The following is a 144,179-nucleotide window of genomic DNA, read 5'->3' on the forward strand; positions in this document are numbered from 1 at the left end:
GTTTAGCACTGAGAAATTTTTTCAAGGTAAGCATAGTTTCTTTCCTCACTAACAGACTTTTTACATTACTGAACAATTTCTACTCACAAGTGTTATCTATGTGTATGTGCTTGTGTTTGTGTGTGTGTATATGTGTGTTTGTGTGTGTATATATGTATGATGTGTCAGTGCTGTTAATATAGAAGCGAATAGTGTAAGTTAGAGTCCTGAGGGAAGTTGATTCAAAAAGACAAATTGAAATACAGCTATTACTAGGGAGAATCCTTGACAGTGTTGTAGCTGAAACAGGGAAGAACCAAGACTGTAAGTGAGTAGGGCTGTGCAGCATAAGAGTCTGCATTAGAATTTCAGAAATGTTCCTTATAAGAGGCAAGGGAGTGAATCTTAAATCTCCCCTAATCTAAATCGTCACCACTTGGGAGGCCCTCTGAAGCACATCAGACTTTGATAGCATAGCTCTTACTAATGATGGGGGTTTTAATAGATAATCCACAGTGGAAAAATAATAGCCAATTGTAGAGAGGAATTTTAAATAATAAAGTTTTAGTATCTTCATTTCTCTTGGTTTGTTATAGATTTTGTGCATATAAAATTCTATTTAAAATCTTAGTGCCCTTTCCAATGTTTCTGCTTCATCTCCATTCTTATTTTGGGTACTAAATTTAGATAAGACTAATAGGAAGGTCATCTGAACATATTGAAACCAAAACCCAACTTATTTAAGCATCCAAAAATGAAGATATAACAGCCTGTACAATCTTTAAATAATCTCCATGTGAGTAAAACTCAACAGCCTAGATTTTACATATATTTTTCTTCCAATTGATGAAAAAAACCCTGCTAAAAGAACTGAGTAAATTTTATGGTATATTTCAATAGGGTTTATGTGTTAAGCTATACTTATATTCTAAGCAATATTTTAACTTGAAAAAACTATTTTATAGCTTTTAATAAAAATATAATTATGTCACTTTTTTCCTTCAACTTCCTCCCTCTAGCCCCTCCCATATCTCCTTCCTCCTACCCCTTCCATGTTCACTCACACTATCAAAAAATTGATAGCCTCTTTTTTGACTATTATGTCACACATATACATTGCATATATGAATATAAATACATAAATATATACAAATATATAAATATAATCTCTTGATTCCATTTTTGTTTTGTGTATGTCTTTGTTGCAAGGCTATATTTGATAATCAATAAAGGGACTAATTCCTAAGAGAGGCTAATTATTCTCATTATTATTATTATTAATCATTCTGTCATTAATTGCCTCCTGTTTGTGTAAATGTACCACATTTTCTGTATCCATTCCTCTGTTGAGGGGCTTCTGGGTTCTTTCCAGCTTCTGGCTAATACAAATAAGGCTGCTATACATAGTGGAGCATGTGTCCCTCTTACCAGTTGGAACATCTTCTGGATATATGCCCAGGAGAGGTATTGCAGGATCCTCCAGTAGAACTATGTCCAATTTTCTGAGGAACCGCCAGACTGACTTCCAGAGTGGTTGTACAAGCTTGCAATCCCACCAGCAATGGAAGAGTGTTCCTCTTTCTCCACAACCTCGCCAGCATCTGCTGTCACCTGAATTTTTGATCTTAGCCATTCTGACTGGTGTGAGGTGGAATCTCAGGGTTGTTTTGATTTGCATTTCTCTGATGATTAAGGATGCTGAACATTTTTTCATGTGCTTCTCAGCCATTCGGTATTCCTCAGGTAAGAATTCTTTGTTTAGCTCTGAGCCCCATTTTTTAATGGGGTTATTTAATTTTCTGGAGTTCACCTTCTTGAGTTCTTTATATATATTGGATATTAGTCCCCTATCTCATTGAGGATAGGTAAAGATCCTTTCCCAATCTGTTGGTGGTCTTTTTGTCTTATTGACGGTGTCTTTTGCCTTGCAGAAGCTTTGCAGTTTCATGAGGTCCCATTTGTCAATTCTCAATCTTACAGCACAAGCCATTGCTGTTCTATTCAGGAATAATTATATTTCTTGACTTATATGTTTAACCAACCAGAATATTAGAAGTAAAACTAAACTTGATTGTGTTAGATAATATTTTTCATATGTTCTGATATTCAGTTTGCTATTACTAAGGAATATTGTATCTGTGTTCATAAGAGACATCAGTCTATAACTTTTGTTGTTTTGTGTATTTAATTCTGTGGGTCATTAGCATAATTTTGGATTCATAGAACAAGTCTGGAGTGACTTTTTCTTTTTCCTTTGTTTAAGAAAAATTGGTTACATTTCTTTGAAAGTTTGGTAGACTTCTTCTGTGAGTCCATATGAACCTATATATATATATATATTTTAATCATTTCATTTCTGCTCTATTCTTGTTTGTTATGGGTCAACTTACTTTGTTGGTCTCTTATTAGTTTAATTTTGGTATACTGAATGAATTAAGAAATCCATTCACTTCTTCAGACTCTGCAACTTTATGGAATATAGGTTTGTAATGGAGTCCCTAACAATTTACTGTACTTTGTTGTCTGTTATAATGTTTCACTTGTCTGATTCTGATTCTGTTTAATTTGAGCCATTGCTTTCTTTCTTTGATTAGTTGGTCCAATTTTTTTTTCATCTTTTAATGTTGCCAGAAACCCTGATCTTCTATTTCATTATTTTCTGCTTTTGATTTTATTATTTTTTGTTATCTATTGTGCTAGATTTTGGGTTGTTCTTTTTTTCCAAAACTATGCAATTGCATCATTACTTCTTTTTTTTTTTTTTTTTTTTGGTTTTTCGAGACAGGGTTTCTCTGTGTAGCTCTGGCTGTCCTGGAACTCACTCTGTAGACCAGGCTGGCCTCGAACCCAGAAATCCGCCTGTCTCTGCCTCCCAAGTGCTGGGATTAAAGTCATGTGCCACCATGCCCGGCTGTGCATCATTACTTCTTTTATCCATGCATATTCTACTTTTTGAATGTGGGAGTTTAGGTCTATAAGCATCCCTCTTAGAACTAACTTTAATATATTCCAAAGGTTTGGCTGTGTTGCATTTTTATTTTCATTTAGTTCCACACATGTTTTCATTTCTTTCTTGATTTCTTCAATCCATTCATCATTCAGGAATAAGCTGTTTATTATCCACATGTTTAAATATGTGACGAATTTTGTTTGCTCTCTGTTTTAAGTTTTATTACATAATGATCAGATATGATATGTGAAATTATTTGTCTCCATTTGTAAAGGTTTGCTTTGCTTCCCTGCAAGTGGTCTGTCGTAAGAAGCGTCCATGAGCTACTGAACGGAGTGTACTTTCTTCAACATTCTTTGTAGAAATCTGTCAGGTCCATTCAATATAAGATTTTAGCTAATTCTAAGATTTTTCTGTTTATTTTTTTATAGAGATGACCTATGTATTGGAGAAAGTGGGGCATAGAAATAAGCTAACACTATTTGGTTTATACTGATCTTTGTGTTTAATTACATTAGTAGGATTTTAATGAAATTGAGTATATTAAAGATCATATAGCTCTAGTATATTATTTTTCTCACTTCTTCAATTCTTCTGACTATTTTCAGTTTAAAATCCACTTTATTGACACCTGCATGCTTCCTAATCCCATTTGCTTGAAATATTTTTTCCATTCTCTCACTTTAAAGTGTTGCCAGTCTTTTAAAGCTAAGATAGGGTTCCGTAGACAGCGGATAGATGGATTTTTGTCTATTGACTTATTCCGTTGGCTTTTGTGCTTTGATTGAGGAGTTGGGGCCATTATTTCTTAGAGTTAGTGTTGAGTCACGCGTATATTGCAATCATTTTATTGTTTTGACTTTGTTTTGCTAATTCGTATTATTAGTTGTGCTTTGTCTTTCATTAGATTATAGCTTCATTTGTTGATTTTTTTTCTTCTTTAGAGTCTGCTAGCTATGCTTATTCCTTTCTTCAGTTTGAATACTGCTTCCACTATTCTTGTGTTTTTTGTTTGTTTGTTTATTGTTGATTTTTTGTGGTTGTTTTGCTTTTGTTGTCAGAGGATAAGAAGTTCTTTTGGCTGTTTAGATAGTAGAAAGTTATTTTCTCTCCTACTATAGCATATAATTATGATATTCATGTTTTATTTTTTACCTAATTATTAATACCATGTTTACTAGCTTTTCCACTAATAGTGATTTTGCTACACGTGAAAAATATCTTCTCGAAGTGTCTAAATTAACTTTCTTCTTTCATTTTCTGAATTTTTTAGCTTTGTGGTTTTGTTGCTAATATCTAGCATTGAGAAATATATTAGGTTTTATTTATTTCTTTGCTTAATTAAGAAGCAACAGAGACTATAGATTGCATGTAATGCAGTGATGATTTGCTAAAAGGTAAAAACATGATATTTAAATCATATTTGGAAATTGAAAACAACATTTAGTGTGTTTGATGTTAACAAATGGGCAGTCTAGTGCTAAAAATGTATTATAAAATGCCAGTATTTATGTGAATAAGTTTTAATTGAGTCTGAATTTATGCTACAAATTCTCTTCTCTGATGTAAAATTTTGATCAAATGTTGGTGCTAGCTCTGATAGTCTGACATGTGTAGTTGAATTATAAGGAGAACTATGCCAGGCTTAAGGAATGAACTTTGTGATGTAGCTTGATCATTATATTTTCTCTATATGGATTAATGTGTAGACAAATGAGTTAACTTTTGAATACTTTTGAATAAAATTAGGAATTGGTGATGAACAATCCCTTGAGCACTTAATATCTTCCTTGATCAAATGCACACAAGGGCCTTGAATAGTACACACCTATCTTATTGACATGTCCTCACAGTCATGAAAAACCATCACTTTCCCACTGCCATCGCTTAGGTAGTCACTGCTTATATTTCCCCAGTAGCTACATTGCCTATATTTCTATTCCTAAATAATCTTGCTCCGTGCTTCTTTTTTTAATTAATTAATTTATTTTTATACTCTATATTTTACCCCCACATACTCCCTGTCCATCCTCCAACTCTTCCACATCCCATACTTCCTCCTTACCCACCTGCTAACCCACCCCACCTGACCTCTTAAACTTCCTGGGGTCTCCAGTCTCTTGACTTCATCTCTGAATGAACACAGACCCGGAATTCCTCTACTACATATGTGTTGGGGGCCTCATATCAGCAGGTGTATGCTGCCTGTTTGGTGGCTCAGTATTTCAGAGATTTTGGGTATCCGGATAAATTGAGACTGCTGGTCCTCCTACAGGGTTGCCCTTCTCCGTTAGCTTCTTTCAGCCTTTCCCTAATTCAACAACATGGGCCATCTGTTTCTGTCCATTGGTTGAGTGCAAAAGTCTGCATCTGACACTTTCAGCTGCTTATTGGGTCTTCTGGAGTGTGGTCATTCTAGTTGCCTTTTTGTGAGCGCTCCATAGCTTTAGTAATAGTGTCAGTCCTTGGGACCTACCCTTGAGCTGGATCACACATTGGACCTGATGCTGGCCCTTCTTTTCCTCAGGATCCTACCCATTTCCATTCCTGTAATTCTTTCAGACAGGAACAATTATGGGTCAGAATTGTGACTGTGGGATGGGCCCCCTTCTCCCACGTTTGACGTCCTGCTGGAGGTAGGCTCTATAAATTCTCTCTCCCTACTGTCAGGCATTTCAACTAAGGCCCTCCCTTTGAGTCCTGAGAGTCTCTCACCTCCAAGGTCTCTGGTGCATTCTGGAGGATCCGCTCAATCTTCTATGACATGAGGTTGCCTGTTTTCATTCTTTCTGCTAGCCCTCAAGGCTTCAGTCCTTTTCCCTCACCAATACCAGATCAGGTTCTCCTCTGCTCCCCTCCCCCCTCCCTGTCCACTTTCCCTCCCAGGTTCTTCCTCCCTGCCCCAGACACTTGTGATTGCTTTCTTCTCCCTCCCATGTGGGACTGAGGCATTCTCACTTGGGCACTTGTTGACCTTTTTGAGTTCTGTGGATTATATCTTGGGTATTCTGTACTTATATTTTTTATCATCTGCTTATTAGTGAGTACATACCATGAATGTCTTTTTGGATCTGAGTTACCTCATCTCACTCTGGATGATATTTTCAGTTCCATCCACCTGCCTGCAAAACTCAGGATGTCTTCATTATTAATAGTTAAGTAGTATTCCATTGTGTAAATAAACCACATTTTCTGTAACCATTCTTCTGTCATGGCACATCTAGGTTGTTTCTACCTTCTGGCTATCACAAATAAGGCCACTATGAACATAGTAGAACATGTGTTTCTGTGGCATGGTGGGACATCTTTTGTGTATATTACCAAGAGTGGTATAGCTGGGTCTTCAGATAGACCTATTTCCAATTTTCTGAGGAACTTCCAGATTGATTTCCAGAGTGTCTGTACGAGTTTGCAATCCCACCAGCAATGAAGGAGTGTTCCTCTATCTCCACATCCTCTCCAAACTGGATGGTCTGGATCTAAGCTACTTACCCTTATGTAGCAGATGTACAATTTGGCTTTCATGTGAGTTTCCTAACAATTGGAGTGAGGGCTATCTCTGACTTGGACTCTTGATATCTGCCTTTGGATCTCTTTCATCTCGCTGAGCTACTTTATCTGGTCTCAGTGGGAGAGAATGTACTTCCTAATAGTAGTAAATTTTAGCACATAATATCCTGGCTATGGTGATGATCAGATGTTGAATCATCTATTACATGTTAGACCAAAATCCAGCAAAAAAGAGCGAACCAAAGAATGAACCATGATGTTCAACTTAGTTTGGGATATTTCCAATTTTTTTCTTCTTCTTTACTCTCCTTTTTATATAACTTCATATGGCCCATTTCATCTGCATGTTTTCCAGGACAGATAAATCATGAAAGTATTATAGATACATATTGATAAGTGGTTTTACATATCTATAAGGAAACTTGTTATTATTCTCTCTTTGTTCCTCAGATGTAAAATTTCAGAACTGTTTGTATATTAACCAATTCCACTTTCATCTTGCCTTTTTTATCTAAATTTTTCATACTGTTCAGTTCAGTGAGAAAATGTGGATCCATGTGATATAGTCTGAAGAATTTGAGATGTAATTTTAAGTAAGCAAATAATTTCTAGTACCTAGTCATTTGTAATCAGCTAAATAATAACTTCAAGCAGAACACCCTACTAAGCACATGTTTTTCCTATGTCCTATGGATTTGTAAAATATGAACATTTTAAAGGTAAAATTCAGTAGTAAGTGCATGGTCAAACTGTGATGTCACAGTAGTGAATGTTATTCCCATTAAAAGTGTTATCTTGGTGGGTTTGAATATTAAAGTTCTTTATGTATAGTACTTTGTCTAAAACCTAGTAACATCTCTGATACCAATGTGCTTTCATTTACTAATTCTTAGTAATGGCTACCAATTCTGGCAAGGAAATAGAAAGCTATTTTTTATACTTACCCCCTCTTTTATTGAGTATGTGATACCAAAGATGGAGTTACAAAGTATTTTCTTGTGTAGCCAACATCATTCCTAAAGAATTCAATTTCAAATTTACCAACAAAGGCTTTGAACCCTGCAGACTTAATGTCAGATTTTTAAACTTTCAAAAGCATCTAGCAATTATAAATATTCACAAATATTTTATTTTCTCTGTATATTTTGTATCCTGATTTTTCCTTTATTTCTCATTTTAACATGATATATTATCTGTTGTGGTCCCAATCTGTTAGAAAGAGTTTACTGATAAGGGATATAGATGGCAGTTATCTGTGTGTACAAAGACTAATGTTTATAGATTGTCAAAGATTATGTTGGTTTAGAATCTTAATGTTTTTAGATCTCCTTTAATAACCATTTGTTGTCTTTTATAAAAAGAAGGCAGGGATATGTTTGGTGGAGGTGTAGTATGGTGTGGGGGAAGGGAGTGCCTCAGCAGGCCTATGCTGAGGTATCCCTTTCCCCAGAGGTATCAGACACACAATGGTATAGTATAAAATAGAGTTTATTTATGGAATGGGAAGGGAGTTGAGCCAAGAGAAGGAAAGAGGGAGGGAGGGAGAGAGAGAGAGAGAGAGAGAGAGAGAGAGAGAGAGAGAGAGAGAGAGAGAGAGAGAGAGTAGAGGCTGGCCAAGAACATGTGGCAAAGAGGTGGGGAGAGGGGAATGGGAGAGCAGGGCCAAAGAGGAAGAGAGTAAGAAGAGCAAGAACAAGAGAAGAGAATGAGAAGGGAGCCAACATCCTGTTTATAGTGAGCCAGGTGTACCAGGTATTGCCAGGTAACTGTGGGGCGGAGCCTAGACTAAATGCCAACAAGCATGGCATGATCCGCACTGAGTAGTTAGTTAAGTTTCCAGGAACATGCATGGTTTTTACCTTGTCGAGTAGGTCATAAGTCAAATTACAGAGCCACTGGTTGTTTCCAAGGCATACATGCCACTACTGCACAAGTAGGGTTATGGATTAAAGAGATTATATTTATGTGTGTATGTGTGTGTTTATATGTACATGCTTATAATGACAATCACTAAAAAGAGGGGCTATGAATTTGAAAGAGAGTGGCAAGAGGCAAATCATATTGTTTGGAAGGAGGAAAGGGAAGGAAGAGATGTAATTAAATTACAATCTCAAAATACAGAATTAACACTTGCAAAAAAAGATTAATTTTTAATATTTTATTTTAACAATAGCTAAAATATAATTTTCCACTAAAATCTAATGTAGTTTTCAAAATTGTATAAAGTTTTGAAATTAGAAAAAAATGCATATATACTTTTGTATTTTCAATTTAAAAAATATGTGGCTATGTGCTTCCTAATATGAACACCAGGAGAAATTAAGGAAAAAAAGAAAAAGTTATAGATCAAAGTAAAATGACAATAACTTTACTTAACACGACTTCTTTTTTTTTAATGTGTTAAATTTTTTATTAATTATTTTATTTACATTTCAAATGTTATCCCACTTCCCAGTCCCCCTCCCTGAGCCACCAACCCCATCATAGTTGCTCTTCACTTCTACTAGGGTGTCCCTCCAATTCCCACCTCACCCTTCTATCATCCTCCTTTTCTGGGTCACCAGGCCTATACAGGACCAAGCACATCTACCACTGAGGCCAGGCCACGCGATCTTCTGCTACATATGTGTGTGTGGGAGAGGTGAAGGACAGGGTTCATCCCATTTATGCCCCTTGGTTGGTGATGCTTTTTAGAATCCAGGAGCTCTGAGAGGTCACACTAGTTGATACTGTTGTTCTTCCTAAGGGGTTGTAATTCCCTTCAACTCCTTCATTCCTTCCTTTAAATCTTCCATAGGGGTCCGCAGGCTTAGTCAGATGGTTGGATATAAGTGTCTGCATCTGTCTCAGGCAGGTGCTGGTAGAGCCTCACAGAGTGCATCCATGCCAAGCTCCTGTCTGCAAGCACACCTTAGCATCAGGAATAGTATCGGGGTTTGGTGTCTATGCATGGGATGGATATCAAGTTGGGACAGTGTCTGGATGTCCTTTCCTTCAGTATCTGCTCCATTTTTTGTCCCTGAATTTCCTTTAGAAGGGAACAATTTTGGGGCAAAAATTTTGAGATGGGTATGTGGGCCTATCCCATCACTGGGGGCCATGTGTATCTACTGGAAGTGGTCTCTTCAGGTTCCATCTCCCCGCTGGTGGACATAACTCAACTTCTATAAAGAGAGTTTTCATGTGGTTATTTGATAATACTTATTCATTGCTCAACTATGACTGAGTTTTTCTCAGTCTGAGATAATCAACATAGTTCTTAATTAAAAGTAATTTACTATCTTGGGAAAGAAATCTAGATAGGGCAGTGATAGAGCACCAGAGATGGAATTAGGATAAATGACCTACATTGTAAAGAATGTCAGCATTTTAAAGAATCTTCTTTGTGATTGTTTCAATAATATGGTTTATTTTTATTTTTTTTGTATGTATTGATCTCAACCACTTTTCCATTAACAGAATAAATTTATTCAATCTTAATTGTTAGCTTAAAGATGAATTGCCTGTGTATTTAAATTTAGAATTTTCTAATCTCAAGAAAATTCATTGTCCGAATAATTATAAACGTGGTTTCAGTTATATTTTTATGGTAACCTCAATCCCAATTGATATTTTATAACAATGATATACACTGTTATATGTAATACACTTGATTCAGTAAGTTAAAGGAATATATTTGTTGAAGTGTTCAGCCATAAGCTACTTTCTGCTTATAATTGGAACATTGTTATTGTTTCCCATGGATTTATAAGCAGAGCTACATAAATATATATGATGTCAATATGCCATTTAGATTCAGTTATTACATAGAAAGTATAGATAACAAAGTGAGACAAAACACATGAAGATACTGAAAAATTTCTGAGTGAGATAGCTGATTCTTTATCAAAAAAGAAAAAAGAAAAGAAGAAAGAAAAAATAAAACAACTACATTATTTACTACTCTCCCTAATTTTATATATTCTTTTCATGGTTTACTTAAATAATGTATCTTTTATGCAAAATTCAGTCACTATAAGAAGACCGCCATATCCAGGGATTCATCCCATAATCAGCTTCCAAACGCTGACACCATTGCATACACTGGCAAGATTTTGCTGAAAGGACCCAGATATTGCTGTCTCTTTCGAGACAATGCCGGGATCTAGCAAACACAGAAGTGGATGCTCACAGTCAGCTATTGAATGGATCACAGGGCCCCCCAATGGAGGAGCTAGAGAAAGTACCCAAGGAGCTGAAGGGAACTGCAACCCTGTGGGTGGAACAACATTATGAACTAACCAGTACCCCAGAGCTCTTGACTCTAGCTGCATATGTATCAAAAGATGGCCTAGTAGGTCATCACTAGAAAGAGAGGCCCATGGGACTTGCAAACTTTGTGTGCCCCAGTACAGGGGAATGCCAGGGCCAAAATGTGGGAGTGGGTGGGTAGGGGAGTGTGTAGGGGGGGAGTGTATTGGGGCCTTTTTGGATAGCATTGGAAATGTAAATGAGGAAAATACCTAATAAAAAAATTAATTCAAAAAAAAGAATTTTCAAAGTAGAATTTCCTTTACTATCCACTTATAACCTCAGAAGTAAAAGTTCAACTTCATATCTCTGAAGATGTAAACCACACATGCATTTAAAATCTCTGAATGCCAAAACTTAAAATCTTTCTTATGCAAGTACTAATGCTCTGTTGCATGGAACTTTAAGAAATCAGATGTCAGCCGGGCGTGGTGGCAAGAGCCTTTAATCCCAGCACTGGGGAGGCAGAGGTAGGAGGATTTCTGAATTTGAGGCCAACCTGGTCTACAAAGTGAGGTCCAGAACAGCCAGGGCTATACAGAGAAACCCTGTCTTGAAACCCCCCCCCAAAAAAAACAACAAAACCCAAAAACAAACTGATGTCAGAGATGTATGTGAGTATGAATGTGTATGTGTATGCATGTTTGTATGTGTGTGTGCGCATGTGTGTGCTTGTATGTGTTAACCTCAGTATCACATATGTTAGTTTCTCATTTTCTTTAAAGGTCTTGAAACAGATCTTTTGAAGCAGAGTAACAAATATGAATTGTGCTATCCCAAAAGGGGTGAAAACCAGAAACTGTGAAATAAAGTTGAAATTTAGTCCTTCTTAGCTGGCAGAAGAACTGTAGATTTCGGTAGTTTGGTCATAATTTTCAAGAAAAATTTTGAAAAAATTTTTCTATAAGTAAGCATGTTCCTACTGAAGTGCTGTGAGGAGTGAAAAATCAGAGCCCCTCCCCCATTTGTTATGTCCATGCTGCACTCAAATACGGGTGAATAAAAAGCAGTCATTCACTGAATGCATTTGCTAGCTTCCCTCCCAATTGAGATAGATGAATAATTGATAGAGGCTGGATTTACTATCTTCTTTGCAAATATCTTCGCATATTATACCAGGTTATGGCTTCAGAAATGAAGTACATATAAACCACATTTCAAAAGTACATCCTGTCATCCATTATTTCACATCAATCATGTAAATGAGACTCAAAAAATGTCTATATGAATTGCAATTCCATTGTTTGTTCTGTTAATCTTCCAATTTTCTGTTTGGAAGTAAAAATTAAAAATCAAATTTATTGAGTCAAATTACATCTTAATTAAAGCTAAGGAAAAATCTTTTGCACTATCTTTCATGCAACAAAAACATTTGACACATGTCTATTATAATAGATGAAATCAATCAAGGAAATAATGTGTTCTGGAGCCAACAATGTGTTATGATTTTTTTATCACAAGGGGTTTCCAAGAGCATCTCACCCTACAGATGTATTCTATTGCTTTACAGTGTGTTGGGGATTTATCATTTATAAGCTTTTTACCATTCAAGGTGATTTTTAAAAGGAAGGTACAGATTTCAGTCCTGAGACCCGTGCTGGCTAGGAACATACCAGAATAATTTCTCTTCTAGCTTTGACAAAGCTTGGGCATTCCATTCTCTTTGAATGACTGCCTGCATTCTGCTGATACACAGCATCTCTTCCTGTTTACCATCACTGGTGATATACTTTCAGTTATATTTTCAATAAGTTAAAATCCTCTTATTTCTTCCCCTCAAAGGGGTTGCTTTTTTTCTTCCTATTTTGATGAGTTTGATTAGTATTGCTCATCCTAAGTTATTTTTAATAAACTTCTGAAAAATATTTATATGAGTACTGTATTTAAACCATTCCATTCATCTTCTTCTTCCTCTATAAACTCTTCCCTTGTCCCTATTTCCTCCCTCTCATATTCATGACCACTTCCTCAATTATTTTTCTTATACACATAAAATTTATATATGCATATAACCTTCTAAGGCCAATTAGTGTTACTCTTATAACGTTGATCATATGGGGTTTGATAAAATTTCAGGGGGCTTGTCTCTGGAAAAGATTGGTTCTTCTCTAAGCAGCTATTAGTGGACTATAGCTCCTTATTAAGGGGCAGGGCTTTGGGAGAATTTTTCCATCCATGTTGGCATGTCAACCAAAATACTCTGGATAAAACAGTATTGTAAGTGCCCATGATTCACTGAAGAATGATACTCCAAACTCAAATCCTAAGCAAAGGCAAAGCAGAATTTCCTGAATTTAGGGGTTTCTCCATTTGGGAATGGAAATCTTGGTGTGTACTTTGCAGGGTCAATTTGAAGTTTCACCCTGCAAAGTACTGTCCCATTCTTTCTCTTGATTGAGTTTTACCATTCTTTCTCTTGATTGGTTGCCTCTATCTCCAGATATGGATGCCTTTGTAATTTGTTAGAGCTCTGGGGACTTTCCAGGGTAGCAAGTCATCCTCAGATTGGCTGCCTGCTGCTGTGGTCAGCTGATAACAGGTTCCTGGATCTAGGTTTGTTTTTGAGAAACAGAAACTAAGGTCTAATCTTCTAAACTGCCAGTTTGCAACCTGTCATGTAGTCTGCCTCACTCTGGCTAACTCAGTTTTAAAGCCTATGGGCTAGTAGGCTTCATAGTGAAATATTGATAATTTTATGTTGGTGTAACAGTCTAATGAGATTGAGGACTAAGTAAATATAAACCTACCCAATTACCTGTTGCAACTTGCCCTAACTGCAGGACTTAAACAACAGATTTCTCTAGGAAAGGGAGCAACAATGACAAATTTGGGATCAGGAGACACAAAAGAAGGAGACAAGACAAAAAATTCTGTTCAAGTCTCATTTACTCTTGGGAATTGGAGGGTTTATAGAGCTGAAAACAAATAAACAAACAAACAAACAAACAAACAAAAACAGCATTTGCTCAGGTGCACAGGCCAAACCAGTGTTATCGCTTGGTAACACATTTACATCAAAGGAATGTCCCCATTGTAAAATGTCCAGATATTCCACCTATCATAAAATGCCCCGAGTCAGCAGAAGCATGATAGAAACAAAAGAATGTTAGCGAATAGATGATGGCCCAAGGACAGGATGGAGACTGAAATTACAGGGGCTTTTGGCCCTCAACAGGTCCCCCTTTTTTGTATACAGAAACAAGGTGTACTTAGAGTGGCAATGTCCAAATCAGCTTGGTCCTAGAGACTCCAAGGGGACTGTGCCTGCCTTAGGGCAAAGAGGTTGCAAGGACAATCACATCTAGAATGGTCTTACCCATTATGGGGGGGGGCATCTTAGTGGGGGTTCCCTGTCTTAGGTTATCATTCATGCTAAGGGCAGCTTCCTCCTCTCAGTTGCCTATCACTGACTAGCCAGTCCATTGCACTGGAAAGGTGAAGGGCCAAGCATCAGCTGAGTTATTTTAAGGGCCTTTTGTAAGATTATCATCAAAACCATTTCCCAGATCTGACATCGCTAGCTGGTGATAATGAAGCAGCAAGGGTTGGGCCTTAATTGCATCTATATATCCCTAAATAAAGGCCATAATTCTATTAAAAAGAAAAGGTCCTAGTGAGAGCAGAATTAGTAAGCCAAGCCCTGGGCCACGGAAGGGGAGAAGGTAGGGCAGAATTCCATTCCAGGCCCTCCACATGGGATTATCGAAAAGTTCCTGACATCTCTTCTTCCAGTACCTGCAAGCTTCCTTCAGAATACCAAGGTCCTGTAATACTCAAAGAAACAAAAGATGATTGATAGACCACCATAACAGACATGCCAGGCTTCAACACCCTAACACAATTAGAAAGTGTACAATCAATACAACTTAAATACAACATTAAATACTATGGAAGGAAAAGTAATTTTAACATGACAAATCAATAACAGATTTGGAGCCTTAACACATACAGTAACACTTCTTTGAAATCTAGATCCTGTCCCAATTTTATCTATTGCTAACATAACATCATAGAGAACTGCAGCTAACTTACAAATGTCTGTAAAAATGTCTAGAACCAGCCTTCCAAATGAAGACTGTCATTTCCAATATTGGATTAATTTCTATACCAGTCCATGACTGAGTCAGAATAACTGGTCACATTAAAGGAAAGAGAAGAGTTATCATAACTTCTCATTTTGATAAAGTTTTTGAAGGCAGTTTGCACAATCTCCATGTTCTCTGTTCCACAAGGTCTAAAAGCTTGAAGCAAGGCAGCTTGTCCAATCTTTCATATAGGCAACAAAGGTGGGTCAAGAACATGTGTCTAAAACAGCTTCCCAGTCACCATTGTCAGGGTACTCTGAAAGCTCATGTCAGCATCGTTCTTTGTCCCAGCATCAACATGTCTCACCAATCACTCTGAAAGGTAGCATGTTCCTTCACCATCCTGGGGAAAAAACACAAACATGCTCTCTTCCCCATATTTAATACCTGATCAGGATCATGCCATATGCCAGGATGTGGCTCCTTCCATTCACCTATGCCTGGTTGTAGAGTACCATAGACACTCAGAGAATTCCTTGGTATCTAAATTAAAAAAATAATAAAATAAAATAAAACGTACACAATTTAAATAAATTTGTGGAGTACAGGGCTATAACTCCCCTTTTTTATATTATGAAGATATTGTTTTAATGTTGCACAATACCTGTTTCACAATACTTTGTCCTTGAGCATTATAAGGAATCCCAGTAATATGGGTAATGTTAAATTGTCAACAAAACATCTCAAATGATTGAATGTACTAGCCAGTTCCATTATCTGTCTTAATCAGATTTGAAACACCAAGCATATAAAAAAATAATAATGCAGGCAATGACTAATTACAGTTTTAGTTATTTCTCCTGTTAAAACAGTTGCAACAAGAAAGCCTGAAAAGGTGTCAGTAGTCACTTGTGCATATTTTATTTTTCTAAAATCAGAAATATGAGTACCCATTTGCAATAACTGATTAAGTATAAGTCCCTAAGAATCACCATTATATGGAATAGGTAGAAATTGAGGACACTGAGAACAAGTCTTTATAATTTGATGTGCAAATTCTCTAAAATTACCAAATTATTACCTCAAGCCATTACTATTTTGATGATGTAAAGAGTGAGATTATATGGCCAATTTTAATGTGTAAAGCCTATAATCTGCCTGGGAGACAAGTGTGCTGTGGCACCGCCTTAAGTGTCTTTTCCAGGCAGTCTAGGACAAGTTTTTAAATGGTCAAGGACAGTCCTTTAAAGGAATAGTATTTTCTCTTAACTTGAGTTGTACATGCATAAACAATTGCAAAATCTGAGAATTAACAGTATCTAAAAAAGGAACGATTTCAAGCAATTGTAAGCCCTGATTTTAATATATATATATATATATATATATATATATATATATATATATATATATATATGTGTGTGTGTGTGTGTGTGTGTGTGTGTGTGTGTATTGATAGCTAATGTGTGTGTGTGTATGTATGTACACACATATATATATATATATACATACATACACACACACACACACACATTAGCTATCAGTATACAAATTAAAGCTTGATTCTTTAACATTTCAAAAATAGTGGTTACAGCATGTGGTTCAATTATCTGTGTTGAAGCAGAAGGAAACGCAAAGAATAAACATGTGATCCAATCACATATACTTCTCTCCCATAGAAAGGCTGTTTATAAATACAGTAGATGTATTCTTTATGGGATACATTGTGAAGAGCCCTATGGGGTTCTGCTTGGCAGGAATCTGACATTGGCAAAGGACAAGGAAATAAGCTTCAATTGTTAGGTTATAATAGGGAAGCAGGTCAGGGCAAGAACTTCAGTTCCAGAGTGGAACAAAAGAAGTAGGCTTGAGGCAAGATTCTGGGCCTGGACAAGGAAATGGGCCCAAGTATCTTGGCCATTATGACAAGCCCTTTTATACAACTGTCGTAGGAATAATCACTAGACTTTACCTACTGCCTTGCTAGTTCCTTATTTTACTGCTCGACCTCAATACCTGCGTGCAATCAAAATGGCACAAAAAGTGGATTGGGAAAATTAAATTTGCCTTCAGTCTTAGAATTGACTGGGGTCATGCCACAATGCTGTCCAACTTTCCCTCCTCTTATCAATTCTCACTCCTGTAGTGGAGAACTCGCTGACTGCCTGAGCAGGCCTGGTCAGTCAGGCATAAGTTTATAGAAAATACAAATGCCTGCATAGAAGCAAATTTTACCAACTTATCTTTTAGATAATAATTATCAATTTTACCTAAGAAGTTGCTCTGCAATATGCCAAATGTCAGTATTCTTTAATAACCAATTTACTTGCTGTTTGAAACAAGGAATAGATGTCTCATCAAGTTTTAAGACATTCTTTCCAAAATACTTTCATGATTCTATTCTACAATTCTTTATAAACACCACAATTGATTACAGAAGCTTCCTCTACTTTCTGCAAAGGTATTTGTCTCTCATCAGTTAATTTTCATCTCCCTGTGGTAAGCTTAAGGTGAGGTCTTAGCCAATTAATAGCGTTTGAAAATAATTTGAAGTAAGAAAATCATATTTTCTTTCTTGAATTTTCTGTGCCACAATTTGTCTAGCATGTAACTGAGGACCCAAATATTGAAAAATATATTGCCTTTGAATTTTTTCTGGAGCAACAACTACTCCCCTCAATTTTTTATTTTTTTTTTTTATTTTTATTTATTTATTTATTTTTTTTTTGGTTTTTGGAGACAGGGTTTCTCTGTGTAGCCCTGGCTTTCCTGGAACTCACTTTGTAGACCAGGCTGGCCTCGAAATCAGAAATCCACCTGCCTCTGCCTCCCAAGTGCTAGGATTAAAGGCATGCGCCACCATGCCCGGCTACTCCCCCAAATTTTAAAATTTGTATAAGAGCAAAGGTTTGCAGTAAAAGTCCTTCAGGGATCAGCTAATAAAATATGATGAATATATACTGAAAGATTCAAAGTCCTAACTTCTTGCATTGAAGTAGAAACAAAAAAATGTTTTTTGTTTGTTTGTTTGTTTGTTTACAAAATATAAGGCTATTAGCTATTCCTTGAGGCAAAACTTTCCAAAGATACTGCTTCATGGGTTCTTTAAAATTAGCTCACTACAAGCAAAACTTTAAAATTAGCTCACTAGAAGCAAACCCTTTACAAACATCAGGAAGCAAAGAAATAAAGAACAATCCTCCAAATCCATAATAATTCTATATGGAGTAGGCGGGTCAGATTGCAATGCCTCTACCAGTTCCATAGTCTCATTAACCTTTCATAAATCCTAAGTTTGAAATTTGTTTTGAACAACACCTTGAGAGAGCTAAAATAATACTGTTTTGGCTTAAGAGTAATTCCCCAGAGGCAAGGAGATGTGAGGTCCCAAAACTTCCCTAGGCAGGGTTTGCAAAACAAAAGAAAATCCACAGAAGCATTGCCTAGACTGCTCTGAGCTTTACATGAACTCAAATGTACATATTTCTTAACTGAGCATACTGCCTGAGTCCTCCCCAAAATTACCACCTCCTGCAGTGAGGACAACTTCCTGGGAAGCAATTCTATTGTCTGCCTTTTGCTCTGTTTGGCCAGATGACCAAATGGTAGATTAGCATTCTCATTAAGACAATTGTGTAACAAAAGGAATTTCTGCTTGATGGTCTCCAAAAATTCTAGTAGCTGCCTTTAGCAGCCTATCCACAAATCCCTGAAACAGTTCATCAGGATCTTGTTTGATACCAGATAAATTCCCACTGAAATTCCTTTTCAAATCTTGGGTGTGTTAAATTTGTTTCTGGGGTTGGGGATTTAGCTCAGTGGTAGAGCACTTGCCTAGCAAGCACAAGGCCCTGGGTTCGGTCCTCAGCTCTGGAAAAAAAAAAAAAAAGACAAAATAAATTTGTTTCTACCATTATATCCAATAAAGCTTTGTAAAAAGGGGCAACAGGCCCATGTTGGCCACAGCTGTTTTTAAATTTTATTATTCTAGCAACCTTCTTAATTACAAATATGGGCGAGTTTATTATTATGAACCTGTGATCGAACTGTAACATAAAGCCAATGGAACACTGACAGTTTTTCTTTTTTTAAATTTTTAATATTTTTTTATTACGTATTTTCCTCAATTACATTTCCAATGCTATCCCAAAAGTCCCCCATACCCCCCCCCACTTCCCTACCCACCCATTCCCATTCTTTTGGCCCTGGCATTCCCCTGTATTGGGGCATATAAAGTTTACAAGTCCAATGGCCTCTCTTTCCAGTAATGGCCGACTAGGCCATCTTTCGATACATATGCAGCTAGAGACAAGAGCTCCGGGGTACTGGTTAGTTCATCATGTTGTTCCCCCTATAGGCTTGCATATCCCTTTAACTCCTTGGGTACTTTCTCTAGCTTCTCCATGGGGAGCCCTGTGATCCATCCAATAGCTGACTGTGAGCATCCACTTCTGTGTTTGCTAGGCCCCAGCATAGTCTCACAAGAGACAGCTATATCTGAGTCCTTTCAGCAAAATCTTGCTAGTGTATGCAATGGTGTCAGCACTTGGAAGCTGATTATGGGATGGATCCCTGGATATGGCAGTCTCTAGATGGTCCATCCTTTCATCACAGCTCCAAACTTTGTCTCTGTAACTCCTTCCATGGGTGTTTAGTTCCCAATTCTAAGAAAGGGCATAGTGTCCACACTTTGGTCTTCATTCTTCTTGAGTTTCATGTGTTTAGCAAATTGTATCTTGTATCTTGGGTATCCTAAGTTTTGGGCTAATATCCACTTATCAGTGAATACATATTGTGTGAGTTCCTTTGTGATTGTGTTACCTCACTCAAGATGATGCCCTCCAGGTCCATCCATTTGGCTAGGAATTTCATAAATTCATTCTTTTTAATAGCTGAGTAGTACTCCATTGTGTAAATGTACTATAATTTCTGTATCCATTCCTCTTTTGAGGGGCATCTGGGTTCTTTCCAGCTTCTGGCTATTATAAATAAGGCTGCTATGAACATAGTGGAGCATGTGTCCTTCTTACCGGTTGGGACATCTTCTGGATATATGCCCAGGAGAGGTATTGCTGGATCCTCCAGTAGTACTATGTCCAATTTTCTGAGGAACCAGCAGACTGATTTCCAGAGTGGTTGTACAAGCTTGGAATCCCACCAACAATGGAGGAGTGTTCCTCTTTCTCCACATCCTCGCCAGCATCTGCTGTCACCTGAATTTTTGATCTTAGCCATTCTGACTGGTGTGAGGTGGAATCTCAGGGTTGTTTTGATTTGCATTTCCCTGATGATTAAGGATGTTGAACATTTTTTTGGGTGCTTCTCTGCCATTCGGTATTCCTCAGGTGAGAATTCTTTGTTCAGTTCTGAGCCCCATTTTTTAATGGGGTTATTTGATTTTCTGGAGTCCACCTTCTTGAGTTCTTTATATATATTGGATATTAGTCCCTTATCTGATTTAGGATAGGTAAAGATCCTTTCCCAATCTGTTGGTGTTTTTTTTGTCTTATTGATGGTGTCTTTTGCCTTGCAGAAGCTTTGCAGTTTCATGAGGTCCCCCTTGTCAATTCTCGATCTTACAGCACAAGCCATTGCTGTTCTATTCAAGAATTTTTCCCCTGTGCCCATATCTTCAAGGCTGTTCCCCACTTTCTCCTCTATAAGTTTCAGTGTCTCTGGTTTTATGTGAAGTTCCTTGATCCACTTAGACTTGACCTTAGTACAAGGAGATAGGAATGGATCCATTCGCATTCCTCTCAGGTGCAGAAGATTCCATAGAGAACATCGGCACAACAATCAAAGAAAATGGAAAATGCAAAAAGATCCTAACTCAAAACATCGAGGAAATCCAGGACACAATGAGAAGTCCAAACCTAGGCATAATAGGAGTGTATGAGAATGAAGATTTTCAACTCAAAGGACCAGCAAATATCTTCAACAAAATTATAGAAGAAAACTTCCCAAATCTCAAGAAAGAGATGCCCATGAACATACAAGAAGCCTACAGAACTCCAAATAGACTGGACCAGAAAAGAAATACCTCCCGACACATAATAATCAGAACAACAAATGCACTAAATAAAGATAGAATACTAAAAGCAGTGAGAGAAAAAGGCCAAGTAACATATAAAGGCAAGCCTATCAGAATTACACCAGATTTTTCACCAGAGACTATGAAAGCCAGAAGATCCTGGACAGATGTTATACAGACACTAAAAGAACACAAATTCCAGCACAGGCTACTATACCCAGCCAAACTCTCAATTAACATACATGGAGAAACCAAAGTATTCCACAACAAAACCAAATTCACCCATTATCTCTCCACCAATCCAGCCCTTCAAAGGATAATAACAGAAAAAAACCAATACAAAGACAGGAACCATGCCCTAGAAAAAACAAGAAGGTAATCCCTCAACAAACCTAAAAGAAGACAGCCACAAGAACAGAATGCCAACTTTAACAACAAAAATAACAGGAAACAACAATTACTTTTCCTTAATATCTCTTAATATCAATGGACTCAACTCCCCGATAAAAAGACATAGACTAACAAACTGGCTATACAAACAAGACCCAACATTTTGCTGCTTACAGGAAACTCATCTCAGAGAAAAAGATAGACACTACCTCAGAATGAAAGGCTGGAAAACAATTTTCCAAGCAAATGGTATGAAGAAACAAGCTGGAGTAGCCATTCTAATATCTGATAAGATTGACTTCCAACCCAAAGTCATCAAAAAAGACAGGGAGGGGCACTTCATACTCATCAAAGGTAAAATCCTCCAAGAGGAACTATCAATTCTGAATATCTATGCTCCAAATACAAAGGCAGCCATATTCATTAAAGAAACTTTAGTAAATCTCAAAGCACACATTGCACCTCATACAATAATAGTGGGAGACTTCAACATACCACTTTCACCAATGGACAGATCATGGAAACAGAAACTAAACAGGGACACAGTGAAACTAACAGAAGTTATGAATCAAATGGATCTGGCAGATATCTACAGAACATTCTATCCTAAAACAAAAGGATATACCTTCTTCTCAGCACCTCATGGTACCTTCTCCAAAATTGACCACATAATTGGTCACAAAACAGGCCTTAACAGATACAAAAATATTGAAATTGTCCCATGCATCCTATCAGATCACCATGGACTAAGGCTGATCTTCAATAACAATATAAATAATAGAAAGCCAACCTTCACGTGGAAACTGAACAACACTCTTCTCAATGATACCTTGGTCAAGGAAGGAATAAAGAAAGAAATTAAGGACTTTTTAGAGTTCAATGAAAATGAAGCCACAACATACCCAAACTGATGGGACGCAATGAAAGCATTTCTAAGAGGAAAACTCATAGCTCTGAGTGCCTCCAAAAAGAAACTAGAGAGAGAACACTGACAGTTTAACTGTAATTTTAAAGTTTCTCCTGTAACACCAGAGTACAACCACAATTTTTGGAAGCAAAACACAATTTTAACAGAGTAAATAATCCATTCTGTTTAAAATTAGCACCAAAGGCATTATTTTCACGTTATAAAGTTTTAAAGTGTTTCTCTACTTTTGAACTGCAGTTATCAAGCCTGGGTCATTTTGGGATCATGGCCCAGAGCACTGGAGAACTTTTGAAAGCAAAACTCAACATTAACAATCTAGTCTTTCCAAAACCGCCATGTGAATCACCCCATGCTACAAAGTTTGGCTGCCTGTTCCTTCACACATATGTAAGACAGTGCAGCCTCCAATACCTCAAAGAGACAGTGCCCTAAATGCTATTCTCTATAAATCGGTTTTCTAGGATAAGAATTACAGAAAATATTACTCAATTTAGAAGTATCCTTTGAAACCTGTTTGCCTGGGTTGGCTCATGCTACATGTTTTAGTTCTGAATTACTACAACCTGGAGTTACTGATTTTAAGCCAACTTTCTGTTACCAATGTTACAAATTTTTAATCATACCCATTAACATTTATACTTTTACAACAAGTCAGAAACTATAATGAAGTGGCTGCACACATTTTCTTATTTAGACCAGACAAAAATTCTTAATTTTTCTAGCTGTAATTTCAAGAGAGGAGCACCTTGTCACCTGCTGAACCCAATAATCACAGTCACAGAGATCTTTCTAGGAAAAACAACCATCAGTTCCCTTAAAATAGAACTTGAGAAGCTGCTGGCCCTTTTAAGAGTGGCTTTTCAGAGAAACTCCTGGAAGGAAGGGCTTCTCCAGCTGTGCTAGACTCCTAACTACAGGATCCAAAGGCCAAGTGAGACCATTTTTTATTCTCTCTAGTCTCTCTCTCTCTCTCTCTCTCTCTCTCTCTCTCTCTCTCTCTCTCTCTCTCTCTCTCTCTCTCTCTCTGAAATGAGTTAAAACTAAATCAAGTTCTGAACAACCAGAAGATAAAGTTTTAACCTTTATTTCTTTTGAACATGAAATACAGAACAACAAACATTCAATCAAACAACAAAACAAAAACATGGACTTAACATAAAAGAGTCAGTTTTAATGGACATGGACATATTGGCGCGCAAAGGACAGACAATAGACAGAAAGGGAAGAGAATTAGATATCCCAAAGGGACCAAGATACCCTACCTAAGAGACCCAGAACCGAGCATTCCTCTAGTAGGAGCCAGAGAGGAGCAGGACATCTCCTGACCTCCTCCTGTCCTTAGGAGAGCTCTGAAACCACTTACTTTCATTTTCTTTCTCTTTCACCAATACATCCTCAGATAGTCAGAGAGGACTGCTTTTCTCAAACCCATTCTCTCATGTCTTGGGTGTAAACTATCTATAGCCAGGGTCCAAAGACTAAAAGCACCTATAAGAAATACCTTCTCTTCTCTGGATTTTAGCATAGCTTTAAACACATACACAAAACACATTTTACCATTATCTTGTCCTTCTACAAGGTTTATTCACTGCTGGCTCACATCTTTGTGATAATCTTGGAAAGTGCTATTCACTCACTCCCATCTTTTAAGAGCAATGGTATCTTAAAGGGGAAATCATGGGCAAATCTCTTTAACAAAATCAAAAAATGCAAGCAAATCATGTATCACTTTTAACCCTCACACTTTTAAACCCCTTTTCAACCCTTCTACAAATAACTCATGGCTACTCAATATCTGTCCCATGATAATTGCAAACTTACCAAGATCCCTAGTTTGAGGTGGCAGGTTCTGTTGCAAGACATCTAAATAAAACTCATTGGCAGACTAAAAACACTGCGGTGATCTTCACTGGTCCCTTGATACTCAAGCTTCACTGTTGGGTGCCAGCTACCTCGACCTGCAGGACTTAAACAACTGGGTTCTTGAGGGAAGGGAGCAATAATGACCAATTTGGGATCAGGAGAAGCAAAGGAAGGAGACAAGACAAAAAATTCTGTTCAAGTCTCATTAACTCTTGGGAATTGGGAAGTTTATAAAGCTGAAAACAACAAACAGCATTTGCTCAGGTGCACAGGTCAAACCGGTGTTATCACTTGGTAACACATTGACATCAAAGGAATGTCCCCATTATAAAATGTCTGGAGATTCCCCCTATCATAAAATGTCCTGAGTCAACAGAAGAATGATAGAAGCAAGAAAAGAGTGTTAGATAATAGATGATAGCCCAAGGACAGGAGGGAGATTGAGATGCCAGGGGCTTTTGGGCCCCAACAGCAAGTAAGTCCATGGACTTGCAAGAACCCAGTGATGTTATTTCCTTAAACAAGTAGAATGTCTACCTCAAATATTTATATTTATACCCACATATAAATATTGCTATCATTTCTCATTAATAAGATTGTTTTTAGAGAATGAAAAATAGTATTAAAATCTACAAGTACTAGAAATACAGAAACAAAGGAAGTATCTGGTGCCTAACACTAACTGATATCTCTACAACTCAGTTCCTACACTCATGAATCAGGGTGCATTGTCCTAGATGTGGAAGAAAGACTCTGAAAGTCTTAGGAACAGGGAATCTGTCAAAAGACTGTCATCTGAGAAGAAAGCTGCATTCACAAAATCTAAACAGTAGATTACCTAAACAAGACTTGTACACTAAACAAGAAAACAAACAAACAAACAAAAATCACAACAACTCAGCAATAACATCAACAAGAACAACAAAAGCAGTAGACATGCCAATAAATAAGCCTTAAATTTAAATATTAAAAAATATCTAGAGTAGTTTGATTTGTTACTTTATATATTTTCTTCCTCTAATACAAAGATTAAAATGTCCACCTAAGGGCTATTATAGAAATAACTTAAGTTAACAGTTGGAAGAGGCAGCAACAGAGGGGAACAGCAATGGAAGAAGGATGCATTAGGAGAAACAGGAATGTTTGGTGGGAGGAAAACCACTTTATCAGAATCCTGAGCACAGCTCCCCTGCCAGGTAGTAAGCATCAGCTTAATCTTAGCCATTCATAACCAGGAAAGGGAAAGGGTCTAGATATCAGACAGAGACACATTGTGTAGAGTAGGATGTGAAGTCTACCCAAATTATAAATGTATTATTTTTCTTAAATCATTTTGCCTCATTTTCTTGTTTCTTGTGAAAAAGATAATTGTTTTTGTTGGTTTGTTTTTGTTTATTTGTTTTTTTGAAGGTGTCAGTTATAAACCATTTAAAAAACAGTTTGAACTTGGCAGGCTTAGAGATAGGACTGGCACTGATCAACAAAATACAGTCTTAAGTGACAGTTATTTTAGAAAATAGAAAAATATTTTCATTTCAATACAAAGACATGGGAAAACATATACACACATGCACACATGCATGAATGCACATATGTGCACCTTTGCATAAGAATAATTATCATATAGAGTTTTAAATCTGTCCTAGTAGTTAAGCAGGAAAACTCGGAGATCGTATCTAACCTCCATTCATTCGTAATTTTTAGCCCTGTGGCAATATGATGGAAATAAGTAATCACTCCAAACTTTTTCTCATCTAATTGCTTGTGCTGTTTAAATAGATGCCATCTTAAATTATCACCGTTTCCTTTTTTGATTTTAAGTGTTTTATCCTCAAGTGTTTGATAGATGTTTATGATAATATAAAAGAAACCAGAATACAAAGCTCATGTAGGAAATACAAACCTCTCTTTGAAGAGGAAAAGGATGCCTTGGAACAAACAGCAGACATGGACACTCCATAGGAGAGGCAGGTGGGAATTCTCACCTTGGATTTGAGATGTGTATGCCTCAAAAGTATGTAAAATGTTTCTGTGTGATGAAATTAAGGGTCTTTGTAATGTGCTAAACACATTCCTTTATATTTTGGGAAGTTTTACAGGTTGAATAATGCAGTTCATGTAAGGGAAAAGGAATTAATAATATAAGGGGAAGCAAGGAGAGAACTTCAAAAGGTCTGGATGGCTGCGAGTGATGAACTCATGTTTTCTGAAATATAGAGAGAAGACAAGTGAGCACAGACCTCAGATTTCCCACTTGTGAGATACTGTGAGCCACACAGACTGCTCTGAGAAAGCAACAATGCCAGAAAAGGAGACATTAGTTAGATCCAAAGAGGACAGCAAAGGGGACTCAGGAAATATGGACAGCAATTCCAAAAATGTTAGTCGTGTTCACTTAATTGATTTTACTTTGTTCCTCAGTAGATGGGTTGTTTTTACATTTATTTTGCCCTGAGCTATACCACCCTGAATTGTGATCTTTTCAAGTTTTATAGACTGAGCAAAGCTTATTCAAAATCTAGGCTGTATGGGGGAGAAAAGGCCACCTAGGAGAACTGGGCATGGATTCACATACCACCAAAGTAACTGATGCAATGAGAACACCTTGAAAGCATAATGATGCCAAAAATGAACACCAAAGAGGGAGAAAGCAGAAAGAGAGGAGGGCAGGGAGGGAGGGAGGGGAAAAGAAAGGGAGGTGGAGGAGAATGCTTATGACCTTTGGTGACTATATAATCATTGCATTTAATATTGCTTATATGAAAATAAAATACTTGGCTGGATAAATTAGTCATAATTATTGAAAGCCATTTAACTTATCATTAGTTTCTGAAGATTTCTTTGTTCCAGTACTCCTGACCCCCTCCTAAAACACACACACATATGACTTCTGCCATCACTACCACCACCACCACCACCACCACCACCACCACCAACAACAACAACAACAACAACAACAACAACACAACAGCAAAAGTAAAGTGTGGCTCAAGAATGCTAGTAGAGTTAGAGTGAAGACAATCAGAGAATTTATCCACAGAACTTGTCTGTTGAAGCAGTATTATGTTTAGATGCTGTCAGACTATTAGGAGTCTGATGACTTTAAAACATTTTACAAGTTGTCCTTGTGCTCTGTAATTAACATAATGTTCTTTAAAAATTATTTGGTGCTTTGGAAAGATGAGGAGCATTTTTAATTGCAAGGACATGAAGACCCCAGGATTTATGCCAGTCTCTTCTTTATCTAACATTCATCCTACAATTTCATCATTTCTGTTCTGACTGTGAAGGAATGAGGTTGCAGAGCTACCACGAATATAGCTGTGCCATTAATCAGGTGTAATCTTCAAAATATCATAAATTTTGGTGATCAATGCCAAGTCTTAGTTGGATGACTTGGGGACTAAACCCATAGATCAGCTTGACAGAGACAAATAAAAAGCTAAATAGGGATGTTATCATCTGTTAGGGGTGATAGCGACTGTTAGATTTTTCAGACATGTCATTTGTAAAAAGATGCTGGATAATTTAAAATTCATCATGTTCGTCATCTACGATTCCTTCTGCTTCAAAGTGAAGTTTTGTGTCATTCCTTGTGGATTTTTATTTACTTTGGTTGGAAGCCCAAAATATTGTCACCCAAATAGTTATTATTCCAAGCATATGCTATTTCTGACTAAAATTTTAATGAATTAGAATTAAGATCATTACAAAATCTGCACAACTCATTTCTTTATTATAACTTCTCAAGTTTACTTAATTAAATGTTGAAAATGATATGTTCAAATTGTATTTTTTGCCTAACAACACAATGCTTTTGCTAACTGAAAGGTTAACATTTGCTAACAATGTGAATTAAAAACATATTTGCCTTTTTATTATCATTATAATATACATGGATATTTAAGTAAGCATTTAAAATGTACTTTTTTCAATCACAGACTACAATCTGTGGCATACATCATATAATTTTCCCATTACATTCAGTGTTATGCAGTGTGTCAGTCAGAATTTGTTCAAGAATACAGGCGCTCCTAATTATGTCTAATATGATATACATATTAAAGCAAGCTCATTTCTTTAAGGCTAAAAGAATGAAAATCCAAGTTTACTACAAACCCACAAACTTCAGAATGGAACACATAGGTTACTGATACTAACTTTGAAGTCCATTTGGATCACAATTGCTTCTAGGCTTATCCACAGAATCATGGTTATGCAAAAAAAGTAATTTATTTGAAACTTTGAAAGGAATCCCAGAACTTTAGCAGTTTTTAAATGGATATTGTGTAGAACTTTACCCAAAGTTGCTTAAAGATTTATATCCATATCTGATATGTACTCATTTGTCTGACTCAGACGAGGGGTGGGGGGGACAGAAGATTTTCTTCTATATACCTCCTAAGAGTCATGTAGGTGACTACAGGTGATGACATCCTAACTATACCAGGAAAAGACTCTGGTGAATGTTATCCTTGTTGAAGAGGAAAAGTTACAGATATCGTTTCTGACAAATGCTTTGCCCATGTTTCCATTTTAGTTGGGTATATTATAATTTTTTTTCAGAGAAAAGTGTGCCTGGTGTTCTTAATATTTTCAGCTAGTAGGAATATTTTCATTTCCTAACTCTCCTGGTACAATGTTTCCCCACTTACTATCCTTTAAAAGCAGGTTTCTGTACAAATTAAAATGAAAGTTTTTAGTAGCTGACAATATGCAGCAGGTATTGTATGGGCATAGCACAGGGCAACCTCTGCGAGGAGTTTCCCTCTGAACCTCACAGGAAAGAAAGAGTATGAAAACATCTTTTCTAGGCAATGTGACATCCGATGGATATATAAAAATAAACAAACTTCTCTGATTACTGGCCTCTTTATATATCCAGAGGACAAAGCACATGAGTCAGGAGACTCTTGTCTACCAAGTTATCTCTAAATTTAAAGGGCAACTTGTTTTCTTCATCATATAATAGTTCTCTAAATAAATTGCCTTTTCCTGATGTTTGCTGTTTTCTTGAGGATTTGATTACTTCCATATAAAGAACTTAACAGTTGTGAACTAGTTCCCTGACCAGAAGGCACAATTAAGCTTAGGCTATGACATGATGAAAACCTGACATGTTTTAGCAATTCCATTCGCTGTGATTGCTGTCTCCAGAAGTGTCAGAAATCATATGTGTGTGCCATCTGAAAGAATCCTGGTTTATCAAAGTGTAGGAAATGGCTTTGCTTCCTGAAAATTCTCACAGTCCTTTGATGCCTTCTTGGACAGAATCTCAAGATTACCCAGAGAGCCTAGATTCATTTACCATATAAACTAGGCAGGATTCAACCTTGCTGCAATCCTTCTCTACCTCTGCCTGCTGGGTTATAGATACATGTCACCACACCAGCTCTAATATTTTATATTATTTGTATCTTAGATTATATTGACAGTTTTTAATAATATTTGGTAGGGATGTAAGACAAAAACATTCATTATTAATTAATTCAAACCACAAGCCTACCTTTCAAATACCATTTTTATAACAATGCATCTATTAGCTTCAGAAATTTGTCAAGGTTTTTCTTTAGAGAACTTTGATATTGAAATAATAGTAACTTCATTTTTGTTTGGGAAAATGTATGTCTTCAATTAGTAATTTTTTGTTTACTTTTTAAATTTTTTTTTAGTTACATCCCAATGTTGGCCCCCTCCCTTGCCTCTGAGAGGGTGACACCCTGAGTACCCCCAACCCTAGTGCATCAGGTCTCTGCAGGATAGGAGGCATCCTCTTCCACTGAGACCAGACAAGGCAGTTCTTTTCTGCATGTGTAATGGGGTCTCCAACCAGTCCATGTATACTCTCTGGTTGATAACTCAGTTTTTGGGAACTCCCATAGGTACCAGTTAGCTTATACTATTGGTCTTCCTATGTGGTTGCCATAGACATCAGGGCCTTCATATCCTTCCCCCAATTCTTTCATAAGGCTTCCCGACCTCCACCCAAATTTTGGCTGTGGGTATCTGCTTCTGTCTCAGTCAGCTGCTAGATAGAGCCTCTCTGTGGACAGCTATGCTAGGCTCCTGTCTGCAAGCACAACATAGCATCACAAACAGTGTCAAGGATCAGTGCCCACCAATGGGATGTGTATCAAGTTGGGAAGGTTACTGGTACATCTTTCCTTCAGACTCCACTTCGTCTTTGTCCTTGCATTTCTTTTAGACAGGACCAATTTGGGCTCAAAAGCTTTGTAGGTAGATTGTTGCCCCCATCTGTCCACTGGGTATCCTGTCGAGCTACTGAGGTGGTCTGTCTCTTCAGGTTCCAAATCTCTACTTTTGGGCATTTTGGCTAATGTCACCCACTTTGACTCATGGGATAGGCCTCCTCCCATGTCTCTGGGACTTCAGGAGAATCCCCTAACTTCCTATACCCAACACTCCAGGAGCTGCATATTTCCCTCTCCCTCCCTTTTACCATACAGGTCTCTCCTTCCTTCTGCTTCCCCCAAATATTCTGTTTTCCTTTCTAAGTGGGATATAAGGATACTCTCTTGGGTTTTCTTTCTTGTTTAACTTTCTGGGTCTTTTCGGGTATGTTTCAGGTATTCTGTGCTTTATGGCTAACTTCCATTTATCAATGAGTACAAATCATGCATTCTGTCTGTCCCCATACCTGATCCTGTCTCCTATTCCCTACTCCTTCTCATCTACCACCCAGGTACCTCATTCCCTCTGCCTCCCAAAAATATTTCGTCCCATCTTCTAAGTGTGATTCAAGCATCCTTGCTTGGTTCTTCCTTCTTGCTTAACATTTTTGGGACTCTGGGGTGTATCATGCTATTTTGTACTTTATGGTTAATATCAACTTATCTGGGAGTACATACACAGCATGTCCTTTTGGATATGTGTTACATCACTCAGTATCATATATTCTAGATTCATCCATTTGCCTGCAAAATTCATGATATCCTTGTTTTTAATAGCTGAATAGTCTTCCATTGTATGAATGAACCACACTTTCTGTATCCATTCTTTGGCTGAGGGACACAAGGTGGCTTCCAGTTTCTGGCTATTGTGAATAAGGTTGTTATGAACATAGTGGAGCACATGTCCTTGTGGTATGGTAGAGCACCATTTGGGTTTCTGCTCAGGATCAGTATAGTTGGGTCTTCAGGTAGAACTCTTTCTAATTTTCTGAGAAACAGTCAGGTAGATTTTTCAGAGGCTGTAGAACTTTGCAATTACACCAGTAATGAAGGAGTGTTCCTCTTTCTCCATACCCTCTGCAACATGTGTTATCTCTTTAAGTTTTGATCTTAGCCATTCTGATTGGTGTAATATTTGATTAGGTTGTTTCCTGATGACTAAGGACTTTGGTATTTCTTTACATGCTTCTTGGCAATTTGAGATTCCTCAGTTGTGAATTCTTTGTTTTTCTCTATATCTCATTTTTTTTAGCTTAGATTCTTTAGTTCTTTATATATTTTGGATATTAGTCCTCCTTTGAATATACTGTTGGTGAAGACCTTTGCTCAATCTGTAGGCTGGTCCTGGGCTTTTATTGTTTGTTTGGGAGACTATTAATGACAGTTTCTATTTCTTTAGGGAATATGGGGATGCTTATATTATTAATTTGATCCTGATTTAACTTTGGTTCCTGGTATCTGTCTAGAAAATTGTCCATTCATCCAGGTTTTCCACTTTTATCAAGTATAGGCTTTTTGAAGAATGATTATTTTGAATATTCTCAATGTCTGTTGTTATGTCTCCCTTTTCATTTCTGATTTTGTGAATCTGGATACTGTCTCTGTACCTTGTAGTTTGGCTAAGGGTTTGTATATCTTGTTGATTTTTTCAAAGAACAAGCTCTTAGTTTTATTGATTCATTGTATTTTCCCCTTTGCTTCTGATTGATTGATTTTTTTGCTCTAAGTTTTAGTGTTTCATGCTGTCTACTCCTCTTGGGTATGTTTGCTTCTTTTGGTCCTAGAACTTTCAGGTGTATTGTTAAGCAGCTAGTATGGTATCTCTCCAATTTCTTTATGAAGGCACTAAGTGCTAAGACTTTTCCTTTCAGTACTGAATTCATTGTGTCCCATAAGTTTGGTTATATTGTGCTTCTATTATCATTAAATTAAGAAAGTCTTTAATTTCATTCTTTATTTCTTCCCTAAGTGATCATTGTATAGAGAGTTGTTCAGTTTACATGAGTATGTGGGCTTTCTGTTGTTACTATTGTTGAAGTTCAGCCTTTATTCTTGGTGATCTGATAAAATATATAGGGTTTTTTTCAATCTTACTGTATCTACTGAGGCTTGTTTTGTGACCCATTATATGGTCAGTTTTGGAGGGGTTCCATGAGGTGGTGAGAAGTTATATTCTTTTGGCTTTGGATGGTAGTTTCTGTAGATATCTACTAAATTCTTTTTGTTCATAACATATGTTAGTTTCATTTTATCTGTGCTGAGTTTCTGTTCTTTAGTGAGACTTGGGTGTAGAAGTCACCCATTTTGTTGTGTGTAGTTCAATGTGTGTTTTGAGCTTTAGTGAAGTTTCTTTTAAGAATCTGGGTGCCCTTGCATTTGGGACATAGGTGTTCAGAATTGAGATATCATCTTTGTGGATTTTTCCTTTGATGAGAATGAAGAGTCCTTCCCCATCTCTTTTGATTATTTTCAGTTGAAAGTTTATTTTACTAGATATGAGCATTACTACTCCAGCTTGTTTCTTGGGTCTGTTTGTTTGGAAACTTTTTCCAGCACTTTATTTTGAGGTAGTGACTGTCTTTGTTGCTGAGGTGTATTTCTTGTGTGCAGCAGAATGATGGGTCCTGTTTGTGTGTCCTGGATGTTAGCTTGTGTTACTTTGTTGATGGATAGAGTCCATTGCTGTTAAGAAATATTAATGACCAATGATTGTTAGTTCTTTCTATTTTGTTGCTGGAGTTGATATGGTGTGTGTGTGTGGTGTGTGTGTGTGTGAGTATTTCTCTTCTTTGGGTTTTCTATGAGGTGATTAATTTCCTGTGTTTTCTTGGGTGTAGTTACCCTCCTTGTGTTGGAGTTTTCCTTCTAGTATCCTCTGTAAGAATGGAATACTAGAAAGATATTCCTTAAATTTGGTTTTGTCGTGGGATTTCTTCATTTCTCCATCTATACTGACTGAGAGTTTTGCTGAATATAGTAGTTTATGCTGGAATCTGTGGTTGTTTAGTGTCTGTAAGACATCTTTCCAGAATCTTCTGGCACTTAGTATCTTTTGATAAGTCAGATATCATTGTGATAGGAATGCCATTATGTTACTTGGTCTTTTCTCTTGCAGCTTTTAATATTCTTTCTTTGTTCTGTACATTTAGTGATTTGATTACTATGTGGCAGGAAGGTTTTTTTTGGGGGGGAGGGGGGTTAGGGATGTTTTCTTCTATGATTTTGTTGAAGATGTTTTCTTGTACTTTGACCTGGTAATCTTTTTTGGGGGATGTAAAGGCAGAGATCTAATACTTTGATTATTATTTTTAAAAATATTTTATATATTTACACTTCAAATGTTGTCTCCCTTCCTGGTTACCCTTCATGAATCTCCTACTTCACTTTGCCTCTAAGACTGTACTCTCCTATCCACTGACCCACTTCCAACTCACCCACCTAGCATCCCCTTTTTCTGGAGCATCAAAGCTCCACAGGACAAAGCACATCCCTTCCAAGTGAGGCCAGATAAAGCAGCCCTCTGCTACATATGTAATTGGAGCTATGTATTGGGAGCTAAGGACCAGCACATGTATGCTCTTTGGTTAGTGGTTTAGTCCCTGCAAGCTCTGAGGGGTCGGGTTAGTTGATACTGTTGTTCTTCCTATGTGGTTTCAATCTACTCTGCTCCTCCAGTCCTTCCCCTAACTCTCCCATTAGGTCTCCAGGCTCAGTATGGTGGTGTTTTTTTTTTTTTTTTTTTTTTTTGTGATTATCTGCATCTGTCTGAGTCAGGTAATGGCATAGACTCTCAGAGGACAGCCATGCCAAGCTCCTGTCTTCAAGCACATCTTTGCATCAACAGTAGAACAAGGGTTTGTTGTCTGTGTATGGAATGGATCCCAAGGTGGCGAGGTCTCTGGATGGCCTTTCCTTCAGTCTCTGCTCCAATTTTTGTCCCTGCATTTCCTGTAGACCAGAACAATTCTAAGTTTAAATTTTTGAGATGCATGTAGAAGTCAGGTAGGATGGGGGATGGGGTCATCTATGTGGAGACAGGAGCATGGGGAGGAGGTATGGGATATGAAACAGTTGGAGGGTGGATGGGGGAGAGTAAATTATAGAGTATAAAAAATATTTCATCATAAAAATTGAGATGCTTGGGTGACCCCATTCATCAAATGGGGGCTATGTCTATCTACAGGTGGTAGCCTATTTAGGTTCAATCTCCCTGCTGTTGGGCATTTTGGCTAATGTTCTCTCTGTTGGGTCCTGTAGGTCTCTCATATTTCTGCTGCTTGAGACGTTCTAGTGGTTTCTCCCACTCCCCACCTCACACTGCTTCAAATTTTTATTCATTCTCCTTGCATCTGGTCTTCTCTCCTGTCTACTCCCATACCTGAACCTGCACCCTCCATTTTCCCCTTCCTCTCCCTTCTCCCACCCAGGTCCCTCCCTCCCTCTGTTCCTCCTTTTATGTGGTATTGAAGCATCCACACTTCGGCTTTCCTTCTCACTAATCTTTACATGATCAGTTGTATCATATGTATTCTGAGCCTTTTGGCAAATATCCACATATCAGTGAGTACATACTATGTATGTCCTTTTGGATCTGGGTTATCTCACTCAGGATGATATTTTCTAGTTCCATCCATTTGCCTGCAAAATTCATAATGTCCTCATTCATAATAACTAAATTTTCATAGCATAATGGAATAGCAGTATTCCATTGTGTTAATATATCATCTTCTCTGCATTTGTTTTTTCATTGTGGGACATCTGGTTGTTTCCAGATTCTGGGTATTATAAATAAGGCTGTTACAAACATGGTGGAACCTGTGTTCTGATGATATTGTAGAACATCTTTTGGATATATGCTCAGGAGTGGTATAGCTGGGTCTTTAGGTAAAATAGTAAATTTCCACTCTACCAAAGTTTTTGAGGGTATTTCTCACTTTTTCTTCTATTAGATTAAGTATTATTAGATTAAGTCTCTGGGTTCTTGTGAAGGTCCTTTACCTACTTGGACTTGAGCTTTGTACAAGAAAATGAACTTGGATCAATTTACATTCTTCTACATGTAGACCATCAATTAGACCATCACTATTTGTTGATGATGCTTTCTTTCCTCCATTGTATGGCTTCGGCTTCTTTGAAAAACATCAAGTGATCATAGGTGTGTGATCTTCAATTTTATGCCATTGATCAACTTGCTTGTTTGTACCAATACCATGAAGTTGTTATCACTATTTCTCTGTAATACAGCTTGAGGTTGGGGATGGTGATTTCCCCCAGAAGTTCTTTTATTGTTGAGAATTGTTTTTGCTATTCTGGAATACTAACACAATCTTCAAACTTAGTTGTTTTTTCTTTTTTTTTTCCTTTTCTTTTCTTTTAATTTTTAATAGAGAGAGTGTCTAACAAAATACCTATATCAAGTCCAAAGATGAAAATGTAGGTTTATGGGAAGTAAACCTTTACTTAGTAAAATAGCTCTTTAGGTTTAAGTTATATTTCATAAAAGATACTAGATCATTAAGATTGGTGACAAAAAAAAACATTTTTAAAATTAGCAATGATAAGATTGTAGGTGATTCCATGAGAAATCAGCATTTTTACTGATTTCACACATTTGTTTAGGAATGTTCTCAGTATTCTAGAGACTGTCACGGAGAGGTGAAAAGGGTCACTTCTGAATGATGACATATTTCCCTTTGATTCTTTACTTCCCTTTTGGATAAACAGAATGCTCATTGTTACCAGGAATTATAGGATGACTTGACAATACCTTCTTACTGTAACAATTCATTTAAGATTCATAAAGATGGTTTTTGGTCATCTTTATAATTGGATGAACTCTTTCAGATACCATTCCAGCTTCAATTAAGATGACAGCAAAAAGTAAACGTTCTTATTCTTTGTTAAATCAAGTATAATGAAATTTAATTATTTAACAGAGTGAAATAGTGTTAAGAACTAAAGTATTGACTAGGTATAATAACAAGGAGTGAAAGACAAAATGCCTAACTTTATCTTTATTACTTGCTAACAACTAATAAATCCTTCAATTTATCATACAGAGTGGGCAAATACTGATGAGTTAATACATATATTTTAGATGAATATATAATAAGTTCAGTGATAAGTCAAGTCAGGGTTCTCTAGAGAAACAAAACTGTGTGCATATGCGTGTGTGTGTGTGTGTGTGTGTGTGTGTGTGTGTATTAAGTCAGCATTTGTTAAAACAGCAACAAAGGCATAATCACATTGAATGATCATTACCCTAACCCAGTCCAAGAGGCAAAGTACCTCAATAGTCCAAATATGACCCTTAAATTGAGGGAGGTTCCTGGAGAGCCACTGATTATTAGTTGATATCAGAAGCTTAGAAACATTCTGGTTTCCAAAAAGTAGCAGTAGTTGCAGTAACAGGGTAAACTGACTTGGCATCAAGTGAGAAGTCAAAGAAAGCAAAAGATGAGTGATCTTCCCTCTTTCTAGTCCCCCTCTTTTCATCTGGAGTGCTAGCAGAAAGATTTGTCAAAGTAAAGGGGAGAATCCACCCATTAATTAGGCAATAAAGACATATCTTCAGTTGAATCTCTCTATTCAGTTTATTCAATTTGTACCAACCTTAAATTAAAACTAACCAAAAGAAACACCTCTTCTCAACTTGACACACAAATATTTCAGTTTATACACATTAACAAACACATACACTCACACATCAATAAAATAAATATTTTGAATGGGTCATAAAAAGAAATATTAAAATCAATAATCTTACCCCTAATTCTCATATTTATATCACAACATAAAAAAATCTTCTTTAAATAGTCTATAACATCCTGTAGTTTTTTCCAAGTCTCAAGGTGTATAATTGAGATAGATATACTTAGAGCTTAGCAAAATACCCATGTTGCTTTCCTGTCCTGTACAGTCAGGTTCATTATTATTGGACAGGCAAAATGAAAGCTGTAGGTTGCCTTTATCAGGAAAAATAGTGAGCTCAGAAAAGTACCCCAGCAATGGAAAGATTACAGATATTAAAGCCACAATTGAGGAGCTGAAAGATGTAGTTCTGAGGAAGGAAAGAGAAACTTATGTTTAGTTTTTAATTGAGACAAATGTGTTAAATGTGTAATTCTTCTATCTTCATCATGAAATAATTGACATTGTTAACTTCAATTTATGATCTAGAAAACTTGTTTTTCCATATCCATGTAGGTATAAATTAATAGAGGCAAGTTTAGAACTAGAAATAGCTTCAGGAATTATGCATTTTTATAGGAGAACCTTAAGCTTTGAATAGAATCACAGTATCTCACTAGGTAGATACAAACAGTTACCAACATGTGACGGTTTTATGTCCAACTTTTGATTTTAAGCTACATTTCCTGATCACAGGACAGCTCAGTAGAGTACAGTATTCTACAAACATTCAAAGGAAACCCTACCTTCATTTTGAACTTTGATATGGTGGGAGGCGATTGAAAGATGTTGAGCAGAAACAGCAGCAGAAAGCTAAGCTTCTAGACAGAAACAAAAATCAAGAGAAGCAATAGCCTTACATGTGGTAAGTTCCTAAAGTTACTGTGTTTATTAGGAATCGGTACATTCAAAATGTGTTCATATTACTTTCAACATAGTAAGTATTCAGATATAAATCAACTATAATAAAGGGGGATCTATATGCAGGGGTACACCCTGGAATCACCCTTATCCCACAGTTCATACTCTGTATCTATTTGAAAGCTCCAAAAAGAGGCTTTTAAAGTCTAGTTTCATACAGCGTGCTATAGATGATCTTTAAATTTAGATGCTGTTTTTAAGAAGTTATCAGGAAGCAGGAGTGGGTGGATTGAGAAGCAGGGCAGAGGGAGGGTATAGGGGGCTTTGGAAATAGCATTTGAAATGTAAATGAAGAAAATATCTAATAAAAAAAGAAATGTTAAAAAATTAGCCAAGAAATGAAATTTAAACAAAAAAGTTACCTAACTGATTTCCAATACCTACATATAATGATTCTTTGACGTGATCTTTGCTTTCTTGACCTACCATGCCTATTAAAGTAACAAATGGCCAAGTCTTAGTACTGTAAATATTGTTCAATTATCTGATTTATGGGAGTAAAAAAAAAGAGTGCCCCTCAGATGAAACAAAAATACTTCCTAGACAGCCATCATTTTGAGATTCAGATGGGTTTCAGACCATGACAGTAGCCCAGTCTTCCAGAGATCAGTCATTCCTGCAAAAATGTACTCAACTCAGGGTTGGTGTAAACTCTCATGCTATCTGGTAAAGGTAAACATGAATATGATGAGAGCTTCGGCTATATACAGGAATCCCTATCAATGTCATAATACCTCATCTGGGATCTAGTGATCACTTCTAGATGTAGTTGCTGTTTCCATACAAGTAATATGAGTTGTAAAAATCTATGATACTAGGGGAAAGAGAAGAGAGAAATGAAATTATATAATCTTAAAAATAATTAAATAGCAAAATTTTGTGAACAATAATATTGTTGTCCATGGTTCTTAAGAAAACAAAATGGTTTCATAGATCTTCCAGAACTTAAATATTTACTAAATATTAAATAATCTGTTACTAACAGTTACAGATTACCATCAAGAAAGAAAACAGATTAAAATCACCAATGATGAAAGACTAATAGGGGAGATATCTAAAAATAATAATAAAATGAGTTACAAGTTTCTAATTGGATTCTTATAGCAGAAGTTCATTTATAACACTGAATTTATTCCAAAAACAGTCTATGCAACATGTATAGAGTGTTGTCAAAAATGGAAACTCATTATAGTCTAAGAATCCAAACAATTTTAGTGATAATTTTAGTGATCTCATAACATAGCCCATGGGTCTTACATTATTCATTCAAAGGCCAACACTGCTAGTGATTAAGTGGATGTTATGTGGTTATTTTCCTCAACATAAATTCCAGCATCATTAGAAGCATCTGGTATGGTAGTGTATAACTGTATTTCCAGCAGACAGAGGCAAGATAAGGAAGGTCATGGGCATATGGCCATACTGAGATACACAGCATGCTCTAGGCCAGCCAAAGCTGCACAGTAAGATCACAACTCCTAAGGTAAAACATAAACAAAATGAAAACTCTCCCATAAAGAAACATAGCGGAACTTGTTGGGAGCTCCTATGAACTAACTGGAAGCCAAACTTACTTTGCAATGAGTAAAGTTTAACTATGCTAGACCTGCTGAGTCAAATTCTCTTTGAATAAACACTCAAAAGTAGATCTGTGATTCACATAAGACCTGTCTCCATGTATTTTTCAAAAAGAATAGCTCAAACTTGCAACTGCAATTATGTTCACGTGTGACAAGTCTGTTCTCTATACTTCCTGTTGAAACTCACTTATCTTTGTCAACCTCCATGAGATTAGAGCAAATCTTATACTACAAAAGCTTTTGTGAATGTTTTATCATTCAACATTTGATTCTCAAGTCCTTAATTAGACATTGCTATGTCCCATGCAACTGCAAAATCCTCTGTGGCAAACAACATTGAGTAGTTGTTTGTCCTGCAAGCACTTGTAGTGACTGTGACTGTTCTGCATCTGTGAATCAAGGGTGCTCTGTTAATCCCAAAGCCTAAAGATGGAGCATGCACACCCTCTCTCATGAGTTCATGGTAAAGGAATGAACAGGTAGTAATATTTTAGGAGAGGGAGGAATGTGGATCATTATTCAAAAAAAACTAGAGGCCATTGACTATCCAAATAAAGAAAGATTTTTCAAACCCCAGCTTTCTCACCTTGTTTATATAGTCCAGAGAGATATTTAACCTCTTCATTACTGATTTTCTATGAAAACTATGAAAAGTAAGTCAAATACTTACAATTTGTGGAGAGTAATAAGACAATATATATGAAATACATAGGAGAATGATAAAATATTATAAGATTAAATACACAAAAATCATTGTAAACAGGATTACTTGAAAATAGATTCACTGTTTTTCCCTTACAAGCAAGCACTCATGAGGATAATAATACACTGTATATTTTAAATAACTCACACACCTTCTATTGCTTTAATGTTTTGATATGGAGGAGGGTAGATACTCTGTTCATCACAATTTTCTGTGTAGATAATAGAAGTTGAAGAAATTTAAGGAATATATTCTTGTAGTTTCATTGTCACAAGCCACTTCAACACCAAGTAGATTAAATAGAAGTTGTTAATTTCCATCATCACTGTATGTATTAGAAATCTCAGACAGATTCAGATAATCTTTCTCTACTACTCTGAATATGAGCAGGTGTCTGTAGATGAATGTATGTTTTAGGATGGCCATGGCTCTTTTATATTATCTTTGTTGCACAGAGTCTTCTTTTATTTCAGTACAAGCTGTGGTTTTTCTTGTTTATTTCTTTGTTTTTGTTGTTGTTGTTTTTTTAAATTGGACATTTTATTCATTTATATCTCCTGTTTTCCCCTCTGGAAATCTCTTATCCCCCGCCCCCCGTCCCTGCCTCTATGAGGGTGCTTCCCCACCCTTCCACCCACTCCTGCCTCCCCTGGCATTCCCCTATACTGGATCATAGAGCCTTCACATGACCAAGGGTATCTCCTCCCTTTGATGCCAGATAAGGCCATCCTCTGCTACATATGCAGCTTAAGCCATGGGTCCCTCCATGTATACTCTTTGTTTGGTGGTTTAGTCCCTCAGAGCTCTGGGGTGTTGTAATTGACTGATACTGTTGTTCTTCCTATGGAGTTGTAAACCCCTTGAGCTCTTTTTTATTCATGCATATAATGTGTTTTGATAAAAGTCTTATTACCTCTCCTCCAGTTCCTCTCCTATTTCTTCAATCACTATTCCTACTACATTACAAGCCATTTTATTATTAAACATACCAAATGAACTCAGGATTTCCTGTGTGTGCATGGATGTAAATCTAAGGGTGTGTCATGGTTAGTTTCTCAGGAACCACTTCCTTGAAGAGACCTCTCTCCCCTCCCCAAGTAGCTCACCTTTGATAGTAGCCTGGTGACTGAGCAAAGTTCTTAGAGAACCAGTGGGAATTGAAGTTTCTTCAGTTTCAAGCATGCAACTGAGTCCCTACCTCTTTTGCTTCTTCAGCTGAATAATACACGTCATAGGGACAGTCAGGACACAGGGCAATAGTCTATCTCTTTCTGAGAAAACTATGAAGTCACTACAAAAAGCACACATATGAAGATGAAAATACTAATGGGGTCAACTTTATAATCTACAACAACCTAGTGATAGCTGCAATTGTCAAATTTGTATATGTCTTATCCTCTTTCTTATTGCAGGGTTGGGAAGATTATCTTGTGGATAGCAGTTCTAGAATTCAATTGTCCATGTGAAGTCTAGACAAAGCTTGGCAGGGTGAACTGGTTTCTCTTTTTTCTTTATTTCCTGTTGTATGTTTCAGAGATTCATGAAAGACAACGCTGAGGTGACATCAATCCTCACATCATTCTGAAGAGAGGGAACTGGAGCTCCACAACAGTGCTTGGCTCTGTGAGATACTAAAAATTAGGTAAGGAAATGTTCAGGTTCCCTGACTATAACAGAACATGGTTGTCAAGTCGGATATTGCTGTTTTTCATGGTTAGTACCCCATTTCTCTGCTCTGAACTCTGTCTGTGACACTTCCAACACTGATAGTTTTCTGCCATAGACTATTAAAAACTTCTGGGGCTGGTGAGATGGCTCAGTGGGTAAGAGCACCCGACTGCTCTTCCGAAGGTCCAGAGTTCAAATCCCAGCAACCACATGGTGGCTCACAACCATCCGTAATGAGATCTGGCGCCCTCTTCTGGAGTGTCTGAAGACAGCTACGGTGTACTTACATATAATAAATAAATAAATCTAAAAAAAAAAAAAAAAAAAAAAGTAAAAACTTCTGAACCCATTTTTTGATCATAATAAGTCCTGATACTAGAGACCTTTTCACAATTTGAGTAAAATTATTCCTTTCAAGTTTAGGCTGATCACAATTTTATATTTACAAATTTCTCCAAATAATTGTGGATTGTGTTATCATATAATTATCTTTAAGTCATAATGTTATTTAAAATTACTGTAATTAATCTATGGTTAAGTTCTCCAGGCACACACTCAGGAACCAGAAAAGCTCATTTTTAATATTTGAGTTTATTATACACATTATATATTATTTTATATCTTTAAACAATAGATTGTGTAGATGTAATCTCAAGAGATCATTTTCCTCAGTTCTCATCTCTTACATAGTTAATTTTCATGACTAGAAATACTAAAGATAAGAAGAAACTTTATTTTCCCACCCAGAAATTTCTGTACCCTCTGTATTTCCTCAAAATTCTCTTTGCAAGCTGGCCAATCTTTATTTAAAACATTTCTTTCTTCTTATACCTATATACATCTAGGACCAACCGCCAGGCATTTCAAAATTCTTCATAACACTCTTAAGCCAAAATGAAAAGGTCATTGTAAAGATTGGCTTTCATTATTATTGTTGCAGGCATCATGTTTACTCATTATCTTATTCTAAAACACATCACCGTTTTCCCAACCTCCAATAACAATTTGCTTTATTTTCTCCTAGCATTTGTGAAGATTTTGTTTGCCATTTCTCATTCTCTGCTCTGAGCACACTGCCAATGGCACTTATTTTAGATTTCTGTTGTGGCAGCACCTCAGTTCTAGAAACCAATTATTTCTGCATCAGTTAGCTTTTGCCACAGAAAAAGAAAATCATCAAATTTAGTATCTTAAAACTTGACAATTTATTTTACATCTTAGTTCCTATTCCTCTTGGCCATTAATATAGGCTGCCTTCAGCTGCACTTCACCTGCTCTCAATAGTCCATTCAGCTTGGAAGTTGTTGGTTCCTAAAGTATCCGGCTGGGGCCACACCTCTTGGTTATGTGTTTGTTACAGTTCTGTAAGTCCAGTTCTCATGGTGAGTTACTAGATTTCCATTGAACATAGGCAGACTAATCTTTCTGAGGACTAGACTTGCAAATGGCACCCCTTAACTGTTGTACTTTATGGACTAAAATAAGTTGCCACAATGCAGATGTTGTAAGAAGGGTAACTGAACTACTGCTAGTGCATTAAAGTCCTCTAAATTCAAAGAGTAAAGATAAAAAGGCATACAAAGATAGGAAGAGTGAAGAAGGATGAGGGCTATTTTGCAAGGTGCCATATGATCCTTCCTCACTATCAGCAACTCTTGCCATAACTACTATTTTCTTATGAAAAATGACAAAATAATATCTTCCAAAAAGCATGACTCTGTCCCCATCCTATTTTTTTCCTTGTTTTCTTCGAGATAAATTCTCTATGGCCATACAATTCTGTCTATTCTATGTGTCTTGCTGTCTATTTTTCATTCTGCTCATTGATCTTTGGTCTTTACAGCCAGAGTCGAGTTTGTCCTCTCCCTTATCTGCCTCTTTATTCCCAGGAGTTGGGTGGGTCTAGACACTGGATATACTTTATTCTTCAACTAGCCCATGCTCTCTGTGATACCTAATCTTGGTTGTCAACCTGAATTCATCCAGAAATAACTAAAACCCAAGACTTTGGGCACAATTGTGAATGATTTGTTTGTTTTGTTTTTATTGTTACCTTTATTTTTTATTGGTTATTTTATCTATTTACATTTTGAATGTTATTGCCCATCCTGACTTACCCTCTGAAAACCTACTATACCCCTCTCCCCTGCTTCTATGAGGGTTTTCCCCCACCTACTCACCCACTCCTCCCTCACTATCCTAGCATTCCCCTACACTGGGGCGTCTAGCCTTCACAGGACCAAGGGCCTCTTCCCCCTTTGAAGCCTGACAAGGACATCCTCTTCTACATATGTGGCTGGGGCTATGGGTCACTCCATGTATACTCTTTGGTTGATTGTTTAATCCCTGGGAGCTCTGGGGGGTCTGGTTGGTTGATACAGTTGTTCTTCCTATGGGGTTGCAAAACGCCTTCAGTTCTATCAGTCATTCCCCTAACTCCTTTTTTGGGGTCCCCGTGCTTAGTACAATGGTTGGTTGCAACCATCTGCACCTGTATCAATAAGGCTCTGGTAGAGCCATTCAGGAGACATCCATATCAGACTCCTGTCAGTAAGCACTTCTTGGCATCAGCAATAGGGACTGGGTTTGGTGGCTGCATATGGGATGGATACCCAGGTGAGTTACTCTCTGGATGGCCTTTCTTTCAGTCTCTGCTCCACTCTAGACAGCATCAATTCTGGGTTAAAATTTTGAGAAGGGTGGGTAGCCCCCATCCCTCAACTGGGGGCAGTGCCTAACTCTGGATATGGTCTCTATAGGTTCTCTGTTCCCTTTGTTGGGTATTTTCAGCTAATGTCATTATTATGCCCTGAGTTCTTGGGAAACCCAGAGGAGCCCAAGAATTGTGAAGTCCACTGCAATTTTCAAGGGAGCCTTTATTTTGAGTCTGGACTTGAATTGCAAGCCTCCGGTCTCACCACTACTCTGACATCCACCTTTTACCAAACTTAGTTGGACTATCCAAATCTGTGAGTTCCAAGATAACCATAGCCCACACCTGTCTTCACCTATTTTTCAGGCCTGTCTTCTGACCTCTCTCTCTCTCTCTCTCTCTCTCTCTCTCTCTCTCTCTCTCTCTCTCTCTCTCTCTCTCTCTCTCCCTCTCCCTCCCTCCCTCCCTTCCCCCCTCTCTCTATATACATATATGTACACATATGACATTTTTCTCTGTAGTCTATCTCAACCAATTAGTCAAAATTACTCCTCTGCTTTACTGAATATTTTGTCCAGCTGAGTCTATAAAGTCTTACTCTTCAAGGTTCATCAGTCTACCCTTAGGTCACCTGCTTGGGACTAACCATTACCCCAACACACAAAACAATTACCCTGGATAGAGAACACCTAATGTAGCGCCTCATTGTCCCCTCTATCAAAGAGGAGACTTTATTACTAGAAATAACTGACCCCATACACCCATGGATCCCCTAATTTTCTTTCTTGCCCACCCTGTATTAGACAGCCAATGCTCCTCACATTAATCTTTCCTCACATCCATTACTAAAATCTTTCAGAAGTTCCAACAGGCCCTCCTTTAGGCCTTTCAGACCTAACCAATCATAAAATATGAATCCTTATCACCCAGTGTTGGACACCCTGCATATGCACTTTAGTAACTGCCAAGATCCTTAATCCTAATTCCCAAAGACTAATTTTTGATTGCCTATCAATATCTTCTCCCACAACAATATGTTTAATCTCCTAATGTATAAAGTTTTACAAACTATGCTTCCCTCCTAGGTTCTCCCTCCTTAGGTGGCACTAGTACAAGATGCCACTCTTACTTTCCAATCATGCCCAACCCTCAACATCTTTCCAAACACAGACTACTCTTCATCTCATTCCTGCATTGAAACCTTTAAAAAAAAAACTGAGGAACTACTGTCCTATGCCTTGGGCATATGGAGGGCACATTGTCTCAAGAAATCCCTGGCACGGGCCAGGCGTGGTGGCGCACGCCTTTAATCCCAGCACTCGGGAGGCAGAGGCAGGCGGATTTCTGAGTTCGAGGCCAGCCTGGTCTACAAAGTGAGTTCCAGGACAGCCAGAGCTATACAGAGAAACCCTGTCTCGAAAACAAAAAAAAAAAAAAAAAAAGAAATCCCTGGCACACAAATTGCAGGTCTTTTTCCATGAGGGGGTGCTACATCCACTCCAGTAGTGACAAGTGCGACAGGCCCTGAAAACCTGGGTGCTGTCTGAGTTCACAAAAACTTAGTCTCCTGGAATCATGGCATCCTGTGTAAAGAATGCTCCAATGTCCTTGCTTTAGTTGGTAGACAGATCTGTCTGCTTTCCCTTAATATTGCTTTATTACAAGTGGTCCTAAGGATTGATCTTTTTGACATATAGCTAAGTTAGATTCTAGGCAGTCCTTGATCCGACCTTGGGCATGGATAGCTAAGTCACTGACCTACACAGGAATTTACCATTATCTAGAAAGAAAAAAGTTTGTGATCTAAGAAGGAACCAGAGTAGATTCTTAGAACTATAGAGAGCGGAGTTACATCCATACACAAGTATTTACAATGGCCTAGGGGGAAGGTGGGCTATACAATAGACTAGAATAGGAACTATGGCAAGGGTACGAAGCCCTTGAATCTGGCTTCTAAGATTAAGTGTACCTTAGGTGGAGCTGTTTTTGATCCCAATTGTTAACGTTGAATTTTATCCCATTTGGTTCCTGCCAGTTCTTCCATGTTTGTATTCCTCTGTTTTGTGTGAGAATCCACTAACCAATTTGTACCTTGCCAGTGTGTCACCCAACTTCCCTATTTTCTTCTGTATAAAAAGTTTGGTGCTCGATTTGACATTACATTCAGATTTTACACAATCTCCTGTATAGCTTCTGTTTGTCATTCACCAACTCCTTGTCCACCTGCAACCAGAGATCCATTCCACGCAAATAGGAGACCTAAAAAAAAGATAGTCTGCGGCAAGGGGGCACAAAGAGAGAGCTAAGCCATAGCTCCTTTCCCATAGCACTAATCAACAGGTTAAATGAATAGATCTCACCTGTGCCTTTCAGTTAGCCCAAGGACAATCCTTACACAGACCAAAAAAAAAAAAAAAAAAATACCTTTGACCTTCTGTCTCATGCTGTCATCTAGATAGAGCTCAGATGACATGCAACAAAAGGAAGGTCAATAACCAACTCAGACCAAATCATGGCCTTGTCAAAGGCTTCCTACATTCCCACAGCTATAAGAATTGTTCATTGCTGTTCCAACTAGACAGACAATTCCATCATCAGTAAACAACCAAATAACCTAGTCAAAGAGATGGCTAGAGCTGTGGCACTTGGGGGTCCAAGCCATCTCACATATTATAGGCCATCATTGCATAACAACCCACATTTTCACAATCACACTTCAACATTAGAACAAATTCTGTCCTATCCACACCAGCTCTTTTATCCTAATAGTTAAACATTGCCTCATTTGTCTTTATGAACTCTTACTGCCTCTTGTAAAATCTGTCAAATTTAGGATCCCAACTCAAATTATAAAAGCCCCTCTTTTCCTACACCAGGTCAGAGGCTCCTTCTTCAGAAACAGTTGGTAACTTGACTTTACCCACATAATCAAACACATTAGGGACCTCCTGGTTTTGGTGGACACCTTCTTAGAAAGAGGCAAAGCACTCCCCACCACCACTTAAAGAGCCCAGACCAGTCTCAGCCCCTATCATTCTCCAGAGTAGATCATTTCCCTCTTTTGGAATCCCTACTTCCCTGGGCCTTTCAGAGCCCCATATTGAATTGCATGCTGACCTATCTGACCCCATTTCTCCTTGTTTTGCTACTTTTACTAATTGTACCCTGTTTATCATTTTTTCTCAACATGTCTTCAATCAAAATTTCAAAAATAAACTAATCAAACAAATAATCACTTATTATTACAGGTGCCCACTTATTGTCACAGTGCCAAAGACTTATGACTATCAAATATATCCTGGTGGTGAGGACCAACAGTATTCCAAAGAGGAGGGCACCCTCAAAATGCAGGAAGCAGTCTATAGAGCACCTGTGCTCTCACTCTTGCCTCACTGGGTACCTCTACCTAGTTCCTTAACTTTTATAATAAATAAAGGGGAAATTATTGGTCAACTGAGAACTGTCCACATTCCAGAATCAGGTGCTTTCCTATCTACTACCCCACCTTTAGTCACTCAGTGCCAGTGTCTTTGTCATTACTATTATCCAGTGTGACATATTTCCACTGTCTTCATGATTGCATATTCTCCTTATGCACATGTCCTATATCCTCTATAAAGACTGTACCATCACAGCCTGGTCCCTTCCCCCCTAGGCAGATGCATTTTATTGCATCTCCCTTCTCCCCAATAAATCTATTGTGTGAATTCTACTACATGGTATGATTTGGTGGAATTCCTTATTCCTTTGATCACCAAGATATTCTGTGTCTATGTCTCTTTCTCCATCTTTTTTTTTTAGAACAAATTGGTCTAATATCTTATTATAGAGTAGTATATAATTAAACACACACACACACACACACACACACACACACACACACACACACACATACACACACACTATGAACCAAAAACTAAAAGTGGGATAAATTTGCTGAGGATATCAGTTTAGAAATTATGAGAGAGGGGTTGGAAGAAAATACTCTTGCCAAGTGACTAAGTTCTCAGCACCCAGTTCAGGTAGTTCAAAATGACCTATAACTCCAAGTCCAGTGGATAAAAACCCATCTGTTTGCCTCAGTAGTTGGATGAGCACATGCATATATACATACTGGCACATACATATACATGATTTTTGAAAAAAAAACTATGACATAAGAACACTGCTTAGTTCAATGTGATAACTTCATGAGTGTCAGAAGGAAATGGTATGTTGGATACATTTGATTTATAGATAAAACCTGAATACTATGCTTTTCCTTATTTGATGAAATCAAAATACATTTGGTCTTATAAATTTTGGAAGAAATGTATAGGTTTAGGCACCAATTGTTTATTGAATAACATATTAATAATATCCACTATCCCTGCCCAGTGTCACAGTGCTAAAAGAATTTATCTCATTTATATAATTGAAAGAGATGATACATTTTAACTTTTTACAGTGATGACAATAAAAAGGAGAAAGATAAAGGAATTTGTCTGGCAGGCCAGGAATACCCAGTAGTGAGCACTGTGGCTATCTTCAGTGCTCTTTCCTCCTAGAGACAAATTTGTGCTGCATCATTGAAAGCAAACAACTTGATCTTTAACATGCTCTAGGATAGAAATGTCAAATCCTCCTTGATACCTTCCATGAATCTAAAGGCTTCAGCACATGATAAAGATGGTGGTGGACTGACCAGCCAGTCTTCAGTGATGTCTTTGAAAAGTAGGAGAGTGCTAAGTGAAATGAGGGTAGATGTTAGCAAGAAGCAGGAATCCAGATAAAGTGGAAATCTGTGGATTTTAAACTTTAATGAATTGGGGAATCTATAAATTCCCCTTTAGTAGCTGGCAAGCAGAAGTGATGGTGCAGATAATCGATTAATCCAAATGTGTGTAAACACCATTAAGAAATTAACAAATGATTAGTGGTCTTAAAATAGAAGGTGTGATTCTGTATATAATACACCCTGAAGATTCCATCATAAAGCTTCAACAACCAATAAACCCATTTAACAATGTAGCAGGCTGAAAAATTAGTGTATAAAAATCAGTTGCCTTTGTATAGACCAACAACAATTATACCAAGAAAATTTCAGATACTTAATCTCTTTCATAATTGCCTCCAGGAAACCAAACTATTTGGGCTAAATATAAACAAGAATGTGTAAAATGTGTACAGCAATACATTAAGGCATTGACAAATGAAACTGGAAAGGATCCTAGGAAATAGAAAGACCATCATGTTCATGAATTTATAGGATTAGTATAATAAAAATGTCCACCCAATTAAAAGGGATTCTAAAACCTCAATACAATATTCATGATAATGAGAATGACTTTTTTCAAAGAGGTTATAAAAATAATGTTAAAATTTGTATGGAAAACACAAACACCCAGGATAGCCAAAACAGTCCTGCACAATAAGAAGATCCTTAGAGGTGCTACCATTTGAAGTTACACTAAAGACTACTGTTATAATAATGGACACATTAGTCAAAAGAATAGAATAAAAGAACTGAGATAAAAGCCAACACTCCTACAGGAACCTGAGTTTTAGAAAAGAGACAAAAAAAAAAAATACCTATCAGAGAAAAACAAAATAAAACAAAAAAAAACCCAAAAAACCAAAAAAACACCAACAACAAAAAAAAAAAAACAAAAAACAGTTCCTTTACAAGTGGTGCTGGTTCAACTGGATAGCAATACACAGAAAAATGAAACTAAATCCTTAAATCTTACCTGGCACAAATTTCAACTCCAAAGGGATAAACTACTTTAACATAAAATCTGATACCCCAAATCTGTTATCAGAATAAGTAGATATCACTCATCAACATATCAGCACATAAAAGGACTTTCTAAACTGGACCAAGACACAAGACCAACAATTAACAAATGAGATCTCATGAAACAAAAACGTTCTGTGCAGCAAAGCACATTGTTATTCAAGTGAAAACTTGGTCTACAGACTGGGAAAAATTGTGAGCAGCTAAGTATTTGACAGAGTACTATTACTTAGTACTAGTACTCTGTCAAATACTTAGCTGCTCACAAATATATACCCTCAGAAACACTATGACATTAAAAATTCAGCATGCAAACAATCAGAAGATTATCAGTAGAAGAAATATAAGAGCATGACCTCATTTATGCATCCTATTGTTTGAGTCAGAATCATCACCCCAAGTCACCCTTTCAGGCCAAAGCGAGAGGCTCAACTGGATCTCTGCTAGTGATTACAACTCAGTTTTCTCTTCCTGTGTCTGTACTCCAGATCTAAGCCAAGCAAAATTTCAGGTCACTCCTTTACTATGTCTGACACAGGACCTTCACACCATGGTAATTCTGCATTCTCCCATTCAGACTCAGGTTTGAGCCATACATTTGAGTTGTGTTGATGAGTCTGACCCAAGGTTTTCCTTCCAGACTCAGGTTGGAGCCACACATTTGAGGTGCATTGATGAGTCTGACCTAGCATATTCCTTCCACACTACTCCCACTCATACCCAGGACCATACATGTACCTCATCCTTGTGCTCCTTACTAAGTTTGATCCAGAACCTCATTTCACTCCTCCAGGCCCAGGCCCAGCCAGGAGTGTTATCCCCCTTTCTTAGCCCAGATCCTGCTGAAAGCCATATCCACATGTGTGCCTCCTGACTCTCCTTAGAATGTCACTCTACATGGCCCAGTCACACATCCCCTTCAGGACAAGGCCAAACTGTGAGACATACACATTGACTCTACATACACAGGTCCAACAGGGAACTAGTTTTGTGGGTCAAAATCTCCTGGTGGCCTGAGCCATTGACCTAAAGAGTGAACCTAATGCTAGAATTCTGCTAAATGGATGTAAGAATTTACCTATTAACTTCTTATTTTTTATAAAAGTACTGCATCTCTCAAGCATCATAAGAGAATTTTCTTTTTATAGTAGTTGGTGTTTAATACAGAATCAGTGACTACTCAACATGCCTTAGATGGAATATCTATACCACACTTCCTCCTCCCAAAACTCAGGGATCATTTTGGAAGAGGGAATGCAAAGCCTTTAAAGATTAAGACCGTGGACGTTTCCAGCAAAACAGTATTTAATTGATATAGCATAGATATTTCACACATGAACTCATGGCAGCTGTGACTTCATTAGTGAGACCTGTTCAAGATAAAGCTGGCCACAATCTCAACATGGATGTGGAGAAACTCTTGATACCAGCAAATGATTGCTGCAAAGAGACAATCCATTTTCTTCAAGGATGCAGTCTTTGAGAGGTAGCCCTTGCTCCAATAGATGATGCATATATTCATGCATATACTGGAAGCAGTAACTAGAATCAGAGGGTTAATAAAATGACCAAATAAGTTTGGGAGAGAAAAATGGTGGTGGAGATAGGTGAAGAACAAAATGATGTCTTTGACCAAAACACTATACATATGTGTATATATAATTTCATATATGATCTATTAAAAAAGTTTTTTAAATAAATAAATTAAAATAGTAAAAATAAGTGTTTTAATATGTTTATTTTTAAAAGTTGTATGAGAACAGACCCCCCTAACCATGCCAAACCAATATCACTTTAGCAAAAAGCACCAGAAGATATTGTAACAAACTATATGGTGTAATAAAGAATGGAGAAGCAAAACTTAGAGTCATATAAAAATTCAGCAATTGCTGTACACCTAGTAGTGTGCTAAAGCTGTGTTGTTTTGTGACATTTCTACTCTTTATTGTTTGCTTTTTCTGGAGTTTGTTGGCCAGTTATTTCACAAAGGAAATATTAAATACCCATGAATTATTTGAATTCTGTACTGAATACAAAAATATACACCAAAGCCAAATGTTCACTAGGGTGCAGAAGAAAATAACTTGTTTCTCACCAGATATTTAAAATCATATTTTATATTTATTTCTAAATAATCACTTTTGCTGTAACTTTAGAAAAAAATTAGATGATGCCAATAATTTTAAACTACAAATATATACAATTAAAATATATTAATCATTTGTAGGATTTACATGCATATATACACACTGATACACATTCATACCTCTTTCTAATTTATACTTGTTGTGATACAATCTAAATGATAAAAAGGATATCCATCTTCATTATGCTAAGTAGCATCACTAATTTTACTATCATTTTACCCTTAAAAGAAGTGTAGCCATACACATATTACTTAGCCTGCTTCCTGTATATTAAATAGAAAGTAGCTTTACTTATGATCTGATTAATTGAATTAAATTATTCTGTTACAAAACTAAAAATTATAGCATTTTAAAAAATTAAAAGTCAATGGTCAGATATTACATTCATCTTTATTTTATGTGTATAAGTGTTATTTATCAGTACATGAGTGTGTGTGTGTGTGTGTGTGTGTGTGTGTGTGTTTATGTGCACTACACAAGTGCCTGCAGTCAAGAGGGAGCATGCCCTGGAACTGAAGTTTTGAAAAGATTGTGAGCCTTCATATGAGTGTTAGAAACTAAACTCAGGTCCTCTGCAAGAGCATCAGTGGCTCTCAGTCACTTAGATTTCTCTCCATCCTCTATTTTATATTATTGTTCACATGTAACATTTGCAAATCAATGTTTATTTTTTAATTAACTGTATTCACAATTAGTAGCTCTTTGGAATATCTTTAGTTATATAACATGAAAATTGCTTGTCCTTCTAACGTACCTTCTCTAAATAACTTTACTTCAAAAAATTTAACATTTGGAAAATGCAAGTGGAAAACGTTTACTAAGGCATTTTTAAACTATCAAAGGAATTATAAAGTTAGGTCTTTGTCAGCAGTCTATTTAGATACAGCTTTTCCTGCCTAGAATAAGGTACATATAGTCTTAAAATAAAGTTGCATCTGATTAAAAGTGCTTGTTGCTTTATGCATGTCCTTTAGCCATGTTTTACATTAAATAAAATGAGAATGTAAAGCTAAAAACTGAAGAGCCATTTGATCTTAAAATGAAAATGAATGTGAAGTTCTTTAACCCTGTTAGATGGCTAATGTAATAGATATTCATGCAGAGATCTTTCTTCTTGAGTCTACAATGTACAGGTAAGCAAAACCTCAACATTCATTTCCAGAATGGAAGCTTGGTAGCTGATTAGGATGACAATGTAAGAAGACACTTGGGAAGTAGAGCTCCCCTCCTGTCTCTGGCCAAACTGCCTTTCAATATCTTGTTGATTAGTTTTTGGTGTGATGTCTGCTAAAAAAAAAAAAAAAGTAATTCTTATAAGTTTATCTAAAACAATAAAATTTCCTTCCAATATTTTGCCTTTAAAAGAAGTGTGAGGTCAGAAAAATTACAAATGTCTGGAAGCCAGAACAAAATTATTTTTAAGTATTTGCCAGTGTTTCACAGAAGTTAATCTAGTTCTTATGTTATGGAGATAGAGAATATGGATAATGTTGTATCAGAACAGACCAAGAAACTACTTCTAGAATTAGTACAAAAGTTTATACAGTGCTCATGCAAGTAATAAACCATTTTAAGATGCAAATGTTTGGATTTGCTTGAGGCATGAAACAGTTTGCTGCTGTTTGATAATTAGCTGATACTGGGCTACCTTCTGGGTCTAAGTCCTACTCAAATATTCTCTGCTCATATCAGGACAAATGAACAGAAACAACCCAGTGTTCCCAGACAGGAACACTGTAAATCCATTCATAGATGTTTCTCAGCTTTGCTAACGTTGTACACCGTGTAATGGGTGTGAGGCTATAAGGCTTTGTCTAGGAAACATATAGGGAATTTAGCATGCCATGAAACAATATGGAGTAACTGGCATGTTATATTTTTTATTCAGATGTATAGTCACTCAAGCAAAATATATTATAGATTGCTCTGTGGATATATATTAATCAGTATATATTACTTAAAATTTGTGTCATATCAGAGATGGAGATTGCCACAGTATAACTGATTGTAACAACAGCTGTTCTTTCTGGAACATGATTTTGTTTATAAAATATAATAGTAAAGCATTTCCCTACAATGGGGCAGCGTGTTACATTTATAAAAATTTCCATCAACCGTTTAAGTGCACAAAAATATGTTTTTAAAATGAAGAGTAAGTCCCATAGAATAGCTATATTATAAGATAAACTTGTACTAATAAAAAGTACACTTTTATTTGGCCATATAATATACTAGTTTAATAAACCTTAGACATGAAACATTTTTTTAATATATTAAACAATCCAAGGGAATTAATTGACATTTCACCATAAACTTTTACTAACTGGTTTAACATTCATGGGGTTTACATGGGCAACTGTTAATTCCCATTTAGATAGACAAGACTGCTATGTAAGATGGAAGTCTATTGAGTTTTTTCATTAGATTTTATGGTTCATTTAGGAGCACAATTTTTAATGGTAATAACTTTCTAACATCTTAATATAATCAAATAAGTTTTTCTAACAAGAACGTATAGCTTAATAAGTATTTGAGTGACTAAGAACAGCCAATAGTTAATACTATATGACTTTACAGTGAATGCATGCAAGTGTGCTATTGGGGACTAAATTTGCAGACTATCGTTTGTGCTAACTGAACTCTTCCACCACTTGTTTTGTTCCTATAATAATGTTGATCTCTTGTTCTCTTGTTGGTATAGTTGAGAACATCATTCTGCTCTCCCCAAAGTTAAAGACAATATAGTATGAATAAATCTCAGAATTGTTTAAGTTGTGCATATAACTTATTTCCTCATGTACATATGAACTAAAAAAGAGTATTGTATATTCTATAGGAATTTTTTTTCTTCCTAGGGAGGATATGAACAGAGAGAAAGCATGGATTAATATTCACATTTATTTTGAGTTTATCCAATCTTGAATTTTCTTTAATGTGTATTATTGTGTTTAATTATTAATTTTCAATTGGTGTTTCTAAGTGTCAATAATTTCACATAGATTTGTCTGTGCTGTTTGTTGGTGGTATACAGAATAGCCAATGATTTGTGCAATGTTTTGTATTTGGCCACATTGCTTAATTTATTTTTATTTCTACAATATGCTGGCATAATATTTGGGATCTCTAATGTATCATTTCATCTTCAGATAGGGATAATTTGACTTTTTGCCTTAATTGTATCCCTTTAATTTTCTTCCCTTGTCTTATTGCTCCAGCTAGTGTTTTTAGCACAATATTGAAAGGGGGGGGGGTAAGATGAATAATGCAGTAGTAATCATGTGTCAGAGTTTCTTATACAGCATCTATTGTGTTGACATGTATTCCTTCTTGCCCACATTCTCCAAGACTTTACGTTTTTTTAAGTCCATTTATGTGACTTACTATATACACTGTTTCAGTATTTTGAACCATTCATGCATTTCAGAGATAAATCCAATTTGATCATGATAGATATTTTTTAAATTAATCATTCCATTCATTTACATCTCAAATCATATCCTACTTCCAGGTTACCTTTCCACAAACCCTCTATCCCACATCTGCCCTCTCCCCTTCCACTTTGCCTCATGAAAGTGCTCTCCCACCCACCCACCCTCCCCTGTCCCATATACCCCTATGCTGTGGCATTAAACCTCCACAGGACTAAGGGCCTCCACTCTCCTTGATGTCAGACAAGGCCATTCTCTGCTACATATGTATCTGGAGGCATAGATCACTCCCTACAAACCCTTTAGTTAGGTCTAGTTCCAGGGAGCACTGGGTGGTCGGGACAGCTGATGTTGTTCTACCTATGAGGTTGCAATTGCCCTCAGCTCCTTCAGTCCTTCTGACAGCTCCCCTACCAGGGTCCCTGAGCTCAGTCTGATGGTTGGTTCAAGCATCAGCTTCCTTCAGTCTCTGCTCCCTGTCTTTCTTATGGACAGGAACATTTCTGGATTTAAAACTTTAAGATGGATGGATGACCCCCATCCCCCATGCCTATTTATTGGAGGTGGTCTCTATAGGTTCTATCTCCCCTTTGCTGCACATTACAGCTAAGGTCATTCCAGTTGAGTCCTGAGAGTCTCTCACTTTCCTGGCATCTGGGACCCTCTAGTGGCTATTCTCAGTTCCGTATCCCCCACTGCTACATATTTTTATTCAATTTCCTGACCCTCTATATCTCTCTCCTGCCCCCTCTAGTACCTGATACTACCCCCCCCCTTATTTCATCCCTCTCCTCCCTTCCTCCCAGGACCTCCCTCTCTCCATCTCCCACAAGTATCCTGTTCTCCCCTCAGTGCACGACTGAAGCATCTACACCCTGATCTTCCTTCCTCCTAAGCTCCATATGGTCTGTGGGTTGTGTTTTGGGCATTGTGAGCTTTTGGGCTAATATCAACTTATCAGCGAGTATATACCACATGTAGTTTTTTGTGTCTACCTTACCTTACTCAGTATTATATTTTCTAGTTCCATCCATTTGCCTCAAACTAAATGGAGAGAAACTTAAAGCAATCCCAGGAAAATCAGAGATACAACAAGGCTGTCTTACTACCTATTTTTTTTAAGATTTTTTCTTTATTTACATTTCAAATGTTATCTTGTTTCCTGGTTTCCACTCCAAAAACCCCCTATCCCCATCCCCTATCTCTGTTCACCAACCCAACTACTCCCACTTCCTGGTCCTAGCATTCTCCTACACAGGGACATCCAGCCTTTACAGGACCAAGGGCCTCTCCTCCATTGATGGCCTATAAGGCCATAGTCCTCAGGTACATATGCAGCTAGAGCCATGGTTTCCTCCCTCTTTGGATGGTGGTTTAGTCCCTGGGAGCTCTGGGGGTATTCATTGGTTGATATTGTTGTTCATCCTATGGGGTTGCAAACCCCTTCAGTTTCTTGGTTCCTTTCACTAGCGTCTCCATTTGGGATCCTGTGCTCAGTCCAATGGTTGACTGAGAGCATCCACCCTGTATTTGTCAGGCATTGGCTGAGTTTCTCAGGAGGCAGCTACATCTGGCTCCTGTCAGCAAGCACTTGTTGGCATCCACACTAGTGCCTGCATTTGGTGACTGTATATGGGATGGATCTCCATGCGGAGCAGTCTCTGGATGGCCTTTCCTTTAGTCTCTGCTCCACACTTTGTATCTGTATCTCTTACCAAGTTTATTTTGTTCCCCCTTCTAAGAAGGATCGAAGTATCCACACTTTGGTCTTCTGTCTCCTTAGTCATTAAGGAAATGCAAATCAAAACAACCCTGAGATTTGATCTCACACCAATAGGAATAGCTAAGATCAGGTGACAGCAGATGTAGGTGGGTATTTGGAGAAAGAACACTCATCCATTGCTCGTGGGACTGCAAGCTGCTAAAATCAGTTTGGAAATCAATCTGGTAGTTCCTGAGAAAATTGGAAACAGTTCTACCTGAAGAGCCAGCTATACCCAAAAGATGCTCCAACATATAACAAGGACACATGCTCCACCCTGTTTGTAGCAGCCTTATTTATAATAGCAAGAAGCTGGAAACAACCCAGATGCCCCTCAACAGAAGAATAGATATAGAACATGTGGTATATTTATAAAACACAGTACTACACAGAAAGGTAATTTTGATCTGTTTCTATATCCCTTCTGCAAAAATTTTCTTGAGTATTTTGAATCTATGTTGATCAGGAGCATTGGCCTAAATTGGCCTGTAGTTTTCTCTTTTCATTGCATCTTTTCTGGGCATTCCTTGTATCTGATACTAGTTCCATAGAAAGAATTTAGGAATGCTCCTTTTGCTTATACTTCCTCTTCCTCCTCCTCCTTGTCCACCTCCCCCTCCTCCTTCTTCTTCCTATTCTTCTCAAAGAGTTTAAGAAGGATTTGATATAATTATTTTTTGAATGTCTAATAGAACTCTGCTGTGAATAGACCTGTCTCTGGAATTTTAACTTTTGACTTTTTGCTTTGTATTTTTTGTTACTATTTGAATCTCTTTATTTGTTCTTTTTAGATTGCTGACATGTAGATTTAATGTTGGTATGATGGTTGATTCTATAAATTCATTCATTTCTTTTAGGTTTTCTAACTTTATGGAGTTTTTATAGAGTTTATAAACTATTTCCTTGTAATATTCTGGATTTCTTTAGTGTCTGTAATGTTTCCCTGTTCATTTCTGATTTTATTTGGGTCATCTCTTTCTTTCACTTTGTTAGTTGGCTTAAGAATCTGTCAATCTTATTAATCTTCTCAAAGAACTAGCTCTTAGGTTTGTTCATTCTTTGTATTTATATTTATTTGACTCTATTCCATTTATTTCTGGTTTGACTTTTATTAGTTCTTTCATTTGACTAGGTTTAAATTTGTTTATTGCTTTCTTATTTTTTCCAGTTTTAGTTTTACCAACCAAACAACAAAAAAACAAGCCAAATAAACAGACAGGCAAGAACCAGATAGCTGCAAAATACATAAATGAATGCAAATTAAACTACTCATAAAGGAATGATGAATGAGTCATCGAATAATTCATGTAAGAATTTTTTGTAATTCCTGAAACTAAATGAAAATATAACAAGCATAATATACCTGGTAGAATACTACTAAAAGTCCAGTGAAAGCAAACTAACTTCCTCTGCCTCAATTTAGTTGAGTTGTTAACATAATCATGGCCTATGGACAACTTTATATCATAGAAGGAGTATAATTACATGTTATGTGTGTCATATACTTATAAAACTTATAAGAATCTCCCAAAATAAGTAATCTTCAAGATGAAAGGTAGAATGGGACAATGTTATTATTTATTATGTTGTTTTCTATTTTTTCCAACTCTGGCCAAGGACAAGCCCTGGGGTCCTTCCTGGCACTTGAGGACAGCTTGTGTTCAGCTGCAGGTCAAGCTCTCAGGTTTTTTTTTTTTTTTCCTTTATGATGGATGTTCTTCCCAAGATGGAGTAGGCTTGGCCTCTCACTTAAGCTCTGTCCAGTGCAGAAGTGACAGTCTCTCCTGCTTGCCTTTGAGTCAAGTTACAGAAAACTCAATTCCTTAGCCAGTGCCTTGTTTGTCTGGACACTGTTATGATAATGGACTGAATCTCTGAAACTGTAAGCCAGCCCCAATTAAATAAGAGTTGCCTTGTTCATCGTGTCTCTTCACAGCAATGGAAACCCTAACTAATACAGGTGGACTCTGGCTCACATTTGGAAAATACACTCTCACAGGAACTGCCAATGAATTGTCAGATTGTGTTGGTGGTCAGAAAGAAGAGAAGGATGAACCCTTGTGCTCAGGTCTTTGTCATTTTTAAGTTTCCCATGCCCTGAGACAGAGAATGGTGCTGCCATCATTGTAGGATTTATTTTCCCACCTCAATTACTATAATCAAGAAAAAGTCTCACAATTATTGTCAGAGACTAACCTAATCATGTTAATCTCCAGAAGTATATCTGGAGGCTTATCTCAAGATACTATCAGATTAGTAACTAGCACTTACCATCAGAGGTGTTATGTCAAAGAGTAGAGGGTGGCTGGTCACTGCTCCCATTGCACTTTGGCACAGGAGAATCCCAAGTTTCCTAAGTACCTATAAAGGAAGTCCAAGCCTGTCACTGTTTGTGTCAGTTTGTGTTCTGTGATGTGCCACAATTTTCATATTGTCCCATGTCTTAGCTATTTTGGAGAATTCTACATTTCTCTCCTATTGACACAAGATTTGGCTTGCTAAGGAGCTTTAGAAAAGATGGCTACTGCTTTGAAGAGGAAGCCTGCAGGCTTGTTGTGATAAGGTATTCTTATTTCTCCTCTATTGTTAATGAAAGAGCAATTCTCAGACACAGTTTTTTTTAACTTGTATAAGGGAGAGAACACATAATGGAGCTGTTGTTATATATGACGGAGGGATAAAATTAGAAGTGGCCTTTCTGTATAGTGAATACAGATAAGGTAAGGTGCTCTAAACCTATGGATAACAACAAAGGACTTCATAGGATTAACAAACAGGGCTGGAGAAAGTGTTTTTTCTAATTATCCTCTGGGATGAGAAATGTGAAACACCAGCCTTTGGGTTTTCTAGTCTTCTTGTTATAACACTTCTAATACCTGGAATTATTTAATAGCCTCTTTTCCTGAACTAGTTGACCATGGCTTTCATATTGGCAGGGTTGAGTGAATATCTTCTTATTCAGTTTACTTTTATGTCTATTTGTAGAAGACTGGCTTGCTCTATGCGTCTTGTCATTGAGAAGAGTGGCAATATTACAGAAAATATAAATAGAAGAGATGTACTTCCTTTCCAGGAACTCGTTTCTTTAAACTTTCTTGTTTAATTGCAAACTTTTGGAAGCATTTTCACTATCTCTTTTTTTCCCCCTCACTATCTAAATTAAACTAACAGGAGGTAAACTAACAAATTTTGTCTCTAGGTATGCATTTCATTTGCCATGAAATATGTAATACAAGTTAGAAGTTCTAATTGTGTGAGTTGTTCTTGACATAGATCGTCCTGTCTTGACTAAATTGAAAGCTACTATTAAAAGCTTTTCTTACAATTAATTTTCCTGTTAATCTTCAAATGGTATAAAACCTACTCCAAGAGTTCTCTATATGGACTTCATTCATACAAAACCTTTATCATTTACTGATGTATTTAAATTGGTTGTTTTGATCTAATACAAATATAGATAACAATCTACTTTATAGCTCTGTCCCAAGAGTTTAAATGTCTTTCATCATTTCTCTAAACAGGAATGTTCACATGTGTGGATACATTTGGTATGTATTCCAGAAGTCATAATATAAAATGGAGTATTATAGAAAGATCCCTAAGATAAAAGGTATTTGAGGGATTGTCCTGGACTTTAAGCATCCTGCATATGCAACTATAGTTTACGAGGAATGCTGTTTATTTCTCTTCAAAGAAGTAGTTCTTAGTCTTCCTCCTCCTTTTCTTTCCTTCCTTTCTCCATCATCTTCCTTATTCTTTGAATTAAGAACACAATCACTTTTTAAAAGCTTTAATCTGTATATATATTTTTGATCCTTAAATAAAAAACCAGAAGATAATTTTAGACCTCTGTGGGACTGTATATAAAAATTTATTCTACTCTGTGTATTTTGGAAAATTTTACAATTTGTTTTTTGTTTTGTTTTTGAGATATGGTCACCCAATGTAGCCTTGACTAGTCAGGAGATGATCTGTAAAACAAGCTGATATTGACTGTATAGAATCCTACCTGTCTCTCCTGCTGAGTTAAATGCAGGTGCCACCAAGACCTTGAAAAACATTTTTTATGATATAAAAATGAGAACATCAACTTTCTTAGGATGAAATATACTGATTTAACGTATTTTCACCTTGATGACTGAGTGGAGTATTTATATTATAAAGGAAAGGGTCATTCAATCATGGGTGATATTTGAAATCATTTTTTGTGCTTGTGAATGTTATTTTACTAGAGATATTTTGAATTTGTCTTGATGGTAAGTAATTTCATATTCATGTGGTTTTCTTACATAAAAATTGCTTAATTGGTAATGATTACCATAGAATTTTGTAGTGTTTTCTCACAACAGCTAGATTATATGTCGTGCTGGCTAGTTTTATGTCAATTTTACAAAAGCTAGAGAAAGCAGGAAATGCATTTAAGAAAATGTACCTACCCTATCTATTGACTTGTGGACAAGCCTGTGGTGCATTTTCTTGATTGATTATTGATATCACAAGACTCATAGCACTGTGGGATGCCACCCCTGGAACTGGGTGCTATATAGGAAAGTAGTCTGAGCCCTCTAAGAGGCTCTACCCTGCAGCTGACTGAGTCAGCACATATACCCACAAACAGTGGAGGGAGCTCAAGGACCACTATGAATGAGTTAGGGAAAGAATTTAAGTCCCTCAAGGCAAACACACAAAAAGATCAACAGTGTCAACTCATCTGTACCCCTGGGAGCTCCCAGAGACTGAGTTACCAACCATAAACTGACTAGTCTGAGGCCCCAGGCTCATTTGTAACAGAAGGCTGCCATGTATGGCCTCAGTGGGTGAGTGTACTGGCTAGTTTTGTGTCAAATTGACACAGCTGGAGTTATCACAGAGAAAGGAGCTTCAGTTGAGGAGATGCCTCCATGAGATCCAACTGTAAGGCATTTTCTCAATTTGTGATCAAGGGGGAAAGGCCCCTTGTGGATGGGACCATCTCTGGGCTGGTAGTCTTGGGTTCTTTTTTTTTTTTTTTTTAAAGTCACAGTTCTTTTTATTGTTTTTGTTTTCCAATACAGAGTTTCTCTGTGTAGCCCTGGATGTCCTGGAACTAAATCTGTAGACAGCGCTGTCCTGGAATTTAAAGATCTGCTTGCCTCTACCTCCTTAGTGCTGGGGTTAAAGGCTTGCTCCACAACCATCCAGTATCACTGGAATTCTTAATTGCCAAACTCTGAAGTCTTTTTTTTTTTTTTTTTTAATATTTTTATTACATATTTTCCTCAATTACATTTCCAATACTATCCCAAAAGTCCCCCATAGCGCCCCCCACTTCCCTACCCACCCATTCCCATTCTTTTGGCCCTGGCATTCCCCTATATTGGGGCATATAAAGTTTGCAAGTCCAATGGGCCTCTCTTTCCATTGATGGCCGACTAGGCCATCTTTCGATACATATGCAGCTAGAGACAAGAGCTCCAGGGTTCTGGTTAGTACATCATGTTGTTCCAACAATAGGGTTGCAGATCCCTTTAGCTCCTTGGGTACTTTCTCTAGCTTCTCCATTGGGAGCCCTGTGATACATCCAATAGCTGACTGTGAACATCCACTCCTGTGTTTGCTAGGCCCCGGCATCGTCTCACAAGAGACAGCTATATTTGGGTCCTTTCAGCAAGATCTTACTAGTGTATGCAATGGTGTCAGCATTTAGAAGCTGATTATGGGACGGATCCCTGGATACAGCAGTCTCTAAATGGTCCATCCTTTCATCACAGCTACGAACTTTGTCTCTGTAACTCCTTCCCTGGGTGTTTTGTTCCCAATTCTAAGAAGGTGCACAATGTCCACACTTTGGTCTTCATTCTTCTTGAGTTTCATGCGTTTATCAAATTGTATCTTATATCTTGGGTATCCTTAGTTTTGGGCTAATATCCACTTATCAATGAATACATATTGTGTGAGATCTTTTGTGATTGTGTTACTTCACTCAAGATGATGCCCTCCAGGTCCATCCATTTGGCTAGGAATTTCATAAATTCATTCTTTTTAATAGCTGAGTAGTACTCCATTGTGTAAATGTACCATAATTTCTGTATCCATTCCTCTGTTGAGGGACATCTGGGTTCTTTCCAGCTTCTGGCTATTATAAATAGGGCTGCTATGAACATAGTGGAGCATGTGTCCTTTTTTACCGGTTGGGACATCTTCTGGATATATGCCCAGGAGAGGTATTGCTGGATCCTCCGGTAGTACTATGTCCAATTTTCTGAGGAACCGCCAGACTGATTTCCAGAGTGGTTGTACAAGCTTGCAATCCCACCAACAATGGAGGAGTGTTCCACTTTCTCCACATCCTCGCCAGCATCTGCTGTCACCTGAATTTTTGATCTTAGCCATTCTGACTGGTGTGAGGTGGAATCTCAGGGTTGTTTTGATTTGCATTTCCCTGATGATTAAGGATGTTGAACATTTTTTCAGGTGCTTCTCTGCCATTCGGTATTCCTCAGGTGAGAATTCTTTGTTCAGTTCTGAGCCCCATTTTTTAATGGGGTTATTTGACTTTCTGGAGTCCACCTTCTTGAGTTCTTTATATATATTGGATATTAGTCCCTTATCTGATTTAGGATAGGTGAAGATTCTTTCCCAATCTGTTGGTGGTTTTTTTGTCTTATTGATGGTGTCTTTAGCCTTGCAGAAGCTTTGTAGTTTCATGAGGTCCCACTTGTCAATTCTCGATCTTACAGCACAAGCCATTACTGTTCGATTCAGGAATTTTTCCCCTGTGCCCATATCTTCAAGGCTTTTCCCCACTTTCTCCTCTATAAGTTTCAGTGTCTCTGGTTTTATGTGAAGTTCCTTGATCCACTTAGACTTGACCTTAGTACAAGGAGATAGGAATGGATCGATTCGCATTCTTCTACATGTTAACAACCAGTTGTGCCAGCACCATTTGTTGAAAATGCTGTCTTTCTTCCACTGGATGTTTTTAGCTCCCTTGTCGAAGATCAAGTGACCATAGGTGTGTGGATTCATTTCTGGGTCTTCAATTCTATTCCATTGGTCTATTTGTCTGTCACTATACCAGTACCATGCAGTTTTTATCACAATTGCTCTGTAGTAGAGCTTTAGGTCCGGCATGGTGATTCCACCAGAGGTTCTTTTATCCTTGAGGAGGGTTTTTGCTATCCTAGGTTTGCAAATTCATCTGGAATAACAAAAAACCTAGGATAGTCTTGGGTTCTATAAGAGAGCAGGCTGAGCAAGCCAGGGGAAGCAAGCCAGTAAAGAACATCCCTCCATGGCCTCTGCATCAGCTCCTGCTTTCTGACCTGCTTGAGTTCCAGTCCTGACCTCCTTTGGTGATGAACAGCAGTATGGAAGTGTAAGTCGAATAAACCCTTTCCTCCCCAACTTGCTTCTTGGTCATGATGTTTATGCAGGAATAGAAACCCTGACTAAGACACTGAGGATGTAACTAATCCTGTAGGGACTGATACCTCAGGGTGAGGTGTTCTGCTCTCTCAGAAGGAAAGGGGAGGGGAATGGAGGAGGAACTCTACAAGGGGGGGTGGGGATTAAAGGGACCAGCGTTTGGGATGTAAAGTAGGGAAAGAAGGAAGGAAGGAAGGAAGGAAGGAAGGAAGGAAGGAAGGAAGGAAGGAAGGAAGGAAGGAAGGGAGGGAGGGAGGGAGGGAGGGAGGGAGGGAGGGAGGGAGGAAGGAAGGAAGGAAGGAAGGAAGGAAGGAAGGAAGGAAGGAAGGAAAGAGAGGGAAGCAAGCAAGTTGTCTGAATAATCCAAAAGGAGTAAATTAGTAAGAAGCCCCCCTCCATGGCTTCTGAATCAGTTATTATGTTAAGATTCTGGCCATATTTATGTTTCTGCAATGGCTAACCTGGATGATAGACCATAAATAGCAAGATGAAATAAATCCCTTTCCTCTCTAGGGTGTTTATGGCCACTGTGTTTTAAACCCAGAGAAAAGCTGATTGAATATATGTTGAAGACACAGTGACAGACCAGAATGTTAAAATATGGTGTCCAGATGGATGGATTCAAAGACTTTATTCTAAAGGGAAATATGAAAAAATTCTCACAAAAAAGGGCAATTAAAATTACTACAAGAGCAGTATAAATCCTTTCCTGTTAGGAATATATATATATTGCATACAACTAAAAGGGAATATATATATATTGTATGCAATATATATATATTGCATACAACTAAAAGGGAAAGGTGCTACTAATGTGCTGACATAGCCAACCTGACTCTTACATCTTACTATTCTGCATCCTATTGGCAAAAGTTGCTGGTGGGTTCCCAAATTTTCTATTTCCTTGTATTCTCCCACTTGTATAGTTCCATCATATGTGGACATACCCAGTGACTGGCTTTCTACCAATATAAAAGTGGAAAGGAGGTAGGCATTTGCAGCAAGCTAGTGACAACAGTTTCTATACTGATAACTAGGAGAATGGTCAACATCTTGATAGACAACTGAAAAATTTTTTTCACCAGCTTTAATGAAGCAACTTGTCTTTGGGGGTGGGGTGTCACAAGGTGAAATGAAGTTTCCGGTTCACAATCTACTAAGAACCGTGGTTCTGTTTACCAGAGTCAGCAAGGCACTGATCCTCCACCCTCATGCTTTTGAGCTTTGAAATGGACTCTTTCTTCCCATCTTTAATCTTCAGATGAGGCCCCAGCTCCAATAGACAATCAGTATGCTGCCCCAAAGCAGAGGATCAAGCCAAAATGTACTGAAATTCCAGACCCTCAGAAACTTTGAAATAACATTTTTTGTGCTTATAAGTTTTCAGATCTTTTTATACAATAGATAGCTGCTATAACTAATGTTATTAGTTGTAGTCCTCCCCCAACCCAGGGATCATCAGCCAGTATTGGACCATGAAGGCCAATGGAGCAAAGACAATGGGCAAGGGGTGTGGGTTTCAGAAGCACTGTGAGTACATTCAGAATTGAGGATATTGTGACCAGCTGTACAGGGGGGCACAACAACTTTACTGGGGGTGATTCAAGGATTATATATTTTCGGGGATAGGGTTCACAATCCCCAGGATGGGAAAAGGTCATTGGCTGAAGAGTTACTGTACAGACATGCCTTATTAACATAGAAAGGCATTCCAGGTATCTCAGGTGCTAGGTGTATGAGACCTTATGAGGAGAGAGGATGTTGAACCTGTATCATAACCAAGGCTAAGAAACATTCTGCAGGTAAAGGTGTTGGGGGAGGGGTCAGAAAAAAAGAAGCCTTTCTAGGTAAGTTCTGTTAGCTAAGATGCCTAACTGGCAATGATAGACTTTGACCTTAATTAGGGTAACCATTAATTTTGTGTTCAATGTCTTCAGTGGGACATGAATCAAATATGTCATATGTATATTGCATATTTAAGCAAATCTTGGGCTTATTAAAGCCACTTGCTGCTTCCCATCTTTAAGCTTCAGATAGAGTGAGTTTTGGTTTGTTCATGAAATATCACACTTATAAAAAGTTCACAACTGTATTACCTTCCTGTTGCTGCTATGAGGATTTGCCACAAACTCCATAATATAAACAGCATGCTTTCATATTGCCTTACAGTTCTGGAAATAGATCTGTCTAAGTGAAAACAAGTGTTGTTATGATGGCTTTCGGGGAGATCATAGAATCTCTCATTTTTCTGCCTCTCCAGGCTGGCTGCTCCCCTTACTGGTGGCTCCTTCTACTATCTTCAGAACTGGCACTGTATCATTTTTAGATCATTTTCTGACTCTGATTTCTTATTCTCCTTTTTCTCTCTTTCATCTGTTAAGACCTTCCTTATCATATTTGGCCAATTTGAATAGTCCAACACATGAATCTTATAGTAACTTTAATTTTATAACATCTACAAAGACCATTTTGCTATGTCATTTTTCTGTCTCACATGCCAGCTAATGTTGATGTTTATGAATGAGAACATTTCAACAATTATAGATAATTATACAAGCCAATTTTCTTCTTTGAATTCTGTCTGCCCTTTCAGATCTGTCATTCTGCTTTGTGTCTCATGATGCAACAGCAGGTGTTATTTTCACGTTGACTTAAAGCACTTTCTCAGGCATGCACAGCAATAAGCTATAGATGTTTCACTTGAATGTATAGTGCTTTGTTTCTATTGCTGTTGTTTGTTTTGATTGTGATATATTATATGATAGTTTAAGTTTCTATCTGAACTTTTAAGTTGTTTTTAATGTTTTACTGTCGCAAAAAATGTTTTTGGTTGTATTGTATTCTGATTTCTGTGTATTAGACAAATTCCTAGGTAGGATGTGATGGATTTAGAATATTGCCCAGAAACTAAATGAATCAAATTTAAAATTAATAGCATTCTCACTAGGAAGGGTAATATGCCAGAGTTGTCTACACTAAGGGATGAATTCATATTTCACCTATTTTTTTCTGAAAGAGTGTATTTCCTCAGTGTACAAATACATGTACACACACAAACACACACACTTAATCATGCACACACACATGCATATATGTGTACCATTTCTATCATTCAAAATGTATAATCATAGGCCTAGAGAAATGCTGTGATGATTAATTACTAATTTCTCACACACATGTTTTGTTTGTGTTTGGGGTTCTATCATCACATGACTCAGAGCCTATTGGATTTGAGCCCTAAGTTTACATTTAGCAACTGACTTATTATTTAAAAGAAGTTCAAGGTATTTGCCAGATTCTATCTGAAACTATTATGGATGTTAAATGATGTTTTTAAAACATGTTCTTATATATGCCACCATTATTAATTGCTTAAAGATCAGTATGATGGCGATTATTAATTACCACCTGGACAACATCTAGAAGTACCTGGGAAACAGAGTGGGCAGCACTGCTTTATAAATGGGAATCCTGAACAGAATTGAAAACAATTCAGACTCATCATTTTTCTTTGCTTCCCAACTGCTCATGCAATGTGATCATCTGATTCATTCTCCTGACACCATGCTTTGTCCATCCTGATGGACATGCCTTCAAATATAAGCTAAAACAAGCAATTCCTTCCTAAATATGTTTCTTCTAGGTCCACACAAAGAGGAAAGTAACTACCATGATTAGTTATTTATAGTTAATGAAATTAAGAACAATCTTTTGTTGGAAGAAGCCCTTTATAATCGTCCAGTATTCATGTTCCAGAATATTTATAATTCTTTAGGTAAGTAATCTTCAGGGATTTTGGTTTTGGTATTTTTCTATATGAATATTCACTACATTCAACTCAGTAGTCACTGATATCTAGAGAAAAAAAAAGACATGGCCACATTTTAATTTCCAACTTTTGAGTTTTCAAATTTGGTTTCTTATTCTTTTATTTGTGTCATAAATGGTGGAAAGGATGGAATGTTATCATTTCATTTTATTTCAAATAAAAATTAAATTAGATATAGAAGTTCATGTGTCTCTAAAGGTTTCAATGTTTTCAGATACAAAAAAGAATAAAACACACATGGGTATAGAAGAGGAATATAAACTGAAACCATATCTAACTTTCTCTCAGAGAGACAAAGCCAACACTAACCCCTGAGTTCAAAATAAATCTCCATTAACTTTCTTCTAACTGAAGTTCACATAAAAAACCTAAAAGATTGTACTTCCTTGCCATATGATTTTTTAAAGAATATATATTTCTGATATTTAGACAAATTATCTGCTTGATTTGATTTTATTGCCCTGTGAATACCTTGATTCTCCTGCTGCTTTCCTCAAGAATAATCACTGAACATGATACTTAGGGAGTTTATATAATACCATTTATAGTTAATGGAATTTTCTAGATTGGGAAATTTAGATTCTATCAGGAAGTTTGACATTTTCTGATGCTAACATTCATATCATCAATAACTTTTACTTAAAACCATAATATTTTAAATATAAAAGGTATTGGTGTGCTGAAACACTAGTAAAACTTTTTCAGCTAATACATAATTAAAATGTATTCTTTATTACACTTGATATAGATATTTTCTGAGGAAAAAAATCCATTGATAGACACATGATGTTAACAAATTACTTTAGTCCATCTCCAGGGACTTTTTTTTTTCTATTTCTGGTTCATTGAATGTAGAGATATTTCTAGGCTCTTAAATTAAGGGAAGTGGCATGTGTCACATTTGTGGTAAATTATGAGTAAATCACCATGCCACTGGCATAGAATGGAACTTCATAGAAAAGTGGCTTTATGATTGTCACCAAAAATCAACTTGGAATTGAATTTATTTGATTCCTGTCAGATATGAGTTTCTCATGTTCCTTTTCATTCATTGGTTAATAAATATTCATTAACCACAGACCGTGAACAAAATTTTGTCCTAGGTATACATAGGGTGAATATTTCCCAGCAACGTGAAGATTGGAATTGCTGCCGACATAAGATTGATGTACAGTCCAAGAGTATCAAGGAAATTCTAAGGGAGCAGGATCTTACAAAACATGGTTTAGAGAGGTAGTTAAAATTATTTCAGGTAAGGGATCACAAATTAAATATAATGTAATAGTATAAGAACAAGAAGAAAGGAAGCTGACAATTTCCCTTCACGGAGTGGGCATTAGTTTGTACCAGGATCCCACAGAGTCATCATTTATTGAAATTGACACATTTTCTTTCTAGATGTTACACTTATAATTTATGCAACAGTGAAACTTTTAATAAAATATGAAAACATATACTAGAAAAGCATTTTGAGGCAGGGTGAAAATCAAATTAATAGGAAGTATTTTGAAAAATTCATTAGTCATTTTTCACAAAAACAGGCCTAAACATGTTTATCTGTGAATTAGTTTCAAACTGTTAACTGGATTTCCTGTATTCCAGAAAGAGCCGAGTGCCTAGTTAACACTCTTTGTGCAAAGTAGAGAGAGGGAGGGGCAGTTCTATTGCAGTTGTTCCTTTGCATTCCCACTTAACATTTGGACAATTTATTTTATAACATTTAAACAAAGTCAGTATTCTACATATTATTCTACAATCAGCGATTATGAATGCATTGTGCACAATGTTTACTGGAGAGCTGGTCATGGAGCCAAAGTGAAATTAAGTCCAACGGAAATTCACAATCCAAAATTTAATTACTTATCAAATGAAATTTATTCAAGAGCCAACTGCTAAATTTTCTTTCTAAAGAACCCTAAACAGTGGGAAGTTTAAAATTTTCACTCAACACAAAATGTGCTTGGTGGGTTTTACAGGAGGTGGGGCACACGGGTGTGAGGGTGGATCTGGAAGGATTGGGAAACAATTGTGATGCATTGCATAAACTTCCCAAATAATCAATAAAATATGTTGAAAATAAAATGAGATAAGGTTGTCAACTCTTAATGATTTTTTTTCCAAACGGCTGAGGGTGCCCATAAGTAAGAAATTAGGTTTTAAAAAAACAATTAAATAAAATAAAAATCTAACAAAATTTGAAAGAGTTTAAATTGTCCCTCCTTAAAGACAGCAGAATCGTTTACATAGAAACCAGAAAGATTCCAATAAAGCAGTCAGAATGGGCAAAAAAAAATTCTGCACATTTAAAAAAATTAAAAACAAAACGTACAAAAAGCTGTGGCATTTCTACACATGGAACACAGACTGCGTGAAAAAAATAAGTCAATAAAATGGGTCTGTTCACAATGTTGTCAACAATAGCATTGATAAAAGAAGTGCTGGAGTATCTAAGTTTAGTGGATCATTTTTCAAGTCTTGGTATATTTAGATCAGAGAGCTAGGGCACCAAAAACTAAAGGCTACCAAAGCCAGTGTTTGTATTTGTTCCTTATGAATTTGAAGAATGATATTTGAGAACCAGGGATGGCGTTTTAGAGATACTTATATTACAGCTCTGTAGGTGGGAACTTCTGATAAAGATGAGCCAGTTACTCTATAGCACAACCTTTTCCCAGAGATGGGGTACCAGCAAGGTATTATCTGGGTTTTTTTTTTTTAACTTTTCATTGATTCTTTGTGCCTTGTGCATTCCATCATGTACCCCAATCTCATTCTTCTCCCTTGCCCTCTATCATTGCAACCTCCCTTGAAATGGAGAAAAAGGAGCTGTGGTGTGTCACAGTGTGTCCCACAGTAAACCCTTGTGTCTCCATAACTCTTTACTTGCAAATAGTCATTGCAATGATTCATTTATCTGGTTTAAGGCCTCCTGGATTCTCTCTGGGACTCCTTTTGAATTCCTATTTATTATTACCCTGTGTCACAGAGATCCTGCAGCTTTGGATCTGTAAGACCAGTCCATTCATTCACCCTAACAGTTCATTGATGGGTTGTCCCTACAATTGATGGGGTGAGCTTACTCAAAGTCCTGTATCTGGCTCTGCATGTATCTGAGCTGGTCACCAGCCATCTCTCTCACCCCCACACCACCAGGAAGAGTTCTCTGGCACTGCCCCAGGTAGCTCATCCAATGTTGAAGCTGGCAAGGGGTAGAGATAGCTATGCTCTTATGTCCTCAGGACCAGTTCTCCTGTCTGCCATAGGTGACAAATGGTGGGGAAGCTATTGCTTCCTTGCCTATAGTATGCTTGGCAGACAATTTGTAGGGCCAACTCCCTTCGGTCAAACCCTTCCAGGACCAGCTCACCTGCACTCCCTGCCACCAAGGTCAGCTCTACTGTGCGATGGTCTGGGATTTTTATAAGATTTATGGTAGGAAACTAATGTGAGACTTGGGAAGGAGATAAGTTGACTCATCCAGCTGAGTAAGCATAGGCTGTCCAGGAGCCTTTCCTAAATTCTAGTCTTTTCCTCATGTGAAGCCTCTAGGAAAAATTAAGAAATAGAACGGAAACAGGACCAGAACTCTCTTTTGGAAGTCTGGGCCACACATAAGTGCCTTCGAGGAATGTTCTTGCCCTCCATAACCAGCTTATCTGATGCCTGCTATAATCAATAATATTGCAAAACCATATTACCTAATAATATTTTATCAGTGTTACTGGGAAAATTGGGGTCCTATCTCAGGATTGTTTGTCTTATTAAACAAACTAACCCAGACCTGACCCAGAAGACAGCTCCAGGGCTGTGGTGGTGGTGGTGGGGTATGGACTTTAAAGAAAACTCTCCAGTTTCTTTTAGTAGGCACTTAGAGCTGTGAGTTTTCCTCTTAGCACTGCTTTCATTGTGCCCCATAAGTTTTGGTATGATGTGGCTTCATTTTCATTAAATTCTAAAAAGTAATTTCTTTCTTTATTTCTCCCTTGACCTAGTTATATTGAGTAGAGCATTGTTCAGTTTCCAACTGTATGTGAGCTTTCCATTGTTTCTCTTGTTATTAAAGACCAGCCTTAGTCTGGTGGTGATCAGAGAGGATGCATGGGATTATTTCAATCTTCTTATATCTGTTGAGGCCTGTTTTGTGACCAATTATATGGTCAATTTTGAAGAAGGTACTATGAGGAAAGTATATTCTTCCATTTTAGGAAGAAATGTTCTATAAATATATGTTAAATCCATTTGGTTTATAAGTTTGGTTAGTTTTACTGTATCTCTGTTTAGTTTCTATTTCCATGATCTGTCTATTGCTGAGAGTGATATTGAAGTCTCCCACTATTATTGTGTGAGGTCCAATGTGTGCTATGAGCTTTAGTAAACTTTTTTCTATGAATGTGGGTGCCCTTGCATCTGGAGCATAAATATTCCGAATTGAGAGTTCATCTTGGTAGATTTTTCTCTAGACCAGTATGAAGTGTGCTTCCTTATTTTTTTCTTTTGATAACTTTTGGATGAAAGTTGATTTTATTCTATAGTAGAATGGCTACTCCAGCTTATTTCTTGGGACCATTTGCTTGGAAAGTTGTTTTCCAGCCCTTTACTTTGAGGTAGTTAGTGTCTGTCTTTGTCACTGAGGTGCTTCTCCTGCATGCAGCAGAATGCTAGGTTCTGTTTACATATCCAGTCCATTAGTCTATGTCTTTTTATTGGGGAATTGAGTCCAATTATGTTAAGAAATATAAAGGAAAAGTGATTGTTTCTTCCTGTTATTTTTGTTATTAGAGATGGGATTATGTTTGTGTGGCTATCTTCTTTTGGTTTAGCACACCTGAAAGCTCTAGAACAAAAAGAAGCAAATACACTCAAGAAGAGTAGATGGCAGGAAATAGTCAAACTCAGGGATGAAATCAACGAAGTAGAAACAAAAAGACAAATACAAGGAATCAAAAGAACTGGGAAATGGTTTTTGAAAAATAAACAAGACAGATAAAACCTTAACCAGAGTAAACAGAGGGCATATAAACCGTATCAAATTAATAAAATCAGAACTGAAAAGAGAGATATAACAACAGAAACCAAGGAAACTCAAAAAATCATCAAAAAAACCTATACTCAACAAAATTGGAAAATCTGGATAAAATAGACAATTTCCTAGACAGATACCAGGTACCAAAGTTAAATTAGGATCAGATAAACCATGTAAATAGTTCCATAACCCCTAAAGAAATAGCAGCAGTGTTTAAAAGTCTCCCAACCAAAAACAAACAAACAAACAAACAAAAACGCCCAGGACCAGATGGTTCTAGTGCAGAATAATTCTGTCAGACCTTCAAAGAAGACCTAATACCAATTCTCTTCAAACTATTCCACAAAATAGAAACAGAAGGAACACTATCCAATTCATTAAATGAAGCCACAATTATGCTTATACCTAAACCACACAAAGATCCAACAAAGAAAGAACTTCAGAACAATTTCCCTTATGAATATCGATGGAAAAATACCCAATAAAATTTTTGCAAACCAAATCCAAGAATACATCAAAACATCATCCATCATGATCAAGTAGGCTTTATCACAAGAAAGCAGGGATGGTTCAATATATGGAAATCCATCAACATAATCCACTAAGTAAGCAAACTCAAAGAAAAAAAAACACATGATCATCTCATTAGATGCTAGGAAAGCATGTGACAAAATGCAACACCCCTTCATGGTAAATGTCTTCAAAAGATCATGAATTCAAGGGCCATACTTAATCATAGTAAAAGCAATATACAGCAAACAAGTAACCAAACAAAACAAAACAAAACAAAACAAAACAAAAAACCAAAACAAAACACCTAAATGGAGAGAATCTTGAAGCAATTCCACTAAAATCAGAGACAAGACAAGGCTGCCCACTCTCACCCTACTAATTCAATATAGTACTTGACATCTTAGAGCAATTAGACAACAAAAGGAGATCAAGGGGTTACAAACTGGAAAGAACAAAGTCAAAATTTAACTATTTGCAGATGATATGATAGTATACTTAACTGACTCCAAAATTTCCACCAGAGAACTCCTAAACTTGATAAAAACAAAACAAAACGACAACAACAACAACAAAAACTTCAGCAAAGTGGCTGGATATAAAACTAGCTCAAAAAAAAAAAAAAAAAAAAAGCAGTAGCCTTCCTCTACTCAAAGGTCAAACAGGCTGAAAAAGAAATTAGGGACATTACACATTCACAATAGTCACAATACTATAAAATACCTTGGTGTGACTCTAACCAAGCAAGTGAAAGACCTGTTTGATAAAAACTTCAAGTCTCTAAAGAAAGAAATAGAAAAAGTTCTCAAAATATGGAGAGATCTCCCATGCTTATGGATTGGCAGGAATTGATGTACTAAAATTGTCCATCTTGCTGAAAGCCATCTACAGATTCTATGCAGTTCCCAGCAAAATTCCAACTCAATTCTCTGTGGAGTTAGAAAAGGCAATTTGCAAATTCATTTGGAATAATAAAAGACCCAGAATAGTGAAAACTATTCTCAATAATAAAAGACCTTCTGGGGAAATCATCATCCCTGACCTCAAGCTGTACTGCAGAGCAATAGTAATAAAAACTCTATGGTATTGGTACAGAGACAAGCAGGAAGATCAATGGAATAGAATTGAAGACCAGAAAATGAACCCACACACCTATGCTCACTTGATCTTTGACAAAGGTCCTAAAACCAACCAGTGGAAAAAGGACAGTATTTTCAGCAAATGATGCCAGTTCAACAGGTGGATCATGTAGAAGAATGCAAATTGATCTAAACTTATCAAATCTCAAGTCCAGGTGGATCATGGACTGCCACATAAAACCAGATACACTGAAACTAATAGAAAAGAAAGTGGGAAAGAGCCTTGAATACATGAACAGGGGTGGGGGGTGGGGTGGGATTTCCTGAACCGAATACCAGTGGCTTATGCTTTAAGATTGAGAATCCACAAACGGGACCTTACAAAATTGCAAAGCTCCTGTAAGGCAAAGGACACTGTAAACCGGGCAAAATGGCAACCAACACATTGGGAAAAGATCTTTACCAATTGTATGTATGATAGAGTGCTAATATACAATATATACAAAGAACTCAAGAAATTATACTCCATAAAATCAAATAACCCTATTAAAAATGGGATACAGAACTAAACAAAGAATTTTCAATTGAGGAAACCTGAATAGTTGAGAAGCACCTACAGAAATGTTCAACATTCTTAGTCATCGTGGAAATGCAAATCAAAACAACCCTGAGAGTCCACTTCACACCTGGAAAAATGGTTAAGATCAAATTTTAGGTGACAGCATATACTGTTGAGAATGTGGAGAAAGAAGAATATTCCTCTATTGTTGGTGGAATTGCAAGCTGGTACAACCACTCTGGAAATCAGTCTGCTGGTTCCTCAAAAAAAAAAAAAAATTGGACATAATATTATCAAAGGACCCAGCTATACCATTCCTGGGCATATATCCAAAAGATGCTCCAACATATAACAAGGACACATGCACCTCTATGTTCATAGCAGCATTATTTATAATAGTCAGAAGTTGGAAATAACCCAGATGTCCTTTAACAGATGAATGGATACAGAAAATGTGGCACATTTATATAATGGAGTACTACTCAACTATTAAAAATGATGATTTCATGAAATTCTTGGCAAATGGATGGAACTAGAAAATATCATCCTGAGTAAGGTAACCCAATCACAAAAGAGCACACATGGTATTCACTCATTGATATGTGGGTATTAACCCCAAAACTCGGACTATTCAAGATACAATTGATCGACTACATGAAGTTCAAGAAGAAGGAAGACCAAAGTATGGGTCCTTCAGTCCTTCTTAGAAGGGGTAAATACTGAGACAAAATGTGGAGTAGAAACTGAAGGACAGGCCATCCAGACACTGCCCACCTGGGTATTCTCCCCATATGCAGTCATCAAATGCAGACACTATTGTGGATGTTAAGAAGTGCATGCTGACAGGAGTCTGATATAGCTGTCTCCTGAGAGGATCTGCCAGAGCCTGACATATACAGAGGTGGATGCTCACAGCAAACCATTGAACTGATCACAGACTCCCCAATGGAGGATTTAGAGAAAGTATCGAAGATATTGAAGAGTTTTGAAACCTCATAGGAAGAAAAATATCAAACTATCAAAAATCCCAGGGTCTAAACCACCAAGCAAGGAGTATACATGGAGGGACCCATGGCTCCAGCCATATATGCAGAAGTGAATGTCCTTTTTGGGCATCAATGGGAGAAGAGGCCCTTGGTCCCATGAAGGTTCCATTCCCTAGTTTAGGGGTATTCGAGGGCAGGGAGGTAGGAGTGGGTGGGTAGGATAGGGGTACACCTTCATAGAAGCAGGCTGAGGGGTGACAGGATAGGGGGTTTCTTTGGGGGAAATCAGAAAAGGGGATAACATTTGAAATGTGAGTAAATAAAATAACAGATAAAAAAGAAAAAAGAAGAAAGAAAGAAAGAAAGAAAGAAAGAAAGAAAGAAAGAAAGAAAGAAAGAAAGAAAGAAAGAAAGAAAGAAAACTCCCAAAGCAGACAACTTACAATCTTAGCAACTTCCTGAGGGAGTAAGGTAAAGAGAAAGAGAGAAAACTATACTATTCACAAGAAGCTACACAGTGGAAGATTAGCTTCAGATAAGTGGAGTAAAAGAAGCCCAGAGTTCTGAAAAGATTATGTTTAGATTATCAATTACCCAAACTCGTGAGCCCTATTCCTAGCTACAGTAAATATCAAACCTCTTGTCTTTAATTTTTCTCCAATGCATTTTGAGTACCTAAGTTCTGCTCTATGCTGAGCCCTTAATTAGATAATTTGCACAGTTTACTCCCCTGAGTAAGGGTGTTCTTGAAGAATATCTGATCATACTGTGAACACCAAGATTGTATCCTGGAAAAACTTGTTTCTAGTTTTGGTATGGCTCAGCCCTAGTCCTCATCTATAATCCAGGAGCCTTCTGTTTATTATAAACTAGATTAACTAAAGTCAACAATAGGGGTAAAGAGGTGGAGGAAGCAACCAGTTGACAGGACATAAATATAGGGAGAACCCATAGAAAGTGAGAGAAAGTCAGGAGGACAGAGAGAGGCACCGGAAATAAAAAAAGGGGGAACATTCAATTGGAAAGATTTTCAAAACAGTGTGGGGAAGCATGGGGTTTTCCATCTGGGACTTCAGCCCAGGAGGAAGTTTAGCTGGGGGCTTCCTCTGCCTCTCTGAGCTAGTAAGCTTTCACCCTGTAATCTGGCTCCCATGTCTTTATCAGTAAAATTGAATGTTTAGGATTTTGTTTTAAAAACAACAGTACATTGTGGCTTCAAGGTAAGAATTAATGTTTGGATGGGGAGCATCTGCCTCTGAGGTAACTGTAGTTCTCACAAAGAAAATGTCATTCAAGAGAGAGGTAGGGGGATGTTGAATAGTTTGTAGTACAATGTACATTCTTAGAAATTTTAAACACAATAATCTTGATGTGTATTCCCATTCTGTTATAATAACCAAGTACATGCCCACCCCTTATCCAAAAGTTCCTATGTTGACTATGAAATTGTTCCTTATCATCACATTTTTTCTAACTTTAATCTTAATTATTCTTTGAAAATGTAATTAAGAGTGTAGGTATAAAAAGACATAGTACTTTTTGCCATTCCAATTGTTCCACTTGAGCAAAGTATCACCAAATCCTTTTTTGAGATTAAAAAAATGTCTGTCCAAGCTTTCTGGTTTTGTCTCAAGAATTCTGTCTTTAACTAGGAGCCTTACCTGATATAATACCAGAAAAATATGTGCCTTTACCTGCTTCCCTGTATGGCATGGGGAAAGTGGCTATAAAAAAGACTAAGGGGATAATAACCAATGAAGAGCTAAACACATGGAAGATTCAGAGAGCTCTAGAATAGGACTAATGTGAAGGAGAACCCTGTGCCTCACACAGATTCTGTCCCTGACTGGCTATTGTAGAGAAGGATCACAGTGCAGGTGTTTCTAAGATTTGGTGAAACTCATGAATATAACTGTATCCAGAAGCTCTCATGATATACATGCCTCATACTAACTCCTGATCATCTTTGTATGTACTGATTGTGCTATAATAGTGCTGTATAAGGATTGGTGAATTTATTGGTTATTTACAGATTAAAGCTTTCCCATTGCACATAAAATTTCATGTTATTCATGGTGAATTTATCCTAGACTGCTGAGTAATGAAGTCTTGCTTTTGATATATATATATATCAAGAACTAAGTTGAAAGCACAGAAGTATAGCCTCTTCCTCTTCCTCCTCCTCCTCCTCCTCCTCCTCCTCCTCCTCCTCCTCTTCTTCTTCTTCTTCTTCTTCTTCTTCTTCTTCTTCTTCTTCTTCTTCTTCTTCTTCTTCTTCTTCTTCTTCTTCTTCTTCTTCTTCTTCTTCTTCCTCTTCTTTATAAGTTGCTTGAACATGCTTTATTTTTTGCTAGTTTGATTTTTTTGTTTTGTTGTTGTTTTGTTTTTCTCTCAGCAGAAGAAAATTAATTAAGACAATTTCCAAAGCATATAAACAAAATAATATCTTAAATCAAAAACTTTGAAAGCAAACCCAAACCAAAAAGGTATTGACCAAATGAAATGCTGAAATAGCCAGATCAGAATATACATATGGCCTGCTTATTAAGAAGTTTCAATGGATTACAGAAAAGAACTCACTACAGTCCACCTCAGGAGATAATGCCAGACAATTTGGATTCAATGGATTCATGCTGGTATCTTTTTGCCACCCAGGTGACTCCTTCTATGTATTGTTGAGTGTGCTTTGAGCCTCATGTTGGGTCCCATAACCACAAATGCAAAAACAGCTTAAATAGGGAAAGAGATTTATTTTGGAGACAGATTTGAATGACCATAGCCCTGAAACACAGATTTAGGTCACTCCAAATTCCACATTCTGACATGGAAGCCATTTCATGGAAATCTTTAGAACAGAATAAAGAAAAGTCAGAAATCAAGATACTTTTCAAATACATTGGTGGAAACATCAAAGAGGTGGATTACTACCAACAAGAAAAATCCTAGCTATAGTCCTCAAATAATATTTGGTAGCTTTCTTAGCCTTTTGATTGTGAAATACAGGGTTTTATAAATACATTCTTGACCAAGCCTGCTTAGTCAGTCAACAGGTTCTCAAGGGAGGGAGGGAGGATTAAAGAAAGAAAAGACAATTAGGTAACATTATAGTATGACTCCAGCTAGAGCTGAAGCAGGTTTAATTTTCTCCAGTCTGCTTTTATATCATTATAGGTACACACAAAGAATACAGACAGGTCTAAGGCATAAGCAAACTAGTCCAGGACTAAACAAAGCAAAAACAAAGTAGTCAAGGAATAAACAAATGTCCTGAGGTCACTGTTTCTCAGGACTTATCAAGATAATCAAGATACTCCTGAGAGGCTCTGCCAGTGCCTGACAAATACAGAGGTGGATGCTCTCAGCCAACCATTGGACTGAGTACAAGGTCCATAATGGAGTAGCTAGAGAAAGGATAGAAGGAGCTGAAGGAGCTTGCATCCCCATAGGAGGAACAACAATATGAACCAAACAGTACCCCTAGAGCTCCCAGGGACTAAACCACCAACCAAAGAGTACACATGGTGGGACTCATGGCTCTAGCTGCATATGTAGCAGAGTGTGGCCTTGTTGGATATCAGTGGGAGGAGAGGCCCTTGGTCCTGAGAAGGCTTGATGCCCCAGTGTAGGGGAATGCCAAGACAGAGAAGTTGGAGGGTGACAGGGTAGGTTGGTGAGCAGGGGGAAGGGGGATGGGATAGGGAGGTTTCTGAGGGGAAATCAGGAACGGGCTTATCATTTGAAATGCAAATAAAGAAAATATCTAATAAAAAAAAGAAAGAAAAAGATAATCAAGATCAAGGAATACATTCCTGTGCTGCATTTTCCTTGAGCTTACTTCCTTATCCTAGCCCAATGACAAATAGTCTTGCCAATTTCCTAGAAGCAGCAGCAAAAGCTCTCCACACATTACAAAATGTTTGTATCTGTTAGTCACAAGATGTTAGGTCTGATGAAGAGATGGTTAAGTCATGGCTATTTAGGAGGTTAAAGATAACCCAAGATAAAGTATAGACAGGCTCTGGACCTGCAATACTATAAACTATATCGCTGAAGCTTGAATAAGTCAACTGACTTGTAGAAAGTTCATTTTGAAGGTGCAGATGATTTGGGGGGACTTAATGGCCACAGGGAATTGATTTTAGAGCAGATAAATTTTACTCACATTGAAAGACAAAAACAAAACACTGTTTGGACTGTCCTTTTATATGTCCTGAGTCAAATATATGGTACACTCAGCCAATGTGATGGCTAATCTTATATTCTATTTTGTTGGGTCTAAATGATATAGAAAGGTTGGCAAACAGTATTTGTGGGTGCTTCTGTGTGGTGTTTCTAGAAGAAATTAACATTTGAGGTACGGGGCTGAGTAAGGATGGTACTTCTTCCTCTGTGTGGATGGGCTCTAGCTAAGCTATGGAGGGCTCAGAGAACAGGAAAAGGCAGGTGTGTCCTGTTATCTACAGAGGGAATATCTATTTTCTTCTGCTCTTGTCCCCTAGTATGCAGGGTATTTGGATTTTAGATTTCTGGACAATGGCTCCTGGTGTTTTAGGACTTTGAGTTTAAATTGAGAATAACAGCATTCACCTTCTCAAAGTACCGATCTATGGTTTTAATCTTAACTGAAGCATCAGTGTTCCATGATGCTCTACCTTGCAGAAGGTCAGTGGTTACACTTCTCAGCCACCATAATTACCAAGAACAATTCCCCCAGCAAACACCCTTTTAAACTTTTATACTCCCTAGTGGTTCTGTTTCTTTAGAGAATTCTAATACTTTGTCCAGAATGATTAAAGATCTCTTTCCTGACCATGTAGGATGGTTGATGACTATCTATATTCTTTCTATTTTAGAACCCACTGTCCTTTATCAAGTGTCTGTAGAAGAGTGTCATTTATTTCACTGGCAAGATGATGTGAGACACAAAAGATTCATGGGACTGTGTTGGTGCTAAGATTTTGAGATGAGTGTCATGGGTAATCAATAGATTAAGGGAAGGTGGGAAGAGAATTGAAAACAAACTTCCCCTAATCAGAAATGAAATAGAAATTATAGTGGTTCTTCCTTAATTTGAGGGTGGATATCCTATAAATGGACTATGAGCTATTTACAGAGGAAAAGGATTTCATTTGTAAGTCTGGTGAGCAATCTTTCCATTGGCTCAAGCAATATATTTTCTGGTTAATATAATGCTGGGGATACAGTCAAATCAAAAAAACTCAGTAAGATTCTGTTAGTCATAGTTGATCCTATGCCATCTCAGTACCCTTGGAACCACTGACACTAGAGTTCAGATATTAGAAGGATATACATAAATCCCAAAATGACTTTACAGGGATTAAATCTCCCTTAACTAATTATATATCACATTTGGATATATAGGGTCTATGATATTCTTGGGAAAAGAGACAAAAATCAGCTTACATGTACTGGGGACTCCATGATAATGTTACCAAGAAAAGTGAGAAATAGTCTTAAAGAATGGTCTTAAAGTACCAATTTATCTGTACTAAGGGATGTTGCAGGTAATTGAAATAGGAATGGCAAAAATAAATTATGCAAAGCCATATTAAACAAAAGGGAGTTCTTTATCCAGCTGCAGTCCTGTGTCCAGCTTACTGTCCTGTGTCCTTAGTTGCAGAGTTAGCAGTTGTTAGTGGAGCTGGAGAAATGGCTCAGTTTACCAGTGCTCCCTGATCTTGATGAGGACCTGAGTTCCTAGTATTCATATTGAGTGGGTCACAACTATCTGTATCTCCAGCACCAGGGAAATTTGACACCTCTGGTCTTTGCAAGCTCTAGTACTCACATGCACAAACCTATACACAGACCCCCACACACATATATAAGCAAAGTAATAAAATCTATTTTTTAAAAAAGCCAATTATATAACACTATTGGCTTTCCCTAATAAGGAAATAGTATAATACAACACTTTAGCTTCAGATTTTGAATATCAGTGATTTAGATAACTGCCCAAAGAACAAGGGGGTGAGGCACAAACCATCAGAAGCATGGAGAGACTGAGAAAGGGGCAATACTTTTGTCAGAAGCTGAGTTCTCAGATTATGTGAACTCACTGGCACAGCAACACACAAGGCAACACAGATGCATTGTGGATTAATTTCAGGGAGATGAAAGGAAACAGTACCAGAAGAGAAGAAATGCAAAAGGACAACCTTTGAGGTTATCCTGACAGAGTACAGATAAGGATAGAGAGATGAAACAAAAGGACAAGGAGATTAAGTAAAAGTGAAAACAGGTCACCTCAGAGGGCATGATGCAGCAGGGCCAGATGTCACATCCTTAAATGTTTAAAATAGCCACATCCAGCTACAGAATATGTGAAATAAACCTTGTTCTAGCCTCCTATTTTCAGTCTTGGAAAGTCAAGTCGATTTAAGCAATGATTTGTGCTCCTGAGACCTTCAAGGACCAGCCTGCACCTCTTGCCTCCTTTCACCGTTTCTTTCTCTTTCTTCCTCTGTCTGTCTGTCTGTTTCTCTCTCTCTCTCTCTCTCTCTCTCTCTCTCTCTCTCTCTCTCTCTCTCTCTCTCTCTCTCTCTCTCTCTCTGTCTCTCTCTCTCTCTCTCTCTCTCTCTCTCTCTCTCTCTCTCTCTCTCCCTCTCTCTGTCATTTTGTTTTGTATTTATTCACTTTACATTCTGCTCACTGTCCCCATCCTCCTGGTCACTCCCTCACACAATCCTTCTCCTATCTCCCACTCTCCTTTTCCTCTGAGTGGTAGAAGTAGTACCCTTCTGGATATCATCCCACCTGGCACTTCACATCTCTGTGAGGCTAAGCATACCTTCTCCCACTGAGGATAGACAAGGCAGCACAGCAAGAAGAACATATCCCACGGACAGGCAACAGCTTTTAGAATAACCCCTGGTCCAGTTGTTCCTGACCCTCATGAAGATCAAGCCTGTGGTACTTGTAGACAGGATAAATTTGGGGTTGAAAGTTTTGAGGATTGGATGGTGTCTCTATTGCTCCACTGGTGTTCCGGCCTGGCTAAAGGAAGTGACCTCTTTAGGTTCAATATCTACAATGTATTGAGTCACACACATGGACTGGACCTAGGCCTCCCCACACACATGTAGCAGATATGCAGCTTGGTCTTCATGTGGGTCTCGAGCAACCGGAATGGAGGCTATCCCAAAAGCTGTTGCTTGTCTGTGGGATGTGTTCTTTTAGCTGGGCTGCCTTGTCTGGCCTCAGTGGGAGAGGAACTGCTTAGCCTTGCAGAGACTTGAAGTGCCAGGGTGGGAGATACCAAAGGAGTCCCTATTGGCTCAGAGGAATAGGGGAAGGGGAGGAAGTAAGAATTGTTGGTAAATGACCACAAGGTGGTCAGTGGGTGCAATGTAAAGTGACAAGTAATAATAATAATAATAATAATAAATTTTTTTTAAAAAGTTGCCATATGTAGTCAATCTATAGAACTCATCTTTATTGAGGAGGTCATAAGTGTTTTATAAATAGTTTCAATGTAGTCATTTTAATACTTATTATATACATAGGATTTAGTTAATTATCAGTAGAAAATATTTCTATACTGTGTTGTACTTAAATATGTTTAAAATAAACTGCCTGGTGTCCTACTCTAGAGGACAGAACCAATACCCATGAGTCTTGTTGAACTGGCCTTCCTATTTGTCTCATGCTGGTCAACATTTTGATGGCAATGGTGTTGATAGAGCTCCCAACACACTATCCTGACAAACTCTCCCTGAGGCATATAAATAAGAATTCCTGGAAAGAAGCTATGGCTGTATGGGGTGACTGGCTGATTAGAAATTCAGTGGAGTAGGTAAGTTAGAATGTTGCAAATCCAGAGACTAATGAGAATTTATCTTGGGTTATCTTCAACACACCAAATAGGTATTCCTTGTCACACTCTGTGTGGGAATTAACCTCTATAACTGTCAGATTAACAGATATTTTTTAAATACATGTAGGTACAACAGGTGGGTGAATCAAGCAAGGCAGCAGAACTCTATAGGACTTACATACTGACAACACTCTTAGTCCTTTGGTTGCTGGAAAACTAATGTTCTGCTGATATATTACAAAGGGTTTTGTTGTTGTTGTTGTTGTTGTTAAGATTCCAGGTCAGTTAATCAAGAGAAGATACTTGTAAAAGTATCTCTTTTATCAACAGAAGGTAAGTATGAAACTTGTAGGAATAAATTGAATCTGAATTGGTTCCCTATGTGGAAATGAATAAATTGGGATATAAAATTCAACATGCGAAAGCTACACAATGAATGCCAATAACTCAATAAAATAAAATTACCTAGAGTGATTAATATTTAAAGTTTCCTGATGGGTCTTTAGTGACATCAGAAAGGCATGTTTGTTCTTTAAATATGAGAAAACAGTAAGGCATTCTAAGAATAAGTTTAAGAAGTAGAAGAACACAGAGATGCCTGAGACTTGGCTACAATGTCTGTTCCCAGCGTTAACATTCTCATATGCTTAATCTCTATTTATATGCTTGTCTAACTTTCATCTATCTATCTATCTATCTATCTATCTATCTATCTATCTATCTATTTATTATCTATAGATCTGATGGTCTATCTGTCTTTGGAAGTTGACCTGTTTCATCTTCGCCACCTGCAAAGAGGAATCAGAAAGTCAATAATTTTTTTCATTAATTTATTCTCTTACATATTACATCCCTATCACAGTTTCTCCTTCATCCACCTCTAACCCTCCTCTTCTTCCTCTCTGTCCACTCCTCCTCTGTTTCCTTTCAAAAAAGGGCTGGCTTCCAAGGGATGTTAATCAAGCATGGCACATCAATTGATAATGAAATTATATACCCTCCCCCATATTAAGGGCTGAGAAGGCAACCCAATAGGAGAACAAGGGTCCCAAATCTGACAAAAGCTTCAGAAATAGCACCAATGTCTGTGTTAGGAGTTCCACTAAAACACCAAACTACACAACTATCAATGTATACAGAGAGCCTAGGTTAGACTGATGCTGGCTTCCTGATTGTCGGTTCAGTCTCTGTGAGCCCCTGTGAGTCCAGGTTTGTTGAATCTGTGGATTTTCTTGTGGTGTTCTTGAAATCGGTGACTTTAATTCAAAGTAAGTATAAAGGTCAGAGAAATAGGTGGACTGACCATGCCCATTTTACTTGTAATCTGACAGCTTGCCAGTCAAGGCAAGCCTCAGAGTCTGAGGCCTTGAAAACCAAGGTTTACAATGGAGCTGGGTTTAGGAGTAAAGCCTATATCCTTGCTGCTTAGGAAGCTGTGGCAAGTTTACCAAGCTTTGGGAAGCAGTACTGAAGGATGAGATCAAGTTCTACCTGACTCCTTAGGGAATCTCTAACATGGAGTTTGAACCTAAAGTACAGTGTGTGTAGCTCAGGGAAAGACCTCCTCTTAGCATGTGAAAGATCAGTCTAACACTGCAACAACAACAAAATTCAAACATACAAAAGCTATAGTGTCCAAAGGATGGATAAAGGGCTCTCAGGTGGAGAGAGTTAAATAATTTGTGGTCTGAGTTTTTGTTCTGTTTATTCCTGGAGCAAATGAAAGGGTTCTCAGCACTACTGGTCATGGTGGCTTCTCTCCACTCATTTTACAAAATGAAATTATATATATATATATATATATATATATATATATATATATATATATATGAATATATATACTTAATTAAAATAAAAAGAAATGCTAATATCTCTTTAAGTAGCATAGTCACAGACACACCCAAAATTAATGTTTCACCATCTTTCTGGACATTCTGTAGCCTACTCAAGGACATATGTACAATTGATCATCAGAAAGTAATGATGAAAAATTGGTGTAGAGTAACAGTGCATGTGTGATCATGGAAATTTGTGCAACTGACAGTGTGCCCCTTGTTTTAAAATCTCAGCCCTCTCATGCTTTTTGCCCAGCTTTCTCTCTGAACCTGTTCTAAGTGTCTAGCAATGGTGGATTAAACAAGCCTAATCTTCACTTTCATTAAAGCCTTGGATACGTGTGAAATCCAATACAGTCCTCTCAATTTGCTCTGAAGATCGCAGAATCTCGCAGTGCCAGGCCTTAATTTAGCTTGTGCTTATCAGCAGCTGTGAAGCTGAAAAGCAGACTTCCAGTCTCCAAACTCAGAGCAGTCACCTTTCCCATAGAAAAGGACGATGTTAAATCACTGCAAATTCATCACCCAGCACTCAGGAGTCATGTGCACAAGTTTCTTTTACAAACTGTTCAAATGTGCCTTGAATCCTAATCTAGTAAAACAAAAACGCAACAAAAACTCCTCTCGCTTCAGGAGCTCTGGATGGCTCAGAGACCTAGGTTAGAATCAAACAAGACCGACAATCAGTCAATGAAATTATTCCTAATGATATTCTGCTATACTCATAAGATCAGTCCCAGTTATCATCATCAGAGAGGCTTCCTCCAGCAGCTAGATGGGAGCATATGCAAAGATCAACAGGCAAATATTCGACAAAGTTCAGACAACCCCAAAGAAGGGGCTGGGGGGGGCTTGTAAAAGCCAGAAGGGTTGAGGATACCAGGAGAACACAGCTCATAGAATAAACCAAGCACGCCTCATAGGGACGGCTCACTGATAGGGCAGGCGTATCTGCCTGCATCTTTTGCCCGCTTATGGGACCTTTTGACTACTACTGGGTTGTTGTGTTCAGCCTTAATATGAGGAGTTGTGCCTAGTCTTATTGGATCTTCTAGGTCCAGAGTTTGGTGGATATCACTGGGAAGCTTGCTCTTTTCCTGAAGAAAAAAGGAGGAGCAATGGATCTGCTGGATAGGGGAAGGTGTGGACAAGGCTGGGTTTACTGTATGAAAGAAGAATAAATAAAAAATACAGCTCTTCTTGCTGTTGTGCATACAGAAGTAGTGAATGCACTTAAATTACTTTACTTGAGTGGTATTGCATTTTTTTTAAAGTGTTCTATGTTTAATTCATTTTACAGTTTGCCTCCCCTCTCTGCCAAGGGCACCACATTGGATGCAACAAGTTTTAGAAACTAAATTTTGCTCCTTAAAGTAAGTTAAAATTATATTTTGCCTAAAGATATACAGACTTTTCCAGACTTTTGTGTAAGAATAGGCTGTGCCTGAAACAGTTACACACACATTCTTGGCACCATGTGAGAGCATTCTATAGCCTGAGAGAACATGGATTGCAGGTCTAAAGCTGTGTGCCCTCTGAAGGCAGTTCTTCATGGACTTTATTGATGAGCTTATATTGATCAGAGGGCAGAGTTGGCTGCTACCTTTATTGTTCTTTCCAGGTTGGCATAAACTTTATTATTATTCTTTTTCTGATCCCTCTTGCCAGCACTCATCAGTTACACCTGTGAGACAGGCCCAGCCCATCAGTGGTTTGATCTCATGCCTATGACCCTAGGCTACCACCTTTTCATGATTTTAATGATCGCTTTTATCTTCATTCAAGGGAAAGTCCATACTTCTACATTCCTCCCTGCTTTCCCCTGGAATATTAATCACACTATGTTCAGGGAACAGCTTAGGGAAGCCACTGAAAGGGACCCTGTCTAGTGAATGCTGATGTTAGTACAAATTTAACTTTATGATTTTCAGTTAAAAGTAACCTAGAGACTTCCATCTTTAATTCCCCTTAGAATTTAACTCAGCATTTTTTTTTGTCCCAAGAAACATTCAGAGCAATTTCATTTTTAAAAAAATGAATAGAAAATATTCTCGTTTAATTGTCACCTCCAAAATGGAAAAGCAAATCAAAAAGGGATATATAATTGTCATTGTCTTAACAGTGTTTGCTGTCATGCAGAGCTGGCCGTTTAGACACTGGGTTACACTATTCACTACTGTTACATTTTTCTTTCTTTAAAGGATTACTGATTACATTCTTTTCTCTTTCTTTCACTCCACCCCTCTTCCAGCCATGTGGCTTGTACCTCAGCCACATGCTGCTATGGTATTCTGAAACATTTCCCTGTGGCATCATGATAAGCTTAGGTAGCAGAATGACTTAAGAGACAGTTCTGAGATATTGCTGATACAAGATGGATGCACCTGTCCCTTAAAGTACCTTGGCTAGGGATTCTGTACACCCAGTTACTCTACTCTGTATACACAGGAAAAGTCTGAATGTCCTGCCTTTGCTTATTAGGAATAGATCAGAGATTAGGTCCACAGTCTTGCAAAAACTACTTGTGTTTTAGTTCAACACATTTTAAAAGTAATATGGAGTAATGTAATGAAGGACTTGTTTTTTAAATCCCAGTTTAAATACATAATAAACATTATTACTGCTTTGGATATCTTCATTGTACTCAACAATTTTTACTGTGTTATATATTTTTTTCATAGGTAAGTTTCCTATTTCTGTTTTTTTTTATTAGGTATTTATTTCATTTACATTTCCAATGGTATCCCAAATGTCCCCCATACCCTGCCCACCACTCCCCCAAACACCCAATCCCACTTTTTGGCCCTGGCCTTCCCCTCTACTAAGGCATATAAAGTTTGCAAGTCCAATGGGCCTCTCTTTCCACTGATGGCCAACTAGGCCAACTTCTGATACATATGCAGCTAGAGACATGAGCTCTGGGGGGGGGGGGGTACTGGTTAGTTCATATTGTTGTTCCACCTATAGGGTTGCAGATCCCCTCAGATCCATGGGTACTTTCCCTAGCTCCTCCATTGGGGGTCCTGTGATCCATCCAATAGCTGACTGTGAGAATCCACTTCTGCTTTTGCTAGGCCCTGGGATAGTCTAACAAGAGACAGCTATATCAGGGTCCCTTCAGCAAAATCTTTCTAGTGTATACAATGGTGTCAGCTTTGGAGGCTGATTATGGGATGGATCCCCGAGTATGGCAGTCTCCAGATGGTCCATCCTTTCCTCTCAGCTCCAAACTTTGTCTCTGTAACTCATCCCATGGGTGTTTTGTTCCCAATTCTAAGAAGGGGCAAAGTATCAACACTTTGGTGTTCCTTCTTCTTGAGTTTCAGGTGTTTTGCAAATTGTACCTTATATCTTGGGTATTCTAAGTCTATGGGCTAATATCCACTTATCAGTGAGTACATATCATGTGAGTTCTTTTGTGACTGAGTTACCTCACTCAAGATGATGCCCTCCAGGGCCATCCATTTGCCTAGGAATTTCAGAAATTCGTTCTTTTTAATAGCTGAGTAGTAATCCATTGTGTAAATGTACCACATTTTCTGTATCCATTCCTCTGTTGAGGGGCATCTGGGTTCTTTCCAGCTTCTGGCTATTATAAATAAGGTTGCTATGAACATAGTGGAGAATGTGTCCTCCTTACAGGTTGGAACATCTTTTGGATATATGCGCAGGAGGAGTATTGCAGGATCCTCCGGTAGTACTATGTCCAATTTTCTGAGGAAACACCCAGACTGATTACCAGAGTGGTTGTACAAGCTTGCAATCCCACCAACAATGGAGGAGTGTTCCTCTTTCTCCACATCCGTGCCAGCATCTGCTGTCACCTGAGTTTTTGATCTTAGCCATTCTGACTGGTGTGAGGTGGAATCTCAGGGTTGTTTTGATTTGCATTTCCCTGATGATTAAGGATGCTGAACATTTTTTCAGGTGCTTCTCAGACATTTGGTATTTCTCAGGTGAGAATTCTTTGTTTAGCTCTAATCCCCATTTTTAATGGGGTTATTGATTTTCTGGATTCTACCTTCTTGAGTTCTTTATATATATTGGATATTAGTCCTCTATATGATTTAGGATAGTTAAATATCCTTTCCCAATCTGTTGGTGGCATTTTTGTCTTATTGACAGTGTCTTTTGACTTACAGAAGCTTTGCAATTTTATGAGGTCCCATTTGTCGATTCTCGAACTTACAGCACAAGCCATTGCTCTTCTATTCAAGAATTTTCCCCCTGTGCCCATATCCTCGAGGCTTTCTCCCACTCTCTCCTCTATAAGTTTCACTGTCTCTGGGTTTATGTGGAGTTCCTTGACCCACTTAGATTTGACCTTAGTACAAGGACATAGGAATGGATCAATTCGAATTCTTCTACATTATAATCTCCAGTTGTGCCAGCACCATTAGTTAAAAATGCTGTCTTTTTTCCACTGGATGGTTTTAGCTCCCTTGTCAAAGATCAAGTGACCATAGGTGTGTGGGTTCATTTCTGGGTCTTCAATTCTATTCCATTGGTCTACTTGTCTGTCAATATACCTGTACCATGCAGTTTTTTTTTTTTTTTTATCACAATTGCTCTGTTATACAGCTTTTGGTCAGGCATAGTGATTCCACCAGAGGTTCTTTTATCCTTGAGAAGAGTTTTTGCTATCCTAGGTTTTTTGCTATTCCATATGAATTTGGAGATTGCCCTTTCCAATTGTTGAAGAATTGATTTGGAATTTTGATGGGGATTGCATTGAATCTATAGATTACTGTTGGCAAGATAGCCATTTTTACTATATTGATCCTGCCAATCCAGGAGCATGGGAGATCTTTCCATCTTCTGAGATCTTCTTTAATTTCTTTCTTTAGAGACTTGAAGTCCTTATTATACAGATATTTCACTTCCTTAGTTAGAGTCACACCCAGGTATTTTATATTATTTGTGACTATTGAGAAGGGTGTTGTTTCCCTAATTTCTTTCTCAGCCTGTTCATCCTTTGTGTAGAGAAAGGCCATTGACTTGTTTGAGTTAATTTTATATCCATATACATCATTGAACCTGTTTATCAGGTTTAGGAGTTCTCTGGTGGAATTTTTAGGGTCACTTATATATACTATCATATTATGTGCAAAAAGAAATATTTTGACTTCTTCCTTTGCAATTTGTATCCCCTTGATCTCCTTTTGTTGTCGAATTGCTCTGGCTAGGACTTCATGTACAATGTTGAATAGGTAGGGAGAAAGTAGGCAGCCTTGTCTAGTCCCTGATTTTAGTGGGATTGCCTCCAGCTTCTCACCATTTACTTTGATGTTGGCTACTGGTTTGCTTTAGATTGCTTTTAATCATGTTTAGGTATGGGCCTTGAATTCCTGATCTTTCCAAGACTTTTATCATGAATGGGTGTTGGATCTTGTCGAATGCTTTTTCCGAGTCTAATGAGATGATCATGTGGTTTTTGTCTTTGAGTTTGTTTATATAATGGATTACATTGATGGATTTCCATATATTAAGCCATCCCTGCATCCCTGGAATAAAACCTACTTGGTCAAGGTGGATGATTGCTTTAATGTGTTCTTGGATTTGGTTAGCAAGAATTTTATTGAGTATTTTTGAGTCGATATTCATAAGGGAAATTGGTCTGAAGTTCTCTATCTTTGTGAGTCTTTCTCGGGTTTAGGAATCATAGTAAATGTGGCTTCATAGAATGAGTTGGGTAGAGTACATTCTGCTTCTATTTTTTGGAATAGTTTTGAAGAACTGGAATTAGATATTCTTTGAAGGTCTGATAGAACTCTGCACTAAACCCATCTGGTCCTGGTCTTTTTTTGGTTGGGAGACTATTAATGACTACTTCTATTTCTTTAGGGAATATAGGTCTGTTTAGTTCATTAACCTGATTCTGATTTAAATTTGCTGCCAGGTATCTGTCTAGAAATTTCTCCATTTCATTCACATTCTCCAGTTTTGTTGAGTATAGCCTTTTGTAGAAGGATCTGATGGTGTTTTGTATTTCTTCAGGATCTGTTGTTATGTCTCCCATTTAATTTCTGATTTTGTTAATTAGGATGCTTTCCCTGTGCCCTTTAGTAAGTTTGGCTAAGGTTTTATCTATCTTGTTGATTTTCTTAAAGTACAAGCTCTTCCTTTGGTTGATTCTTTGAATAGTTCTTCTTGTTTCTACTTGGTTGATTATGCCCCTGAGTTTGATTATTTCTTGCCGTCTACTCCTCTTGGGTGAATTTTCTTCCTTTTTTTTTCTAGAGCTTTTAGATGTGTTGTCAAGCTGCTAGTGTGTGCTCTCTCCAGTTTCTTTTTGGAGGCACTCAGAGCTATGAGTTTTCCTCTTAGAAATGCTTTCATTGTGTCCCATAAGTTTGGGTATGTTGTGGCTTCATTTTCATTAAACTCTAAAAAGTCCTTAATTTCTTTCTTCATTCCTTCCTTGACCAAGGTATCATTGAGAAGAGTGTTGTTTAGTTTCCACGTGTGTGTTGGCTTTCTATTATTTATTTTGTTATTGAAGATCAGTCTTAGTCCATGGTGATCTGATAGGATGCATGAGACAATTTCAGTATTTTTGTATCTGTGGAGGCCTGTTTTGTGACCAATTATATGATCAATTTTGGAGAATGTACCATGAGGTGCTAAGAAGAAGGTATATCCTTCTGTTTAAGGTTAAAATGTTCTGTAGATATCTGTTAGTCCATTTGTTTTATAACTTCTGTTAGTTTCACTGTGTCCCTGTTTAATTTCTGTATCCAAGATCTGTCCATTGATGAAAGTGGTGTGTTGAAGTATCCCACTATTATTGTGTGAGGTGCAATGTGTGCTTTGAGCTTTACTAAAGTTTCTTTAATGAATGTGGCTGCCCTTTTATTTGGAGCATAGATATTCAGAATTGAGAGTTCCTCTTGGAAGATTTTACCTTTGATGAGTATCAAGTTCCCCTCCTTGTCTTTTTTGATGACTTTGGGTTGAAAGTCAATTTTATTTGATATTAGAATGGCTACTCCATCTTGTTTCTTCAGACCATTTGCTTGGAAAATTGTTTTACAGCCTTTCACTTTGAGGTAATGTCTGTCTTTTTCACTGAAATGGGTTTCCTGTAAGCAGCAGAATATTGGGTCCTATTTGTGTAGCCAGTCGGTTAGTCTATGTATTTTTGGGGGAATTGAGTCCATTGATATTAAGAGATATTATGAAAAGTAAATGTTTCTTCCTATTATTTTTGTTGTTAAATTTGGCCTTCTGTTATTGTGGCTGTCCTTTTTTAGGTTTGTTGAAGGATTACCTTCTTGCTTTTTCTAGGAAGTGGTTTCAGTCCTTCTATTGTTTTTTTTTTTTTTTTTTGTATTCCTTTGAAGGGCTGGCTTTGTGCAATGATAATGTGTGAATCTGGTTTTCTTGTGGAATACTTTGGTTTCTCCATCTATGGCAATTGAAAGTTTGGCTGGGTATAGTAGCCTGGGCTGGCATTTGTGTTCTCTTAGTGTCTGTATAACACCTGTCCAGGATCTTCTGGCTTTCATAGTCTCTGATGAAAAATCTGGTGTAATTGTGATAGGCCCGCCTTTATATGTTACTTGACCTTTTTCCCTTACTGCTTTTAATATTCTATCTTTATTTAGTGAATTTGTTGTTCTGATTATTATGTGTCAGGAGGAATTTCTTTTCTGGTCCAGTCTATTTGGAGTTCTGTAGGCTTCTTGTATGTTCATGGGCATGTCATTTTTTAGGTTTGGGAAGTTTTCTTCTATAATTTTGCTGAAGGTATTTGCTGGCCCTTTGAGTTGAAAATCTTCATTCTCATCTACTCCTATTATCTATAAGTTTGGTCTTCTCATTGTGTCCTGGATTTCCTGGATGTTTTGAGTTAGGATCTTTTTGCATTTTCCATTTTCTTTGATTGTTGTGCCAATGTTCTCTATGGAATCCTCTACACCTGAGATTCTCTCTTCCATCTCTTGTATTCTGTTGCTGATGCTCATATCTATGGTTCCAGATTTCTTTCCTAGGGTTTCTATCTCCAGTGTTGCTTCACTTTGGGTTTTCTTTTTGTGTCTACTTCCTTTTTTAGGACCAGTATGGTTTTGTTCATTTCCATCACTTGTTTGGATGTGTTTTCCTGTTTTTCTTTAAGGACTTGTAACTCTTTAGCAATGTTCTTCTGTATTTCTTTAAGTGAGTTATTAAAGTCCTTCTTCATGTCCTCTACCATCATCATGAGATATGCCTTTATATCTGGGTCTAACTTTTCGGGTGTGCTGGGTTACCCAGGACTGGGTGAGGTGGGAGTGCTGGGTTCTGATGATGGTGAGTGGTCTTGGTTTCTGTTAGTAAGATTCTTCCGTCTGCCTTTTGCAGTCTGGTAATCTCTGGAGTCAGTTGTACAGTTGTCTCTGGTTAGGGCTTGTTTCTTTCGTGATTCTGTTAGCCTCTACGAACAGACCTGGGAGACTAGCTCTCTCCTGAGTTTCAGTGGTTAGAGCACTCTCTGCAGGCAAGCTCTCCTCTTGCAGAGAAGGTGCACAGATATCTGTTGTTTGGACTTGCCTCCTGGAAGAAGACGAAGGCCTGAAACAGGGCCTGTCCCAGAAGCTTTAGCTTCTGTTGTTCACACTCTCACCTGTGTAGACTAGTCTTGGTATGATCCGGGAATGAAGATGGCTCAGGCAGATTCTCTGGCAAAACCCCCCCGGGCAGGGTGGACACCTCTCCTTTGTCAGGGAAGGTGCCGGATTTCTGGAGTCAGAAATGGGGTCTGCCACAGAAGTTCTGTGGCTCCCACCTGTCCCAAAAGCTGTTAGCTTTTGTAGTCCACACTCTCACCTGTGCAGACTAGTATTGGTGCGATCTGGGAACGAAGATGTCTCCAGCAGATGCTCTGGCAAAGCCCTCCCGGGTGGGCTCCTATTTCTTTTTTTCTTTTCTTTTTATTTTAATTATTATTTTTTTCTTTTCAGAGTCATCCCTCAGATTCCTGGGATTTAATGGAGATAATTATCACATTTCTTAAAATAAGTCCAGTAATATGTTGATTGAATCAGTGAGTGTTATGTTGATTACACGAAAAGTCCTATTTTTGTTTGCCGACATGAACTATACAAGCAATGGGTTTTAGTGTGACACTTTTACATGTGAATATTATATATTTTAATTATATTCATCACTCCCATTGCCTTCTTTTATACTCATTCCACTTCCTTATTTTCACATGTTTGATAATCTCCCTTTTACTTTAATGAAATTTTCATCCTTAAAATTTTACTTCTAAGATTCCCATATGAAAGGAAGTAACCAATAAATCTCTGAGTCATTTTTTTTTAAATTTTTCCATTTTTCATTTAACATGAATCTGCATCCTTTATGTGAATAACATGGTTTTGGTCTTCTTTGTGGCTGAATAACACTGTCCTGAACAGCTGTTCATATTTTCATTATCCACTCTCTCATTGTTGGGTACTATGTCATTTTGTTCCTCCACTACTATGAACAGTGCAACAATTTTTAAGAAGACAAGAACAAAATATATTCAGTTATATGCATGACAGCAATATAAAGGGCTTGCACCAATCAGACCCTCATGATTTATCAGAAGGTATCAAGTGTGGACTGTGTGTTTCTTAAAGATCAGGCCTCTTAGTGCAAGTGAAGTGATGTGATGCAGAAGCTAGCAACAAATGATTGGTCAAACAATCATTTTGTTTTCTGTCTTGCTTTCAAAGAAAACAGTACATTTTGCTATGCTTTTACAGATCCACATAAAACTGATAATTTAATGGGTGTTTCATAGCAAGTCCCTTGTAAATAGTCTGGGTTGAGGATATTGGCAAAACCAGCTGAAATATTTCTGAACATTTGAAACTCAATAATTGACATTTATCAAGCCATTGGATATGGTGCTTTATTTAGGACAAGATGTGCTAAGAGTTAAAGGAAGAGAGAATGAGAATAGTGTATATCCAGCAAGAATACAAGTTGTACACTTGAAAAACATATACTTGGCAGTAATAAAATTTATTCATTTAACCTAATCAGAAGACTTCATTTTTCAGTCTCAAACCACCAGTTTATTTTATCTGAGTATCCTTTTCAATCTCACACTAATTATCCTTACATAAGCTTTATAATAAATTCTTAAGTATGACAAAAAATGAAACTACTGAGAATCTTATTGCACACTTGAATCCAGAAAACAACCGTGAAGTAATAAAAAAGAAAGATTGCTTTGGGATTCCAAACTCTCATTGTCAAAAAACCCAAAAGTCTGTGGACTTTGAAGAGAAACATTTTGAAGAATAGATTTTTCTGATCAGAATTCTGAAATAGCCATGAGATTAGATGTATTTTAGGATATACAGACATACAGGTGAACTTTGGGACAAAAATACAGTGAATTGAAGGGGGCTGGAAGCTGAACTAGAGTTACAGATGTATTTTCCAGTCAGTGTCAGTTCATTTAATAAAGGAGATGAGATTCTACAAATATTGTCACTAGGGCATGAGGGCTGAGGAGTAAAGAAGGAAATTCTGCTGCAAGAATTCATGATGTTTCACAAACCACTAGTTGCTTAATGCCTTAGTAAGGTTTTAATGACAAAACTCTCTAATGCCTGACCAATAGGGATTTTGATTTGTATTAACAAGACCACACCAGCTGTCAATATTAGTCACTCTAGAGCAGCTTCTATACATCTTTGAATCATTTGAAATTAAAATGTATAAAATTGATGTGGAAGAGTCTGGACATCACTTGCAAATATTCTAATTTAATTGGTTCAAATAATGTCCAAGTACTGGCTTGAGATTTGTATTTTCTTTTCTTCTTCATTTAAAAAAAATAGTCTCTCCAAATAAACTACAGAAGTCTAGCTGTTGTCATGGAAGAATAATAGACCAAACCTCATGTCCATCACAATGATTAAAGTGGTAAAAAGTATAAAAGACATGTACTTGAAGGCTACTAAATAAGAAGCCACAAACAAGAAGACAGAAGTATGGTCCTTGAAGGAGTGAAAGTGTGGTTAATAAGTTGGTCCCTAATAGACAGGACATTCTGCTGGAAGACAACACTAAGATCCTCAAATACAGGATACCCATGCATGAGCAGCTGTCTTTCTGGACAGAAGAAACAACAATAATGAATGAATGTTGTAAGAGAAGGTAAAATTGAGAAGAATGACAAAGTCACAGATCATGCAGTACCCTAAATTGCATTAAGTTCTCTTTGATTATCTGGCTTCAAAGCTGGAAGAATAGAGCATCAAACTCTGCAGAACACAGAAGAAAGCAACAGCTTAGAGGATGGGTCAGCATGCTAACATGGCAGAGATCGGAAATGGAGGAAATAATTTAAAGTTCATGCCTAACAATTAAGAGTGGGTTGACAAAATTCCAAGCTTTCTTTTGAAATCTCAGAAATATTTTGAGTTAGGGCAATATAAATAAGGCTGTTGTATAGCTTCTGAAGGGCTACATGACTTCACTTCACTACATATATAGGTCTCAAAACAGTAATAGTCCCCTTTTATTAAATATGGTACTGTGCTGCCTGTTGCGATGGAAAAAAATACATTCAGCTAAAGCAAGTTGAGAAAAGAAAGGGCTTCACCGTAGAAGTGACAGTCTGGAAACCAGTAGGCTGATGTCAGATCCACACTTCTGTTTCTCTAGATCTAATACCCTTGGACTCATCTCCAGTTGGGTGGCTGAAAGCTTGTTACAGTATAGTCCAAGGGACAAAATACTACTCAATAGAAATAAAACGTGATTTTCTCACATAGACATTCATTCTCAGATGCCTATACATCAACATAAAAAAAGAATCAGTAACTTCTAAGACAATATGTCTACACTGGAACACAGAAAGCCAACCAGCACAGATACTAAATATTCCAAAATAATTGAAACCCAGGGAAAAGAACTTGAAACAGTCCATATGAAGATGATAGAGAGTCTTAAAGAGGAAATGACTGCCTACTAAATTTGAGATGCAAACAAATGGAATGATTAATAAAAAAGATAAAGAAATCTAAGATACCACAAACCAGGGAAATTAACAAATCCCTCAAGGTAATCCAGAAAACACACACACACACAAACCAGTGCAAAGAAAATTAATTAAACTGTTCTAGACCTATAGATAGACAGAATCATTGAAGAAAACCCAAACTGAGGATATTCTGTAATTGAAAATTTTGGGTATTCAAACAGGAACTACAGGGGCATGCTTCACCACTAGAATATAAGAGATGAAAGAAAGAATCTCAGGCCTCATAGATATGATAAAATGTATATATTAGTCATGGAAAATGTTAAATCTAACAGTCTCCTGGAACAAAATATTCAGAAAATATGGGACACTATGAAAAGACCTAATTTAAGAATGATAGGAATGGAGGAAGCAGAAGAAACCCAGCTCAAAGATCTAGAAAATATTTTCTACAAAATCATAGAAGAAAATAACTTAAAGAACGAAATACCTGTAAGGGTTCAAGAAGTATTCAGAACACAAAATAGATTAGATGAGAAAAGAAATTCCTCTCCCCACATACTAATCAAAACAACCACTGAGATATTTTTCCAGCCTAGGAAAGTGTGCAGAACAATGAAAGAATATTGAAAGCTGCAAAGAAAAGAAAAGTCCAAGTAACAATGGCAGACTTACTAGAATTATACTTGACTTCTCAATGAAGACTCTAAAGACTAGAAGGGCCTGTATAATATAAACCCTAAGAAGCCACAGATACCAGTAAAGACTACTATACCCAGCAAAACTTTAAATCACCATAGATGGGTAAAATAGTATATTTGATGATCAAACCAAATTTAAGCATTGCTTATCTACAAATTCAGCCCTACACAAGGTGGTAGAAAGAAAACTCCTCCCTAAGGAGGTTAACCAGAACTATAAAAACAGGAAATAAATAATTCTAGATTAAAAAAAAAATCTCGATTCTGCACAGGTGAGAGTGTGCACCACAGAGGCAGACAGCTTCTGGGACAGGCGGGAGCCACAGAGCCGCTGAGGCAGCACACTTTTGGGGCCACAGACATCCAGCACCCTCCCAGCCGGAGGACAGGGGTCCCGCCCTGCACGGGAGCCCTCTGCCACAAGAGAAGGGAGCACCATCTTGGATCCAGGACTGCGCCGAACTTAGGAACTAAGTCTGCACAGGTGAGAGTGTGCACCACAGAAGCTGGCAGCTTCTGTGACCTGCCAAAGCAACACAGCATCCGGGAAAGGTCCTATTTTGGGCCTTCTTCTTTGGCCAGGAGGAGGTCCAAACACCAGATATCTGTGCACCTTCCCTGTAAAAGGAGAACTTGTCAGCAGAGAGTGCTCTAACCACTGAAACTCAGAGGAGAGAGCCTGTCTCCCAGGTCTGCTGATAGACGGTAATCAGAATCACCAGAAGAACAATCTCTAAACAGAGACAACTATAACAACCCCAGAGATTACCAGATGGAGAAAGGTAAACTTAAGAATATTACTAACAGAAACCAAGACCACTCACCATCATCAGAACCCAGCACCCCCACTTCGCCCAGTCCAGGGCGCCCCAACACAACTGAAAAGCTAGACCTGGATTTAAAAGCATATCTCATGATGATGGTAGAGGACATCAAGAAGGACTTTAATAACTCACTTAAAGAATTACAGGAGAACATTGCTAAAGAGTTACAAGTCCTTAAAGAAAAACAGGATAACAAAATCAAACAGGTAGAAGTCCTTAAAGAAAAACAGGAAAACACATCCAAACAGATGATAGAAATGAACAAAACCATACTAGACCTAAAAAGGGAAGTAGACACAATAAAGAAAACCCAAAATGAGGCAACACTGGAGATAGAAACCCTAGGAAAGAAATCTGGAACCATAGATATGAGCATCAGCAACAGAATACAAGAGATGGAAGAGAGAATCTCAGGTGCAGAAGATTCCATAGAGAACATCAGCACAACAATTAAGGAAAATGGAAAATGCAAAAAGATCCTAACTCAAAACATCCAGGAAATCCAGGACACAATGAGAAGACCAAACCTGTGGATAATAGGAGTGGATGAGAATGAAGATTTTCAACTCAAAGGACCAGAAAACATCTTCAACAAAATTATAGAAGAAAACTTCCCAAATCTAAAGAAAGAGATGCCCATGAACATACAAGAAGCCTACAGAACTCCAAATAGACTTGACCAGAAAAGAAATACCTCCCGACAAAAAATAATCAGAACAACAAATGCACTAAATAAAGATAGAATACTAAAAGCAGTAAGAGAAAAAGGCCAAGTAACATATAAAGGCAAGCCTATCAGAATTACACCAGATTTTTCACCAGAGACTATGAAAGCCAGAAGATCCTGGACAGATGTTATACAGACACTAAAAGAACACAAATTCCAGCCCAGGCTACTATACCCAGCCAAACTCTCAATTAACGTAGATGGAGAAACCAAAGTATTCCAGGACAAAACCAAATTCACACATTATCTTTCCACGAATCCAGCACTTCAAAGGATAATAACAGAAAAAAAAAAAAAAAAAAAAAAAAAAAAAAAAAAAAAAAAAAAAAAAAACAATACAAGGACGGGAACCAAGCCCCAGAAAAAACAAGAAGGTATTCCCTCAACAAACCTAAAAGAAGACAGCCACAAGAACAGAATGCCAACTTTAACAACAAAAATAACAGGAAGCAACAACTTCTTTTCCTTAATATCTCTTAATATCAATGGACTCAACTCCCCAATAAAAAGATATAGACTAACACACTGGATACACAAACAAGACCCAACATTTTGCTGCTTACAGGAAACTCATCTCAGAGAAAAAGATAGACACTACCTCAGAATGAAAGGCTGGAAAACAATTTTCCAAGCAAATGGTATGAAGAAACAAGCTGGAGTAGCCATTCTAATATCTGATAAGATTGACTTCCAACCCAAAGACATCAAAAAAGACAGGGAGGGCACTTCATACACATCAAAGTTAAAATCCTCCAGGAGGAACTATCAATTCTGAATATCTATGCTCCAAATAAAAAGGCAGCCACATTCATTAAAGAAACTTTTGTAAATCTCAAAGCACACATTGCACCTCATACAATAATAGTGGGAGACTTCAACACACCAATTTCACCAATGGAGAGATCATGGAAACAGAAACTAAACAGGGACACAGTGAAACTAACAGAAGTTATGAATCAAATGGATCTGGAAGATATCTACAGAACATTCTATCCTAAAACAAAAGGATATACCTTCTTCTCAGCACCTCATGGTACCTTCTCCAAAATTGACCACATAATTGGTCACAAAACAGGCCTCAACAGATACAAAAATATTGAAATTGTCCCATGTGTACTATCAGATCACCATGGACTAAGGCTGATCTTCAATATCAAAATAAATAATAGAAAGCCAACATTCACGTGGAAACTGAACAACACTCTTCTCAATGATACCTTGGTCAAGGAAGGAATAAAGAAAGAAATTAAGGACTTTTTAGAGTTCAATGAAAATGAAACCACAACATACCCAAACTTATGGAACGCAATGAAAGCATTTCTAAGAGGAAAACTCATAGCTCTGAGTGCCTCCAAAAAGAAACTAGAGAGAACACACTTGAGCAGCTTGACAACACACCTAAAAGCACTAGAACAAAAGGAAGCAAATTCACCCAAGAGGAGTAGACAGCAGGAAATAATCAAACTCAGGGGCGAAATCAACCAAGTAGAAATAAGAAGAACTATTCAATGAATCAACCAATCAAGGAGCTGGTTCTTTGAGAAAATCAACAAGATAGATATACCCCAACCAGACTCACTAGAGGGCACAGGGAAATCATTCTAATTAACAAAATCAGAAATGAAAAAGGAGACATAACAACAGATCCTGAAGACATCCACAACACCATCAGATCCTTCTACAAAAGGCTATACTCAACAAAACTGGAGAACCTGGATGAAATGGAGAAGTTCCTAGACAGATACCAGGTACCAAAGTTGAATCAAGATCAGATTAATGATCTAAACAGTCCTATATCCGCCAAAGAAATAGAAGCAGTCATTAATAGTTTCCCAACCAAAAAAATCCCAGGACCAGATAGGTTTAGTGCAGAGTTCTATCAGACCTTCAAAGAAGATCTAATCCCAGTTCTTCACAAACTATTCCACAAAATAGAAACAGAAGGTACTCTACCCAACTCATTCTATGAAGCCACAATTACTCTGATACCTAAACCACAAAAAGACCCAACAAAGATAGAAAACTTCAGACCAATGTCCCTTATGAATATTGATGCAAAAATCCTCAATAAAGTTCTTGCTAACCGAATCCAAGAACACATCAAAACAATCATCCATCCTGACCAAGTAGGTTTCATCCCAGGGATGCAGGGATGGTTCAATATACGGAAATCCATCAACGTAATCCAGTATATAAATAAACTCAAAGTAAAAAACACATGATCATCTCGTTAGATGCGGAAAAAGCATTTGACAAGATCCAACACCCATTCATGATAAAGTCTTGGAAAAATCAGGAATTCAAGGCCCATATCTAAACATGATACAAACAATCTACAGCAAACAAGTAGCCAACATCAAAGTAAATGGTGAGAAGCTTGAAACAATCCCTCTAAAATCAGGGACTAGACAAGGCTGACATTTTCTCCATACCTATTCAACATTGTACTTGAAATCCTAGCCAGAGCAATTCAACAACAAAAGGAGATCAAAGGGATACAAATTAGAAAAGATGAAGTCAAAATATCACTTTTTGCAGATGATATGATAGTATATATAAGTGACCCTAAAAATTCCACCAGAGAACTCCTAAACCTGATAAACAGATTCGGTGAAGTACCTGGATATAAAATTAACTCAAGCAAATCAATGGCCTTTCTCTACACAAAGAATAAACAGGCTGAGAAAGAAATTAGGGAAACAACACCCTTCTCAATAGTCACAAATAATATAAAATATCTTGGCGTGACTCTAACTAAGGAAGTGAAAGATCTGTATAATAAAAACTTCAAGTCGTTGAAGAAAGAAATTATAGAAGATCTCAGAAAATGGAAAGATCTCCCATGCTCATGGATTGGCAGGATCAACATTGTAAAAATGGCTATCTTGCCAAAAGCAGTCTACAATTTCAATGCAATCCCCATCAAAATTCCACCTCAATTCTTCAACGAATTAGAAAGAGCAATCTGCAAATTTATCTGGAATAACAAAAAACCTAGGATAGCAAAAACTCTTCTCAAGGATAAAAGAACCTCTGGTGGAATCACCATGCTGGACCTAAAGCTCTACTACAGAGCAATTGTGATAAAAACTGCATGGTACTGGTATAGTGACAGACTAGTAGACCAATGGAATAGAATTGAAGACCCAGAAATGAACCCATACACCTACGGTCACTTGATCTTCGACAAGGGAGCTAAAACCATCCAGTGGAAGAAAGACAGCATTTTCAACAAATGGTGCTGGCACAACTGGTTGTTAATATGTAGAAGAATGCGAATCGATCCATTCCTATCTCCTTGTACTAAGGTCAAGTCTAAGTGGATCAAGGAACTTCACATAAAACCAGAGACACTGAAACTTATAGAGGAGAAAGTGGGGAAAAGCCTAGAAGATATGGGCACAGGGGAAAAATTCTTGAATAGAACAGCAATGGCTTGCGCTGTAAGATCAAGAATTGACAAGTGGGACCTCATGAAACTGCAAAGCTTCTGCAAGGCAAAAGACACCATCAATAAGACAAAATAAAACACCAACAGATTGGGAAAGAATCTTTACCTATCCTAAATCAGATAAGGGACTAATATCCAATATATATAAGGAACTCAAGAAGGTGGACTCCAGAAAATCAAATAACCCCATGAAAAATTGGGGCTCAGAACTGAACAAAGAATTCTCACCTGAGGAATACCGAATGGCAGAGAAGCACCTGAAAAAATGTTCAACATCCTTAATCATCAGGGAAATGCAAATCAAAACAACCCTGAGATTCCACCTCACACCAGTCAGAATGGCTAAGATCAAAAATTCAGGTGACAGCAGATGCTGGCACGGATGTGGAGAAAGAGGAACACTCCTCCATTGTTGGTGGGATTGCAAGCTTGTACAACCACTCTGGAAATCAGTCTGGCGGTTCCGCAGAAAATTGGACATAGTACTACCGGAGGATCCAGCAATACCTCTCCTGGGCATATATCCAGAAGATGTCCCAACCGGTAAGAAGGACACATGCTCCACTATGTTCATAGCAGCCCTATTTATAATAGCCAGAAGCTGGAAAGAACCCAGATGTCCCTCAACAGAGGAATGGATACAGAAATTATGGTACATTTACACAATGGAGTACTACTCAGCTATTAAAATGAATGAATTTATGAAATTCCTAGGTAAATGGATGGACCTGGAGGGCATCATCTTGAGTGAGGTAACACAATCACAAGGAACTCACACAATATGTATTCACTGATAAGTGGATATTAGCCCAAAACTTAGGATAACCAAGATATAAGATACAATTTGCCAAACGCAGGAAACTCAAGAAGAATGAAGACCAAAGTGTGGACACTATGCCCCTTCTTAGAATTGGGAACAAAACACCCATGGAATGATTTACAGAGGCAAAGTTTGGAGCTGTGATGAAAGGATGGACCATCTAGAGACTGCCATATCCAGGGATTCATCCCATCATCAGCTTCCAAACGCCGACACCATTGCATACACTAGCAAGATTTTGCTGAAAGGACCCAAATATAGCTGTCTCTTGTGAGACTATGCTGGGGCCTAGCAAACACAGAAGTGGATGCTCACAGTCAGCTATTGAATATATCACAGGGCTCCCAATGGAGAAGCTAGAGAAAGTACCCAAGGAGCTAAAGGGATCTGCAACCCTATAGTTGGAACAACATGATGAACTAACCAATACCCCGGAGCTCTTGTCTCTAGCTGCATATGTATTGAAAGATGGAGTAGTCGGACATCACTGGAAAGAGAGGCCCATTGGACTTGCAAACTTTATATGCCCCAATATAGGGGAATGCCAGGGCCAAAAGAATGGGAATGGGTGGGTAGGGAAGTGGGGGGGGTTATGGGGGACTTTTGGGATTGCATTGGAAATGTAATTGAGGAATATATGTATTAAAAATTATTAAAAATTAAAAAAAAATCTCAAAAGAATGGAAACACACAGATACAAACACACACACACACACACACACACACACTCACTCACACTCATATACACATCTCATTAGGTCATTGATACCTCTTAATATCAATGGCCTTAGTTCCTCAATAAAAAACTACAAAACTAACAGAATGGATTGATTATCCAGGACCCAATGTTTTGCAGCATTCAAGAAATATACTTCAATATCAAAGATAGGCACTACCTTAGAGTAAAGTTTTGGAATAAGATATGCCAAGAAAATGGAATTAAGAAATAAGTTTTTGTAGCCACTTTACTATCTAACAAAATAGACTTCAAAACAAAACTAATCAGATGGGACAGTGAAAGGCAGTGTGTACTAATCAATGGAAAAACCCACCAAGGTGACTATTCAATTTTTTACATATATTCCCCAAACACAATGGCACCCAAGTTCTTTACAGAATCACTTCCACAGATTTAATCCCATACTGACACCCCACACTCATAGCTGGAGACTCTAGTACCCCAGTTTTATTGATAGATAGGTCATCTAGACAAAAATTTAACAGAGAAGTGTTAGATATCACTGACATTATAAAGCATATGGACCTAACAGATATTTATAGACCATTTTATCCAAACACTAAAGAATATGACTCTTTCTCTAAACCTTATGGAACTTCCTCCAATACTGACCACATACTTATACATAGCCAAGTTTCAACAGATACAGAAAAAAATGAACTAACTCCCTGAATTGTATCATGCCACCACAGATTAAAGGTGTCTATTAACATCCAAAGCAGGGGCAGGGGCACAGAAAGTTTACAAACTCATGGAAACTACACAACTCTCTTGAATGAAAAGTGGTTCAAGACAGAAATAAAAGTTAAATTCTATATAGATTTGAAAGAGAACAAACACACAACATACCAAACTTATGAGACACAATCAGAGCAGTTTTAAGGGGTAAATTCATTTCCTTAAAGATGAAAACTTCAAGGATCACAAGTAGCATCTTAATAGCACACCTGAAAAGCTCCATAACAGTGGTTCTCAAGCTGTGGTAGGAATGACTTTGGGGAACACATATTAGATATCCTGCATATCAGATATTTACATTATAATTCACAATAGTAGTAGTATTATAGTGACAATATATGCAATAAAATAATTTTATGTTTGAGAGTTACCACATCAAAGGAACTAACTGTATTAATGGGTGGCAGACTTAGGTAAGTTGAGAACCACTGCTCTAGAACAAAATGAATATATCACACCGAAAAGGAGTGGATAGCAAAATATAATCAACTTGAGGCTGAAATGAATGAAGTAGAATCAAAGAGAACAAAACAATTGAATGAAACAATTGTTGGTACTTTGAGAAAGTCAACAAGATAGACAACCCTTATGCAAAATAACTAAAAGATAGACAGAGAATACCCAAATTAACAAAATCAGAAGTGAAAAAGGGAACATAACAACAGACACTGAGGAAATTTTTGGGATCATAAGAACATCCTTTAAAAACCTGTATTCCACCAAACTGGAAATTCTAAAAATCATGGATAATTTTCTTGATAGATACCACTTACTAAAGTTAAAACGAGATCAAATAGGCAGAATAAATATAGATGTAACCTAAATGCAATAGAAGCAGTAATTAAAAGTTGTCAACCAAAAAATTTAATTGGCCAGATTATTTTAGCACAGAATCCTGTCACACTTTCAAATGAGAGCTAATGCCTATGGTCCTCAAATTATTCCATAAAATAGAAAAAAAGGAGTGTTTCCTGATTCCTTCTATGAGGTTACAGTACCTGATACCCAAACCACACAAAGACCCAACAACAACAACAACCACACCAAAAAATTTCAGACATATTTCTCTTTTGAACATAGATGCTAAAATACTTGCAAACCAAATATAAGAGCATGTTAAAACATTAAAAATGTCTTTCCAAAAAACCATAAAAATATTTTTTCAGTGTGATTAGGTACACTTCCTTTCAAAAAGACCTTTAATCCCAGACATGCAGGGATGTTTCAACATACGAAAATCAGTAAATGTAATACTACATGTGAACACACTAAAACAACACATGATCATCTTGTTAGATGCAGAAAAGGCCTTTGACAAAATCCAACAGCCCTTCAATGATAAAAGTTCTGGAATGATTAGGGACACAAAGGACATTTCTGAAAATAATCAAGGTTCAGCAAGCCTCTTGCTAACATCAACTTGAATGGAGAGAAACTGAAAGCAGTTCCACTAAAATCAGGAACAAGACAAGGGTGTCTACTTTCTCCACACTTACTCAACATAACACCTAAAGTCGTAACTAGAGCAATAAGGCAACTGAAGGACACAAGGGAACATAAATTAGAGAGGAAGAAGTAAAAATATCTTTATGTGCAGACGTAACATACATAAGCGACCTTCAAAATTCCACTGAAGGACTCCTACATCTGATATATGTATATATCAGCATAATTGCTTTCAGTGTAATAGGTAGATACAAAATAAACTCACAAAAATCAACACCTTCCTTAAAGCCCCAAATAATATAAAACATATTGGAGATAATTCTAAGAAACCAAGCAAAATATTTATATGATAAAAATTTCAAGTTTTTGAAGAAAGAAATTGAAGAAGATAGTAGAAGACAGAAAGAGCTCCCATGCTCATGGATTGGTAGAACTAACCGAGTAAAAATGTCCATCCTACAAAAAGCAATCTAATGATTTATTGCAATCCCAATTAATAGTCCAAGCCAATTCTTCCTTTTAGGCAAGTTCAGTTTGCCTCACATTGACAAACTCACCGATCTTGGGAGGACAATTCTCAACTTCATATGAAACACAAAAATCTCACGATATCTAAAACAATCCTGAACAATATAAAGCACTATTTGAGATCTCAGAAGGCATGATGTTAGTATGTACCCCAAAGATATAGTAATAAGAACAGACATGTTGATCACTGGGGTTCCAAACATAAACCCAAATACTTATGCATACCTTAGTTTTGATAATAATGTTATAAATTCACAATGTGAAAAAAAAAAGACAGCATATTCAACAAATGATACTAGTCATAGTGGATGTCTGCTCCTAGAAGAATGCAAATAGATTCACATCTATCACTCTCCATAAAACTCAGAATTAATAAAAGCCTCAATATAAGAAAAGATACACTGAACCTGATAGAAGAGAAAGTGTGTGTGGACAACCTTAGAAGAATTGGTACTGGAAAAGTTTGAACAGAACAACATTAACACAGGCTCTAAATCAATAGTTATTAAATAAGACCTCATGAAACTAAAACACTTCTGCAGGTCAAAGGACACTGTCAATTGGACAAACAGCATACAGAGTGAGAAAAGATTTTATTAACTCAAAATTTGATAGAGGACTAATACCAAAATATACTAAGAACTCAAGAAATAAAATTTTAAAAAAATCACCCAGTTACAAATTAATTACAGATGTAAAGACAGAATTCTCAATAGAGGAAACTCAAATGTCTAAGAAACACTTAAATGTGCAAAATCGTTAGCCATTGGAAAAATGCACATCAAAACTACTTTGAGATTCCAGTTTCCACCTGTCAGTGTAGCTGAGATCAATAATCCAAGTGATAGCCCATACTTGCAAGAATGGGGAGCAAGGGGGCAAACCCTCCATTGCTGGTGTTAGGGCAAACTTGTGCAGGTATATGTAAATCTGTATGGCAGTTTCTCAGAAAGATTGAAATTGATCTTGCTCAATATCAAACTATATCACACCTGAGCATATACTCAAAGGATATTTCCCACTACCGCAAGAACACTTGCTCAATCTGGTTCATTGCTGCTCTACTCCTAAAAAACAGATATCTGAGGCAATATAATTGCACCTATACAGAAGAAACAATAAGGAAAATGTTAATAAATAATGCAATATTAGTTTTACTCAGCTGCTAGGAATTTATTTCATGAAATTTGCCAACAAATGGATACAATGAAAAAGAAATTAATGAGATAATCCAGTTCTAAAAAGATAAATGTGGTATGTATTTTCTTATATCTGTTTATTATTCATTAAATAAATGATAGCTAATCCACAGCCTATAAACCCAGAAATAATAGGCATAGAGGAAAGGACAAAGTTGATTACCTGGATTTCCAATGTGGGGAAAAAAACAAAATAAAATTTCCAAGCTGCATAGAATGGAGCTGGGTGATCATAAGTAAAGGAGAATCAAGTGAGAAGAGATGGAAGATGGAGTTGAGGGAGGAAATGAATGGAAAGACAATTGGAATGAAGAACATTTGAGGGGCAGTATGGAAACCTGTGTAGATGAAAATAATAATGAAATGACTCCAAATGATATTCTGACATATACATAGAAAACTTTTTCAGCCACCAACAGTAAGTCTTCCTGTTGTCAAATGTAACAAATATAGGCAGCCACAGGCAGACATAGGGCAGAGAGAGAGAGAGAGAGAGAGAGAGAGAGAGACAGAGAGAGAGAGAGAGAGACAGAGAGACAGAGAGACAGAGAGACAGAGACAGAGACAGAGAGACAGAAAGATAGAAAGTGCAATTGGAACACAATTTTTCTACATCAAATCCTTCTCTCCAAGCCTCATGGAACCCAATAGAAGACAAGAAAAACAGATAAGGGGAAAAAGATCACAAGGAGGATATCAGTATAACAAAACCTTCTAAAACAGTGTTCCAATAATTTTGGGGGGGGCTATTATATGTGTGGAGTAGTGTGTCTCTGATTCTTTGATTCTTGTGCCTTTTCATGGTGATGTTTTACTTTTCTCTTAACTTGACTCTTCAAGTTTAGATATGTCAAATTTTTTTATTATATTATATTTTTTCACTGTTATCTCTTTCTAATGAAAGACATAATACGAAGGGATCTGAGTGAGAGAGGAGATATGGAGGAATTGGGAGGGAAGACTATTGATATGCTATTGCATGCAAAAGAATCTATGTTTAATGAAAGGAAGAAAAGAAGGAGAGGGGACAGAGAACAACAACAGGAAGAAGGAGAAGAAGGATGAGAAGGATGAGGAGATGAAGGATGAGGATAAGGAGGAGGAGGAGAAGGAGAAAGAAGTAGAAGGAGGAGGAGGAGAAGGAGAAGGAGAAGGAGAAGGAGAAGGAGAAAGAAGTAGAAGGAGGAGGAGGAGGAGAAAAAAGGAGAAGGAGGAGGAGGAGGGGAAAGAAGGAGAAGGAGGAGGAGGAGAAGGAGAAGAAGAAGAAGAAGAAGAAGAAGAAGAAGAAGAAGAAGAAGAAGAAGAAGAAGAAGAAGAAGAAGAAGAAAGAAAGAAAGAAAGAAAGAAAGAAAGAAAGAAAGAAAGAAAGAAAGAAAGAAAGAAAGAAAGGAAGGAAGGAAGGAAGGAAGGAAGGAAGGAAGGAAGGAAGGAAGGAAGAAAGAAAGGAAGGAAGGAAGAAAGAAAGAATTATTTAGTTTGTTATTCTGGGAAGCCAGAGAATGAGCTCAGGACAGGGAGTGAAGCAGAAGCCATGGAGGAAAATTAATTGCATACAGGCTTCTTCTCCATGATGCCTGCTTTCTTGTACAACTCAGGACACTCTGTCTAGTGATGGCACCACCCACAGCGGGCTGCACCTTTCCACACCAATCATTAAAAATCAGTAAAAGACCCCATTTTTTGTCCAAAGGCCAACCTAATGGAAGCAATTCATTGATTGATATCCCTTATTTTAGGTAATTTTAGTTTGTCTCACAGTCACAAAAACTAACCACACAAAGGATCTAACAATAGCTGCTAGTAAAATCAGTGACAAAGCATATGGAGTCCATATTATAAAATTTGATACATATACAGGAACCAAAATGAAAATATGGCATAAATCACGGAATACTGAAACAACAAATTTGAAGTATGAAGGCTGAATAAACTGTGGGGCAGTGTACTGTGCCACCACACTGAAAAACTTGTAAGATCGAGCAGACACAGGAACTGCAGCAATTCTCACAATTGAGAATGATAGGTGTTTAAAATCTACTCCTGACCTGGTTCCTGTCCTGGAATATGTAGCCATGACACCTCACCTCGTTGAGAAAACTGTGCTAATAACTCACATAGTGACAACACTTGAAGTCCTTCCACATTCAGATAAGCCATCCCTAATACCTCAGGCCAAACCAATAGAAGCATCTACCTTTAGATTCCAACCAACCCCCAGATGTTTATATTGTCCTATCCACAAGGAAAAAAAGTACATGAGTTATTCCCCCAATGATCATCTGAGAGTGCCTGTCTTATCAAGATGCAACACTCCAGGGAAGAGTATTCTGTCGAGAAACTTTCCTAGCTGGACCTCGAACTGGCCCAACCAGCTGGGTGGTAGACTACTGCAGCCACCTCCTGCTCAGTGGCCCCTACCTTGGCCCTTAACCACCTTCTGTGTCCTGCCACATGCCTCAGAAGAGGTCCAGCAGTCAGCCTTGCTCCTGCTTCCCAGAGAGCTGCAATTCTTTGACCACTCGAGCTGGAGCAGAGCCTTGTGAATCCTCATGGATAGCGTCCTGTATGCAAGCCTACACAAACCGTAGTGATATTCATTTGTAATTCTAGCAATCAGGAGGACAAGGGAGTAAGACAACTGGTTTCACAGAAAAATCCAGATCCAGTAAGCAAATAATCAAAAAGGCTGTGAAAAGAGTAAGCCAGGGAAAATTATTTTAAACAAAGAACATAAAGTCATTCTTAAACATCAAATGAATGAGCAAAAGAATGAATCACTAGCATAATCGAGACTATAAAGATAGTGAAGAAACTCCTTTAAGAGATAACCAGTGAGAACCTGCACAAAGGGACACAGAGTCCTTAATTTATGATTGTTTAATTTCTAACTGTGAAATTTGCATGATGCAAGAGAGATATTCAGTAAAAACGACATTTTGAATTTTGATTTTTTTTTTTGACTAATGGTATGTTGTGTTTTGAGTCTCTGTCATATTGATGGGCAACATGGACCTGCGTCTCTCCCAGGCCCACCATGTATGACAATCAATATTTTATTTAAAAATAAACTTTGTGCTGGATGAGTTTCAAAGAATTTTTATGCAAGGCTGCACTGAGATAAATTATAGTTTTAGCAGGTTGGGATTTATAATATTTGAATTTATCATCTCATTGATTTAGCAAGTTTGTCAGTATATATCCTCATCAGCACGTGAAAAGCATCATTGCTAGAAACAGCAACTATAATTGTTAAAATAAAAATGAATATTTATTTTAGGCCAATTTTTTAAAATAACTTTTGAGTTTAGTATAATATGAGGCTCAGAGTTCCTTTATGCTCCGAACCTTTCTCCTGTGGCTGATAATTTAAATTTAAGTATTTTCATATATAACTGGGTTTTCCTTGATGTCTTTTTCTCTTTCTAAAACTCCATTCCGAACAGATATTCAGTATCCCTTTCTCTTTAGGCGTTTCTCGATTGAGAGTATTTGTGTGAATTCCTTTTATTTAATAACTGTGGAAATTTGAATTTAGGTTTTTGTAAAATTTCTTTTGCTTGAATGTGTCTAGGGATGTTCTCATGGTTAGGCTTTGGTTGTGAGACTATTTAGAGAAGAAGGCCACAGAGCAAAATGTCTACACGTCACATTCTGGTATGATATCCACACCAACCATCACTGAGAGCATGAAGGTCAGCAACCTAGCCCAGCAAGAGTCTTCTAGAAGTTGTCATCATGAAGTTTTACTCTTCACTTTACAAACTTTATCCCTTACAGGTAAAGCACTAAGTGAAGCCCATATTCCAGAGTGGGAGAGAATGATGTAACCATTTTCCCGAAAGGGGAAGTAGCCACACAGATATGCACAGCTCTTCCGTAACAATATATAGCATTAATATATAGTATATCATTACACGCACACACACACACACACACACACACACACACACACACACATACAGACTCACTGCTGACAGCAGAGAAACATGGTCAAAGGGAATGGAAATTTACTAGAGTGTTTATGACACAACAGATTCAAACAGAACTGACATTCTAAGAACTTCAAAATAATGTTTCCTATAAAACAATCCTGAAAGCATCATAATTATAATTGCTAAAACTAGCTATATAATAGAAAACACCTTTATATATTTTAGTAGAAAATGGAGTTCAGGAGAACTCCAGTGCTTCTGCCTTCTGACAGTCCTCATCTCCATTCATGTCTACACCTCTGATTGTCTGAATTCTAGAAGAGTGACATATGCAATGTCCTCTCAATATCTAAATAGTATGCTTATGAAAAAACAATAATAAAATGCAACAGTAAGTTTATATCCTCCAAACGTTCCTACTTTATATTATACTTAAAAAGGAACAATTCAGAATCTGCAACTTCTAAAGTAAATTTTTATGCAAACGTTCTAAATACTGTCTGAAAAACTGATGTCATAGATGCAGATGCTCAAAGTGATTTTAAAAAATAGACTTTTTCTCCTATAAAAACACAGAGGTTTCATAAAAATTCCATTTCTTAAGTTTAGAAAAATGTCTTTCTGTTGAAGAAAATTTTGCATTTTCCTGTGGGAAAGGTAACTTGCTGTTCTATTGCTATCATGTACTCTCCTAGCAGTACTCAATTGTCCTGCCTTGGGAGTGGAAGATTGCCAGTGACATTAGTGCTGAAATATTTAAAGCTGCTCCATGATTATAAATTACTAAATAGACAATTTTGATAAGGTCTTTATATTTTAAATGTATAAATCTACCCCTTGCAATAAAGCTTAGCTTTTCAAGAAAACAGTAAGAAGAAGTTATTCAAGTTTGTGTAAGGTTCTATTTTATTCTCAATTTTGATTTTTTTGAGAAGTTTGCACAATTATAATTTGATCATACTTACTCACCCCTTACTCCTTATAGACTCGCCCTCCCCCACACTAACCATTCATCTTTACATTCTCCTTTCAAAATTTAGATCCAATTTGTGCTTCCCATGTATGTTCAAACGTGTGGTCATCAACTAAAGCACGGTGACCTACCAGGGACTGCACTCTTAAAGAAAGCTCTTTCCAGAAGCTATCTTTTTGCTCACAGGTCCTAAGCTAGGAGTGGGGGTTCATTTTCACTGCTCCACTCCATTCTTGCTTGAGCTTACACAAGTTTTCTGTGTCCTGCCACAACTTCTGTGGTTTTATATGTGTATTTGAAAAAAGTACACTAAATGTGCTACATTTTTATATTGGTGTGTGTGTGTGTGTGTGTGTGTGTGTGTGTGTATGAAGTTGCACATAAATACATTGTATTTATCATGATCAATAGTTTCCACTTTATCATGCTTTTCAATTGATTTGGAAAGACATAATTTTAGGGTTATTTTTGTGACTTAGAAGTCACATTGGTTTTTTTTGCCTGAAAGAGGAAGGAGCTTAGTTTTCAAATTGTCCCAAGCAGAATACAATGATATTTTTCTAATAAATATGGAGATGACAAACATTTTAAAAGAGAGGCAAGTAGGACTTGACTAGGCACTTCAGATAAAAGATATTGTATGTCATTATTAAACATAGGAATTTTCTTTGGAGATTACATAAGCAACTTATTTTAAATCAGTGATATGAAGAAAACAAAATAACAATACTCCCCCCAATAAAAGCCTACAATGAGTAACTAAATGTATACCATGTCCGAGTGACAAGGAGCTGGACTTTTGTTACAGACACTGATTTGAAGACTCAATTCAGAATGATCACTGGATCACTGTCAAACTCAATTCCACTTATGCACATTATTTACAGAGTCCAAGAATTCTTACTTCTTTCAATGTTCCCACATTTTCTTGCCTACTCTCTCTGAGTTTAAACTTTGGAATGTTGCATCTAAATTAGGTAAGCATGAAGTCCCTTTTGGCTTAATAACATTTTGAAGCATATCTGTTTGAAGAAGATCTATAAATTAACAAGAAGAACAGAGAGAGAGAGAGAGAGAGAGAGAATATGACATAATAGATGTAGGATAATACTCCCAAAAGGGCATTGTTTTAGGGTTTCTATTGCTGTAAAAAGACACCATGATCATGGGACATCTTTTAAAAGAAAACATTTAAATAGATCTGGCTTATAGTTTTAGAGGTTTATTGTTATCTTGAAAGCAGGACAGTGGGGAATATATATATATATATATATATATATATATATATATATATATATATATATCACTCCCTTAGTAGGTGGAACCTCATCATGTTGTTGCCCATGAGTGCCTTAAATCCAGGTTCTAAAATAGTTCCTGTCTGAGTCTTCGAAGCATCTATGATACAGACCTTCAGGTCAGACACAACTAACTTTCTCTTTGAAACTCATTAATGTTTGACACTTATATTAATTCTTTGTCAGTTGTGTGGTTTTGTTCCTCTATCCTATGAGCCGAACAAACAAGAAGCTCTTTGGTTATTATGAAATTTTACGGTTGACGTTGTTTCCCAGTTTGGAGAAAATACTCATGATTTACTTTTTATCATTTTAAGAACAATCAAGATTTGATCAGCATACATAACTTTCCCCATTACTATAACCATGAGAAGCAGTAATCAATATCCTTGCCTCCCTGCTCCAACCTACAACCTTCTTCCTTCCTTCCTTCCTTCCTTCCTTCCTTCCTTCCTTCCTTCCTTCCTTCCTTCCTTCCTTCCTCCCTCCCTCCCTCCCTCCCTCCCTCCCTCCCTCCCTCCCTCCCTCCCTTCTTTCTTTCTTTCTTTCTTTCTTTCTTTCTTTCTTTCTTTCTTTCTTTTTTTCTTTCTTCAGTATTTTTTTTGCCAGATTCCGACGGGTTTGAACTAAGTTGAGTTACAATTTCAATATGGGATACTCCATAATAAAACTTGAAATGTCCTTATTAAGGAAAATTATTTCACTAATTGTGAGAAAATATAAACTTAGAACAATATCCTTTGTTACTGTGGTCTATGCCTTATGTTGAAATTCTTTGACAAAGAAGAGCATACTGTTATTCAATAAATACTTGTAAAGGGACTGTGTGTCTACATCTTCCAGTAGTGAGAGATTAGTTTTTTATCTAAATATTACTCACACATATATATTTCAGTGTTAGATATCATCATAGATTGTTTTTATGTTTATGAACATTAGATTTTATTTGTAGAACTTAGACAATAATAGATCGCTTGCAGGTCATAGGAACAACATTGGGGCAGGAATCAAGTTCACATCTAAATTATTCTCAGAGTTTCATATCTCAAATCAATCAATAAGTTGTCTGTAGAATATTTCTTTTAATGTGTATGATATTCACGTTCACTTTTCTAACATGAAGCATATTTCAGGTTTTGTGTTTTTAATGATTATATAATTTAACTTACTCTCATGTCCATAGATAAATTTCATAGCACAACCTGAATTGAAATTATAGTCAACAATAATAAAAATCTATTAGATTTTTCCTGATAATTTCATAGTGAAATTTTTAAAATTTCATGGCATATTTGACCAATAGAAGTACTTTTTCCCATTTACAAGGACTCATGGATATAGACATTTCATTATATACAATATGAACAATTAGTTGACTGGTATTTCAATAGTGAAATAACTTTATTTTTTTAATTTTTTTTTTTTAGAGCTGGTTGTAACTTTAATTTAAAATTTAAAAAAAATTTTTTTCTAGCCTTATTTTTTTTAATTTTAATATTTTTATTATATATTTTCCTCAATTACATTTCCAATGCTATCCCAAAAGTCCCCCATAACGCTCCACCCACTTCCCTACCCACCCATTCCCATTCTTTTGGCCCTGGCATTCCCTATATTGGGGCATATAAAGTTTGCAAGTCCAATGGGCCTCTCTTTCCATTGATGGCCGACTAGGCCATCTTTCGATACATATGCAGCTAGAGACAAGAGCTCCGGGGTTCTGGTTAGTACATCATGTTGTTCCAACAATAGGGTTGCAGATCCCTTTAGCTCCTTGGGTACTTTCTCTAGCTTCTCCATTGGGAGCCCTGTGATACATCCAATAGCTGACTGTGAACATCCACTCCTGTGTTTGCTAGGCCCCGGCATCGTCTCACAAGAGACAGCTATATTTGGGTCCTTTCAGCAAAATCTTGCTAGTGTATGCAATGGTGTCAGCGTTTAGAAGCTGATTATGGGATGGATCCCTGGATACGGCAGTCTCTAAATGGTCCATCCTTTCATCACAGCTACGAACTTTGTCTCTGTAACTCCTTCCCTGGGTGTTTTGTTCCCAATTCTAAGAAGGGGCACAGTGTCCACACTTTGGTCTTCATTCTTCTTGAGTTTCATGCGTTTAGCAAATTGTATCTTATATCTTGGGTATCCTAAGTTTTGGGCTAATATCCACTTATCAGTGAATACATATTGTGTGAGTTCTTTTGTGATTGTGTTACTTCACTCAAGATGATGCCCTCCAGGTCCATCCATTTGGCTAGGAATTTCATAAATTCATTCTTTTTAATAGCTGAGTAGTACTCCATTGTGTAAATGTACCATAATTTCTGTATCCATTCCTCTGTTGAGGGACATCTGGGTTCTTTCCAGCTTCTGGCTATTATAAATAGGGCTGCTATGAACATAGTGGAGCATGTGTCCTTTTTACCGGTTGGGACATCTTCTGGATATATGCCCAGGAGAGGTATTGCTGGATCCTCCTGTAGTACTATGTCCAATTTTCTGCGGAACCGCCAGACTGATTTCCAGAGTGGTTGTACAAGCTTGCAATCCCACCAACAATGGAGGAGTGTTCCTCTTTCTCCACATCCTAAAAAGTGTGTGTACATGTGTGTTTTTATGTGTATATGGCGTATTTTGAGGATGGTAAGACAATTAAGGGAGATAGTATGTTTGTGGTCTCCCCACATCTCTCTCTCTCTCTCTCTCTCTCTCTCTCTCTCTATATATATATATATATATATATATATATATATATATATATATATGCATGCAGTTATATACCTACATGGCACATATGTGTTGTTCAGAGAAATTTTGATATTGGTCTTCTTACACCTTCTTTGAGACAGAACAGTTTGTTGCTCATTATATCATATTCCTAGTTAAGTGACATGTGAACTTATGGAAATTTTCCTCTCTGTGGTTCCCATCTACCAGTAAAGTAGTTCCAGGTTCCCATGGTGCAGGAGTTTGTGGATATGTTCTAAGGATTGTAATTCAAGTCATCATGCTTGAACAGCGAGTACTTTCTCTACAGAGCTATCTCTCTAGCCTTTTATAGCTTTAACATCCTTATTTTTTGTGTTTCCCTAAACTATGAATTATTTGACTATGAAGATATAAATAATAATTGGTCTGTTAGTATTTGTACTATTAAGAGGCAAAGATGAGCTTTGTCTTTTCTCTTAATTATAATAGACATTAATTAGGGAAACAACACCCTTCTCAATAGTCACAAATAATATAAAATACCTTGGTGTGATTCGTTTTTTTTTTTTTAAGATTTATTTTATTTATTATATATAAGTACCCTGTAGCTGTCTTCAGACACTCCAGAAGAGGGAGTCAGATCTCGTTACGGATGGTTGTGAGCCACCATGTGGTTGCTGGGATTTGAACTCCGGACCTTCGGAAGAGCAGTCAGGTGCTCTTACCCACTGAGCCATCTCACCAGCAGTGTGATTCTAATTAAGGAAGTCAAAGATCTGTATGATAAGAACTTCACGTCTCTGAAGAAAGAAAATAAAGAAGATCTCAGAAGATGGAAAGATCTCCCATGCTCATGGATTGGCAGGATCAATATAGTAAAAATGGCTATCTTGCCAAAAGCAATCTACAGATTCAATGCAATCCCCATCAAAATTCCAACTCAATTCTTCAACGAATAAGAAAGGGCAATCTGCAATTTCATCTGGAATAACAAAAAACCTAGGATATCAAAAACTCGTCTCAAGGATAAAAGAACCTCTGGTGGAATCACCATGCCTGACCTAAAGCTGTACTACAGAGCAATTGTGATAAAAACTGTTTGGTACTGGTATAGCAACAGACAAGTAGACCAATGGAATAGAATTGAAGACCCAGAAATGAACCCACACACCTATGGTCACTTGATCTTTGACAAGGTAGCTAAAACCATCCAGTGGAAAAAAGACAGCATTTTCAACAAATGGTGCTGGCACAACTGGCAGTTATCATGGAGAAGAATGAGAATTGATCCATTCCTATCTACTTGTACTAAGGTCAAATCTATGTGGATCAAGAAACTCCACATAAAACCAGAGAGAGTGAAACTTATAGAGGAGAAAGTAGGGAAAAGCTTCGAAGATATGGGCACAGGGGAAAAATTCCTGAATACAACAGCAATGGCTTGTGTGGCAAAATCGAGAATTGACAAATGGGACCTCATAAATTGCAAAGGTTCTGCAAGGCAAAAGACACCATCTATAAGACAAAAAGACCACCAACAGATTGGGAAAGGATCTTTACCTATCCTAAATCAGATAGGGGACTAACATCCAATATATATAAAGAACTCAAAAATGTGGACTCCAGAAAATCAAATAACCCCATTAAAAATGGGGATCAGAGCTAAACAAAGAATTCTCACCTGAGGAATATGGAATGGCTGAGAAACACCTGAAAAAAAAAAATGGTCAGTATCCTTAATCATCAGGGAAATGCAAATCAAAGCAACCCTGAGATTCCACCTCAAACCAGTCAGAATGACTAAGATCAAAAACTCAGGTGACAGCAGATGCTGTCGAGGATATGGAGAAAGAGGAACAATCCTCCATTGCTGGTGGGATTGCAAGCTCATACAACCACTCTGGAAATCAGTTTGGCGGTTCCTCAGAAAATTGGACATAGTACTACCTGAGGATCCTGCAATACCTCTCCTGGGCATATATTCAGAAGATGTTTCAACTGGAAAGGACACATGCTCCACTATGCTCATAGCAGCCTTATTTATAATAGCCAGAAGCTGGAAAGAACCCAGATGTCCCTCAACAGATGAATGGATACAGAAAATGTGGTACATTTACACAATGGAGTACTACTCAGCTATTAAAAAGAATGAATTTCTGAAATTCCTAGGCAAATGGATGGATCTGGAGGGCATCATTCTGAGTGAGGTAAACTAATCACAAAAGAACTCACATGATATGTACTCACTGATAAGTTGCTATTAGCCCAGAAACTTAGAATACCCAAGATACAGGATACAATCTGCAAAACACATGAAACTACAGAAGAACGAAGACCAAAATGTGGACACTTTGCCCCTTCTTAGAATTGGGAACAAAACTCCCATGGAAGGTGTTACAGAGACAAAGTTTGGAGCTGAGATGATGGGATGGACCATCTAGAGACTGCCATACCCGGGGATCCATCCATCTCCAAACACTGACACCATCGCATACACTAGCAAGATTTTGCTGAAAGGACCCAGATATAGCTGTCTCTTGCAAAGCTATGCTGGTGCCTGGCAAACACAGAAGTGGATGCTCACAGTCAGCTATTGGATGGATCACAGGGCCCCCAATGGAGGAGCTAGAGAAAGTACCCAAGGAGCTAAAGGGGTCTGCAGTCCTATAGGTGGAACAACAATATGAACTAACCAGTACCCCCCCCACACACACACAGAGCTCGTGTTTCTAGCTGCTTATGTATCAGAAAATGGCCTAGTCGGCCATCATTGGAAAGAGAGGCCCATCGGTCCTGCAAACTTTATATGCCTCAGGCCAGGGCCAAGAAGTGGGCGTGGGTGGGTAGTGGGGCAGAGGGTATGGGGGACTTTTGGGATAGCATTTGAAATGTAAATGAAGAAAATACCTAATTAAAAAAAGAGACATTGGTTTTGTCGTTGAAAACATTGAGGAAAGAGAAAAAGGTTGTATTTAGAACTAGTATTGAGATTTAGAATTCTTTTGGATAGTAAACCCAAATTGTTCTCATTTCTATCCTTATCTGAATCCTCACCACAAATTCTGTTTTAATCACTTACCATAAATGCCATTCTTCAATAATCACTGAAAGCAAGCCGTACTTCTCAGCATAGAATCCAGTGGTTCTTTGTTTACAAAATGTATTGGAAAACAACATTGAATATCTAAAACAAACAAAAAACAAAAAGATATCAGGCTTCAAAAAGACGGCTTACTGTTTAAGTCTACTTGCTGCTCCTGCAGGAGGCCAGTGGTTCCCAGAACATATGGTCTCACAGCCTTCTGTTCCAGGGTTTTCAAACTCTTCTCCTGTCCTCCATAGGCACCAAGCAAATACATACATACATACATATGTTATGGCAAAACACTTATGTATATGCATTAAAGTAGATAAATCTTAAATACAATCAGAAAACAAAACAAAATTCCTTTTGATCCAGACATCACTATTAGTGGGGGAGGCTGAAAAATAATTTTTTCAGTAAAGGAAATTATCAATGATATGAAATGGTAAATAATATTTTATACCTTTAGAAAATTATCCTCCCAAAATATAAAAGCATCCTTTGTTGAAGGACACAGTGTTAGGTCATGAACATGTGGCAGGCTTGCATAAGGTGAAAATGTATTCTGGTTTTCTGGAGTCCATTTGACTTGGTAAGTCAGGTTAGCAAACTAGAATCTCTATCTGAAGAAGGATTGATAGAATTCAGAGCTCAAGGCTTCCGGCCATCATGATGGGAACTTTAAAGTGGATGGAGCTTGAAGCAGCTCATTACATTCCATTAACCCGGAGAGGAGATGTGTAGGGGTGGGAAATGCTGGAGGTTAGTTCATTTAATCTTTCTTCATTAAATATAGTTCAAGCCCATTGGATGTTGCCACACATATTTAGGAAAAAATCTTCATGCTCTTATATAAGCATTCTGCAAACTTCCATACAAATGAGCCTAGAGGTTTGTCGTTTAGCTGACTCAGAGTTCTAACATGTTGATAAACAAAATTATACCATCACAAGGATTGAGGAGCCATGATACTTAAGGGAATTATTGACTGCTCATGTTATGCCCTAGAGAAGTTTTGATATTTGATAGAAGGGAGTTAGCTACATCAGTTTCAAAGACCAAAGAAGAAAACAATAATCTCTACAGAAGCAGATATTTCTAGAGCAAGTTCCTAAAATATTTTAAGGCTTGAGAATGTAGATTAATGCTAGCATGCTGGAGGCCCTGTCTTCATCTCTATCACCACAAATAAACTCATATATAATATACCATGCCATATTATTTGGAAATAAAAATGGTTACTGATTCCTCTATTACATTGACAAATCTCAAAATAATCATGCTAAGAGAAAGAAGGAAGCCTACGAAAATGTATACTGGATTATTTGGGCTTAAATAAAATCCTAGGGATAAAAACTATATAAAAAAGTATGTGATATTTTTTGCCTAAAGTCAAAGGACATTTTTAAGAAGATGATGTTGTGAGAACTAGGATAAAACACATAAGTATGAACATGTTGAGATTAGCAGAGTTAGCTATCATTGCAGATCATGGGGAAAGAAGGTTGTTATCAATAGATGATTCAAGAGCAAAGGCTACTTATGAAACATAAATTTTTATCCCTCCTTCACTTCACATGGGAAAATAGATTCTAAGTGAATTGTGCTATGAATTATAAATGGTAAGGAATATCTGGTGATGAATCAATCTCTTGGTAACAGTAAAATTTTCTTTTGTTTTAAAATCCTTGCCTACATCCAATTCACTCTGGCAGTATAGTATTATTTAATGATTATATTAAACTTCATGATATAAGTACTTCATCCTTATCATATAGACAAGGAAATAAAAACCAAGCTTGTATAATTTTGACTAATTTTGTCACTTATTTCTCCTGTGTAACAAACGTTAAAAAGTAGAATTTTAAAGGAATCAAACATGTTAAATCCCAACTTGCACTAACTTCTTTATTCTTGTGATAACAGATTTAATATGTATAATCTTTCCAATCCACAGTTTCTTCACATTCAAACAAGTGCAGTACATTTGGCTGATATTAACGTAAGGAGTTGCAAAGGTCAAATACATCAGTCTGTGTGGAAGAGATCGGTACAGGATTTCACCATTACTAATAGAAGATGTTCCTAAGGAAGAAATACAATAGCCACCTAGAATAGAAACTACCTAGGATTAGGTGTCAAACGATCATCATTTGCATCTCATCTGCTTCCCTTTCTAAGGATAGAATTTTGGAAAATTACCTGATATGTTTCTCATCACTATATGCTAGCTATTACTATGTGCCAGAAACTCTTTGCTTTATGTGTATAAACTCATTTAACTATTAACAACCTTATTATATACATGCTCACATCACACTGTATGTGTACAGAATTAAAGCAGAAATATTCTGCAGTTTGTCTAAGGTCATAGCACTAATAGTTGCCAATGCAGAACCAGAATTTTATAATTAGACAACCAGGCACTAAGATTACTAGTTTTTCAGTTGATTATAACAAAAAATAAAGATAGCATATGGAAGAATAAATAAAATGTCTAAATGCAATATAAACAACAAATTATGACTGTAGTTGTTTTAACCAACCAAAAATTTATATTTCAAGAATGAGTAGAGGTAATAAACATGTGGACTAGTGGAGAACATAAATTAAAAAGGAGAAAAATAATTGAATTTTCTTAAATGTTAATAGTCAAAAAGGGTTAGTTTGGAATTTAGGAGAACAAAGAGAAGCATCCAGATATTTTCTCTTGCAACCAGGAGCATCAGTAGATGATGAAAGGTTAAATGGGTAGTCTTATGGAATTAGACAAAGATATACCATGTGATACCAAAAGCACAACCCATACAATCAATGAATGCATATTGGGTATCAACTGGGCTGAATAAACACTTATATTCCAGATTGTTAGGGTTTGAAAGCTTGTTGCCATGGTTACCTTATACACTCATGGAATATGTCCTGATAAAGAATCTTAAATTAGCTTATCTTTGAAGATTTGTGTACCCTATAAAAGTTATGTGACTCCTCGGCATGCTTATAAATAAGAATTTGTTCATTATCCAATAGTCTCCAACATCTTCACATGAGGCTTCTTAGACTGAACGAAATAGAGCAATCTGTCGCTTGACTTTTCTATGACATTCAAGATACTGAAGTTTTTGAGAAAAGATTGATTTAGACACAAGTTTAATGGAATTAAAAATGTGTGATTAATGACATCTGTTTTCCAGGCATGATAGCTGCCGTAAGATTAATTAATGCCTCATATAAACTACACATTATACTGTACTTTGCCTAAAAGGAAGGATACATTTGTTAATTCTTTACATTAAAAAATCATAATGTCTACTGGATTCTAGGTCATAAAATAGCATAGTTTTAATTTTCTCTTTCCAACCTCTTTTGAATTTCAGCATTATTAAAATATTATGAATCTATTTTTAGTGCTATAAGTTTCTGAGAAGGCTAATAATTTTCAGTTTCATTAGTTAACCAATGCAAAGAGAAAATTCAATAAGACTCTTAGAGGTTTGGCCTGTAAGGCATCAGACTGTGAACTAGTGGAAAGGTATTTCATTTTAATATTTTGAAGTAGTGAAAAGAATAAAAAGATTATAGGGGATACAGTACCTTAGTAAATGTTTATACAACACTGACATAAGTTATACACTGGCTAAACAATATATTCATAATATTTTTAAGTGAACTTCATTTAAAATCTCATGAAGACTAAACCTAAAATTCAGATTAAATAATAGACTTATTTTATGATTCAGTAATAACTTTCAAAATTTTTGTAGACAATAGCTGGGTGATATTAGGCACATTCTGATTTGACCTATTGAGAACATCTGGAAAGTTATAGAGTTATAGCTCTCTTGAATTCCCACTGAGTAGTTTGAAACTAATGTCTATGACACTTTATAGTAAGCTTAGCTCTGTATGGGGGTGACAGTTAAGGAATGGCAAGACATTTTTTCAGTACTAGTACTGTTTATTGATTAAAGTACTGTGCTTAGCCATCTGTAGGCTATATAAAGGAATGTTGCATCTATAAACTGCAATAACTCTCTGAAATTATAATTAATTTATAGATATATATTGTATATTATTATCAAAACATTAACAAGTCTTTTCCTATGATAAAAGACTATATATAAATGTATATGTAGGCAGAATTTTAAACATCAATTACTGTGCAATACTCTAAATTTTACAAGTAGCCAATTTAATTAAACAAGTTGTTGTTTTATAAAATTAGAGATTAAGAGGAGTAAATCAGAAATTTTCATTTGTCTTAACAGTCAAAAAACAATCCAATATGTATGTTCAATGTTCAATGGTCATGTTCAATGTTCATAAATCAATTTATTGAGACCTAACCTGTTCCCATTTCCTAGCCATTGTGAGTAAGTACCAATGGCTAAGGATCAGCAGGTTCAATTTAGACAGAAAACCTTTGACTTACAAACTTTCCTGCTTGAAATATGTGCTGGGATAATGGTGAGACAAAACAAGAGAGTGGCCAACCAATGGCTGGTCTAACTTGGGATCATGCCACAGAAGGGGGTCCATGTTGGACATGCCCTGTATGGTCAAGAACCAAATCGTGGAGAGCCTGAAGCTCCAGAATATAGCCAAACATGGGAAAATATCAATGAAATGATTTACAATGATATTATGCTATACTCATAGATTGCTGCCTAGTCATCTATGATCATCAAAGGAACATCATCCAATAACAAATGAGAGAGCATGCAGAGACCCACAACCAAATACAAGGTGGAGCTAGGGAAACACTGCAAAAGAGGGGAGGGGAAGGATTATAGTAGTCATAGGAGTTGACGACTCCATGATTTCACTGCCCACAAAATCAACTAAGAAGGTCTCATGTGAGCTCACAGAGATCAAAGGGAATTTTGAGTTTTAATTGGCTTCCTATTCTATTCTACTGCCAGAGCAATGTTTTATGCCAGGTCCGTCCTGCTTTATTATTGAAATCAATTTAAGTTCTGCACTATGATTTGAAATAGGGATGGTAATACCTTCAAATGATTTTTTTGTTGTTCAGAATCATTTATGGCTATCCTGAGTTTTGTATTTCAATATATACTTAAGGTTTCTGTGAATAATTGTATTGGAAGTTTGATAATGATTTTATTGAAATTCTATATTGCTTTTGGCAGAGTGATAATTTTCATGATATTAATCCTGCTGATCCATTAGCATGAGAGAGGTCTTTTTATCTTCTCATTTCTGTGTATCTCCTATATATTTTCTCAGAATTTCAAAGTTTTCATTATACAATGCTTTTACTGCATTAGATATTTGTGTTACAGTTAATCTTATTATTGTTGTTTCATTGATTTCTTTCTCCACGTGTTTGTCAATTGTATATATGAAGGCTACTAACTTTTGTGTTAAGTTTGTAACCCAAAACTTTGCTGAAAGCACTTATATGTTGTAGTTTTCTGGTGCAGGGTTTATGGTCTTTTGCACTTAGAAACCTATCATCTTCATGCATCAATGCATTGACTGCTTTTCCTATGGGTATCCCCTTTGCCTCCAGCAGTTTTCATATTGCTTCAATAAAAACATTAAGTACTTTGTTCAACAGATGTCATGAGAGTGGACATCTTTGCCTTGTTCCTTATTTAAGTTTTTCTGCATTCAGTATAACTTTAGGTGTAAGGTTCTTATATATTATGGTATTAAGTTTTTATTATGTTAAGATATGCCCATGTATGTCTATATTCTAAGACCTAATCACAAAGAGAGATTGGAATTTGTCAAAGGCCTTTTCTGTATTCAGTGAAATAATTCATTGATTAAACAATTTTACATGATACATTATAACTATTTATTTAGATATTGAACTTATCCCTGCATTTCTGGGATAAAAGTAACATGATCTTGGATAATATTTTTGTGGGTTATTGGATTTGGGTTGCATGCATATTATTGGAAATTTTTGCATCCATGCTCATAAAATATATTGGTTTATAATTTTTGTTGGTGTTATTTGTATCAGGAGAAATGAATTCTTTTTTACATATATTAAGATTTATGTATTAATGTATGTAAGTACTCTACTTACATATATACCTGTATAACAGTGGAGGGCGTCAGATCTCATTATAGATGGCTGTAAACCACTCAGATAGCTGAGTTCAACCATATTGAACTCAGAACCTCTGGATGTTCTTAACTGCTGAGCCGTGTGTGTGTGTGTGTGTGTGAGAGAGAGAGAGAGAGAGAGAGAGAGAGAGAGAGAGAGAGAGAGAGAGAGAGAGAGAGAGAGAGAGAGAGACTATACATCAAAAAGGGACACTTCTGGCTAGACCTTCTTAGCCATTTGTGGCATCTATAAATTGGTCTGTTTCTTCATATTTTATAGTCAGATACTACACACAAACACACACACACACACACACACACACAGACCTTCTACATAGATGTAAAGGCCATTTTTAGTGGGAAAGCCAGGCATTCCTATGATAACAACTAATCAGTTCAGAGGAAAGCTATTTCTTATTTTAGTTCAACAGAAAAACTCCTTCAAAGATGTCTTTACTCTGACCCATGGGAAGACAGTTTTGGTAAGTTCATTGTGAAGTTTCTTCTTTGGGAAAAATAAAAACTTGGCAAACTAGGTTTTATAGACTCTTCAATCCCTTCTTAATTCTCAGCTCATTTAATGTCTCCTATGCTCTGCCCCAAGAACCTTACTGGTATGAATATGCAAAGTACTCTCAGACCTTGAATACTCTCCAACCTTCTTCCTTCCTTATAAAATGTATTTCATTTCCCTGATCCTTTCCTCTACTGAAGTCAAAGTCATACAAATTATCCAGTCTATATGGTGCACCTATAGAAATAACTATAACCTTGTTTAAATGCTAGGATTATTAAAAATTGCTTGCACTATATAACATACAAGAGTTATTTGAAAATTTGCAGTTTAATGACATAGAAATATGATAACTTTGAATAAGATAACCTAGATCCAAAAAGACAAAAGACCACATTTCCTCTCACCTGTTAATGCTATATTGAATCTCCAGATGTGCACATTTCAATTGGCATGCCCACAAAAGTTGAAATATTACTAAAATGACATGAGTAAGAGCTTTCAATGGAGAAGAAATAAAACAGCGTAATAAATATCCAAAGCAAATATGTAATAAAAAGATGAAACTGATGTAAGTGGAGAGTAGGGTAGACTATGGAAAGAAATAGTCACACTAAACACTTTTGAAAATGACACAGATAATTATATGTGTAGAATCTCCTATATCTTTCGGTCTCTTTATCATCTATCTATCTATCTATCTATCTATCTATCTATCTATCTATCTATCTATCTATCTATCTATTTCATCTAAGTATCAATTTCTGTATAACATAGAGTTATCTATGAGGTTAGATTTTCGTAACCTGATTTAATAATGGTTCATAAATGCTTGAACCTCTCTCCTAGCCCACAGTCCACCAGAGGTAGTGGAAAGAAGAGGTTAATAGGTCAAAGAAGGATTTGGATCTGTTTAGAAATTGTTTTCTGGGGTGAATTTAGTTTCTGTTGCCAGAATATCAGCAGTTCAGTTCCCTTGAATCAGTAGCAGTAGCTCAATTCAGTTACAAACACCATTCAAGAATTAGCAATGACACTTTGATCCAGAAGAATCCAAGAGGCTCTGCCAATCAACCTGAGCCATCAGAAGCAGCACAAAGGCATCAGTTCTTTGGTGTATTTATCCCTATAAAGTCACTACAAATGATGATCAGTGAAGATGTTAAGGTGAAACAATGCCACACAGTGCCATCTGCTCTCTGTTGGGTTGTATTTATACCCTTTTCAAACATCATGTGTTCTTTCAAGCATCTGCTCTAGCAAAACTTCAAATGTCCACTTTCCAGGAAGCTTCCAGAGAACCATCATATGTCCTTTCTCAGGAAAAACAGTTTTCTATATGTTCTATTCAATAAAAACATCCTTTCATGTGTCTGCTTCAGCAAAACATTCTCTCATAAGACAGTTTCCAGAAAAATAGCACATGACACAACTGTGTCTCCAAAGGAACCAGAAATTTCTACTTCAGTTATGCTAAAACATAACAAGAATATTCCTAAAAAGACACCAGAAATGGATAAGAAGACTAGTGTCAGGAATGTGTTTCTTCTTTTGAAATCTTTGGACACTGGGTCCCCAAGTAGCACCAAGTAGAACATATATTACTATTGCTTTTGTTAGCCTCGAGAACTTAACTGTAAACCCCAATTACTGAATATACAATAGTTGAGATCTAAAACTAGGAGAAATAAACTTGATTTCAATCTGGAAGATACATCCCTACTTTATTATTTTCATAGTGCATGAAAATTCAGGCAAAAGGAGAAAATTCATACTCAATGATTAATTGTGTGAGTGACAAAAAAAAATTGGTTTTCCAAGACATATTCACTGGTGCAATAGTGACAGTTTTAACATCATGTGAGTAGTCAGTCAACTTCTGAGTGTGTCTAAGTCCTGATCCAGAGGATAAAACTCATATGTTACACCATTATCAGGATAAGAACATAAGACCATGACAGGGAATCAAGTAATATTATGCTGCTAATTGTATATAGTATTAAACCAAATGTTAAAAATATTATAACGCTCATAAATCATCTTTGAGTCATCTTTAAACCATCATAAAAGAAACTTTTTCTTGTATCCTCTATCATTTATCTATTTGTAGTAAGTGAATATCAGCACACTGTTGAAATAAATATTTTTTTTAAATCCTTACACATTGTATCACTGAAAAAAATTCTTTGAAACGCAAGAGTGGCCTCTTTAAAAAAATGGGCTAGTGAAGCAACATATCAATCACTCAGTATCTATGAAATCAATACAATGGAACAAGTAAGTTTACTAAATTACCTCACACTGTGAAAAACATGAAATATTAACTCTTTAAGAAAAGTGATTTATTATAGCAATTCATACATTAATAATAAAAAACAAAAATATGAAACAAAAATTTTGGGAAGGAATAAAATTAAAAAAATTACAGAGATAAATAGGAATTTGATGATTTGGGTTGAAATATTAAAGAAAAGTTAGAGTAGTAGTAAATAATTGGACATAGGTAATGAAACAGGCCAGGTGAAAACTCTGAAATCCAAAAAACAAACAATAAAGACAACAAATGAGAGATACTGTCTCAGGGGTGCAGAGGGAGAGAATGAGAGATACATTAAAGAATTGAGAAAAGGATGGTGATGTTCTAACAATGTATATTGCAAAGATATTTGCATCACAATAATTGGAGTACAGAACTAGATGTTTTACAGTATGGTATTCTATGGGGGACATTATAACAAAGTATCAGACATCTAGTTACTTAACAAAATAGATATTAGTTACTCACATATGAAGATGTAGAATCTGAGATCAGTACTCTTCAGTGTCACATTGTCTCTCATGACTCAGATGAACATTCTTACTTGACTCTTGGATTCTGGTAATGCTTGGTGGACTTAACCATATGGAAGCATCACCCTAGTGTTCTGGTAGGCTCCTCCCTGTGTGAGTTCAATTTTTTCTTCTCACAATCTCTGTCAAGATTTCTGTTTTTAGAGAAGATAATAATATTATATTAGAGCAGGATCTAGCCTAAATGGTCACAAATCAATTATAAAACTTTCCTAACAAAGACATTTATATCATGAGATGTATTTCAGGATTTTATCATATTTTGCTTTGGGGATAGAATTTAAACTAAAACAAAAAAGCTGGGAGGAGCCAAGAGACTGGTAAGTTAGGTTTTCAGAGCTGACATTTTTGAAAGTGGAAATCAACAATCTACAAACTGTTAAGATTTGTGAAGAAATTCAAAATAATGAAAGAAGGATAAAAGAGAGAGGAACTTAGTGAGATGGTTTGAATAATATTCAGTTTAGGACAGCTGAAATGGTAAAAGAAAATAATAGAGGATTCATCAGAAAACATAATTTTGGTTCAATCCTGTTGTTGGTTATAGATCATTATAAGTTTCATCTTAATACAATGCAGCATGTTATATGTATCTAGGAATAATCTAGGAGTCTTTGACAAAATGCCAATATTTTGATTGAAATAACAATAGCAAATTCATGTGTACTAGGATGAATGGATTACAATAAAAGAGTGTTGAATTTTTTAGCATGAAGAGGTTTAGAATTTTGTCAAAGGTATTTCCAGTATCTAATGAGATGATTATGCATTTGTTTGTTTCAGATTGTTTATCTCGTAGATTATATTGATGAATTTTTGTATGTTGAACCATCCCTGCCATCTAGGAGTTGAAGTTCCTTCATCATGGTGGATGATGTTTTTGATGTGTTCTTGTATTTGGTCTATGAGTATTTTATTGAGTATTTTTGTATCAGTGTTTATAAGGGAGTTTGTCTGATATTCTCTTTCTTGGTTGAGTATTTCTATGATTTAGGGAATCAAGGTGACAATTGATTCATAAAATGAATTTGGCAATGTTCTTTCTGTTTCTATTTTGTGGAATAATTTGTAGAGTAATGCTGTTCTTTGAATGTCTGGTAGAATTCTGTGCTGTAACTATCTGTCCCTGGCCTTTTTTCATTTAGGAGACTTTAAATAACTGCTTCTATTTCCTTAGGGGTTATAGTTCTATTTAGATTGTTTACCTGATCTTGATTTAAATGTAGTATGTTGTATCTCTCCAGAAAATTATCCATTTTGTTTAAAATTTCCAATTCTTTGGAGTACAGGTTTTGGAAGTAAGACTTAATGATCCTTTGGATTTCCTTGTTGTTGTTATTTCTCCTGTTTCTGATTTTGTTAATCTGAATATTTTCTCTCTGCCTTTTCATTAATGTATCTTGTTGATTTTCTCAAACAAACAACTCTTCTATTTGCTTAACCTAAAGTTTTGACCTCAAATCCACTTATATGATATTCACTTACTCATTAGCTCATTAAGCATGATCTATATCTATTTAGTACCAACAACTGTAAACATTAAGTTTGGTGATCTTGGTGATGTTCAGTGTTCAGGTTTCTGTGTGTGTGTGTGTGTGTGTGTGTGTGTGTAGTTTTCTTTGGTTTTGTTTCTTTACTTTGTCACCCCATATCCTTCCTGTCTTCATTGTTTTCCTTGTCTCACTACAGAAAAGACTGTAAAAGAAGTAGAATGGTCTACAATAACAGGTGCTGCCTGTGGCTTGTGGTAATTTCTGTTTCAATGGCTATTTACAAGGACAAATACTAAAAACTAAAAAAAGTTTGCAGTGATCCAAGAGCTTCTTTCAAGTTGTTCTAATACCTATAGTGTTGCTCCCTGCATGTCTGCTTCATTGATAAAGTCGTCTTTAAAAAAGAAAATTGCTGCCTTTGGAAACTAAACCTCCTGTGCAACTCTGATGTCCTTTCTTTTCTCTGTATTCTCTTCTAAATATGAATGCAATACAGCAGCTTCTTGTTTTTTGTTTTGTTTTGTTTCGGTTTTGTAAATGTGTACATATCTAAATCATTTCCCATCCTTCACCTCTGTCTGCGTCCTCCATGACTTTCAATTCATGGCCTCTTTTGCTGTAGTTATTTTTGTAAGACACACACACGCATACACACACACACACACACACACACACACACAGAGAGAGAGAGAGAGAGAGAGAGAAATGTAACCTCATCTGTGTATGGTTTCAGGGATAACTATTTGGTATTAGATAACTAAATAGAGGTTCTTGGTAGGGGAAAACTGGTTCTTGCTTTAATTTTAATTAATTTTTAAATTTTAATTTTTAATTTCCCGAGGCTCTTCATCTAAGGGTAGGGTACTCTTAATTTTCCCCATCGACTTTAGCATGACACCTGTGTTATTATTAAGGTCTTTTTTTTTTTTAAATTATATAGTTGAGATTTTTTCTTTTTTTTTTTTTTTTTTTTTTTTTGTCACTGCAAAAGACACTTTATTAAGGCGAGAATAAAAGGGCCCAGAAGGGGAAAAATAGTTCTGATGATTTAAATCTTTTTTTCTTTTTTTTTTGTTGTATTTTTTTTAAATTAGGTATTTTCCTCAATTACATTTGCAATGCTATCCAAAAAGTCCCCAATACACTCCCCCCCAGTCCCCCACCCCACCCCCTTGGCCCTGGCATTCCCCTGTACCGGGGCATATAAAGTTGGCAAGTCCAATGGGCCTCTCTTTCCAGTGATGGCTGACTAGGCCATCTTTTGATACAAATGCAGCTAGAGTCAAGAGCTCTGGGGTACTGGTTAGTTCATAATAATGATCCACCTATGGGGTTGCAGTTCCCTTTAGCTCCTTGGGTACTTTCTCTAGCCCATTGGGGGCCCTGTGATCCATCCAATACCAGACTGTGATCATCCACTTCTGTGTTTGTTAGGCCCCGGCATTGTCTCACAAGAGACAGCTATATCTGGGTCCTTTCAGCAAAATCTTGCTAGTGTATGCAATGGTGTCAGCGTTTGGAAGCTGATTATGGAATGGATCCCTGGATATGGCAGTCTTTAGATGGTCCATCCTTTCATCACAGCTCCAAACTTTATCTCTGTAACTCTTTCCATGGGTGTTTTGTTCCCAATTCCAAGAAGGGGCAGTGTCCACACTTTGGTCTTCATTCTTCTTGAGTTTCATGGGTTTAACAAATTGTATCTTATATCTTGGGTATCCTAAGTTTTTTGGCTAATATCCACTTATCAGTGAGTACATATTGTGTGAGTTCCTTTGTGAATATGTTACCTCACTCAGGATGATGCCCTCCAGAGCCATCCATTTGCCTAGGAATTTCATAAATTCATTCCTTTTAATAGCTGAGTAGTACTCCATTGTGTAAATGTACCACATTTTCTGTATCCATTCCTCTGTTGAGGGGCATCTGGGTTCTTTCCAGCTTCTGGCTATTATAAATAAGGCTGCTATGAACATAGTGGAGCATGTGTCCTTCTTACCGGTTGGAACATCTTTTGGATATATGCCCAGGAGAGGTATTGCTGGATCCTCCTGTAGTACTATGTCCAATTTTCTGAGGAACCGCCAAACTGATTTCCAGAGTGGTTGTACCAGCTTGCAATCCCAACAACAATGAAGGAGTGTTCCTCTTTCTCCACATCCTCGCCAGCATCTGCTGTCACCTGAATTTTTGATTTTAGCCATTCTGATTGGTGTGAGGTGGAATCTCAGGGTTGTTTTGAGTTGCATTTCCCTGATGATTAAGGATGTTGAACATTTTTTCAGGTGCTTCTCTGCCATTCGGTATTCCTCAGGTGAGAATTCTTTGTTCAGTTCTGAGCCCCATTTGTTAACGGGGTTATTTGATTTTCTGGAGTCCACCTTCTTGAGTTCCTTATATATATTAGATATTAGTCCCCTATCTGATTTAGGATAGGTAAAGATCCTTTCCCAATCTGGTGGTGGTCTTTTTGTCTTATTGATGGTGTCTTTTGCCTTGCAGAAGCTTTGCAACTTTATGAGGTCCCATTTATCGATTCTCGATCTTACAGCACAAGCCATTGCTGTTCTATTCAGGAATTTTTCCCCTGTGCCCATATCTTTGAGGCTTTTCCCTACTTTCTCCTCTATAAGTTTCAGTGTCTCTGGTTTTACATGGAGTTCCTTAATCCACTTAGATTTGACCTTGGTACAAGGAGATAGGAATGGATCAATTCACATTCTTCTACATGATAACCGCCAGTTGTGCCAGCACCATTTGTTGAAAATGCTGTCTTTTTTCCACTGGATGGTTTTTTTTCCCTTGTCAAAGATCAAGTGACCATAGGTATGTGGGTTGATCTCAGGGTCTTCAATTCTGTTCCATTGGTCTACTTGTCTGTTGTTATACCAGTACCATGCAGTTTTTATCACAATTGCTCTGTAGTACAGCTTTAGGTCCAGCATTGTGATTCCGCCAGAGGTTCTTTTATCCTTGAGAAGAGTTTTTGCTATCCTGGTTTTTTGTTGTTCCAGATGAATTTGCAGATTGCCCTTTCTAATTCGTTGAAGAATTGAGTTGGAATTTTGATGGGGATTTCATTGAATCTATAGATTGCTTTTGGTAAGATAGCCATTTTTACAATGTTGATCCTGCCAAACCATGAGCATGGGAGGTTTTCCATCTTCTGAGATCTTCTTTAATTTCTTTCTTCAGGGACTTGAAGTTCTTGTCATACAGATCTTTCACTTCCTTAGTTAGAGTCACACCAAGGTATTTTATATTGTTTGTGACTATTGAGAAGGGTGTTGTTTCCCTAATTTCCTTCTCTGCCTGTTTATCCTTTGTGTACATAAAGGCCATTGACTTGCTTGAGTTAATTTTATATCCAGCTACTTCACCAAAGCTATTTATCAGGCTTAGGAGTTCTCTGGTGGAATTTTTAGGGTCACTTATGTATACTATCATATCATCTGCAAAAAGTGATATTTTGACTTCTTCTTTTCCGATTTGTATCCCCTTGGTCTCCTTTTGTTGTCTAATATCTCTGGCTAGGACTTCAAGTACAATGTTGAATAGGTAGGGAGAGAGTGGGCAGCCTTGTCTAGTCCCTGATTTTAGTGGGATTGCTTCCAGCTTCTCACCATTTACTTAGATGTTGGCTACTGGTTTGCTGTATATTGCTTTTATCATTGTTAAGTATGGGCCTTGAATTCCTGATCTTTCCAAGACTTTTATCATGAATGGGTGTTGGATTTTGTCAAATGCTTTTTCAGCATCTAACGAGATGATCATGTGGTTTTTGTCTTTGAGTTTGTTTATATAATGAATTACATTGATGGATTTTCATATATTGAACCTTCCTTGCATCCCTGGGATGAAACCTACTTGGTCAGGATGGATGATTGTTTTGATGTGTTATTGAATTCGGTTAGCGAGAACTTTATTGAGGATTTTTGCATCAATATTCATAAGGGAAATTGGTCTGAAGTTCTCTATTTTTGTTGGGTCTTTATGTGGTTTAGGTATCAGAGTAATTGTGGCTTCATAGAGTGAGTTGGGTAGAGTACCTTCTGATTGTATTTTGTGGAATAGTTTGTGAAGAACTGGGATTAGATCTTCTTTGAAGGTTTGATAGAACTCTGCACTAAACCCATCTGGTCCTGGGCTTTTCTTGGTTGGGAGACTATTAATGACTGCTTCTATTTTTTAGGGGATATGGGTCTGTTTAGATCATTAACCTGATCTTGATTTAACTTTGGTACCTGGTATCTGTCTAGAAACTTGTCCATTTCATCCAGGTTCTCCAGTTTTGTTGAGTATAGACTTTTGTAGAAGGATCTGATGGTGTTTTGGATTTCTTCAGGGTCTGTTGTTATGTCTCCCTTTTCATTTCTGAATTTGTTAATTAGAATACTTTCCCTATGCCCTCTAGTGAGTCTGGCTAAGGGTTTATCTATCTTGTTGATTTTCTCAAAGAACCAGCTCCTCGATTGGTTGATTCTTTGAATTGTTCTTCTTGTTTCCACTTGGTTGATTTCACCCCTGAGTTTGATTATTTCTTGCTGTCTACTCCTCTTGGGTGAATTTGCTTCCTTTCATTCTAGAGCTTTTAGGTGTGTTGTCAAGCTGCTAATGTGTGCTCTCCCTAGTTTCTTTTTGGAGGCACTCAGAGCTATGAGTTTTCCTCTTAGAAATGCTTTCAATGTGTCCCATAAGTTTGGGTATGTTGTGGCTTCATTTTCACTAAACTCCAGAAAGTCCTTAATTTCTTTCTTTATTCCTTCCTTGACCAAGGTATCATTGAGAAAAGTGTTGTTTAGTTTCCACGTGTGTGTTGGATTTCTATTATTTATTTTGTTATTGAAGATCAGTCTTAGTCCATGGTGATCTGATAGGGTGCATGGGACAATTTCAATATTTTTGTATATGTTGAGGCTTATTTTGTGACCAATTATGTGGTCAATTTTGGAGAATGTACCGTGAGGTGCTGAGAAGAAGGTATATCCTTTTGTTTTAGGATAAAATGTTCTGTAGATATCTGTCAGATCCATTTGTTTCATAACCTATGTTAGTTTCACTGTGTCCCTGTTTAGTTTCTGTTTCCATGATCTGTCCATTGGTGAAAGGGTGAAAGTGGTGTGTTGAAGTCTCCCACTATTATTGTGTGAGGTGCGATGTGTGCTTTGAGCTTTACTAAAGTATCTTTAATGAATGAGGCTGCCCTTGTATGTGGAGCATAGATATTCAGAATTGATAGTTCCTCTTGGAGGATTTTACCTTTGATGAGAATAAAGTGCCCTTCCTTGTCTTTTTTGATGACTTTGGGTTGGAAGTCAATCTTATCAGATATTATAATGGCTACTCCAGCTTGTTTCTTCCCACCATTTGCTTGGAAAATTGTTTTCCAGCCTTTCATTCTGAGGTAGTGTCTATCTTTTTCTCTGAGATAAGTTTCCTGTAAGCAGCAAAATGTTGGGTCCTGTTTCTGTAGCCAGCCTGTTAGTCTAAGTCTTTTTATTGGGGAGTTGAGTCCATTGATATTAAGAGATATTAGGGAGAAGTAATTGTCGCTTCCTTTTATTTTTGTTGTTAGAGTTGGTGTTCTGTTTTTGTGGCTGTCTTCTTTTAGGTTTGTTGAGGGATTACCTTCTTGCTTTTTCTAGGACGTGGTTTCTGTCCTTGTATTGGTTTTTTTCTGTTATTATCCTTTGAAGTGCTGGATTCGTGGAAAGATAATGTGTGAATTTGGTTTTATCGTGGAATACTTTGGTTTCTCCATCTATGGTAATTGAGAGTTTGGCTGGGTATAGTAGCCTGGGCTGGAAATTGTGTTTTCTTAGTTTCTGTATAACATCTGTCCAGGCCCTTCTGGCTTTCATAGTCTCTGGTGAAAAATCCAGTGTAATTCTGATAGGCTTGCCTTTATATGTTACTTGAGCTTTTTCCCTTACTGCTTTTAGTATTCTATCTTTATTTAGTGCATTTGTTGTTCTGATTATTATGTGTCAGGAGGAATTTCTTTTCTGGTCCAGTCTATTTGGAGTTCTGTAAGCTTCTTCTATGTTCATGGGCATCTCTTTCTTTAGGTTTGGGTAGTTTTCTTCTATAATTTTGTTGAAGATATTTGCTGGTCCTTTGAGTTGAAAATCTTCATTCTCATCTACTCCTATTATCATTAGGTTTGGTCTTCTCATTTTGTCCTGGATTTCCTGGATGTTTTGAGTTAGGATCTTTTTGGATTTTGTATTTTCTTTGATTGTCGTGCCAATGTTCTCTATGGAGTCTTCTGCACCTGAGATTCTCTCTTCCATCTCTTGTATTCTGTTGCTGATGCTCGTATCTATGGTTCCAGATTTCTTTCCTAGTGTTTCTATCTCCAGTGTTGCCTCAATTTGGGTTTTCTTCATTGTCTCTACTTCCCTTTTTAGGTCTTGGATGGTTTTATTCAATTCCATCACCTGTTTGGTCTGGTTTTCCTGCAATTCTTTAATGGATTTTTTTGCTTCCTCTTTAATGTCTTCTACCTGTTTAGCAGTGTTCTCCTGTATTTCTTTAAGTGTGTTTTTCAAGTCCTTCTTGATGTCCTCTACCATCATCATGAGATATGCTTTTAGATCTGGGTCTAGCTTTTCCAATGTGTTGGGGTGCCCTGGACTGGGCGAAGTGGGAGTGCTGGGTTCTGATGATGGTGAGTGATCTTGGTTTCTGTTAGTAAGATTCTTACGTTTACCTTTTGCCATCTGGTAATCTCTGGGGTTAGTTGTTGTCATTGTCACTGTTTAAAGATTGGAGCAGACTCTGTGTTCCACTCACCAGAAGTCTCAAAATCCTGTGGCGGGTGTTGTGGGTAGCTGGCGGGTGTCAGCCGTCCCTGCGCTCTAGCTACCCCTGTGCTGGTCAGACGGGAAGAGGCTTGTGGCCCTACTCAGGCCGGATTTCTCAAGATTTTTTGGAAGTAACTTTCTTGTTCCATATAAAAATATTATCTCTCAAAAGAATTCCTTGTCTTCTGGGTATTAATTAAAATCTTTCTGATCTTCCTTTTAGTGTTTCATGAACTATACGTGTAGTATCTTTTAGACATATTAATTGGACTGTCCATGATCAGCTGTTACCTTGCAATTTGACCAGTTTTCTGAAACGTTGTAGATCTTCTGCCAAACAATATCACTGTTGAGAGGTGCAAGCTTCACTTATCTGTGGGTATAAGAATAAATATTTAGAATGCATTTAGAAATTATGTTACTTTAGCAAATTTTCAATACCTGGCTCTCCTCAAGGTTCATCGGCTTCACCAACCACAGGTATTTGGCTGTGGTTATAAAACCAAGCATGTTCTTTTGCTGTTGGGTAGGCACTAAATCTACTTAGAAACTGTTGGCCACCAGAAAGATACATAAACCACTATTGCAAAACTGGCACATCTTACTGTGATAATCATTTAGCATCATAATCGTTAGCATCATAAATGGTCTAGACTACCTCACTTTTTATGTTTTAGAGATATTTAGATTTTTTGTATATTATGAGAATATAGTATAATAAGATATTTTTCTTTTTTTTTCTTCTTTCAAATCCTCCCATGTAACAATTTCCATTGTTCCCTTTCAAATTTATGGTATATATATATGTGTGTGTGTGTGTGTGTGTGTGTGTGTGTGTGTGAGTATGTATGTATGTGTACATACATATACATGTGTGTGTAAAGTTTTACATATAATGTTATACACACATGTTGTACATGTATGATGCAACTTTGCCTAGCGTATTTAGTCACTCTGTCATATAGTCCTTAGAGAGGAAGTTTGTGTCACATCCAGCTTGATTCCTTTAAGTACTATGTTCAAAATGCATGGTGTGTTCCACAGTAGAGGCTTATTTTCATCTTCTTCTAAGTTTATTCCTATTTTAAGGTTTGGAAATTTCAGAGTAAATTATTTAGTTCATGATGATGAAAACTTTCTAATCAGAGTTCACAAGGATTCTGTTTAATGTTTATAGATGACATGTTTAACATCAACATTTTATAATTCATGAAGTCATCATAAGTAGTTCTCTTTGAGGTAGTCATTCTTTATTTTGAATTTTGCCAAAAGACTCCAATGCACAAAAATCTTAAATTTGTCCCAGTCAGATTATACTATGAAATAAAATTGGGATTTGTTTAGAGACGGTTTAACTCCAAACTGCACCCTTCTTTTGAAAGGAATTTTAGTTATAAGGAGATTTAAATGAGATTAAAATGAGAGATATACAAAAAGATCATAAAATCAAAAAGTGGAAATTTTGAAGTCACAAGAGAGTAGCAAAGTTATTTTATGGAAGAGTTAAAAGCTAAATTTAGCTCTGCGATTTCTAACGAGCAGAAAGGAAAACATGAAGAATTAGACAGCTCTTATATTCTACAGTGCAGCAAAGGGAACCCAGAACTTACTTAGAAAAAGAGACTATTTCTAGTATGAACTAAAAATAGATTTATATCAGAAATATCTTTTCATAAAAGATATGCCTCATAAAACTTTTGCAGATTATGTGGAAATTCTACTTCTATTGTAATGGTGTGTAATAAGACAAATATAATAATGAAGCCACAAAATTCTTATGGACATGGGAAGTAAAATACTATTTATTAACATACTGTCATAATTCTATTTCTCTTAATTCATTGACCATAGATTTTGAAAACATATTGCCTTCGCAAATTTTACTTTTTTGTTTTCTAATTCAAAAATAGCTTATCTTACCATATGCATTTTAAATAGATTTATTATAGGTTTTTTACCAACAGTTTAATGTATATATAAAAATATAATGCATATATATGCATTTTATTTATATGTATACATATTTTTTGCCTATTGGTGCTTTCAGTCTGGGTTAAAGAAACTTTCTTTTCTTTCTTTCTTTTTTATTAATCATTCTATTTGCTTATATTTCAAATCTTATCCCCCTTCCCAATATGCTTTCTATGAGCCCCCCACCCCTGACCCCTCTGCTTTGCCTCTGAAAGAGTGCTCCCCCCACCCACCCACCAACTTCTCTGGCCTCTCTTCTCTGGGGCATCAGGCCTCCATAGGATCAAGAGCCTCCCACTGATGCCAGATGAGACTCTTAGTCCTGTAGCAGGAACCATGGGCCAGCACATGTATACTCCTTGGTTGGTGATTCAATCCCTGGGAATTCTAAGGCATCTGGTTAATAGATAACTATTGTTCCTCATCTGTGGTAGCAATCCCCTTCAGCTCCTTCAGTTCTTCCCCTAACTCTTCCATTGGGGTCTCTGAGATAAATCTTTTAAATATTAATATTCACAGTGCCATAAATTTTAAATGTATCCATTAGAATTTAATCATTACAATAATTCAATTACTAATAGAGTCATATTTAAAAATTAATATAGTTTTAATTTTTCAAAAATATACATATGTGTATACACACACATATATATGTATATATGTATATATGTAACATATATATATATATATATATATATATATATATATATATATATATGCAAGCTGCTCAATCTATATAATATTACTTGTATGTATATGGTTCCAGGGCAGAACATTTGGTATTGCATGCTTGATTGGAGAAATATTTCCTGAAGAAGATTATTTCTTGCCATCCATCACTGATTAGTTGTCTGTAGTCACATGTGTAGAGGTGGGGTGTGACCTTCCCCAAGCCCTGAGAAGGCTAAATAAACCTTAAGTGCTCAACAGAGTTGGACCTTAACCACCCAGGTGGAGTCATCCTCTTTGCTGCACCTGCAATTTCCTATAGGAGTAGGCTGCCCGCTGAGCTTGCTTTGCAACACAATCCAGCTGAAACAAAGGATGGGATCCTAGGGTTTTCCCTATATAAATGCAGTACTGAAAATTAAACTCTGAGCCTTGATCAGAAACTTTTGTCTTGGCTTCATCCTTCATCCTTTTCCATTTTCAGTCTCCCTTTCAGTTAGACCCAGTTCATCCATTGCTGCTAGAAGGCTCTAGTGGGGCCCTATGAGATTTCCCCCTTTTTGATTGTACATCTATTTGTGTCATCATTGTTCAGGTCTCACTGAAGCAGCCACATTTTTGAGACTTCTTGACTGTAGCTTCCCTGACGTTTCCCACAGGAGACATGCCCCTCTCGTTGTTGAAGAATTTCATCTAATCTTTGGACTCTTCCCTGAAGTTCTGGTACAGGAGTTGTGTTGTAGATGTATCAGTTGGGTCAAAGTCTCATAGATTATTTTTCTCTACATTTTTATTGGCTGTAGTTTTCTACAATGGTTGTCAAAAAAAACTTTATGAGGTGTGAGGGCAATATTTATCTATTTATCTATGAGTATGCATGGATATATATTTTGAATGCAATTTCAAATTATTCTATCTGGTTAAAGGCAGTTATATATTCTTCCCCAAGACCTATGACCTCACTTGCCCACTATAAGTTCAGTAGGTTTCCATTATCAGGCATGTTTGGGTTTTTTTTTGGGGGGGTTGTTTTTTTGGGGTTTTGTTTGTTTGTTTGTTTTGTTTTTGTTTTCATTTTTGTTTTTGTTTTTGTTTTTTTTCTATTTGAGCAGTCCAATCTAAGTCTTGAATTCAATTTGAGGACTGTTGGTTAACTCCAAGATACGTGTGACATTATTGCACTCTTAGAGCTACTATACTATATTTAGTGATTGTAACTCTAAGGCCACATAACTGTGCATGTCTATTGGTTGCTTCCTCCTAGAAGCTTCTTTGGCACCTATTTGACACAATGAAAAATAGTACTCAGGGAGGAGGCTTAATTGTCAGCTCCAGATGTGATATTTTGTGTACTATGCATTGTGTACATTTGTCTTCAGCAAGAGGAGATTCTTTTGAAACTCTGAGGGGCAACTAAAGGCAGCATACATACCCTATGCTTTGTGAGTCTCTTAGACTTCTTTGATGAAAAAAACTTGAAGTGGAACTTCTTATGCCTGATATTGTGATTTTTCTTAGATACTCTAGGTTTCTTGGTGAGTTGAGGAGGAAAGTTTTTGTTGGGATCAGGAAATTGCCACATAAACCACTCAAACACCAACCTAAGTCAAATACGGATGGTTTATTTAATGTCACACCTAAGATTGATTGGTAAAGACCACAGGTCAAAGTTGGGAGCTAACTGTGACTTTGAGTTAAGATGCTATAAGACTTTTAAGTTTAAATTACACATATATCTGTGCCAAGTTATTTCACCAATCAAGACGTAGGGATAGAGGTTTCCTTAGAAACATTTCTTTGGGGCAGTGAACCATGTCACCAGACAGAAGAACCAGTAAAGTAGTAGGAAATTTCAGAACCCCAGGAAAACTCAGAATTGAGAATGGCAGGAGTTCAGACTAGCTTCCGGTCAGATCCATGGCCTGGAACATGTGACCATAACACCTCACTAAGAAGAACATTGACAACTGGTCATGTAACATAGAACTTAGAGTTCTCCATGATAATAAGGGGTCTATAGAGGCCCTGAGTGTTTAGCCAATGAGTCTCTCTTCCTATGCATCCCTTCTTGCAAAAGGTATTTAATCTCTAGTTCACCCTAATAAGT

The sequence above is a fragment of the Mus caroli genome, unplaced genomic scaffold, assembly GCF_978045245.1.
Source record: "Mus caroli unplaced genomic scaffold, Mus_caroli_1 scaffold_2, whole genome shotgun sequence".
NCBI classification, from domain to species: domain Eukaryota; kingdom Metazoa; phylum Chordata; class Mammalia; order Rodentia; family Muridae; genus Mus; species Mus caroli.